We start from the raw sequence: 144,179 nt of genomic DNA, 5'->3' as shown, positions 1-144,179 counted from the left end.
TAAGCGTTAAAAAATTCACCTCCTGCAGAGAATGACACAAGACAATCGGATGACTGATAGATGATACCAATAAGGGCCAGTTCCACTCGAAAAAACGAACAAGCAAACTCCCCACACTGACCTGCGTTATGTTTGTAGTTGATATGGCCTTGTCTGGGTTTCTCGTGAAAAACAAACACTGCCCAGTAAGAGCCTGCAATCAGTGAAGAGTAAGCCAGTTCATTGTTTTTTCTCCTTAGCGACATGCATATATAGTTACTTAGTCACTCGCAATTTAGGACAAGCTGTCCATCCAAAGCTACTTAAACTGCATTAATTGCAGGGAAAGTCCCACTGGAACAACTTGTCTTTCTGACTGGTCTTGTTGTGCCTGTATACTGTATATCATACATAATAAAAATATAAATATAAATAAATCGTACTAATCCCAAACATTTAAATGGTATATACTCTACGGTTTGGTTTGGTTTGGTTTGGGGTCAATAAGTTTAATGTTTTTAAAAGTTTGATCAAAACTACAGTAAAAACTGTAATATTGTGAGACATTATTACAATTTAAAACATCTGTTTTCTATTTTAATGCATTTTAAAATGTAATGTATTTCTGTGATTGCATATATATACACCATTCAGACAATGTAAAAGTCTTTACATTACACTTTTGATTAATTTAATGTGTCTTTGCTGAATAAAAGTATATATTTCTTTTAGGGTTTTGTTAAAAGAGTAACAGTAACGGCAATGCTTACCTTAGCCCTTTTTTTCCAAAGCTAATAATGAATAACTTTACATTGCAGTTCAAGTGATTTGAAGCAACAGTAATTAATTGCCCTACAATATTTACAAGTGTTGTTGTACCTCACAAGTGCCTGTTGTGATTAACAGTTTCTTCTGTCCAGTGGCTAAATTTGAGGTATCACTCAAATAAGGGGCCTATAGAGAAATACAGGCGGGTATTGGCCTGTTAGTATCATGGTGGGCAGATGCTTGAATTATATTTCAAAGTCACTATTACGTAAGTTGTGTGTTTTACCGATACTGTGACTTGATAGTAGAACATAAGACTGTTTGAACCATTGGCTGAGAAGAATTTCTCAATCATGTAGAACTGTTGAATACACATACACAAATTTATACATGGCAACCACATGTTCTGGGATTTTGAGCATGTCAATGGTATCATATTTTACACACCTTATCATCGGAGATGATAGCCTCCTCGACTTCCATGTCCCCCAGGCTGATCAACTCTGCAATGATTGAGATGAGGTACCTGTGTCGGCCATCAAGAGCTGCTCTGCGCTCATCTTTGAGAATTTTGACCTGTTTAGCATTCTCTTTCTGGGCTTCATTCATCAGTATCCCAGAGCGCTTCCCCGACACCTGAGAAAGAAGGACAAGTCAAATCAGCTTACGAGCAGCCTACAGATATTTGTTACATCAGGGTGACTCAAATAATCAAATAAAAGTATGACAAAATGACAAATTTTAGAAAACCCGACGGTAATTATAAACTTCAGTATAAACTGAAACAAAACAATAAATAAGCATAGCTAGATGGATAGACAGACAGACAGACAGACAGACAGACAGACAGACAGACAGACAGAAGTATAGATAGACAGAGAAGTATATAGACAGACAGACACACAGAAGTATAGATAGACAGAAGTATAGATAGACAGAAGTATAGACAGACAGAAGTATAGATAGATAGAAGTGCAGATAGACAGACAGAAGTATAGATAGACAGACAGACAGATAGGCAGACAGAAGTATAGATAGACAGAAGTATAGATAGATAGAAGTACAGATAGACAGATAGAAGTATATAGACAGACAGATAGACAGACAGACAGATAGAAGTATAGATAGACAGACAGAAGTATAGATAGATAGAAGTACAGATAGACAGATAGAAGTATATAGACAGACAGATAGACAGACAGACAGATAGAAGTATAGATAGACAGACAGACAGACAGAAGTATAGATAGACAGAAAGATAGAGAAACAGATAGAGAGATAGGAGTATACAGACCTGCAAACTCCTCAGAGTAAAGAAGGTGACAGTGTTGCGGGGGGGTTGGGCATGCCCCCGGAATATTTTTTTTTTGTGATTTGAATATGCAAATTACACATTTCTGACCGTGACTTAAAGAGAATGACACATTTAATATTTAAAAAAATATTTTATTTACAACACCTGTGGAATCAGGTAAGTGTTGCACAGCACACTCTCACCTCGCTGCGGGCCGCCTCCACGAGACAGCCGCCCCAGCCCGGTACCTGCATTCCACCTCGCTGCCCCACCGTGGGTACGCCGGTGGTCCCTATGGTCCCGCTTGCACGGTCTCTGCGAGCCTGGCTAGAGCTCCCCAGTCCGTCTCGCTTGCTCATTCGGACCATCAGGCTCGGCTATGCGATTCATTTCGCCCGGCGCCCCCCCCAGGTTCAAGGGCGTCCGCTTCACCTCGGTGAATGCTGCAGATGCCCATGTCCTGCGTGCGGAAATCGCTGTCCTACTGGCGAAGGACGCGATAGAGCCGGTCCCTCCAGCCGATATGAAGACCGGCTTCTACAGCCCGTACTTCATTGTACCCAAGAAAACCGGTGGGTTACGGCCAATCTTGGACCTGCGAGTCCTGAATCGGAGCCTCCACAAGCTACCGTTCAAGATGCTCACGCAGAAACGCATTTTCAAATGCATCCGTCCCCAAGATTGGTTTGCAGCGATCGACCTGAAGGACGCGTACTTTCATGTCTCGATTTTTCCTCGACACAGGCCGTTTCTGCGCTTTGCGTTTGAGGGTCGAGCATATCAGTACAGAGTCCTGCCCTTCGGGCTGTCCCTGTCCCCCCGTGTCTTCACGAAAGTCACGGAGGGGGCCCTTGTGCCCATGAGAGAACAGGGCGTTCGCATCCTCAACTATCTCGACGACTGGCTCATTCTAGCACAGTCCAAGGATCAGTTGTGCGAACACAGGGACCTGGTGCTCAGACACCTCAGCCAGTTGGGTCTTCGGGTCAACTGGGAAAAGAGCAAACTCGCCCCCGTGCAGAGGATCTCTTTTCTCGGTATGGAGTTGGATTCGGTCGAACAGACAGCGCGCCTCACGGAGGAGCGTGTCCAGTCGATGCTGAGCTGCCTGAACACGTTTCAAGGCAGGATGGCGGTTCCACTGAAACAGTTTCAGAGGCTCCTGGGGCATATGGCGGCCGCTGCGGCAGTAACACCGCTCGGCCTGCTTCATATGAGACCGCTTCAGCATTGGCTACACGGCCGAGTCCCGAGATGGGCGTGGCAACGCGGCACTCACCGGGTGAGCATCACACCGGCCTGCCGCCAGTCCTTCAGTCCATGGTCAGACCCCTCGTTCCTTCGGGCCGGAGTGCCCCTGGAACAGGTGTCCAGGCACGCTGTGGTTTTCACGGATGCCTCTGCCATGGGCTGGGGAGCCACGTACAACGGGCATGCAGTGTCAGGGGTTTGGACGGGCCCGCACCTGCATTGGCATATCAATTGCCTCGAGTTGCTAGCAGTGCATCTTGCTCTGAGCCGCCTCAAAGCGCGGTTACGGGGCAAAGATGTACTGGTCCGCACGGACAACACTGCGACCGTTGCGTATATCAACCGACAAGGTGGTCTGCGCTCCCGTCGCATGTCGCAACTCGCCCGCCATCTCCTCCTCTGGAGTCAGAAGTGTCTGAGGTCGCTTCGGGCCATTCATGTGCCTGGTGTGCACAACCGTGTGGCCGACGAGCTTTCACGAGCTGCGCTCCCAGGCGAGTGGCGACTCCACCCCCAGGTGGTTCAGCTGATTTGGAGACAGTTCGGGGTAGCACAGGTCGACCTGTTTGCCTCCCCAGAAACGTCCCACTGCCAGTGGTTCTATTCGCTGACCGAGGGTACACTCGGCACGGATGCCCTGGCGCACAGCTGGCCCCAGGGGCTGCGCAAATATGCGTTTCCCCCAGTGAGCCTACTTGCACAGACTCTGTGCAAGGTCAGGGAGGACGAGGAGCAGGTCCTGCTGGTGGCGCCGTACTGGCCCAACCGGACCTGGTTTCCAGAACTTATGCTCCTCGGAGAACCGATTCCTGGCCGATTCCTCTGAGGAAGGACCTTCTGACTCAGAGACGGGGCACCCTTTGGCACCCGCGTCCAGACCTGTGGAAGCTTCATGTCTGGCCCCTGGACGGGACGCAGAGGTTCTAGGTGACTTACCCCAAGAGGTAGTTAACACCATCACTTCGGCACGAGCACCGTCTACAAGACAGGCTTACGCCTTGAAGTGGAACCTGTTCGTCGAGTGGTGTTCTTCTCGCCGAGAAGACCCCCGAAGATGTTCGATCGCGTCTGTGCTTTCCTTCCTGCAACAGGGGTTGGAGCGTAGGCTGTCGCCCTCCACCCTCAAGGTTTATGTTGCTGCAATATCCGCCTATCACGACCATGTAGAAGGTAAGACGGTTGGGAAGCACGACCTGGTCGTCAGGTTCCTTAGGGGGGCGAGACGGTTAAATCCTCCTCGCCCCCCCTCCATACCCTCTTGGGATCTTGCTCTAGTGCTCCGAGCACTTCAGAATGCCCCATTTGAGCCTTTGCAGTCAGCAGAGCTAAAGATTCTGTCAATGAAGACTTTGCTGTTGGCTGCATTGGCCTCCATCAAGAGGGTAGGGGACCTGCAGGCATTTTCGGTCGACGAATCGTGCCTAGAGTTCGGGCCAGGTGATACCCACGTGGTGTTGAGACCCCGGCCTGGCTATGTGCCCAAGGTTCCTACCACTCCCTTCAGGGACCAGGTGGTGAACCTGCAAGCGCTGCCCCCGGAGGAGGCAGACCCAGCCCTAGCTTTGCTCTGTCCCGTCCGCGCTCTGCGGGTTTACATGGATAGAACTCAAAGCTTCAGAACCTCAGTTCAGCTCTTTGTCTGTCACGGAGGCCAGCAGAAGGGAAAGGCTGTCTCCAAGCAGAGGATGGCCCACTGGATAGTGGATGCCATCACCTTGGCTTACCAAGCACAAGGTGTGCCCTGTCCGCTCAGGGTGCGAGCACACTCTACTAGAAGTGTTGCATCCTCCTGGGCGCTGGCACGTGGCGCCTCGCTGTCAGACATCTGTAGAGCTGCGGGCTGGGCGACACCCAACACGTTCCACATAACTCCTTCGGGGTACGATGTGGGCTCCGCAGCGTTCCCTTCTCTAGGGCACGCTTTCCCAGTGTTATCCAATAATCACTGAGCGGGTCATGCGGAACAGCGGTGATGGACTTCCCGGTGTGAGCCCCGTCTCATCAGGTAAGAGAGCTCAGGTGGCTCACACAGGGCACTGGATGGGGGCAGAAGCCATGGCGCTTTGGTAGGGATTCCTATTCGTCGGTACTCCGACGTGGCGTCGAGAGTGACCGACTGAATGGGAACGTCTCGGTTACGTATGTAACCCTCGTTCCCTGAAGGAGGGAACGGAGACGCCACGTCCCGTCGCCATGTCCTCTGTACCCTGCTGGGGTGCCTGTCTACCTACCCGGCTCCTCAGCAAAAGGCTGATTTGATGCAATCACCTGTGTCTCATTTATACCCGCACGGCGTGGCATGAGCACCTGGTGCAATCATTGCATGCCAATGTGCATTGGCTCGTTTAGTTACACTCGAAGTAGATTGGCTCTCGCGAGCGAGATTCCTATTCGTCGGTACTCCGACGTGGCGTCTCCGTTCCCTCCTTCAGGGAACGAGGGTTACATACGTAACCGAGACGTTCGGTACAGCAGTTTTACAAAATTGCTTTTTATTTATTTTTATATTTAACAGTGTGTGGCGAGGGGGGCGTGGTTTAGCGAAGTCTGTGACGGGAGAGAGAGTCGGAGGAAGAGCGGCACGTAAAGTGGATCAAGCACAAATGATGAACACCTGTCTCTTGTTGCAGTAATTGGCGTGGAGAGATGCCGCGTTCCAGGCAACCCGTAACCCGTATTTTTCCAACCTTCTACCCGTGAAAGTGCACTGGAACGGCAGCCAAACCGTGACTTCCCACCCGTGAACTCGTACTAGATCGATGTACTCCCAGTTACGAGTTTTGACGTCACATAGCCCGCGAAGCAACAATGGCAGAACTCATGTAGACATCTTCAATTTGTATTATACATGAATATTTGTTATATATTAGAAGTTGCTTTTTAATACCACACTAAAATATGTGAGGAAAATTTGTGGTCACAATTATGACCGGTGGGATTAAATGGGTTAAGATAAAATGTAAAAAGTATTCATATTCACGAAAATAATTTTCTTAAAAATCATCGTAAATAACTTCTTAAGGCCTTTGCACACTGAGTCCGAAATTTTCGCATGCGTTTTTTCGTATTCGTGATCCGAAAAATTTGTCACGCAGTCACGCACAGAGACCTTGCACACTGAGTCCGATGCGTATTAATGAATGCGTTACGAAAAAACCCCGCAAAAAAATACAAAATGCCGTCTTCAAGTAGTGAGGATGATTTTTTTGTCCTCTCTCTTCTTAAAAAGAGAAAAAGAAATAATGGCTCCACCTCCTTATCAAGGAGCAGCGGGATTAGACCGATTCAAAGTTTACCTTAGACTGTCAGTGGCTCAGTTTGATGCTTTGCTAGCAATACTGGAGCCACATATTAAAAAGAAGACCACCAATTTCCGTGAATCAATTGATCCTGAACAGAGACTGGCAGTATGTCTAAGGGATCCGCACGCACGCACACACACACACACACACACACACACACACACACGGTTTACAGGCACTTGGTGTGCTATAATTATAGCTGTGATATAATAATATTAGTAGTATTTTTAATACAATAATATTTGTATATATAATTGTAGGTATCTGAGCACAGGCGATTCTTTCACCTCCATTGCCAGCAGCTTTAGGTTGGGCATCAGCACTGTAGATGGGAAAAATGGATGCGAAAAATGCAGAAAATCGAACCTGTTCCGAATTTTTTTTTGACGGACGAAAGTTTCGGAGGCAGTGTGCAAGCGTGATTGACATAACGTGAGGTCGAATTTATTTGTTGACGTGCGAAAATTTTGCATGCGAATTTCGGACTCAGTGTGCAAAGGCCTTTAAAGTTAGGATAACTTCTAACCTATCTTAAATACCAATTCTACTGTGAATGTGTCACAAATTGTAGTTTTAAGACTTCTTCAGGTGAGAATGTACTTATTTAAAGATTAAATCTGTGGTTTATTTATAAAGAGAGCTCCTATTTTACAATTTTATCTGCCGTTTCGGAGTTGTGAGATCCAGACGATCAGCGGGTGTTCAGCGCTTGTTAACCCCGGCGAGAGAAGCCTTACCTCGGCTAGTCCTTCTACCGTCTGCCGCGGGCTCGGATGTCTCTGAGATATGATTCGTCTTGTGTCGATCTAACGGCCAATCTTTGGTACCCGAGCAGCGTTCTTCATAAACGGCTAGGCTCTTAAAAAATACAGATTTTACCGACACGGCACATTAAAAACACGACATTGAGTGATTTAACTCCCGTCAAGCCAGTCACGACGAAAATAGTCTGCACACTTATGATGATATCTACGGTAATCTGCAGGAAGCGCAAAAAGACAGGCTTTGAGGTGTTTTTCATTCAGCGAGTCTTCAGTAATACCTTTCAATAAAACAACACCATATTACACCTTTTATTTTCTTCTTAAGTAAAAAATTAAGATTTTCTTATAAAAAAAAAAATTCTGAACTTCTTAAGAATTTTTCAAGAATTGCACTTAGGAACATTCTTATGAACTTCTTAGAATTTATCTTAAGAATTTTCTTAACTTCTTTCTTAAAGGGTTAGTTCACCCAAAAATGAAAATTCTGTCATTAATTACTCACCCTCATGTCGTTGGACACCCGTAAGACCTCATATTCGGAACACAAATGAAGATATTTTAGTTGAAAGCTGATGGCTGAGAAAGGCTTCAGACAGGCCTCCATTGGCATTCAGTACATTGACACTTCCAAGATCCATGAAAGGCACTTAAAACGTCGTTACAAAGTCTATCTCACCACAGTGGCTCTACAATAATCATACAATGCGACGACAATAGTTTTTGTGCGCAAAAAAAAATCAAAATAACACCTTTATCCAACTTGTTCTCGACTTCCGTGTATGCCTCCACGACGCATGCGCGAGAATATGACGCAGATCCGGCGTTCGGACATATGACCCAGAAGCGATTTGTTTACGAGCAGAGGAAGACGCGCGTGTCTAAGCTGTTGGATTCTACATTGATCGTGCTTTAGGTCTCGGCGTAGTGCTCAAAATGGGGCTTAAGTGTGTATTTCATCGATTCCCGAACACCGGCGCTACGTCATATTCTCGCGCATGCGTCGTGGAGGCGCACACGGAAGACAAGAACAAGTTGGATAAAGGTGTTATTTTGATTTTTTTTTGCGCACAAAAACTATTGTCGTCGCATTGTATGATTATTGTAGAGCCACTGTGGTGAGATAGACTTTGTAACGACGTTTTAAGTGCCTTTCATGGATCTTGGAAGTGTCAATGTACTGAATGCCAATGGAGGCCTGTGTGAAGCCTTTCTCAGCCATCAGCTTTCAACTAAAATATCTTCATTTGTGTTCCGAATATGAACGGAGGTCTTACGGGTGTCCAACGACATGAGGGTGAGTAATTAATGACAGAATTTTCATTTTTGGGTGAACTAACCCTTTAAGAAGATTTACGTGAATCTGGCCCCTGGTTAGGAACTATACTCTCATTCCTGCCTAATAATCAATAAACTTTTCTGGCGTACCATGAGTGCAGCGGCACAATGATATTACGCAGCACCTGAAAATAGGCTAACTTCCGTCAACATAACCAATGTGACATCCTCCTTACACAGGGAGTGTGCTGGGGACTATTTTCAGGTGCTGTGTAACATCATTGCGCCGCTGCACTCATGGTACGGCACAAAGTTCCTTGATTATTACGCAGGAATGAGAGTATAGTTCCTAGCCATATTGGCCTAGAAAATTTCAACTTTTCATTTTCCATCTGTCTTAGTACACGATGTAACTACAGAAGAGTCAAGTTTTAAATAGGAAAAATATCAAATCACTGATCTATGCTAAGCTATGCTAAAAGTGCTACCGCCAGACCTGGAGATCGGCTGAATGGATTAAAAAAAACGGTTAAACTCAGCCGTTTAACTCTAGCGGAGTTGGAAAATGAGCCTATTTTCAAAAAAAGTGAAGTGTTCCTTTAAATGACGTCACTGTCGGCCGGTTTACGTCCTTTATGCTGCGTTCACACCATACGCGAATAGAGCGTCAGGAGTGAGTGATTTCAATGTTAAGTCAATGGAAAGGCGCGTTACGCACGGCGCGATGGACGCAATTCCGCCTCATTCGCATGTCCAGTTTGCTCGAATGACAGTCTTCCAGCCTGTTACTTGATCTTTGATAGGCTGCAATTGTATTCCTCACCATTAGGGGGCGATCTAGTGATACTGGGGTTAGATTAAGTAAAGTGATCAGTAGAGGAAGAGAGTATGCAATAGTAGCAATAGTTCAAAGTAGCACGTGCAGTTATAACGTGAATTGAGCGTCTTGTGCGATACGTGAATTATGCGCGAGTGGTGTTTTTTGTTCATTCATGCATTTGAAGCGAATTATCGTCTGATGCCCTAGTTGAAAGATTTGAACTTTGGCGTCAATTTGTGCTGCGTTAATCAGGAGCCTGCTTGCTGCTGTCACGTGGTAAAGTAACGTGATGAGAAACCCTGCATAATTTAAAAATACTACTGTTATTGTGTCACACAAGGTAGTTTTAATACTTTTTCAAGTGACAACGTAGTTGTTTAAAGCTCAAATCTTTATTTATAAAGCGCCTATTTTAAAAAAAATAATCTGCCGTTTTTGGAGTTGTGAGATCCAGGCGATCACCGGGCGCTCAGTGCTCATTAACCCCAGCGAGAGCAGCCTTTCCTCGGCTAGTCCTTCTGACGTTTGCCGCTGGCTCTGATGTCCTGTAGTGGTTCGTCTTGTGTGGATCTAACGGGCGATCTTTGGTGCCATGAATCTATCATTTGTTGTCTGCCAAATCGTTTTGACTGAGGGCAAAGAGAAGTTTCATAACTTTTAAGGATATTTAAATATACATGCAGTGAAGATAATGTAGGAGTTGCCTGGACCACATTTGTGTGGCTATTAATGTTTAATATATATTTTTATATAGAGTGGTGTTTTATGACATATTTCTCCTGGAGCGTCTTGAACGCGCGTCTATTTCACTTCAACCGCTCGATTTAAACGTGCGTCCAATTCGCTGTGGATGCGCGAATGGATTCAAAATGTTCAAGCGTCCAACTAGACGCGGTAGACGCGATTTTGACGCTCTATTCGTTTGGTGTGAACGCAGCATTAGGCCTCGATCACACAGAACACGTTTTTGCAGAGAGAGGCGCCTTTTTTTAATAGATTTCTGTTGGCAGAGAGCCCTATGCACGCTGCTCATGCGCCCCTGGCGCCTCGCATTTTAAGCGCATGCTGCGCCTCGCGTTTTAGAAGGGGCGCTCTGAGCGCCTGAAGTTGGAAAAAATCAACTCTGAGCGGAAAAGCGCTGACGTCATCACGTTTTTTTTTTGTTGTCCAATCAAATGAATGGAGAGGCGGGCCTTCCGTTGTGGTGACCGTTACCTTGATGAGACTGACAGGACAGCTGATTCGGGGGTTTCTTAGCAAAATTTTTAAAAAACGCAGCGCACTGCTATTTTCTAAATGAAAAAACGTCAACCAAAAAAGGCAGTGCAGTGCGTCTCGCGTTTTCGAACCTGAAAAACACGTTCTGTGTGATCAGGGCCTTAGAGTTCCTACTGCTGATGCGAATACAACCCGGAAAAGGTCCCTAGAGGAAAATGTAGTTCTCGGGGGACCTGTTGGCTAGTTCCTATAACTGACCTCCTATAACTACCCGGAGCGAAAGCCCTGTTAACAGTTAAATTTAACTGAATAAATAAAATATTCATTAATATAGCCAGACTATAAAATGACCCATCAAAAAATAAAATAAAAACATAAAATAAAGAGAATTACTTACAGCAGTGTTGACCGTGGGTGACATAGGACTTGATGTTGCTTGATTTACGTTTTTATCCTTTTGCCCTCCAATCCTTCTGTGTTTTCCGCCACCTATATTTAATAATATGGTAACATTTTACAATAAGGTGCCATTAGTTGAAGGGTTAGTTCACCCAAAAATGAAAATTCTGTCATTAATTCCTCACCCTCATGTTGTTCCAAACCCGTAAGACCTTCGTTCATCTTATGAACGCAAATGATTTGATGAAATCCAAGAGCTCTCTGACCGCTCCATAGACAGCTATTTAATTAACACTTTCAAGGTCCAGAAAGGTAGTAAAAATATTGTTAAAATAGTCCATGTGACTCCAGTGGATCAACCTTAATTTTATGAAGCGACGAGAATACTTTTTGTGTGCAAAAAAACAAACAAAAATAACGACTTTATTCAACAAATTCTTTGCGTTTCTTCTTTTAACTTTGAGGGTGAGTAATTAATGACAGAATTTTCATTTTTGGGTGAACTAACCCTTTAACGTTAGTTAATGTGTTACTAACATTAACTTGCAGTGCATTTGTTAACATTAGTTAATAAAAATACAGCTGTTCATTGTACTTGTTAGCTTATGTCCATTAAATAATATTAATAGATACAACTTTAAATTGTAATAATGTATTATTATGTTGAAAAATACATATATATTAATATAAGTATTTTATTGTTAGTTAATTTGAACTAATGGAGTTAACTGATGTTAACAAATGAAACCTTATTGTAAAATGTTACCAACAATATAAACAATACTAAGAATCCTATTAAATCAATACATATAAAGACATCTATTCCTCTCACACACAAACACTATCATACCTCTTTTTATGGTGGTTAGAGGTGGTTTTACTTCCAGATGTGTGGACGGGAGTGGGTTTGCTCTATCATCATTCTCTTTTTTCTGAGTTGACATAGTGCTTTCCTCCCCAAATCTGGAGCTCAGTTTTTCTTCCAGGGATACGCCAGGCACTTCTGACCCAGAATCAGCTGTTCCCTCCTCTGTGCCTTTCAGATCCGTAGGGACAGAGACTTCGTTTTCTGACATTTTTTGTTCGTCTACTCCTTCCTCCTAGGTGTTAAAAGTCAGGAAATTCAAATGAATCATCATTCATCATTCAAGGACACTTTTACACTGCACGTATTCAGTATATAAATAAGAATATAATAATTTACGTCATATGCATTGCAAACCTATTTACTGGTTACAGTTGGTCTTCGTTTAGATTTAAAACCGTTTATCAGTTGGAGTTAGACTTAAAGGACATAACGAACAGTCAACCAATGGCACTTTTTGGGAATCATGTCTTACACGAAAACGGCACTGTTTCCAATTAATTTAGGAAAATTGTAGGATACTTAACGTTAGTCAGGTCAAGCAAGCTGAAAAGCTAACGTTACGCCAAGTTTGGTGGTTTGAAAGCTCTTGGTTAGTTGCAAATTCATGTAACTTATATGGGAATTTGTGGGATTTCTGGTCGTCAGCTTTGACAGGCCAAAATAATAACGGGAAATTACATATTTTATCAATAAATCCTTTATTAAAACCATAAATAGTATTTCCTTGTAGCATAATAGCTCCATAGTAGCAAGACGGTTTGGCTGCGTCAAACGATTAAACTAGCGAAAGTTTAAAAAGTTATTTTTGTACAATTAGTCGGATAAATTAACTTTAAAGTTATCATTAAACACATATTTAGATTAAATAACCATATTATTTTCCCTTTGTTGTTAATTTGGAGCACTCACCATGCCTGAGGGTCGTCAAATCTTTGAGAAGAACAAACTAACGTTACATGAGGCAAAGTTTATCGTTAACGTTACTATAGTAACTTATTAGACGGAAAGAAACATGAGCCTGTTTGAAGGAATTATTATTATTATATTATAAATTATTATTATAGGAATATATTATGCGTAATTTTTTCCTCAATAAAAAATATAATTAGGCTAATAAACTGACATTTAGTGAATGCAAATCATGTTCCATAAGACATTAATCTCTTAAATTGATCGGGTTTTGAATATGTTTTAAACGCACTTATCTATATAAATTACATTTATGTAAATAAGTGTTTGAACGTTACCATTTTTGCCGCATTTTATATATTTTATATTCACTTAAATGTACGGATACATTTATATATATATATATATATATATATATATATATATATATATATATATATATATATATATATATATATATATATATACTGTATGTATATATATATGTATATATATATATATATATATATATATATATATATATATATATATATATATATATATATATATATATATATATATATATATATATATATATATATATATATATATATATATATATATATATATATAAATGTATCCGTACATTTAAGTATATATTTAAGTTATTTATTTGGGATTTTTACAAAACAAAATATAATTTTGACAATTTGAAAAAAAGACCAACAAATCATTTCTGACATTGGAACTAGCAAAGTATACGCAGTGTCAAATGACAAAAATTACACAATCTGTAAGAGCCTAATTACACGAACGCACACACACACACACACACACACACACACACACACACACACACACACACACACACACACACACACAGTGATTCAGTTGCGTCGCGTGCAGTGAAGGTGAGCTACGTCACGTCTCAGCTGTACTGAGAAGCGCTCAGACACGTTGCGCTGCTGTAGAAGAGCTGAACGAGACCTGCCGCTGGAAAACTATCTCTGATACGAGCTACATATTGTTCATTTGTCGGAATATCTAAACAAAAATAATGCTTTAGAATGAATCCACTGTTGAGCATGAGGGTTACGAAGCCATCTCTGTTCCGTGAATTGGGAATCGTCTGTCTTGTGCTGATAAGTTCGGTGTGGTGCTCCGTTTCTGAGAGGAAAGGTGAGTGAAGTTTTAACTTTAACTGTCACGAACTAACGCCTCAGATTTAACTTTTATTTATTTTTAACTTATCTACACAAACATAACGTCTTTAAAAACACATGAGAAGAAAATTAGACATGGGCTATAATAGAGATGTATAATTTTAATCACGTGTCCACACTTTTGACTTTTAATGTAAACAAACATAGGCTAGATAGATAGAATTATATTGTGTTTCATAAATCAATAGTTAATGTACAAATATGAATATGTATAAACATATTATTAAAATGTAATGATCTTAAAATTATTTACACTGTAAACCCGAATAAGTTGGCAAAACTAAAAACAATTGAAGCAATCAGTTGCCTCACATTTTTTTCAAGTTAATAAATTTAAAGTTTAAGTGAGCAGAACTTGCAGATTTTTATTTTGTAATCATACATTTGAATTGCTCTGAACTTGAAATATTTGAATAAAATTCATATATTTAACTTATACATATCATGTAATCTCACATGTGTTGAAGTGGAAACTTGACACCTTGACATGCTAATATAATAAATGCCACCTTGCTAATTGGTTACACAATGCTCTGATAGCATTAACATAGCACTTTCTGAATGAGGACAGCAATATACTACATTTAACATGTATCTCTGTTCTTAAACTAAGCTCGTGCTCCACTCGTCACCATGATGGTAACCCTACAAAACCCCCGCAACATAACAGAAACTCTTCTAAACTAGCATAACAAAACATTAAACACTACTAAATCTCCCACTTAACGTTAATCTTGCACAAACAAAAGATAATGTAACACTTAATTTTGGCATTTACTGTCCCTTTTGAGTGTCATGGCAAAGCATGCTGGGAAAAAGAAATCCCAGCCCAGTGTCGGTTAAATTTAAGTTAGTCTAAATTAAAAGAAACAAGTTCACAAAACTCAAAACAAAATGTGTCATAAGTTATAAATACTCATTTCAGTTCATTTGTTTGAACTAATTTGTTTAATTTGAGTTGGCTCTACTCAAACCAATTAATTACTTTGAGCGTTAGGGTTTACAGTGGAGATTAGAGAGCTTTTGTGACATTATTAATCATCTGTACAACACAAACTGAAGGTTTGTCTTTAACCCCAACAAGTGACCCCTCTTTTATGTTGCTAAAAGTGTAATAAAGGTAATTTCAGCTCATTTAAAAATACTTGATGAACTTTTGAGACTGCATGGTGACCACAGGATGAGGGCCAAGAGTTCAACACCAGCAGATGGTATCGCTAGACAGCTGCCCCACTGAGTGGGGTCTGGGCCCTCTGTTTGTGGTCCAGTCTCTACCCGAACAGACTGTGTTTTACATGCTGTTTGAGGTTTCTTGCCAGTTGAGAAATTAACAGCAGATGGGGACTCGGGAGCTACCAACACTGTCCCAGAGCAGACCAGGCAAAAACTGGTTTTAAATTCTGCCTTGAAAAGTATAAAATGGACAGATCTGGCTCTAAAATTGGATGCACACTTATGAAGGGAGTCAAATTGTTGTTATTTGATAAGCAAGCACACCTCTCATACACAAAAGAGTGGTTGCGTGCTGTCCAGGGCATTCTGATCATGCCTTCTGACGTAGACAGTACAACTCGATTAGCAGACTTCATCTGCGTTTCTATGAACAGTTTACAGACAGCAGGGTAATTACAGAATAACTTGGATCATTGAATTGTAATGCGGGCTTGTGCTGCTGTCTAAGGAAAAGCAGTGTTCGTGCATCTATTGTTTTGATTTGAATGTTTCTACTTCCTGTTATTTGTCCTTTTGCATTTTTTCTTGCATTTCAATATTACGTATAGATACTTCACTCACTTTACCTGTGTCCCATGTCATTCATGGCCTAATGACAAGAATGAGGTTTTCTAGGAAACTTTGCATTAATCACAAGATATAACAATTAACTGATCTTGTTATTCACAATATTAGCTTAGAACAGTCACACATTACTGTGGCTTTAGTAGTATTGCAATTAAATCATTCATCACACAGAAAGTGTTTATGCAATCATTTCAAATGAATGTGACAGTCCTACTTTCAAGAAAACTCTAGAAAGAAAATGAATATTCACACCTCTTTAAAGGTGATGTGTGTAATTTAAATAAGCAAAGTCTCTTCTGTCCCAGCAAAGACTTTCTCCTGAGAAGTGCAAACAGTGTCATGCTATCAAAACATTGCTGTGTTTGTTTAAGCATCCTGATCAGCTCTATGGACATTGGCTCCACCAATCATTGGCGTGAGTTCGAGGCAGGACTCTATGTTTTGTGACCAATGGCAGTGTTTGAGAAAACCGTCATTATTTATTGCAAGTCTTTTTGGTTAAATTACACACCTTGCCTTTAATGACCTGTCAATTTAGGTGCGGAAAGCCTTCTGGCGATGGCCCGTGGTATGCATGTATCAGCATAACCTGTCAGTCAATGCTGTCTCAGGGGCAACTAATACTTTGTTTCATTCCAACAGCCCGTGGCAGAAAAAGAAATTAGAAAAAAAATTTGGTTAGAAGGGTTATTGGAATGTGGACATTTTATTTGAAGCATTAACAGGAATTGAACAGCGCCCATTCACGTGAATCATGGATGTGGGTTTGTGTAGGTGTGGATTACTGATCTAAGATTAATCTGAAGACTTCCTTTAAAATGTTCACGCAACAAAGCTAGACATTGTGGAAGGGTTACTCTGTCACTATCTGATCTTGCATTTGAGCGCAGAGGATTTCATCATTCACAATCGGTGGCATGTAGAGTCAGGCCCAGAGTTTGACAAATTATGTCACAACATTTATTTGGCACTGTTTTCTGCAGACCATTTGGCCAGAAACATTTGGTCAAACACAAATCAGATGCATGTTTCATACTGAACATGTGATGAATAACATAAAACTGGTTCCATTGAGAAACAAACGGAAGTTTCCTTTCAGGAACCAAAAAATAATCATAATTAATCTCAAGAGACCCATTTCACATTTCCGGGTTTCTCAGAGCGGAAGTCGTCATAGTTGGGGTAAATATTATAGCTGTGAATGAGAGAATACATTAAAAAAAATTGTGTGCCCATTTGCTCAAATTGCAAAAGAAAAACGTCACAATAGTGATTTCACAACTTTCAAAAAGAGGGAAAAAATAGAGTGAGATTGATAACGGCAGTGAAAAGAGAGAAATAGGTTCATTTTTACAATCACTCCCACATAGACACTATTACAGCAGTGGTAACTTTCTTTTTTGTAATTTGATGCAAAAGTAATAAAATACAAAGTATAAGTGTTATAAATAAAAAAAAAGGTTCTATGTGGCACTAAAAGTGGTTCTTGGCTCGTAATCATAGGGGAAACTTTTTAAAGGGTTAGTTCACCCAAAAATGAAAATTCTGTCATTAATTACTCACCCTCATGTCGTTCGACACCCGTCAGACCTCCGTTCATATTCGGAACACAAATGAAGATATTTTAGTTGAAAGCTGATGGCTGAGAAAGGCTTCAGACAGGCCTCCATTGGCATTCAGTACATTGACACTTCCAAGATCCATAAAAGGCACTTAAAACATTGTTACAAAGTCCATCTCACCACAGTGGCTCTACAATAATTTTACGATGCGACGACAATAGTTTTTGTGCGCAAAAAAAAAATCAAAATAACACCTTTATCCAACTTGTTCTCGACTTCCGTGTGTGCCTCCACGACGCATGCGCGAGAATATGACGCAGATCCGGCGTTCGGACATATGACCCAGAAGCGATTTGTTTACGAGCAGAGGAAGACGCGCGTGTCTAAGCTGTTGGATTCTACATTGATCGTGCTTTAGGTCTCGGCGCAGTGCTCAAAATGGGGCTTAAGTGTGTATTTCATGGATTCCCGAACGCCGGCGCTACGTCATATTCTCGTCGTGGAGGCACACACGGAAGTCGAGAACAAGTTGGATAAAGGTGTTATTTTGATTTTTTTTTGCGCACAAAAACTATTGTCGTCGCATCGTAAAATTATTGTAGAGCCACTGTAGTGAGATGGACTTTGTAACGATGTTTTAAGTGCCTTTCATGGGTCTTGGAAATGTCAATGTACTGAATGCCAATGGAGGCCTGTCTGAAGCCTTTCTCAGCCATCAGCTTTCAACTAAAATATCTTCATTTGTGTTCCGAATATGAACGGAGGTCTGACGGGTGTCCAACGACATGAGGGTGAGTAATTAATGACAGAATTTTCATTTTTGGGTGAACTAACCCTTTAAGTGCTGTATAGCACCAATTTTGGTGCTTCAGCGGTTCTTCAGCGGTTCTTTTGCTAAGGTGCTATATAGCACCACCAGTGATGGGAATAACGGCGTTACAGATAAACGGCGTTACTAACGGAATTATTTTTTTCAGTAACGAGTAATCAAACGAATTACTGTCTCTCCCGTTACAACGCCGTTAGCGTTACTGAGAAAAAAAATGCGGCGTTAGTCGCGTTACTTTAATTGAGCTCACTGAAGCGCTTTTCATCCGAGGCTCTCTGTCAGTCAGACCTGCAACTAGTGATGTTACGTTCGTGAACGAATCGTTCTTTTTGAACGAATCTTTTAGGTGAACGAATCGTTCTCGTTCAAGTAGTCCACTGACTCATATTTCTCGTTCACTGAAATTCCTCCCTCCACAGCAGCGTGGCGCTATTAGCAACGAGGAGCGAGCGCATGCGCAGCTCTGTGGACTGTTTCATCCTGTCAATGACAAAACTTCGAGCCAATAGCGTTCGAGTATTAGATGTGACGGAGCATGTGATTTGTTGAATTCAGTGAACGAATACGCCTTTTACTATGTAGAGCTCGGCTTGTGTAGTTAGGCATATACGGTATGCAGCAAAGAAAGACATGTACACTTTACCATTTTAATGAAAACAGTGTAATAATACAGGCTGATGGTTAAATGATTGTATAATTACTGATGTATTGTGTTTGTATTATTTATTTTCATTGTTGTTGTTTTATAAAATTAATACAAATTACTTCATTACGTTTGAGTCATGTCATGCATTTCTCCAAAAACTGCAAAACAAATAAAAAATTCGATATTATTGGAGTTAACGAACACGTCCATCACTGACCGAGTTGCTTTTTTGAGTCTGAACGAGAGATCTCGTTCGTGAACGAACGAACTGGTACATCTGGTTCATGAACGAATTGAACCACCAACGATACTGAACGAACACGCCCATCACTGAACGAGAGAGAGAGAGATTTCGTTCGTGAACGAATTGAACGAACTGCTGCTAGATCTCGTTCGTGAACGAACTGGTGGTGCATCTCGTTCGTGGAAATGGATGTCGGTCATTTAGCATGTGAATCAGTCTCGTTCAGCAATAAGCAGAGAGCGGATGGCTACAAAGCGCAGTTTTAGGCTACGATTGTTTATAACTCTACGTTCGTTTACCATAATCCCAGATATATCTGAATAATATGAATGTGTAAATGTCTGACCAAACAATTAATTGTTAATCATGCAAGAAAACCTTTGTGCTTTGGTCTTCTGAACCACTTAGACTTATTTTATTTAATGATAGATGCACACATTTTAATAAAGCCAAATTATTTTTTTGTAAGTAAATACGTTCGTTGACTTAAGAAATAACGCATAAGACACTCTTTTTGCCACCTGCTGGGATATTTATGGAATATTAAAAAAAATGGTCACTGAACGAATCAATGAACGAATCTGAACGAATCATTTTGATGAACGAACTGAAAATGAACGAATCTCTTGAAAGAATCGAAGTTTCCATCACTACCTGCAACGTGTGTGTGTGTGTGTGTGTGTGTGCGTGTGCGCGCGCACCAGCCATGCGTGTTGGGGTGGGTGCGGTGGTGCATATAACTGATGATGATTGGTGGGTGGGAGACAAGGTTGAAGTTGATAGGTTGAGTTCACACCTATTTTTTTTCACGTCTATGGTTCACAGACACACACACACACACACACACACACACACACCTATGACGCACACGCATATGCACATTCAGCGATGGTCCAACGACTTCAAAGGTAGCTTTCGCAAATTGGAAGTATAAGCGCTACTTTTCCCTCGTTGAGGTGAAAGGTAAGAATATTTAAGTAACGTGCAACTTATGCCCAGGAAGAAAGAGTCTCTCCACGCCGGTGGCAAGTGATTCTGAAGCGCCTCACATCATCATATGCCACAAAATTAGTGGCTAAAAACCCAGGTTATAACGTGAGCTCCACTACCAAAGGAAAGTATAGTACTGATAATATTTACACAATATTTACACTATAGTAGGCCTACTGATAATATTTACAATAATGCATTGAATTTGATAGGTGTCTCTCACATTGTCCCACAGCAACATTACAATAATGCACATTAATGTACAATGTTTTATAATAATAATTTATTCTATTTAGTGTCCAATTCATTCATTTAACATATCTAATATTGGGGGCATCCAAGTTAGTTGACATATTTGAACATTTGGAGAAAAAAAAAAAAAAGTAACGCAGTAATTACTTTCCCTGGTAATTAGTTACTTTTATAATGATGTAACTCAGTTACTAACTCAGTTACTATTTGTAAGAAGTAACTAGTAACTATAACTAATTACTTTTTTAAAGTAACGTGCCCAACACTGAGCACCACTGACTAAGGTGCTATATAGCACCGCTACCTTACAGAACATGTTAAGATATGGTGCTATATAGCCCCAAAAGTGGTTCCTCTATGATTACGACGAAGAACCACTTTTAGTGCCATATAGAACCTTTTTTATTTTGAGTGTACATATATTAAAAAAAAAAAAAAAAAATTACAATATTGATGACGTTAAAACGCATCATCACAGTCTGTGAAAAGGGTCTATTGTGATTAATTAATTTTTGTACTTAATAGGGATAGTTCACCTCAAAAATTAAAATCTCACCCTCATGTTGTTCCAAACCTGTATGAATTTCTTTGTTCTGCTGAACACAAAAGAAGATATTTGAAAGAATGTCGGAAACCAAACAGTTGATAGGCCCCATTGTTGTTTTTTTCCTCATATTATGGAAGGCAATGGGCTTCATCAACTGTTTGGTTACCCATATTCTTCAAAATATCTTCTTTTGTGTTCAGCAGAAGAAAGAAACTCATACAGGTTTGCATCTGACACAGTTTGAGCTGGTATAAATACACGGCATCTGAATAAACATCCCTTTCTTAGTGTGCTAATCACTAAAGAAGATATTTGTGTCTTCTTTCTACCCAGCGTTTCAGTGCTGTAATTTGGTCTAGACATCACTATTTGATCTAAATCTAATTGTCTTGAAGCTCTAACTATCCAGGGTCACTGTGACCACTGTTATTTAACTAAAGACTAGAACAACACTCCTGTTCTCTTCTGTTCTCCTGCAGCATCACACTCTCGGACCACCAGCTACAAGGCTAAATTGAATGGAAAGTAAAGTAATCAATGGAAATGAACGCATAACTGCAATCTATTATTGTTAAAAATTGTTGTCATCCATTTAAACCTCATATTTCATTGATCTGCTAAGTGGTATGAAACGTTTCATTGATTCTCGTTTAAAATATGTGGTCAAAATCAATTATAGTCTGTGAGATGCCAGTATATTTAGTCAATTATGTGTGTTTTAGGTAGAGGTTATCTCTGGCGAACGTTACTGGGCTTGTTTCACAAGTAATCAGTTTCTAAAAAAGACATGATGCAAAACTGAACACTGTAAATAGAAAATCAGGGAAATTACAGATTTTTTTTTTTTTTATATGAATACATACACTACTGTTCAATTTTTTAAAAGAAAATAATACTTTTATTCAGCAAGGATGCATTAAAAGTGGCACTGAAGACTTTTACATTGTTCAATAAAAAAAATGTTCTTTTGAACTTTCTATTCATCAAAGAAATCAGCATATTAGAATGATTTCTGAAGGATCGTGTGACACTGAAGACTGGAGTAATGATGCTGAAATTTTAGTTTTTCCATCACAAGAATACATTATTTTGAAATATATCACAAGAGAAAACAGTTATTTTAAGTTGTAACAATGTTTCACAATATTACTCTTTTAACTGCATTTTTTTAAATCATTTTTGATTAAAAAAAATGCAGCCTTGATGAGCAGAATAGACTTCTTTCAAAACCAACCCTCAAAAACGATTGAATGGAAGCGTATGGACATTAACAATCCTATTTTAAAGATTTGTGTTATTTATGAGACGAGCAGCCATCGTCAAACTGCAACAACTGTCGGATTATGTGTTGTTATAATTTGCAGACAACGATAAACCAAGGCCATATCCTTGAGGATTTAGGCAAGCGTGTTTATTTTGAAAACAGCAGCCCATAAAGATCAAGCTCAAATCATTAGGCTTGTTGAGGAGAGGTGTGCTGCTACTTTTCTGAGCGTTCAAATTGGCATTTTTTGTCTGGTGGAAAATAAAAGTACAAAAAAACTCACTGAAGGACCAAATATTACAGAGATATTAGGGACAGTAAGCAACCATTTAGCTTTTAACTTCCTAGAATACCTCAACAACTGCACCTCAAAAACTGCATAACAATCACCCAGAACACCTGAATGCACCTCAAAGAACAACTGAATGCCAACCCAGAACAAATGCATAGCAACTCCTTAACAACCTCTTAGAACACACTAGTATAGTGGTGGTGGCAACTTTTGCACTGGAAAACAGCAATAAGTATACATTTGGTTACACTTTATTTCAGACATTCCACTAAATTATGCTTTAACAAAGTTCGGGAGGAGCACGAGTGGAGAGCACTCAGCCAATCAACAATAAGAGGTATATATATTCAGCAGTCTTACCTCCGTTTATTGACAGTTTATCAGCATCCCTCCACCACATTATATGTAAGTGTCAACTCCTGAACTATAAGTACACTCTAAAAAAAAAAAAGGTTCTATATGGCACCAAAAATGGTTTTTGGCTCGTAATCATAGGGGAACCTTTTTTAGTGCTATATAGCACCAATTTTGGTGCTTCAGTGGTTCTTCAGAGGTGCTATATAGCACCTTAGTCAAAAAAACGGTGAAGAACCTCTAAAGAACCGCTGAAGAACCACTGAAGCACCAAAATTGGTGCTATATAGCACTAAAAAAGGTTCCCCTATGATTACGAGCCAAGAACCATTTTTGGTGCCATATAAAACCTTTTTTTTTTAGAGTGTAACTTTTCAACTACATATCAACTAGCCCTCATTAGAGTATTAGTAGACTGTAGTTGACTGTTAGGTTAGGGTTCAGGATAGTAGAATGAGTTGGGGCCGTTTACACTATATCATTTTCAACTAAAAACTGAAAACTTTGTATGCGTTTTGACCGTTCATTTACACAACAACAGCGTTTGGGGGGCCTGAAAATGCCAAATTTAGAAAATGACTTTCAAAGTGCAAGTTTTTAAATACAATACTGTTATCGTCTCAGTGTACACTACAAAACCGTGAATTTGTGAAAACAATGGTGTTATGCAGTCTATAGGCGCATAGTGTGACATGGCCAACTGCTGGCCTTGCATGAATAGTTCAGCACTTTTCAAATGTTTTCATGGATCCGTGTGAATGTTGTCTGTTGTTGTTGTCTTTAAGCGAAATTTGTAAAAAATTCAAAGGAAAAACTGTTTTTAGTGCATTGTTGTCGTGTTAACGTACCAGATAATTGCAAAGTTACTTACTCAGTAGATTATCTGTTGGGGAGCATCAAAATAAACTGTTAGCAGATATTAAGCAGACAGTCTACTAATACTCTAATGACTGCTAGTTGACATGTGGTTGCAAAGTTACTTATAGCCTATAAGTCTAATAATGTCTAAACTAGTCCTAGTAATGTGGACCATCGTAATAAAATGTTACCCTACATTTCAATCATTTGTCTTCTTCATAAAAATATTTTAATATACTAAAATGCATGTCTCATGTTGTTTACCAAATGCGGTGATCATGCCATGTTTTTACTTTTGCAGTCAGCAAATTGTCCCACAAAGAGCACACAATGGTCGAATTTTGATGGAGAGGTCAACAATGGACAATATGTAGCTTATTTGATTTAGACAGACTGTTGTTTTATAAAAAAAGCACACAGCCATGAGTGAGACGTCTCTGTTTCACTCTGTAAATTGTATTTACTACAATTCAGTTAGACGGTATTTTATCCACATGTCTCTCATTTAGGGTGACTACCGTGCTCTCTATTGCACAGTAAAGAAAAAGTGAAGATGTAAGAAGCACAATCATGTGAAACTGCTAATCTCAAATTGATAACCGTTTGCTTTTCAAGAATTTTTAAACATTAATTTGGTAGTGTAAATAAATACCACTATTATGATTAAGTCATTGCATCAGATCATGTGTCTTAAAATCGGTAAAAAGTGTGAAACACTGTAGGCTCGACATGCATGGGAAATCTTTTTGAAGATACAAAATAAGTTCAGAATCAGTCAACATTGTTTAACTTTTGTCACTAACTACAGATTAACCCATTGAAAATCATTACATTGCTAATACATTTATAGATAAATTCAAGATATGTGAAAATTCTGCTTTCCAGGCTAACTCGTATGAATATTTCCGTTAAGCAGAGCACATGTGCCAACAGAGAAATACGATTTCCCTTTAGGTGTATTCCCGGAAAGACTTTCAAATGGAAAACAGGATGCGTTATGACAAATGCTGTTGACTTTTTGTGCTCTAGTCTAGTGGATCAATACTTTTTGCAGCAGTGCAAACTTACTCTACAAACAGTCGATCCAGTTGTCAGCCCACAATCAAACTTAGTCATCGAAAGGACATCCAGATACACTGGCATCTGTCAGAAAACAGATGCATTTAGTTTGCCCAAACTCTAAACAAAATAACAATATACTGTAAATGCAACTATGCAATTATGACATTACCTAATTTCAGTAGATTGTTTTGTCCTAAATGCAAAAGCGTACAGTGCGTGACTCCCCTAAGGGGGAAAAGAAGAAGAGAATATAAAGACATTAAATGTTTTTTTTTAATCAAGTTCAAAGTGATTTAGTGTGCTTCTATACAAGAAGCATCAGATTTTATTTTTTGTAAAACAGTAGCAGCATCTATTTAATAATAGTGGTTATTACTAAAAAAGGTAACAAAGGAAATACATCATCTGAATGTTTTACCTTCAAACCAGTTACATAGTCATCCAAAGTCCTGTCACCATATACAATAAAAACAGTGAGAAAATGAGGCTTAAGAAAAATAAAAATAGAGCAAAGAAAGCCGTAGGTAATAAAGGAAGGATGGGAAAGCATGGGAACAACTGCATGGCCTTGTAAAAATAAATGATATGTCTTGACAGCCTTGAGCAGATGATCCCAGATTATCTCCTAATTAATCTATCATCATTTCTACCCTGTGCATCCATGTACTTAAGTGGGTAAGCCATGCGTGAGAGAAGTTTCTGAAGAAAGCAAGAAAATGTTGAAAACATTTGTGCTGCTTCATATTTTTATGTAAACCTTGATAGTTTTTTTTTTGATGAATAGAAAGTACAAAAGAACAGCATTTATTCGAAATCTTTTGTAAAGTTATAAATGTGTTTATCACTTTTGACATGCTCAATAAATATATTTTTTTTTAAATCTTACTGACCCCAAACTTTTTAACAGTAGTGTATGTTTTGGGGCAGGTGGTTTTGTTTTCTGTCATATGCTGCAGCCTGCAGGCATTGTTCCAAAGGAAATGACTGGTTGATTTATTACTTTGCATTACTCCACTTCTTAAGTCTTGTGTTTCTTTGCACTGATGGAATCTCGATAACCCTTGAGCATGCTTTGCATCAGTTGCAAAAGATAAAACACTCGAGTTCATAATGTGGTTCTGTTGTTCCTGATGGTTTGATGTGACGTAATGAGGGAGTTAAGATGTTCCTCCATGAATATTTTTTTCAAGGAGCAACCTGTTGAGTCACATCCCTTGGTTCGGGCTCAAGCCTGAGGCGCCGCTGCTGAACAGCCACCCGTATAGAAAACAGCTGCAAGTTTTGCAATCTCTTTAGACAATCTCACATTTAAGGGCTAGTGAAGAGATGGTTAAGGGTTAAACCCCAAACCTACTTCATACCTGACCTTAATCTTTAGTTGAAATCTGCCCTAGAGCAGATATCTGGATAAAGCCAGTACCTCTGATTATTTATGTATTTTGACAAGTAACTAATGCCATAAAATTGATGAATTTAGACATGCTGAATTTCAGAAAGTAATTTATGCAAGAGCTGCATGCATGTCTTGACAATGTTCGTTGGTCCTGACCATTTCACATCTCACAAAAAAGCTTCACAGGTAGGACTATGTTGACTGTCAAAAATGCTAATTTTGCACAAGTGGAAATACCCTTTATGTGCGGTATCATGCTGCAATGAAGAATAAAACAAACAACATGTTTTTTTGGTACAGCTTCATTGTTATTTTGTGAACAAGCTTTAAACAAGCTTAGTTTTAAGACAGAAGGAATAGTCAAATATGCATCCCAATTTCAAAGTAAAAAAAAGAGACACTACACACTAGGTCTGTTCCAAAAACCTAGTGAGCTGCCAGTCTGTCTACTGTCTACATAGACAGCTGTCTTCAAAGACCAGATTGAAACAGACCCCGGTAGGTGATTAAACCGGATCACACTATTGGCGGCGACTCAAAAATAGCACTCCTTGTGCATGGGAGACTGGACTTGCTATTGATTCCAATAGTTTATCAAACTAACTACATGTATATAAAACATATACACTACTCTTCAAAGGTTTGGGGTCATTACATTTTTAATAAAAAAAAATAAAAAAAACTTTTACTCAGCTGCTTTAAAGGGTTAGTTCACCCAAAAATGAAAATTCTGTCATTAATTACTCACCCTCATGTCGTTCGAGACCCGTAAGACCTCAGATCATATTCGGAACACAAATTAAGATATTTTTGTTGAAAGCTGATGGCTGAGAAAGGCTTCAGACAGGCCTCCATTGGCATTCAGTACATTTCCTCTCCCAAGACCCATAAAAGGCACTTAAAACGTTGTTACAAAGTCCATCTCACCACAGTGGCTCTACAATAATTTTACGATGCGACGACAATAGTTTTTGTGCGCAAAAAAAAATCAAAATAACACCTTTATCCAACTTGTTCTTGCCTTCCGTGTGTGCCTCCACGACGCATTGATTTTTTTTTTGCGCACAAAAACTATTGTCGTCGCATCGTAAAATTATTGTAGAGTCACTGTGGTGAAATGGACTTTCTAACGACGTTTTAAGAGAGGAGAGGAAATGTACTGAATGCCAATGGATGCCTGTCTGAAGCCTTTCTCAGCCATCAGCTTTCAACTAAAATATCTTCATTTGTGTTCCGAATATGAACGGAGGTCTGACGGGTGTCCAACGACATGAGGGTGAGTAATTAATGACAGCATTTTCATTTTTGGGTGAACTAACCCTTTAAAGGGATAGTTATCCCAAAAAATTAAAATGACCCTATAATTTACTCACCCTCAAGTCATCCTAGGTGTATATAACTTTCTTCTTTCAAACGAATACAATCAGAGTTATATTAAAAATCTCATGAGCTGGCTTTTTAAATTTTTTTATACTGTTGTCTGAGGTCAACTTATTACGTTTGCGTGGTTTTTACATTCAAAAACATCATAATGAATAAGTAATAGGCTATTTTCTACCCTGGTTTTGAGCCTCTCTCCTGGAACGCTTGGTTTTTATGGGCGTGCCGCACTGAAGGCTTGGAAGCAAACGCCCACTGCTATGATTGGATAACAGTTTTGCATATTAATGAGTTTCGGCTCCCCCGTCAGTACAAGTTTTCTTGAATTGTTTAGAAAACTTCCAATGTGGAGAAACGGCAACCGGAATCCGGCCACAGGGCTCGCAAAATGTCTTTATCAAACAAACACAATCACTTATCTCTCATCCAATCACTTATCTCTCATCCACCCGCAATTAATGTTATTTTTTATGACTTGGCCCGCCCGATCGGTGGATATATCCGTGAACTGCGCATCACTAACACACACACACATGCCAGGCACGTGCATCAGCAAAACAAAACTTCACTGCAGACAAATCAGCATGTTCAAAACTTCCGCAACATAATCAGTAGATATCAAACCATCTGTAACAATGAAATACTATCACATATAAAAAAGTGTGTTGCACCATTCCTGTCAGATCCAATATAGAAGGCACAGCATTGTGTTTTAATCTTAATCTTTAGTCTGCAAATCCAGCCTCGACCTGTGTCTTGTTTACAAACGTTTCCGCTGTGAAATGAAGCGAACAAACGTGCAAATTCTTTCCCATGTGAGCTGGAACTTCATTAAAAATAAAGTTCAACCACACATCCCTAATATTAGAATCCAAAGGAAGCTTATGCAGTGACTGTGTTCTTCCACAACCAGGCACAGCGCAATATCTTGCTATCTTCTGCATGTTTATTGCTCGGTAGCACAATCTGTTTAGCTCCACGAGTCGGTGGGCGGGCTTGAGGCGGCGTTTCACTACACTCAGACGTAACAGCCTGGGCACATTCTGAGATCTCTCGTTTGCTGGGCCTGGTGTCTATAAAAGCTTTTCTTTGACTAACAAGGAAGTTTTCAGCTTTGAAACTTACAGGATATTCTTATATCACGATTAACTTTTATGTACTTTTATATATCAAAGGTTGAATGAAAAGTTGATTTCGCAATTCATGACCCCTTTAAAAAATGTCCTGGCTCTTCCAAGCATTATGATGGCAGTGAATGGGAGCCAAAAATGTGTAGCCCAAAAAAGTGCATCCATCCATTATAAAAGCTCCGGGGGTTAATAAAGGCTTTCTGAAGCAAAGCGATATAAATATTTCCATATTTAACACGTTATAAAGTAAAATATCTAGCTTCCAGCGCACCAACTGTCATATAGTTCATGCATTTTTGGGTGAACTATCCATTTAAATGTGCAAACGTGACCGCAAAGACTCTATTTCAATTTCAAATAAATGCTGTTGTTTACCTAAATAAATAAATCAAATAAAAGGCTGTTTTTGTCTTTAGCAGCAAATCAGCATATTAGATTGATCTCTGAAGGATCATGTGACACTGAAGACTGGAGTAATGATGCTTCAGCTTTGATCACAGGAATAAATGACATTTAAAAAAAAAACTTATTTGAATATATTCATAATATTGTTTAAAATAGTTTATAATATTTTGCTTTTGAACATTAATTTCTCCATAATAATACATATTTCATATTTAACAAGTTGTACAAAAAAAACATTGTAAAATAATTAATGCATAAAATGGATTTACCTCTATATGCTTGTTGCAAATTGTTTAAGAACAAAAAAGTGCACCAGGTAATTAAAATTAACGACAAAGAATTCATGACGTGAATACATTATTAGAACACAACACAACATAATTATGTGGCTACAGTCTGGAACAGCCTCCCTGTCAGAGGCATGCCTCAGGTGACTTCAAGTGCTATATAGGTAGGTTTTGGAACAGACTCTAAAACAATCCAGTTTCCTTTCTATTAGTTCCCTGTTCCCTTTCGTTCAGTCACTCCGACGTACGTCTCCGTTCCCTCCTCAGGGAACGAGGGTTACATACGTAACCGAGACGTTTTCACTTTAGACACTTTCGATCCCTTTTGGGAAAATAGATGATAATTGAGTTGTTACCAGCACTGACTGGGAATACAATCCTCGTCTTGCACGTGGCAGGCAAGAATTCAACCGGTTCTTAAGTTGAGCAACACTTGTGTGCAATATTTGAGTCTCACCCTACGTTAACCACATTCTTGATCACGGTGTTCCCGCCCCTAGAATTTGCTCTTTCTCTGAAGATGAGACACCTAACGATGACTGCAGGAATTCAACACCTGCATGACAGGAGAAAGACAGCAGAGGCAAAACAAACACTTGTTTTTGACTATAGCTTTAGATGCACAGTGAGTTTTGGAAAGTATCATATTTTCATAAATAGAAGATCACACAATGTAAAATATGCAAGCATGGTAATATGAACTTCTATGTTCAGGAAACCTTGTGGAAATAGTTTAGAAGTGATCAATGAAATACGATCTAGGTTTAGTGTGTTCAGTGCATGAGATGATCTCATGTTACTGTGAGCTCTAAAGTGTGCACAAATGTTGAACAGCTTTAGGCCGTGTTTTAAAGGTACAGTTCCCACAAAAGTTAGTCCCACAAACAAAGATATTTTGACATGGAATAGTCTGATATTACAGTTAGTTAAGCTCAGAGCTCCATGTTGTTGCAAGTGATTAGTTATTTGGTGTAAGTGGGTAATGTGTCACTGATGACTCAAAACGGTTCTACAAATATTGCCACATTAATAATTAATTTACATTTGAAACATCTAGGGATGCACCAATATTAAAATGAAATCCGAAAAGATGATTTTTATTTTTATGTTATAGCTGATAATAGATAAATGGCTGATATTAAAAACTATGTAATTTTGTCTAAATAAATGAAAAATAAATACTAAAAACTACAGCCTCCTCTATTCCACACACAATGGGCCCTATTCTAAGCACATGGTCTGAGGCGCACGGCACATGTGCACTTAGGGCGAATCCACTTTTGCTAGTTTAACAAGGGGAAAAACTGTCTAAAAGGGTTGTACCTAGTCTCTTAATGAGTCATGGGTGTGTTTTGGGTGTAAAGAGCAATAAACCAATCAGAGTCTCATCTCCCATTCCCTTTAAAAGCCAGTTGCGCTTGCACCATGGCGGATTACATGGCGGAATTTGCGAGCAGAAAGACTGAACGCTTCTCCAGAGAGGAATCCTTTTATTTTTAATATTTAAACATGTTTGTGTGCTGCTGCACATCCCTGTGTGTGTAATAAGCAGAGTGTACGCACGTTGTGCACCCGCCTATAGGTGCATATTACTAACGTGCCCTTTAAATAACACAAAAAATACTGCACCGTTTTTTAGTTGCCTCCAACAATGCGCCTGAACACACCTTGTTTTCAGACCAGCCCATGGGTGCACAAATGAGTTCAAATGCATTTGCTATTTTAACAACGTGTCGCATTACATGCAAATGTTAACTATGATAGGACTCAATATGTCTAATATCCACACAATATTTCCTATGAAATATTACACCTTATCAGAAATGATTTCTTCACAGAACTGACACATGCAAACAACAGCATTCAATAACCAAGATTAACATAGAAAGGGATGGAAGTGAATATATGAAGGATTATATCTGAATCAACATGCACCAATGCTAAATATTCTATATACTGTATTCATTATGTTTACAACTTGTAATCATTACTTCAATTAACGCATTACTGTAAAGCTGCTTTGAAGGGATATGTATTGTGAGAGGCGCTATACAAATAAATGTGAATTGAAATTGAAGGATTACAATTTTTTTTTGCTTCATTTGAGTATTTTCTGTCATATCACCTTCGCTACCTGAGTATTGATTTGACCTCTGCTTTATTCTCCAGTATGTCAGGGAACCAATAATAAGCTGACTCAGCTGGCACAGCCAGACGACCACTACAGGGCCATGGTGCGGATGTATAGTAACTGCACAATAGTGCTGGAGAACCTGGAGGTAACCAACGTTCAGGAGTACCATGACCTCTCTTTCCTCAGGGTGAGTAACATGTAGATATAATAAAATAGCAGCCTGAATATACAATTATGAGACTAAATCATAGACTACTAATTGGTTTAAAGAACAAGGCTGTTTTCCAAGTATCCAAGTATTTATAAAAGGGATCCTATTAGGCATTTTTATATTTTTAACTTTCTTTAGTGTGTATTTGCTTGTTATGTTGCTGTCTGAGCATGAAAAATGATCTGCAAAGTTACAAAGCACAAAGTCACTCCAAAGGGAGTTATATCAGTGCACACTGTTTCTGAACTCCGTGAGACGTCTCGATTGTAGTCTTGAGTTTCCTTCCAGGAATGAACACTCATTTACTCAATATTCCTCATTTAAATAATTTCCGCCTATAATAATTCCCAAAAATAGAGGGGTAGGGGTAGGGTGGGGTTAGGGTTAGGTTTAAAACATTTGTAAGGCACAAAAAATCATGTACGTTTGCTCATTGTTGATTTTTCCTCTGCTTTTAATTGTGTTCAGCCCCATATTTTGGCTAAGAAACTTATTGAACATTTTCATTTAGACTCAGCCATTGTGTGTTGGCTGGTGGATTTTTTAACCAACAGAGTCCAAAGAGTGCGTGTTAATGGTGTGTTGTCTAATGCATTGGTATCATCCACTGGTACACCTCAGGGTTGTGTTTTATCCCCTCTTTTGTTTTCTTTATACACTGATGATTGTCGTAGTGTTTTTGAAGGAAGACACATTGTTAAATTCGCAGAAGACTCTGTGATTGTGTCTCTCCTCACTGAGTCAGATGGGAATCATGGTCCAGTGGTTGATCATTTTATTCAATGGTGTGAGGATTCTTTTTTAAATATTAATGCTTCTAAAACAAAAGAGATGTCCATTGATTTCCGTAAAAAGAACTCTGTACCTGTGCTACCTGTTGTCATAAAGGGACATCAAGTAGATGTGGTCAAACAGTATAAATATTTAGGGACTATACTTGATGATAAACTAAAATTCAAAGCAAATACTGATATTATTAGAGGAAAAGCTTTTCAACGTATGTATTTTTTGAGGAAACTTCAAACTTTTAATATGGATGCTTCTTTCATGAGACTGTTTTATTCCTGTTTTATTGAATCTGTCTTAAGTTTCTCTATTATTTGTTGGTATGGTAATTTAAATGTCAGGAACAAGAGTAAGTTGACTAGTATTGTAAAATTGTGCAGCAAGATTGTTGGAACTGATCTAAGGACCATTACACAAATTTATGAATATTGGGTGACTAATGGTGCGTTCACACCGGACGCGATTCGCGCGATTCGCGCGAGTGATTTACATGTTAAGTCAATGCAGAGACGCGAAATGGCATTCTGCGGCGCGATTCGCGCGAATGAGGCGGCGAGATTCGCGCGATTCGCGCGATTGAGGCGGCGAGAAGGACGCGACTTGAGCGTTTTGAACGCGCGAGTTGAAAAATCTGAACTTTGGCGGATATTTCGCGCCGCGTTAACCAATCAGGAGCTTGCTCTAGTAGTGACAACAATGAAGAGAAAATCTGTATATTGATATCTGGTTCAGACAATATGATTATCACTGTGATAACATTAAATTACATGAAACACAACCCAGTATCTTTTTGTTAAATGCAAGTTTATGTATGATCAATAATACAAAAGTATCAGTAATGTATAACAAGCTATACATGAAACAAAGCAACAATGCAGTCAAACATTCAAAGTCAGTGCTAGTAGGCTAACGTTACAACTGCAACGTACAGTTATAGCCTAAAAATATAAAGTAATGAAACTTATCTTTGCCCTCAGCCTAAACGATTTGCCAGGGAACAAATTATAGATCCATGAGACCAAAGATCGGCCGTTACAAGACGAATTATAGCTCGAGACACACCACAGAGACATCAGAGCCAGCGGGAGACGGCAGAAGGACTGGCCGAGGAAAGGTTGCCCTCGCCGGCTTTCACGTGCGCTGAGCGCGCTGTCCGCTGGAGCTCACAGCTCCGACAACGGCAGATAAAATGTTCAAATAGGCACTGTTTATGTAAATAAACCACAGATTTGAGCTTTAAACAACTACATTATCGACTGAAAAAGTCTTAAAACTACGTTTTGTCACACATTAACAGTAGATATGAACAAAAAAAAAGACATGTAAACACAGCCCATGTCAGCCATTTCTCAACGAGACGAGCTGCTGGCGGAAGCCCCGCCCATGACGCGAATTCGCATCTGTTGTGCAGTAAATGTCACACGCGATTCGCGCGAATTTCACGCGCGATTCGCGCGAGTAAACTCAAAATGTACACGCGTCCACCTTCGCGCGATTAGTGCGAATTATTCGCGCGAATCGCGTCCGGTGTGAACGCCAGCTAGTCCTTTCTGACCTTGCCCTCCGATTGTGCACTGAATTTATATTGCTTCCATCGGGTCGGAGACTTAAACTCCCCTTGTGTAAATCTATAAAAATGCTGCTATTAAGTTTTTAAATTATTTATCATAAAAGTGTGTTATTTAATGTGTATTTGTGTTGCTGTACGAATCATGTATGTATACTGCTGTCTACAAAAAGAATCGCCTTTTGGGACAATAAAGTTAACTCACTCACAACTCACTCAAATAGAGGGGGCGTGGTAAGTGGTAAGTGGCGTGACATTTCCAAAACATGCTCAAAGCACTTGACCAATCACAACACACTGGTCCAGCCGACCAATCAGAGCACATTGAGCTTTTCAGAAGGAGGGGCTTTATAGAAACAGGAACTAAACAGACCATTACTGACAGACTGGGTAGAGAGGAGCTGCAACAATGGAAAATATGTGAAAAATAATGTTTTTTGAAAAATCAAACATAAAACCCCATTCTAGTTGACCCAAAAAACGAAATAAAGACTTTGAAAAAGCGCATAATAGGTTCCCTTACAGTCTGAAGGTAGAACAAACAAATATGAGACTTTTTAAATGGGTTTTCGGGGGCCTGACTACAATATTCTTTCTGTTTCATACCCACAGAGCATTGAAGAAGTTGGTGGCTACGTTCTTATAGGAATAAACTTCGTGGATGTGATACCACTGGAAAACCTACGCCTCATTCGAGGACATTCTCTCTACGATGGCAAGTACGCCCTTGCCGTGGTGTCAAACTTACACAGGAATGAGTCTTTAGAGAACAGGATCACCAGCGGCCTCAGAGAGCTGCGCATGAGAAGCCTCACAGGTAGAAGCACATTTTATTTACTCATTTAGCAGATGCTTTTATCCAAAGTGACTTAGAGTACGAATGAGAAGCACATTTATGCATCCACGAGCATACAGCATACAACACATAGGCTCATTGCTGCTCGTTTCTGCCCTAGAACTGTATGTGAAGTTACATGTTCTATTTACAGTGAACCGTTTTCCCCTCTTTATCTGGCAGAAATTCTTAAAGGCGGGGTTAAAATAGTCCACAATCCTTTGCTTTGCAATGTGGAGACCATACAGTGGTTGGACATTGCGCAGGAAGACATTCATGTGAATTTTTCGCGAGAGACTGACCCTCAGTGTAAGTGTTTAAAGTTTTAAAAACAGAAACAAATATTTTTCCATTCAAAAATTTGGGTTCAGCAAGATTTTTGAACGTTTTTGAAAATTAATACTTTGATTCAGCAAGGATGCATTAATAAATCAGTCATTTGTAATCTTTCTATTCATCAAAGAGTCCTGAAAAAATATCATGATTTCCACAAAAATATAAAGCAGCAAATCTGTTTTCAACATTAGTAATAATAGTAAATGTTTCTTGAGCAGTAAATCAGCATATTAGAATGATTTCTGAAGGATCATGTGACACTAAAGGCTGGAGTAATGATGCTGAAAATTCAGCTTTGCATCACAGGAATGAATTACATTTGAATAATACATTAGAATTACTATTATCATTTTAATTTGTAATAATATTTCACAATAATTCTGTTTTTACGGTGCTTTTTTCGAATAAATGTATCCTTGGTGAGCAGAAGAAACTTCTAATGTTAAATGTGTATTCAATTAAATCATAAAACAAACACTTTCTTTCATACCTCAGGCACACAATGTGACTCAGCATGCCTTAATGGATCGTGTTGGGCTCCAGGACCAGAGAACTGCCAGACCTGTAAATTCAGTTGTACATGTAATTCTCCAAAGGCATATGTGTGAGTGAACTATGTCCTAACAAAGGCTTTTTGATCTTCTCTGTCAGTGACTCGGTTGAACTGTGCTGAGCAGTGCTCGCGGAGGTGCAGGGGTCCCACACCCATCGACTGCTGCAGTGAACACTGCGCTGCGGGCTGCACTGGACCCCGAGCCACAGACTGTCTGGTGAGTGGAGCACTCTTGCCGTAAAAAATGGTCTTATCATAAAAGATCTAACATTTTAACTCTTTCCCTGCCAGCCTTTTTAAAAAAGTTGCCAGCCAGCCCTAGCCTTTATGATCATTTTCACAAAAGTTTCACCCTCTGCTTTTAAACAAAAAACACATTTTCAATTTCATGCATTCTTTTTTTATCAACACTTGAAAGTGGGTAAGTTTCGTAAAAAAAAATTTGAGCAAAAAGCTGAGAAAATTTCGCTTTTGTCAAAGGCTACTGTATTAGATTCAGAATGATTATCAAAACCCACATGGAGTGGATCGAGTCCATCAACAACCCAAAGCTTCACAGTCCTAAACCTTGTCCTGGGTCGACATTTCATTCAGTATCGTTAGGCAGTTTTCATTTATATGCTGTTTGATGATCATATGCATCTTCTTACATATGCTATCGCTTGTTTCTGCTTCTTCTTCACCTGTGTTTCGATGTGTAATAGCGTCCCCTTATACCCATATAACAGTGAAAATACGGAAAGCCGGAAATTCTCATCAATGACGGGGAAAGAGTTAAATGAAGTATGAATAAAGTTTAGTATAACACAACAAGATATGACAAGTAAACATACAGGGTGCATATTTTCTAAGCATCTTATACCTGCTGATTGTGTTAAACCTACAAAGAAAATATGTTTTATATTTTATACATTTAAAATGACAAACTAATGTTGTATGATATAATATTTTATTATATAGTTTGTTATTATTATTATATTTATTTACTTAACAACTTAATTATTTATTTTATTTGTATTACTTTTAATTACTCTTATTTCAGCCAAATTATAATCATCAATTCTGATCACCAATTTGTTAGTTTTTTTTCCCAATTTAGAGTTATTTAGTATATACTTAATCATATTTTGGAACATATTTTGTGTATGTTTACTGTGTATGGTCTCTTCTTCTACAGGCCTGCAGAGACTTTCAGGATGATGGGACGTGCAAGGATGCGTGTCCACGTCTAATGCTGTATGACCCCAACACTCACCAACTTGTTCCCAATCCCAACGGGAAGTACAACTTTGGAGCCACCTGTGTGAAGCAGTGCCCCTGTAATTGTGCTTTTTTTTTGTTATAAGTCTGATTACTAAGATCTCTTTGACAATAATTATTTCCATTAAAACCTTGAGTTTGTAAAAATAAGAGCAAAAACTCATGGAGTGACTAATAAATACATCTATTGTGTTTAACAACCACCAGCATTATCCAGAGGCAAAAAATAACACTGGCCTTTAATCAGTTATGTGTGCAAATACAACCAAAGACACACCCAGAGGTTACTAAGTAAACAAAGAAGTACTGTAAGTTCTCTGAGGTGTCGAGGTTTATTTTAGGTAAAAACATTAGAAAACTGCTGTAGACCTATTAATAAATATATATGAATAAAATGTATAAATAAAATATATATTGCAAAAGAACACAATAATCTCATGCGTCTCCTCTAGAGTTTCAGAAGAGATGTCAACACTTTGTATCCACTCAAAGTTGTGAATTTAACTTATGCGCAAAATTGAAATATTGCATAAAATATCTGCAATAAAATGGAAGTTTCTTCAATCATTGAAGCCACTGTGGCTCTTTTGTCCTACATCATAAATAGACGAAACACAATAAACGCTGTTTATGCCGTAGTTTATGCACGTCGTCTTATCAGATAAAAAATGTATACACCTCAATTGAGCACATTTTTGGAAAATGTGCTCAACTTGCCATTTCCGTCCAGTGTTATGTAATATCTCAAAATGCACATAAAATAGGTGGATGGAAACATAGCTATTGTCTCAAACTGTCTTTCATATCAAAGTCTGCATTCAAAATTCTCCTCAAATTCTCTCAAGACCAAATGATCAGAGCTATACTATCCATGTTCACTTTACAGCTGTATACTCTTACTGTATGCCAGTTCTCATTTGTGTCTGTTTTATTTTGTTTGTTTTATTTAAGTAGGAGAAGTATTGATATTTAACTGAAACATGACTGCAAACTCCTCTCTCTGCTCCAGACAACTTTGTGGTGACTGATCACGATGCCTGCGTCCGAACCTGCAGCAGTAACATGCATGAAGTGGAGGAGAACGGAATAAGGAAGTGCAAACAATGTGACGGCTTGTGCCCAAAAGGTCAGGAACATCATTAATAGTTCCCATTCAGTCGGTCACGTTCGACGTACGTCGGACGTACCGACGAATTGGGATCACTTCTGGGAGCCCCTATCAGCTTCGAGCTATCTAGAACCGGCCAATGAACAATTGGCGTGCGAGATTTGCATCTCGCGCTCCGCCCCGCGCCGCGGGTATAAACAGGAAGCGAGAGCGAATGCACGCTGTCATTCACTTCGGAGCCACACGGCAGATGAAGAGGACTCTCAACGCTACACTGCTTGAGTTTATCGCTGCTATCAGCAAGTTATTTAGAAGACCGGAGAATCCAGGAAACGCGTGTTGGAGAGACGGCACATTCCAGCGGGATCCGCGCTGACTCATCGGCTGCCTCTGCAAGCAGAGAAAAACTGCTGTTTTAACAGCAACAGCAAATCCTGTTGGTCTGGTTGGGCGTTTTTCCTGCTGAGTACAGGCACGGGCTGCACAACAATCCCGTGCGCTGTCGCGTTTCCCCCTGAGTGCTTCAGCACAAGAGCGTTTCCTCACAAAAAGAGTTCACGGGTGACGTGCCGTCCTTTTCAGGATGTCTTACCACCCGTGCGTTTCTGGATGCGGTCGTTCCCTGTCCCCTGCTGACGGTCACAATCGCTGTCTCACGTGTTTGGGCATACAGCACGTTGAGGCGGCGTTTGTGGATAGTTCATGTTCCCACTGCGGGAACATGACTATCGCGGAGCTTAGATCGAGACTCTCCTACCTCCGGGCTGGGGGAGTCCCCTTACCCATCCCACGAACCAGGGCTGCCCCTAACCCGGGTGGACCTGCTTCTTTGGATGGCCAGGGTGATCTGAGGATCACGTTTAGGGCAAACCCGCCGAGTCAATCTCCGCAGGCCCCTATTCCCTCTGCTCCGCAGCCGGTAGAGCCTCCAGGAGAACCCGCTGGACCCTCCCACGGGAGACCAGTGGTGACTTTTGGAGCTCCAGCAGATGAACAGATGTCAATCGCTGCATCGGAGGGGGAGTTTCAGTCCTCGGGGGATGAAGGTTCAGTTGTACTGCCTCCCTCTGGGAGAGTGGCAACGGCTGCACCGGACCCTGAGATGGCTGCTATGCTTTCCCGGGCCGCCGAAAGGGTTGGGCTCGAGTGGAACCCTCCACCGTGTCCCGAACCCTCTAGGTTGGACGATTGGTTCCTCGGGGTGGGTCGCGCTGGTTCTCAGCGTCCCGCCCCGACACCTTTCTTCCCGGAGGTGCATGAGGAGCTCACGAGGTCGTGGAAGGCACCTTTTTCTGCCAGAAACCGGCCGAGTGACTCCTCCCCCCTCACTACTCTCGACGGCGGACCGGCCAAGGGTTACGTGGGGATCCCGCCAGTGGAGCGCGCCGTCGCGATGCAACTGTGTCCGGCGACCGCCTCTAACTGGCGCGGTGACCCGCGTCTCCCGTCCCGGGCCTGTAAGTTCTCTTCCAGTCTGACTGGGAAGGCTTACAAGGCCTGCGGGCAGGCTGCGTCCGCCTTGCATGGCATGGCGCTGCTTCAGGTCCACCAGGCCCAAGCGCTCCTTGACATGCACGAGGGTAGGCCTGACCCAGAGCTCCTCCGGGAGCTCCGGACGGCGACGGACCTCGCCCTCCGGGCGACGAAAGTCACCGCCCGTTCCATCGGTCAGGCGATGTCCACGCTTGTGGTCCAGGAGCGTCATCTCTGGCTCAACCTGGCTGATATGAGGGAGACCGATAAACATCGGTTCCTGGACTCCCCCATCTCGTCAGCTGGGTTGTTCGGCGACGCGGTCGAGAGCTTCGCCCAGCAGTTCTCGGCCGCCCAGAAGCAGACGGAGGCGATCAAGCACATCCTGCCCCGGCGGCCCGCTGCTGCCTCCACCCCGCCGCCGGCGGCAGCGCCTCCGACTACTCGTCGCCGAGGACGTCCACCCGCCGCCGCCTCCGCCCCCGCCAAGGCACCGCAGCAGCCTTCCACCAGCCGACGGCGTGGGGCCGGCCGTGGGAAGGATGTCCAGCCCGCTCAGGCCGCTGCCAAGCCAGGTGGCAAGCGTCGTCGCAAGCGACCCTGAGACGGGCCACCCAGAGATGGAGGAAACTGCTCGGAGGGAGATGGCTGCAGCACCACTCCTTCCCCCGGAGGAGGGCCGGGGGAGAATCTTTTGTTTGTCTGTTCCGCCGCTGGCCCCAGTGCCAGCGGCACCCAAAACATCAATAAAAGAGCAGTTTCCAATATCTCTGGGTGCCAAGAGAGCGCGCTTGGCGGTGGTCGACGCTCCCATGCCTCGCCACCCTCAAGTACCTCTCCCTTCGCCAGCAGGGGACGCCGGCTGTCGGGACGCACACAAGCGGCCTCCCCACACTCGCACGTCCCCTCCGCGGATGCAGGTAAGTGTTGCACAGCACACTCAGATCCCGCTACGGGCCGCTCCCATGCCGTCCGAGCCGGATCCCTGCGTTCCGCCTCGCTGCCCCGCTGCGGGTACGTCTGTGGTGCCGATGGTCCCCCTTGCTCGGAGTCTGGGAGCCTGGCTAGCGCTTCCCAGCCCGTCTCGGTGGCTCATCCGTACCATCAGACTCGGCTATGCGATTCAGTTCGCCCGGCGTCCCCCCAAGTTCAGGGGCGTTCACTTCACGACTGTAGTGGAGGCGAACGCCCCCGTGCTCAGGGCGGAGATCGATGTCCTACTGGCGAAGGACGCGATAGAGCCGGTCCCTCAAGCCGATATGAGGTCCGGGTTCTACAGCCCGTACTTCATTGTACCCAAGAAAGGCGGCGGGTTACGACCGATCTTGGACCTGCGATTCCTGAACCGGTCCCTTCACAGGCTGCCGTTCACGATGTTAACGCAGAAGCGCATCTTCAGGTGCATCCGTCCCCAAGATTGGTTTGCAGCGATCGACCTGAAGGACGCGTACTTTCATGTCTCGATTCTCCCTCGACACCGGCCCTTTCTGCGCTTCGCGTTCGAGGGACGGGCATATCAGTACCGCGTCTTACCCTTCGGCCTGTCCCTGTCGCCCCGCGTCTTTACGAAGGTTGCGGAGGCGGCCATTGCTCCCATGAGAGAGCATGGTGTTCGCATCCTCAACTACCTCGACGACTGGCTGATTCTTGCCCAGTCACGAGAGCAGTTGTGCGAACACAGGGACAAGGTGCTCAGTCACCTCAGCCAGTTGGGACTTCGGGTCAACTGGGAGAAGAGCAAACTCTGCCCCACGCAGAGGATCTCTTTTCTCGGTATGGAGATGGACTCGGTCGCCATGACTGCGCGCCTCACCGAGGAGCGCGTCCAGTCGGTGTTGAACTGCCTGAATTCATTCAAAGGCAGGACAGCGGTTCCACTGAAACATTTTCAGAGGCTCCTGGGGCATATGGCATCCGCAGCCGCAGTAACGCCGCTCGGATTGCTTCATATGAGACCGCTTCAACGCTGGCTACACGATCGAGTCCCGAGATGGGCGTGGCACAGCGGTTCCCTCCGCGTCCAAGTGACTCCGAGGTGCCGCCAAACCTTCGGCCCGTGGTCGGACCCTTTGTTTCTCCGGGCGGGAGTCCCCCTAGAACAAGTGTCCAGGCACTCCGTTGTCTCCACGGATGCCTCATCCACGGGTTGGGGTGCCACGTACAACGGGCTTGCAGCTTCGGGCCTGTGGACGGGGCCTCAGCTGCAATGGCATATCAATTGCCTCGAGTTGTTAGCAGTTCGTCTTGCACTCAGCCGCTTCAAAGTGCCGCTCAGAGGCAAGCACGTTCTGGTCCGGACGGACAACACTGCGGCCGTAGCGTACATCAACAAACAAGGTGGTCTACGCTCCCGTCGCATGTCGCAACTCGCCCGCCATCTCCTCTTATGGAGTCAGAAGCATCTGAGGTCGCTTCGTGCTGTTCACATTCCGGGCCTGCTCAATTGTGCGGCCGACGAGCTGTCACGTCAGCAGGAACTTCCGGGAGAATGGCGACTCCATCCCCAGGCGGTCCAGCTAATCTGGAGTCGTTTCGGGGCCGCACAGGTAGACCTGTTTGCCTCCCCAGAGACGACCCACTGTCAGTGGTTTTATTCCTTGACCGAGGGAACCCTCGGGTCGGATGCCCTGGCCCACAGCTGGCCCCGGGAAGAACGCAAGTATGCGTTTCCCCCAGTGAGCCTTCTTGCGCAGACTCTGTGCAAAGTCAGGGAGGACGAGGAGCAGGTCCTGTTGGTCGCTCCGTATTGGCCCAACCGGACTTGGTTCCCGGAACTAGTGCTCCTTGCGACAGCACCTCCCTGGCCCATTCCTCTGAGGCAGGACCTCCTGACTCAGAGACGGGGCACCCTATGGCACCCGCGTCCAGACCTCTGGAAACTCCATGTCTGGTCCCTGGACGGGACGCGGAGGTTCTAGGTGACCTACCACAAGCGGTAGTTGACACCATCACTTCCGCTAGAGCCCCCTCTACGAGGCGCCTCTATGCGTTGAAGTGGAACCTGTTCGTCGATTGGTGCTCTTCCCGCCAAGAAGACCCCCGAAGATGTTCGATCGCTTCTGTGCTTACCTTTCTACAAGATGGGTTGGAGCGAAGGCTGTCTCCCTCCACCCTCAAGGTCTATGTCGCCGCTATCGCCGCTAATCATGAGTTCGTAGATGGAAAATCTCTAGGTAAGCACGATCTGATCGTCAGGTTCCTTAGGGGAGCGAGGAGATTAAATCCTCCTCGTCCTCCCTCTATACCCTCTTGGGACTTAGCTCTGGTGCTTACTGCACTACAGAGAGAACCCTTTGAGCCTCTGCAGTCAGCCGAGTTGAAAATCCTGTCGTTAAAGACTATACTCCTGATTGCGTTGGCCTCCATCAAGAGGGTAGGGGACCTGCAGGCATTTTCGGTCGACGAATCGTGCCTGGTGTTCGGGCCCGGTAACTCTCATGTGATCATGAGACCCCGGCCTGGATACGTGCCCAAGGTTCCCACTACTCCCTTCCGGGACCAAGTGGTGAGCCTGCAAGCGCTGCCTTCGGAGGAGGCAGACCCAGCCCTAGCTTTTCTCTGTCCCGTCCGTGCTCTCCGGACTTACGTGGACAGAACGCAAAGCTTCAGGACCTCAGAGCAGCTCTTCGTCTGTTACGGAGGACAGCAGAAGGGAAAGGCTGTCTCCAAGCAGAGGATGGCCCACTGGATAGTGGACGCCATCGTCTTGGCTTATCAGTCCCAAGACGTGCCCTGCCCGCTCGGGTTAAGAGCCCACTCCACTAGGGGTGTTGCCTCTTCCTGGGCGCTGGCTCGTGGCGCCTCGCTGACAGATATTTGTAGAGCTGCGGGCTGGGCGACACCTAACACGTTCGCTAGATTCTATAGCCTCCGTGTAGAGCCGGTCTCTTCCTGTGTGCTCACTTCCCATAGTCAGTAACACCGAAGTACCCGTTCCAGTGTCGGCTTGCTGCGCCATTCCCTCCCCTATGGTAGACGGATGCGTGCGCTTATTCTGCTCCAGTCGAGTTCCCCGGAACGGCGAACCCTGTTGAGTCCTCCGCAACCCGCGGCAGTCGGACGTGGCGGAGCGTTCGACGCCAGGTCTAACACTCGTATGCATTGGTGGAACTTGTGTTAGGCTGGGTTCCGTATGTAGTGACCCCCACGGCGGTCCCATATGTGTATTCTTCCACGGTACGGCTCCCTACGGCGAGCCCGTGTCTTTCCCTCGGCAGAGCTCCTCTGCCGTCTCAGGTTCGTGTTGTCTCCCTCCTAATTGACCGGGGCCACCCCTGAGACTTCCGTATGTTGTGCTGCCCACGGCCAGCCCATACGTGTATTCTCCACATGTTTACTCCCTCTGGGCATGATGTGGCTTCCGCAGCTGCCTTCACAGGCACGCTTCCCAGCGTTATCCAATACAGTCAGCTGAGTGGGTCTTGCGGAACAGCAGCTTTGACTCTCCCTGCGTGAACCTACCCGCCCGCATCAGATCGGGGTCTGTGGGGCTCATCGCTGGGCGCTGGAAGTGGTAGTAACTATGGCGTTTTCCATAGGGGATCCCAATTCGTCGGTACGTCCGACGTACGTCGAACGTGACCGACTGAATGGGAACGTCTCGGTTACGTATGGTAACCCTCGTTCCCTGAAGGAGGGAACGGAGACGTACGTCCCGTCGCCACAGTTGCTGTACCATCACTGCAGGTCGAGCCACTACGTGTGGCTCCTCAGTGAAAAACAGCGTGCATTCGCTCTCGCTTCCTGTTTATACCCGCGGCGCGGGGCGGAGCGCGAGATGCAAATCTCGCACGCCAATTGTTCATTGGCCGGTTCTAGATAGCTCGAAGCTGATAGGGGCTCCCAGAAGTGATCCCAATTCGTCGGTACGTCCGACGTACGTCTCCGTTCCCTCCTTCAGGGAACGAGGGTTACCATACGTAACCGAGACGTTAATACTAATGTTCCTGTCATTTCTGATATACATAATTTACATGACATGAATATCTAATAAATGTGAAATGAGTTGACCGTGTGTGCTTTGGTTTAGTCTGTAATGGTCTCGGAACGGGGGCGCTTGTTAACACCATCGCAGTCAACGCGACCAACATTGATTCATTTATCAACTGCACCAAAATAAATGGGCACATTACAATAATGAAGATGACTTTTCAAGGGTGAGATTTTATGGACAACAGACGAAATCAACCTCTTTTTCGTGCAATACATTCAATCTAATGCCTTTTTAACAAATGTTTTTCAAGGGACGCTTTTACAGACACTCTAAGCATGGACCCTGTGAAACTCGACTATTTCAAAACAGTCAAAGAAATATCAGGTAAACTACACAACTCAATAATATACATCGATCAGGCATAACATTAGGTAAGTGGGTTGGATATATTAGGCAGTAAGTGAACATTTTGTCCTCAAAGTGCATGTGTTAGAAGCAGGGAAAATGCCTCGACGGGTCAGGGCTGTTTTGGCAGAAAAAGGGAATCAACACAATATTAGCAAGGTGGTCATGTAATGTCATGGACTCCACCAGACCCTTGAAGGTGTGCTGTGGTAACTGGGACCAAGATGTTAGCAGCAGATCCTTTAATTCCTGTCAGTTGCGAGGTGGAGCCTCCATGGATCGGACTTGTTTCTTCAGCACATCCCACAGATGCTCGATTGGATTGAGATCTGGGGAATTTGGAGGCCAAGTCAACACCTCAAACTCGTTGTTGTGCTCCTCAAACCATTCCTGAACCATTTTTGCTTTGTGGCAGGCGCATTATCTGCTGAAAGAGCCACAGCCACCAGGGAATACCTTTTCCATGAAAGGGTGTACATGGTCTGCAAAATGCTTAGGTAGGTGGTACGTCAAAGTAACATCCACATGGATGGCAGGACCCGAGGTTTCCCAGCAGAACATTGCCCAAAGCATCACACTGCCTCCGTCGGCTTGCCTTCTTCCCATAGTGCATCCTGGTGCCATGTGTTCCCCAGGTAATCCACAAGATGTAAAAGAAAACGTGATTCGTCTGACCAGGCCACCTTCTTCCATTGCTCCATGGTTCAGTTCTGATGCTCACATGTCCACTGTTGGCGCTTTCGGCAGTGGACAGGGGTCAGCAAGGGCACCCTGACTGGTCTGTGGCTATGCCGCCCCATACGCAACAAACTGCGATGCACTGTGTATTCTGACACCTTTCTATCAGAACCAGCATTAACTTCTTGAGCAATTTGAGCTACGGGAGCTCGTCTGTTTGATCGGACCACACGGGCCAGCCTTCGCTCCACACGTGCATCAATGAGCCTTGGCCGCCCATGACCCTGTCGCCGGTTCTCCACTGTTCCTTGCTTGGACCACTTTTGATAGACACTGACTGACCACTGCAGACCGGGAACAGCCCACAAGAGCTGCAGTTTTGGAGATGCTCTGACCCGTCGTCTAGCCATCACAATTTGGTCCTTGTCAAACTCTCCCTCAAATCCTTACGCTTTCCCATTTTTCCTGCTTCTAACACATCAACTTTGAGGACAAAATGTTCACTTGCTGCTTAATATATCCCACCCACTAACAGGTGCCGTGATGAAGAGATAATCAGTGTTATTCACTTCACCTGTTAACAGTGTTTATATATACACACACACACACACACACACACACACACACACACACACACACACACACACACACACACACACACACACACACACACACACACACACACACACACACACACACACACACACACACACACACAATTCATATAAAACCTTAAAATTCTTTTAAGGTGCCTCATTTACCAGTGCCATTTTATTTTTCTCAGGGTTTCTGTTAATTCAAGACTGGCCTAAACACCTCAAATCCCTCAGTCCCTTTGAGAACCTGGAAATCATCAGAGGAAGAACTAAACAACAGTGAGTTTCATCATGTCAACTTACAAATAACTAATGTTGTCTGCTTATTAAACCTTTTTAGGTCCCACTTTATATTAGGTGGCCTTAAGTACTATGTACTTACATCAAAAAATAAGTACAATGTACTTACTGTGTTCAAATTGTATTGCAAAACACCTTTGCTGATATTGAGGTGGGGTACGGGTAGGGTTAGGGACAGGTGTGGTGGTATGGGTAAGTTTAAGGGTAAGTTTAGGTGTAAGGGAAGTGTCAACTGTGTAATTACAAATGTAACTACAGAAATTAATTACAGATGTAATTACATGCAGGTATTTTTTAAACTGTAAGTACAATGTAAAAACATGTATGTACACAATAAGTGCATTGTATCAAATGATTAATTAAAATGTTAGTACATAGTAGTTAAGGCCACCTAATATAAAGTGGGTCCCCTTTTGATATCATAAACACTTCACCTTTAACCAGTGTTCCTCTCTTTACACCTCCTACGAATGCAGTGGCGTCAGTTTTGCTGCCTTAAACATTCCACACCTGGAATATCTCGGCCTGCGTTCGTTGAAGGAGATCAGTGACGGCGACGTGGTGGTCAGAAGCAACCCTCAACTTTGTTACGCTGATGGCAGCTACTGGCCAAAGCTGTTCAGATCTGAGAATCAGCACATACGAACTGGAGACAACGCAGCAATGCACACCTGTGGTGCGGGACTGTATTCAAATATTCTGTATTTCGATTTTACACAACCCATTTGTTGGCAAGCAATTTTGGGTTCAGTCAGGTCAGGTTACAGAGTCTCTTGTTTGCTCTTCAGAGCAGCAGAACAATACCTGTGACAGTATGTGTGGAGAGGAAGGCTGCTGGGGTCCGGGGCCGTCCATGTGCGTCTCCTGTCAGCATGTAAGCCGTAGGGAGCACTGTGTCAGTCACTGCAACCTGCTGGATGGGTGAGTGTCCAACATTTAGTCCATTTGACATCTCTTATTAAATATTGACAATTGATAAGTTGTTTTCTTATGATTAAAAAAAGTAGAAAGCCTGTTAATTGTTTGATTAATGCATTTAATATGAATTACAACAGATTTGCATGTGCCTTCGTGGGTTAGTGCATTAGTGCTCAATCAACAGCATTGGTTCCGGAAGTATATTTTCCATTCATTTTTCCCATAGGGATTTGATAAAAGTCATAGTTAAAGCATTATAAGCCATGAACCAAGTCAACCAATGACTCCATTATGTAATTTTCTGTGCTTCATGGGAGTTTACTGCAAGCTCTTTTGGTGCTATTTGCTTGTTGCAACTCTCTGATTGGTGGAATTCTCTGTACAGCATCATGGGTAATGTAGTTTTTCACCACAAATTCAGCTATTAATCATTATGTGAAATTAACACAGGCACATTCAGTTAATCAACTCAATTAGCGTGATAAGAAGTATATATACAGCAGATTTAACAGTTTTTAGCATCCCTCCACCACCCCATCTCTTCACTTCTAACTATTCCTGTCCTGTCCTAACCTGGGATGGGGGGTACTCGGGGTTTGGGCCAAATTCTGAGCTCAGGGCCCTCACCTCCGACAGCATGCCAAATATGCATAACCTTAACTCTATCTGATTATATGTAAGTGTGAACTTGTGAAAGGTCTGCCTTTAAAGGCTTATGAGTTGTCGTTAAAAATCAATTTCCCTATGGGGTTAATTGTTTTTTTTTTTCTTTTCACTTCCGGAAACTAACTGTTGCACTCTAATGTTTCTACAGAGACCCCCGCGAGTACATGTCAGAGAACGTGTGTTTGGAATGTGACCCTGAATGCAAGATTATGAACGGGACAGCAAGCTGCTCTGGGCCGGTATGTCATATGTATCTTTCAACGCACACATAAATTATATTATTAATAATGACGCTTGCACACACTTGCTAGGGATCTAAACTAGGGATTTGAGCAAACCCCTAATGGTGGTGTAAATCATCAGTGACACCTAAAATCACACAACTTGTTGAGGAGAGGTGTGATATTACTTTTCTAATAGATCAAACTTGCAATTTCAGCCTGAAAAAAAAAAAAAATCTTGTTTGAGCGACACACTGACAACCATCACTCACATTTTCATCAGAAAATGTTCAAATCTGTGTGTAAACTAGTAATGGTAGTTTACTAATAACCAATAGAGGTCAGACCTATGAAATGTTGACAATGTGAATGTTGTTTCTCTCTTTCTAGGGAGCTGATCAGTGTACTGAATGTGCTCACTTCAAAGACGGATCACACTGCGTCACACAGTGTGCTCAAGGTGTGCAAGGCCTTAATAACCGACTTGTTTGGACGTACCCAGACAAAACCGGACAGTGTCAGCCATGCCATCCTAACTGCACGCAAGGGTAGGAACAAGTTAAACCTTCTTGGATAATAATGATTATAGTTATTATAGTAACAATTACTATTATTATTTTTCCACAACTGGTATATTATCATTATTCCAGTGTTTCACTGAGATTTTTATTACATTAAAAAGTAAATATTGCTTATAATAATAATAATTATTATTATTATTATTATTAAAGCAAATTGAATTTAATATTATTATAAGTATTATTATTTAAATCATATAAATTATATATATTGATATTTATATATTGGTTCAGAATCCAGTTGGTTTAAGCAAGCAGAAATATAATACTATGGGTTCACAAAATAGACTACCTCTCTAATTGTTAAATGTTTGTTATTATAGGTGCAGTGGACCAGGACTGGAAGGTTGTGAACCAAAAGGGTACAGTAGTTTATGAGTTGTTGTTAGACTACATAAACTACATAAGTCATAGAAATGTAATTGGCGTCAAGCAAATCAAGAATAAATGCTAAATATGAACACAGATGAAACAATAAAATTGTTGTGCTTTTTGCAAAATAAGGGAAACAAACATGATGCAATGATCTTCAGCCTCTCTCTCAATGATGTCTAATCTGATTCTCTTCAGAAAATGACCTGTAGCTTAGTGAAAACTTGACACACAAACATGAGACATATGTCTAAAGAAACGTTGAAATGTCAGGTTTTAAATCATGTAAATCAAAACGAAAACAAATATTCTGTGTTTATGTAATCTGTGGGAGATATCAGTCGACTCATTACTGACTCATTATCCGCTAATGCGGCCACGCCCACAGATCGCGTGCTCATTCAGATTCAAATACAGGCAATCCATGCGTCGACGCCCACACACACATCAACTCATACAAACAGATCAAGTGAAGCTATGGTTCAGATGCATCGCTTTGAGACGCCTTGAGTAATAATCCTGGAATAATTCTCCTCACAGAAAGCTGATTCTGGGTTGATTGTGGTAGGCTAAGTTTATTCAGTTAACATCTGTGAATATTAAATGCAAAAAGACTGTTTAAATATAAATCCTGATGCAACATGACGCAAGACTGTTTAGACAAGATTTATTTGGCCTGTTTTCGTGTTGTATAAATTGTATCTTAATTTTAATCAACAAAAAACTAATATAGTTGCTTCTTATTTTATAAGAAGTCAATATAACAGACAATAGCCTTAGCGCTGCATTGCACGCGTCTCATAAATGAACTTAAGATGAAAATGATATTTGAGTATTAATTGCCTTTTTTACAGTGAATTTCGTTTTGTATAAATTGTATCTTAATTTTAATCAATGTTTTTAAAACGAATTTTGCTTCATATTGATGTTTAAATATTATACCCTATGTTTTTGTTTTTTGTTTGTTTTTTAGAAAGTTAATTGCTTTCTTTAAACTGAATTTCGTTTTGTATAAATTGTATCTTAATTTTAATCAATGTTTTTAATATTTTATATAATATAACAGACCGGTATAATAAATATATTAGTATATTTGATACCAATATAGCAGACAATAGCCTTAGCGCTGGCTCGTGCATTTCAAGTGTTTCTGACTGAAGCTCGAAATGATATTTGAGTATTGTTTGTAGGCTATTTGATCGTTTACAAATGATTCAGAAAATATTTGCCATTGAAATGACTGGGAAAAAGTGTCCCAATCAACCTTAAGTCACCAGATACTATTTGAAATCATAATTGCATTGCATTATGTTGTTTTAAATCCCAAATATTTTACTTATAACATTCATCATTAGCAATTATTCAGTTATTTGTATTTATTGAATATTGAATTGGGTTCAGTGTCACAATATTCGTTTTTTTAAGCTCTTCTTTCAAAAACATTTCTGATTGAAATCTTGTTTCTTTTTTGGCAGTTAATTTAGCTTGCTTTAAGTAAAAACTTTAAGTAAAAAACGTCTCGGTTACGTATGTAACCCTCGTTCCCTGATAGAGGGAACGGAGACGTACGTCGGAACTGACCGACGAATTGGGATCTGTTTCCAGAGACCAACCTACTTCGAGTGATTAAAACGAGCCAATGGACATTGGCATGCGGTTCACACATTCCACGCACCGCCCCGCAGCGCGGGTATAAATACGGAAGTGGAATACCGCATCATTGCTTTTCAACTGAGGAGCCGAGATAAGTGACTCGGCCTTCAGCTGAAGCACAGCACCTGGCGACGGGACGTACGTCTCCGTTCCCTCCATCAGGGAACGAGGGTTACATACGTAACCGAGACGTTCCCTTTCAGTCGGTCACGTTCGACGTACGTCAGAACTGACCGACGAATTGGGATCCCTACCAACATGCCAGGAGGCTGGCCCTTCCAGCGTCCTGCCTGAGCTCGCTGGACCACTCCTATGTTAGAGTGGGAGTCAGGGCTCCGGGCAGGGAAGGACAGTCACTGCTGTTCCTGCAAGACCCACTAAGCGTGACTATTGGATAACGCTGGGAAAGCGTGCCCGTCTCGGGAGATGGTACGCTGCGGACCACATCCTTCAATGGAAGGAGAGGTGGAATACACATAAGGACTAACCTAACAGGGTAGTGCAACAAATGGCAGTCTCTGGAGTGGACCCAACCTGGTTCCAGGGGGGGAAGAACACAGCCAGAGACGACAGAGGAAGCTCTGTCGAGGGAAAGACACGGGGCTAGCCGAGTAGGGTAGCTGGTACCGTGGAAAATACACATATGGGGTAGCCTTGAGGGGACCGCAACATATGGAACCCAGCCTACACACACGTTCCACAAGCATACGGGTGCAGGCCTGGCATCAGACGGCCGCCACGTCTGACACCGAAGGGGTGACGGAGGAACTCACAGGGTTAGCCGAATTTCGGGGAACACGACTGGAGCAAAATAGACGCACGTATCCAGCCCAGAGGGCGGGAGTGGCGTATGCAAGCCGACACTTAGAACGGGCACTTAGCGCTGCTGGCCACTGGGGGCGAGAATGCGGGAAGATACCGGCTCTACACGGAGGCTATAAAATCTAGCGAACGTGTTAGGTGTCGCCCAGCCCGCAGCTCTACATATATCTGTCAGTGAGGCGCCTTGAGCCAACGCCCAGGAAGAAGAAACACTCCTTGTTGAGTGTGCTCGCAACCCGAACGGGCAAGGTATGTCTTGGGACTGGTAAGCCAAGACAATGGCATCCACTATCCAGTGGACCAACCTCTGCTTGGAGACAGCCTTTCCCTTCTGCTGGCCTCCGTAACAGATGAAGAGCTGCTGTGAGGATCTGAAGCTCTGAGTCCGGTCAACGTAAGCGCGAAGAGCGCGGACGGGACATAACAAAGCTAGGGCTGGGTCTGCCTCCTCCGAAGGCAGCGCTTGCAGGTTCACCACCTGGTCCCGTAAGGGAGTGGTAGGAACCTTGGGCACGTATCCAGGCCAGGGTCTCAGGACAACATGAGAGTTGGCCGGCCCGAATTCTAGGCACGATTCGTCGACCGAGAGTGCATGCAGGTCCCCTACCCTCTTGATTGAAGCCAATGCAATCAGGAGAACTGTCTTCATGGACAGGATTTTTAGCTCAACAGACTGCAAAGGTTCAAATGGAGGACCCTGAAGTGCTCTGAGCACCAGGGCTAAGTCCCAAGAGGGTAACGAGGTAGAACGAGGAGGATTTAGTCTCCTCGCACCTCTGAGGAACCTGACGATTAAGTCGTGCTTACCTAAGGATTTACCGTCTACTGCATCGTGATACGCCGCTATTGCTGCGACGTATACTTTGAGGGTGGAGGGAGACAGCCTTCGCTCCAGCCCATCCTGCAGGAAGGAAAGCACAACGTTAATCGAACACCTTCGGGGGTTTTCCCGGTGGGAAGAGCACCACTCGACGAACAGGTTCCACTTCAGAGAGTAGAGGCGCCTCATAGAGGGGGCTCTAGCTAAAGCGATGGTGTCTACCACTGCTTGTGGTAGGCCACCTAGAACCTCCGCGTCCCGTCCAGGGACCAGACATGGAGATTCCAGAGGTCTGGACGCGGGTGCCATAGAGTGCCCTGCCCCTGAGAAAGCAGGTCCTTCCTCAGGGGGATCGGCCAGGGAGGGGCTGTCGCGAGGAGTGTGAGTTCTGGGAACCAGGTCCGGTTGGGCCAGTAGGGCGCAACTAACAAGACCTGCTCCGCGTCCTCCCTGACCTTGCACAGTGTCTGTGCGAGAAGGCTCACTGGGGGAAACGCATATTTGCGTAGGTCCCGGGGCCAGCTGTGCGCCAGTGCATCTGTGCCTAAGGTACCTCCGGTCAGGGAGTTGTACCACTGGCAATGGGTTGAGTCCGGAGAAGCGAACAGGTCTTCCTGTGCAACTCCAAAGTGGTCCCATATCAGCTGGACGCTCCGGGGGTGGAGTCGCCATTTGCCCGGAGGTGTCGACTGGCGAGAGAGCTCGTCGGCTGTCTGGTTCAGCGCACCTGGGATGTGAATGGCATGACCTCACAAACTTCTGACTCCACAGGAGGAGATGGCGGGCGAGCCGGAGCATGCAACGGGAGCGTAGACCACCTTGACGGTTGATGTACGCAGCGGCCGCAGTGCTGTCCGAATGGACCAGTACGTGCTTGCCCCCAAGCGACTTCTTGAACCGGGCCAGGGCAAGACGTACCGCCAGTAACTCTAGGCAATTGATATGCCAACGCAGTTGGGGCCCCGTCCACAGACCCAAAACTGCGTGCCCGTTGTACGTGGCCCCCCAGCCCGTGGATGAGGCATCCGTGAAGACCACAGCATGCCTCGACACCTGTTCTAGGGACACTCCGGCCCGGAGAAACGAGGGGTCTGACCACGGACTGAAGGTTTGGCGACAGTAAGGAGTAACTAAGACCCGGTACTGACCGCTCTGCCACGCCCAACTCAGGACTCGGTCGTGCAACCAGCGTTGAAGCGGTCTCATATGAAGCAATCCGAGCGGCGTTACCGCGGCTGCAGATGCCATATGCCCCAGGAGCCTCTGAAAGAATTTCAGTGGGACCGCTGTCCTGCCTTTGAACGTATTCAAGCAGTTCAACACAGACCGGACGCGCTCTGGAGTGAGGTGCGCTGTCCGGCTGACCGAATCCAGCTCCATACCGAGATAAGAGATCCTCTGTGCGGGGCAGAGTTTGCTCTTCTCTCGGTTGACCCGAAGTCCCAACGGGCTGAGGTGACTGAGCACCATGTCCCTGTGTTCGCACAACTGCTCCCGAGACTGGGCGAGTATCAGCCAGTCGTCGCGATAGTTGAGTAAGCGAACGCCGCGTTCTCTGAGCGGAACAATGGCTGCCTCGACGACCTTCGTGAAGATGCGAGGCGACAGGGACAGCCCGAAGGGCAAGACTTTGTACTGATATGCCTTCCCCTCGAACGCAAAGCGTAGGAACGGTCTGTGTCGAGGAAGGATAGAGACATGAAAGTACGCGTCCTTCAGGTCGATCGCTGCGAACCAATCTCGGGGACGGATGCATTGGAAAATGCGTTTCTGCGTTAACATTTTGAACGGGAGCTTGTGCAGGGCCCGATTCAGAATGTGCAGGTCCAAGATTGGCCTTAACCCACCCCCTTTCTTGGGTACAATGAAGTAGGGGCTGTAGAACCCCGACCTCATATCGGCAGGAGGAACCGGCTCGATCGCGCCCTCGCCAGCAGGGCATCGATCTCGGACCGCAAGACATGGGCATCGCTGCTCCGCACGGAGGTGAAGAGGATGCCCCTGTACTTGGGAGGCCGGCGTGCGAATTGAATCGCATAGCCGAATCTGATGGTACGGATGAGCCAGCGAGACGGCCTGGGGAGACCTAACCAGGCCCCCAGAGACCGAACTAGCGGGACCAACGGCACCACAGACGTACCCGGGGTAAGGCAGCGAGGTGGAGTATTCAGACCCGACTCGGGAGGCCCGGAGTGTTGCCTGAATACTCCAGGTGGGGCAGAGAGTGGGTGAGAAGGCCCGGGGGGCGTCCTCGGTGCCCAATCTGCTGCCCCCTGGCGAGGGGTGAGAGGGGAGGAAAGGAGTGGCAAGGCCCGGGGGCGTCGCACACTGCCAACCTGTCCCTCTCGGGGCTCAGGGAGGGAAGAAACTGCTCTGAGAATGTGGGTACCGCTGGACTCCGGGGAGCCAGCGGCAGGACCGAAACCAAAAAAAAAATATTCTCCCCCCGGTCCTCCTCCAGGGGAGGGAGGGGTGCGGACACCGTCTCCCCGAGCAATTCCTCTCTCGCTGGGCTGCCCGTTTCAGGGTCGCTTGCCCTTGTGCTTGCTAGCAGGCTCGCGGGACCCTGGACGGGTTGGGCACCTCCCTTGCGCCCGGCCACCTGCTGCCTGGGTGGAGGCGGACGCAGGGTGGCGCCCTCGGCGACAAGCAGATGGAGGTGCTGTGGCCGACGACCGGGTGTAGGCAGCAGCTGGTCGTCGGGGCAGGTTTTTTTTTTTTTTTATTAATTTTTTTTAATTGACCCAGGGAGCGTGCAGTGACTTTCGTCACCCGGAGAGCGAGGTCCATCACCGCACGCAATTCCTGCATAACCCCTGGGTCGGGACTACCCTCATGCATGCAGGACAGAGGGCAGTGAGAGAGGGAAAAACTTATACAGGTTATGGCCCTTTTGGTGTTCCATATTTTGACACCAAATAGTTCCATGCTGTTAAATTTTTCCAATGCACATCCGGGCAGCCACCCCGGAAAGCATTGCTGTCAACTCTGAATTTGATTCAGCATGAGCACACACCATTATAGTGGGAAACTCAGCATTATCATTTCCAGCGCATAACAGCCCTCTCTCCGATGCAGCAATTGACATCTGTCCTCCGCCAGAGCGCCAAATGAAACGCTAGATCCTATTTTTTTTTTTTTTTTTTTTTTAAAAAGGACCAGCAATCCCATCTGTAAACTACCAGCAGGCATGTGAGACAATGAGCGTGGCCGTCAGACTTGACGGCACACGGTGCGCTGAACAATCTAGCCCCTATGAAAGAGCAAGGTGAACAACGCGCCGACGTGGTCATGTTCTCGTGAGAGAACATGAACCACCCACAAACAAAGTCTCAGCACGCTCGTGATGCGATAGAGGAGTGGAGGCCCGAAGAGATGTACTCTGCGGGGAAGCCCCTCTGTAATCCTCAGGCCACCAACGCTTATTAGCCAAAGTAATCCTTTTCTGGGGCCCCAGAAAAGAAACTAGATCGGGGAATAAGCGAAGGGACTCAACCCCGTTTGAGGTTTCATAGTCTCGACCGCGCATCAGAGCACAGAGTGACGCGCTGGGTTGCCGTGACAACCCCCGCTATTAGCCGGCGCGAGACGGCACACGGCGCGCTGAACGCTCAAGCCCTTACGAGAAAGGTGAGACGAACAACGCGCCGACGTGACCATGCTCTTCTGAGAGAGCATGGATCAACCACGAAAGCAATCTCACATGTTTATATGCGAGAGAGATCGTGGCCGTCAAATGATGACAGGAAACAACCGCATCCAGAAACACACGGTTTGAGTGACATCTTGAAAAAGACGCAGGGTCAAACCGTGTTGCTCTTTTAGAAGGAAATGCTCTTTTAGAAGTGCTGAAGCACTCAGGGAGATGGCCGCGGCTCACAGCAGTCCGATTGCAAGCCTGCATGTGAGCACTCAAAGAACGGAAACGCCCAGCCAACCAACACAGGAACAAGTGTATGTTGCAGCGGCCACTCGCTGACTCACGCCGTCACACCAGCACCCAGGTAAGAGAGCGATCCTCCTCGAGACTTGTCTAAACACTCTTCGTAGAAACAGCTTGATACAGCAAACCGTTCGGCTCCGAAGTTGAAAAGCAATGATGCGGTATTCCACTTCCGTATTTATACCCGCGCTGCGGGGCGGTGCGTGGAATGTGTGAACCGCATGCCAATGTCCATTGGCTCGTTTTAATCACTCGAAGTAGGTCGGTCTCTGGAAACAGATCCCAATTCGTCGGTCAGTTCCGACGTACGTCGAACGTGACCGACTGAAATGGAACTACGTTACTGTACTTATCTAGTAAACCTAAAATCTAGTAGGCCTACCTGAAGCTCATTCATTATGCAGCTCATAATTATGCAGGTATTTTGTTTCTCAGGAGGGATCACATTATTATTCATGTGTCGTTCACGCCTACTCGCATAAGGCCTGAGTAAAGAAAGTGTTTTACAAAATGTAAATGAATATATTGTTTTATGTGAATGAGTAGGCTCAATGATTCTCTCATCATTTTGAAGCAAAAACTCAATGCAAAAACACCCAATAATCAAAGGTCTTGTGAACACATATCTATTGTGTGTTTTGAAGCCTTAATTTTAAAACATTTTTTTTTGTTTTTTCAAAAATTATGCATAAACATTATTCTCTCAAAAATACAAGCATGTACATACATGTTGCTCACATATTATGGTAGCCCAGTTTGTGCTGAATACAGTGTAATTACACTTTTGCCATTAATGTGTTTATAAGCAACTGAAAAATGCACCAATGTCAGAGCATGTCAAAACTTCTAAAGGGCCCCAAAACAGCTCAGACTCCTAGGGGTTAATTAAAAAAAAAATCTAACTTTTTTTTACAATCAGTCTGTTCTAAATTAATAAAATTAAAGAGTTATATAAAAAAAATGACCTGGCTCTTCCAAGCTTTATAATGGCATTGAATGGCAGCCCGAAATCTGAAGCCCAAAAAAGTGTATCCATCCATTATGAAAGTGCTCCACATGGCTCCGGGGGATTAATAAAGGCTTTCTGAAGCGAACCGATAGGGTTTTTGAAAGAAAAATATCTATTTTAAACAAGAAGTCAAATATCTAGCTTCCAGATGGACCGCCTTACGAATTCGGAAAAAGTAACTGCGATGATGTCGGACGTAGTGTAAACGTTTTGAACTGCGCGAGGCATTACACTTTCTTCGTAAGTTGAATACATAAGGCGGCCTTTATTATCCCCCGGAGCCGTGTGGATTACTTTTATAATGGATGGATGCACTTTTTTGGGCTTCAAATTTTGTGCTGCTATGCACTGTCATTATAAAGCTTGGATTAGCCAGGAGATTTTTTAATATAACTGATTGTATTTGTCTGAAAGAAGAATGTCATATACACCTAGGATGGCTTGAGGGTGAGTAAATTATGGGCTAATTTTCCTTTTTGGGTGAACTATTCCTTTAAGTTTTTACTCAAGGAATATGTTTCATTTGCTGACTTTAAGTTCAGGGGATTCATATGAGATGTTTTTATGAAGGTAAATGTCGTGATATCTTCTCTCTAGCTCTCACATGCCTGTAGTGGCGGCTGGCATTGTCGGAGTCATGCTGATGATTATGGTCCTCATGCTGTTCATCTTCGTCATCTTCCGCCGACGACACATCCAACGAAAGAGGACCCTGAGGCGCCTCCTTCAGGAGAGAGAGGTAAGCCCTAAAAGTGTATCACAGATTAAACAACATGAATGGACCCCCAATCTAACCATATTTACTTGATTCTTAAGTTGGTCGAACCGCTGACTCCCAGTGGTGAAGCGCCCAACCAGGCTCTCCTTCGCATCCTAAAGGAAACAGAACTGAAGAAAATAAAAGTCCTTGGGTCCGGAGCGTTTGGCACAGTCTTTAAGGTACAATTATGAATAAAAAGCACACGACAGTAATTCATCAGACCTAATATCTCTTTGATGTATTAGATGTGTAACTGAGACATTTAAAGTAAACAGATGGACCATATTCACGAACACACATTCCCTATATTTTCTCCTGAATTTCCTGATTTAAATGACAGAAGTCGAGAACTTAAAAAGTCCTCAGCCAACATGGAAGTTCTAAGAAATATTTCCAAAGTCTTACATGCTTTTCTCCTAGGGATTGTGGATTCCAGAGGGTGAGGATGTGAAAATTCCTGTTGCTATCAAAGTTTTGAGAGAGGTCGCATCTCCCAAAGCCAACAAAGAGATCTTGGATGTGGGTATCATGCCATGTTTACTAATGTTTAACAATTGTCCCTGATGACCCTGCTTTTAAAACTTGTATTTTAATGTTTCAGGAGGCATATGTGATGGCCGGTGTGGATCATCCTCACGTGTGTCGTCTGTTGGGAATATGCCTCACGTCCAACATCCAGCTCATAACCCAGATTATGCCTTTCGGCTGCCTGCTGGATTACGTACGGGAGAATAAGGACAAAATCAGCTCACAGACTCTGTTAAACTGGTGCGTGCAGATCGCCAAGGTGAGTTCAAAGTTGTGTGTCCTACTGTATGTCAGCTGTTAACCCTCAATATACAAAAATATTTGACTGAAATTGTTAATGTAACTACTATTCAACTATTATAAAACTACTCAATTTTAGGGTGTTTTAAACGTTCAAAGGTTTTAATTTTTTTTTAAAGAATTTTCTTCTGCTCACCAATACTGCATTTATTTGATCAAAAATAAAGTAAAAAAAGTAATATTGTGAAATATTATTACAATTTAAAATAACTCTTTTCTATTTGAATATACACTCACCTAAAGGATTATTAGGAACACCTGTTCATTTTCTCATTAATGCAATTATCTTATCAACCAATCACATGGCAGTTGCTTCAACGCATTTAGGGGTGTGGTCCTGGTCAAGACAATCTCCTGAACTCCAAACTGAATGTCAGAATGGGAAAGAAAGGTGATTTAAGCAATTTTGAGCGTGGCATGGTTGTTGGTGCCAGACGGGCCGGTCTGAGTATTTCACAATCTGCTCAGTTACTCGGATTTTCACGCACAACCATTTCTAGGGTTTACAAAGAATGGTGAGAAAAGGGAAAAACCTCCAGTATGCGGCAGTCCTGTGGGCGAAAATGCCTTGTTGATGCTAGAGGTCAGAGGAGAATGGGCCGACTGATTCAAGCTGATAGAAGAGCAACTTTGACTGAAATAAACACTCGTTACACCCGAGGTATGCAGCAAAGCATTTGTGAAGCCACAACACACACAACCTTGAGGCGGATGGGCTACAACAGCAGAAGACCCCACCGGGTTCCACTCATCTCCACTACAAATAGGAAAAAGAAGCTACAATTTGCACGAGCTCACCAAAATTGGACAGTTGAAGACTGGAAAAATGTTGCCTGGTCTGATGAGTCTCGATTTCTGTTGAGACATTCAGATGGTAGAGTCAGAATTTGGCGTAAACAGAATGAGAACATGGATCCATCATGCCTTGTTACCACTGTGCAGGCTGGTGGTGGTGGTGTAATGGTGTGGGGGATGTTTTCTTGGCACACTTTAGGCCCCTCGGCCTTTAAATGCCACGGCCTACCTGAGCATTGTTTTTGACCATGTCCATCCCTTTATGACCACCATGTACCCATCCTCTGATGGCTACTTCCAGCAGGATAATGCACCATATCACAAAGCTCGAATCATTTCAAATTGGTTTCTTGAACATGACAATGAGTTCACTGTACTAAAATGGCCCCCACAGTCACCAGATCTCAACCCAATAGAGCATCTTTGGGATGTGGTGGAACGGGAGCTTCGTTTCCTGGATGTGCATCCCACAAATCTCCATCAACTGCAAGATGCTATCCAATCAATATGGGCCACCATTTCTAAAGAATGCTTTCAGCACCTTATTGAATCAGTGCCACGTAGAATTAAAGCAGTTCTGAAGGCGAAAGGGGGTCAAACACAGTATTAGTATGGTGTTCCTATAATCCTTTTGGTGAGTGTATTTTAAAATATAATTTACTCCTGTAATCAAAGCTGAATATTCAGCATCATTTCTCCAGTCTTCAGTGTCACATGATCCTTCAGAAATTATTATAATATGCTGATTTGATGCTCAAAAATGTGAATAAAATAAACATATATTATTATTATCAATGTTGAAAACAGTTGTGCTGCTTCATATTTTTGTGGAAACTGTGATAATTTCAGGATTCTTTTATGAGTAGAAAGTTCAAAAGGAAAGCAATTATGCAAAATAGAAATCTCTAATAGCATGGTTAATGTCTTCACTGTCACTTTTAATCATTTTAATGCATCCTTGCTGAAATAAATGATTAATTTCTTTTTTTTAAATGTACTGACCTCAAACTTTTGAACAATGGTGTGTAAATCTTGTCAACTTTATTTAAATAGCGCTTTTTACAATGCAGATTTTTTTTCCAGCTCAGTTCAATTATCATATAGTGTCAATGCGGGCAGATCAGTAGTATAGTTGCATATTTATTGTCCCCAACTAAGCAAGCCAAAAGGCAAAGGCAAAGGCGACAGGCGACGGTGGCAAAGAACCAAAACTCCATCAGGTGGCAGGATGGAGAGAAAAACCTTGGGAGAAACCAGGCTCAGTCGGGGGGCCAGTTCTCCTCTGGCCAACAAACAGTGTATGATTATGATTTAGGCAACATTACAAGTCCGAAGTCATATTAGATCGGAACATTCAGAGTATTTGTCCAGTTCCATCTGGTTGAAGATGGGAGTCATCATGCAGGAGACGGGTTTGTTGAGGATCAGTGCCACTGGCTGTCGTGTCGATGAGGCCTTCACAGAGGAGAGTCTAGTTTACAGGATCTCTGCAGACACTTCAGGGCTGTGTTAGTCGTGTCTAGGTGCAGGTCCAACATCTGATCTGGATATGGCCCGGATCCGGCTGACTACAGTAAACCTCCATAGATGCCATTCTTCGAGTACATTGGATTTTATAGGAAGTGTTCACGGTTCCGGCAGACCTAGTTAATGCAACCTAACAATCATTTAACTGATTTGAATAGTATAAATTGATAATGTGTATGCCATAGTAAAGAGATGTGTTTTTAGTCTAGATTTAAACTGATAGAGTATGTCTGCTTCCCGAACAATGCTAGGAAGACTGTTCCAGAGTAAAGGTGCTAAATAGGAAAAGGATCGACCGCATGCAGTTGATTTTGATATTCCAGGTATTATCAACTGGCCAGAGTTTTGAGATCACAAAAGACGTGAAGTACTATAATGTGTTAAGAGCTTGCTCAAGTAGTGGGGAGCTAAATCATTTAGTGCTTAGTAAGTAATAAGCAGGATTTTAAAATGTATACAATGTTTAATAGGGAGCCAATGCAGTGTTGACAGAATCCTAATGGTCAAATATGGTCATACTTCCTGGCTCTAGTAAGAACTCGAGCTGCTGCGTTTTGGACCAGCTGGAGTTTATTTATTAAGCGAGCCGGGCAACCACCCAGTAGAGCATTACAATAATCTAGCCTTGACGTCATGAACGCATCAACTAACTGTTCAGCATTTTGCATTGAGAGCATATGTCTTGGTTTATATATATTTTAAAGATGGAAGAATGCGGTTTTACAGATGCTAGAAACGAGGCTTTCAAATGAAAGATTGGTATCAAAGAGCACACCCAGGTCCCTTGCATAAACCTCGTACATAAACCAAGTGCATAAATAAATATTTATGTTGAAAATTGTGTATAAATAAATAAACTAAAAGGTCCTGCGCTCACAACACTCTCATAAATAAATGCACTGCATTTCCTCTTGAAAACAAACACACTAGTGATTCTGAAAGTGCTGAGTGTCTGGGAATTAGCTGATTGGACGCACACAGCATTCATTGACATCTTTGTGCCCTTCTCAACAGGGAATGACCTACTTGGAGGAACGTCACCTGGTCCATCGTGATTTAGCGGCCAGGAATGTGCTGGTGAAGACTCCTAACCATGTGAAGATCACTGACTTTGGCCTGGCCAGACTCCTGGGTTCAGACGAGAAGGAATACCACGCTGATGGAGGGAAAGTAGGTCGCACATGAACAATCCACTGATTCACAGCGGTAGAACAATACTGTTTCAAAAAATCACTGGCAAACATATAAACTGAAATGCATTTCCATGTGTATATTTGTTAATATTTACAAGAAAGTCGTAAAGGGATAGTTCACTTAAAAATGCAAATTCTGTCATTAATTACTCACCCTCATGTCATTCCAAACCCATAAGACTTTTGTTCATCTTAGGAACACAGTTGAATGAACGGTTCATAAAGAGATCGTAAAAATAATCCACATGAATTAAGCGGTTAATAAACACATAAACAAACATTCATCAACTAACACATTATCAGTTGTGGTAAACGGAAGCTCAAGCATGTTTGCTTGACGTGCGAGAACCAATGAGGTTCATTCTCGTGTTACTCAGCACTTTCGAGCTTCCCCAAGAACCAATGAGGTTCATTCTTGTGTTACGCAGCACGTTTGAGCTTCCTCAAGAACCAATGAGGTTAATTCTCGTGTTACGCAGCACGTTTGAGCTTCCTCAAGAACCAATGAGGTTCATTCTTGTGTTACGCAGCACGTTTGAGCTTCCTCAAGAACCAATGAGGTTAATTCTTGTGTTACGCAGCACGTTTGAGCTTCCTCAAGAACCAATGAGGTTCATTCTCGTGTTACGCAGCACGTTTGAGCTTCCTCAAGAACCAATGAGGTTCATTCTTGTGTTACGCAGCACGTTTGAGCTTCCTCAAGAACCAATGAGGTTAATTCTCGTGTTACGCAGCACGTTTGAGCTTCCTCAAGAACCAATGAGGTTCATTCTTGTGTTACGCAGCACGTTTGAGCTTCCTCAAGAACCAATGAGGTTAATTCTTGTGTTACGCAGCACGTTTGAGCTTCCTCAAGAACCAATGAGGTTCATTCTCGTGTTACGCAGCACGTTTGAGCTTCCTCAAGAACCAATGAGGTTCATTCTTGTGTTACGCAGCACGTTTGAGCTTCCTCAAGAACCAATGAGGTTAATTCTCGTGTTACGCAGCACGTTTGAGCTTCCTCAAGAACCAATGAGGTTCATTCTCGTGTTACGCAGCACGTTTGAGCTTCCTCAAGAACCAATGAGGTTCATTCTCGTGTTACGCAGCACGTTTGAGCTTCCTCAAGAACCAATGAGGTTCATTCTCGTGTTACTCAGCACTTTCGAGCTTCCTCAAGAACCAATGAGGTTCATTCTTGTGTTACGCAGCACTTTCGAGCTTCCTCAAGAACCAATGAGGTTCATTCTCGTGTTACGCAGCACGTTTGAGCTTCCTCAAGAAACAATGAGGTTCATTCTCGTGTTACGCAGCACGTTTGAGCTTCCTCAAGAACCAATGAGGTTCATTCTCGTGTTACGCAGCACGTTTGAGCTTCCTCAAGAACCAAGGAGGTTCATTCTCGTGTTACGCAGCACTTTCGAGCTTCCTCAAGAACCAATGAGGTTCATTCTCGTGTTACGCAGCACTTTCGAGCTTCCTCAAGAACCAATGAGGGTCATTCTTGTGTTACGCAGCACTTTCGAGCTTCCTCAAGAACCAATGAGGGTCATTCTTGTGTTACGCAGCACTTTCAAGCTTCCTCAAGAACCAATGAGGTTCATTCTCGTGTTACGCAGCACTTTCGAGCTTCCTCAAGAACCAATGAGGTTCATTCTCGTGTTACGCAGCACTTTCGAGCTTCCTCAAGAACCAATGAGGTTTATTCTCGTGTTACGCAGCACTTTCGAGCTTCCTCTAGAGACAATGAGGTTCATTCTCGTGTTACTCAGCACTTTCGAGCTTCCTCAAGAACCAATGAGGTTCATTCTCATTGGTTCTGGCATCTCTCAAATTTCATTAAAAAGATCTTAATTTGTTTTCTGAAGATGAACGAAAGTATCACAGGTTTGGAACAACATGAGGGTGAGTAAATGATTACAATTTTCATTTTTGGGTGAACTAACCCAAATTTCGCTGCCTTTGCTAAATGTTTTTAGGTGCCCATAAAGTGGATGGCTCTTGAGTCGATTCGTCACTGGACTTACACTCATCAAAGTGATGTTTGGAGTTATGGTAAGTGCTTATCACTACATATACAATACAAACTGCATTATTTATTAGATCATGTATGAAAGCTTGTTTCTATCAGGGAACAAAAAAATTAAAAAGTGTGTTTTTTCTCACAATTCCCTTGTCTTGACTTGAATTTATATATCTCAATTTTAAGCAAAAAAGTCGTTTTTTTTATTTTTTATTCTGTGGCAGAAACAAGCTTCCATAGATTATGAGCAAAATGGCACAAATCAATGCAAAACATGCTTTATGTCAACATACAGGGGTTCCGCAATTCAAATATTAATGCTAATTAAATGTTTACTCTATAGCCACTAAAACAGTGTTTTAAACAAGATTAATAAATGCTGTAAATGTTAATTTGTACATAGTACATGTTGTTTATATGAACAATTCAGTAGTTAGTGTATTATAAATGAATTCAACCATATCATAAAGTGTTTATTGATATATTTACCCGTCCTCTTCAGGGGTCACTGTCTGGGAGTTGATGACATTTGGATCCAAACCGTACGATGGAATCCCAGCCAGAGAGATTGCAGATATTCTGGAGAAGGGAGAGCGTTTACCGCAGCCGTCCATCTGCACTATAGATGTGTATATGATCATGGTCAAATGTGAGTGCTAATTTTGCAACTGAGAGGGACAGAAAATCATAATTCAAAATGCCATATGGGAGCTATAATGTGGCTATAAATACAAGTATTGAAAATTCCTTTCATAGACAATAAATGCATTACAAATATAGGATTATAGGAATATGGAACACTTTATTTTGATGCTCCACTTTAGACATTCTACTGACTATAAGTAACTTTGCAACAACAAGTAAACTAGTACTACTAATACTTTAATGAGAGTTAGTTGACAAAGTTACTTATAGTCAGTGGAATGATGAAAATTAACCAAATATAAACAGTTCAGATGAACATGCTAAAAAACAATGACATTATGTCTTATATAGATTTGTAACATAATTGCATAACATATAACAGCATTTGAAGGTCAGTTGACATGACAGAACATTTATTATCTACATCTAGGTTGGATGATTGATGCCGACAGCAGACCTCCCTTCCGCGAACTCGTGGCAGAGTTCTCAAAAATGGCCCGAGATCCGTCCCGCTACCTTGTCGTTCAGGTAGTTCACAAAAAGATCTGTGCCTTCCTCCTGGGAATGAAAAATAAAAAATGTAATCATCTTTAACAGATGATTTTTGCAATTCAGAGTGGTGCTGCTAAAGACACAAAACTTACAGAAAAATAAGAATTATGATATTAAAATGCAATTTATTTGACTTTTAATATAATGTATCATGTACAGTAGTATACTCTCTGAAAAAAACAGCAATAAATATTTTCTTGACTTTATGATTATTATATTCATATAGTTTTATCACCCAGTTTTTGCCAATTATTATTTTCAATTATTGATATTTTTTTATTATCCAGTTTTGCCAATTACTGTTTTTTCAATATTTGTTTTATTTTTATTTAATTGTTAATTATTAAGATATTTCAAGTTTTAATATTTAAAAATATATATTCACATAACAGTTTTATCATTAACCAGTTTTTGCCAATAATTTTTTTCAATAATTTATATTTAAAATAATTTTGAACTGAATTAAATGTATTAAGTCAATTCACAATTAATTTATCCAGGTTTTGCCATTTTTCCAATATTTATGAAAATAATTATAATTTTGAACTGAAATTTGAATATATTACAAATGTATTCACATAAGAAGCAGTTTGATCATTAACCAGTTTTGTTGCTATTTAATTTTTCATTACACACAGGGAGATGATCCCACATACCAGCCCAGCCCAACGGATTCCAAGTTCTACAGGTCGTGGATCAGTACAGAGGATATGGATGGTGTTGTAGATGCAGAGGAATACCTGCTGCCCAACAAAAGATTCTTCAACCAATCGCAACAACCGGAGTCTCAGGATCACAATTCAGCCGTCAGTATCTCAGTCTTAGACCCTGCATCATTTTCTTTGGAGTATTATCATTTATTAGCCAATTACTCTTCCTCAGACATGCTGCAAGATGAGTCATTCATATTTTATGTCTTGTTTTAAGGACAACTACACGAATGGTGTGATGTTACGCTACATTACAGACCCCACGCAAAAAGACCTGATGCTGCCAGGTATTTTGTTGAATTACTCTTATGTTTGTCATGTTATTTAAATAAACTTAATTTTTTTAAATATATTTATACATATATCAGTGTGTGTGTGTGTGTATATATATTAGTGCTGTCAAATCAGTGAATCACTTCCAAAATAAAAGTGTTTACATAATAGGTGTGTGTACTGTATATAATATGTATATATAAATACACACTCCATGTATATACTAATTTATATATATATAAAAAATACATATTTTATATATCAATATTTTAAAAAATTCTTAAATATATACATGTGTGTATTTATATATATACGCATCAAAATTATACACAGTACTACACACACATATATTTGGATGTATATCGAATTGACAGCACTAATATATACACCAATCAGGCATAACATTATGACCACATTATAAAGTGAATAACACTGATTATCTCTTCATCACGGCACCTGTTAATGGGTGGGATATATTAGGCAGCAAGTGAACATTTTGTGCTCAAAGTTGATGTGTTAGAAGCAGGAAAAATGGGCAAGTGTAAGGATTTGACAAGGGCCAAACTGTGATGGCTAGACGACTGGGACAGAGCATCTCCAAAACTGCAGCTCTTGTGGGGTGTTCCCGGTCTGCAGTGGTCAGTCAGTGTCTATCAAAAGTGGTCCCAGGAAGGAACAGTGGTGAACCGGCGGCAGGGTCGTGGGCGGCCAAGGCTCATTGATGCACGTGTGGAGCGAAGGCTGGCCTGTGTGGTCCGATCAAACAGACGAGCTACTGTAACTCAAATTGCTCAAGAAGTTAATGCTGGTTCTGATAGAAAGGTGTCAGAATACACAGTGCATCACAGTTTGTTGCGTATGGGGCGGCATAGCCGCAGACCAGTCAGGATGCCCATGCTGACCCCTGTCCACCACCTGAAAGCGCCAACAGTGGGCACGTGAGCATCAGAACTGGACCACGGAGCAATGGAAGAAGGTGGCCTGGTCTGATGAATCACGTTTTCTTTTACATCATGTGGATAGTCGGGTGCGTGTGCGTTGCTTACCTGGGGAACACATGGCACCAGGATGCACTATGGGAAGAAGGTAAGCGATTTTGACTAGGTGTTGACTTGGCCTCCAAATTCCCCAGATCTCAATCCAATCGAACATCTGTGGGATGTGCTGAGCAAACAAGTCCGATCCATGGAGGCCCCACCTCGCAACTTAGAGGACTTAAATGATCTGCTGCTAACATCTTGGTGCCAGATACCACAGCACACCTTCAGGAGTCTAGTGGAGTCCATGCCTCGATGGGTCAGGGCTGTTTTGGCAGCAAAAGGGGAAACAACCCAATATTAGGATGTTATGCCTGATCGGTGTATTATATATATATATATATATATATATATATATATATATATATATATATATATATATATATATATATATATATATATATATATATATATATATATATATATATATATATAATAGCTTTAGTTTTTGAGAATACACATGCTTACACTCCATGCTAACTTACAAAATATTGTTTAAAGTTCTCATCTTATAATTTTATTTTTGCTCTTCTGCACATTTTTAGCTATGAGTCCCACAGAGTACATGAACCAGGACGTGACCACAGAAGGCAATATGATCAACCCAAACTATGAGCGTCCGGCACGTGGCCAGACAGAAAACGGATATATAGACACGTACGGCTATAAACCTGAGGGTCCGGAGTACCTGAACACGTCCTGCGCTACTCTACCACGATCCCCGTGTGCCAGTCTCGACAACCCGGACTACCAGCAGGACTTCCTACCCTCTTCCACCACCGATGTGTTTTTCCTTCCTGCAACGGAGAACTTACACTACCTGGGACTTAGCAAAGCCATGCAGTCTCACGTACGTTAGATAAACGGGAAGAAAATATGAATTGCACTGCTTGAACTTGCTGGGAGTCACACACAACCTGTGTTAGTATTGCAGCTACTTTAGAAACATCAGCGAGTCACGTCGCTGGGAGGACGTCTGAAAATGCTTGAAGGCAACTGCCGTAATTAACTTCGTCTTGAAAGGGGGTATACGAGACATTAAGCTGTGAGTAATGTGTTGAATGTCAAGCTAGAGCACATTTCAGTATTTCTTAATAATATGAGTAATTGATGCTTTTGATGAATGTTGTCGCCTGATGTAGCTTAACTTAATTTATTGAACCCAAATCAGCTTTTAACACTTCGTTTTGTTAAACTGTTTAATGTGATTTAGTAATTAACCCTGGGTAGTATTTGTAAACCCTGGGTTAACATTAGTAAGTGTATATTTACTAGCTAAACATCATGGATTGGACTAACTGAGCATGTGAAAAGCACACAACCTGTTTTAATAACTGCTTGCCCATCTGTGGAAACTGTCGCTTGGAAAAGTCAACATGAAATGGCACTCACAAGCCCCATTTTACTTCCGAAGTATACACTACCTTTCAAAAGTGTGGGGTCAGTGCGATTTTTTAAAAATAAATTATTTTTATTTATTCAGAAAGGGCGCATTAAACTGTTCAAAGACAGTACAGATAGCATTTATAATGTTACAAAAGATTTCTACTTCTAAACAAATTCAAAGAATTTTTTAATTCAAAGAAATCGTTTTTACTTGTATTTTTTGAAATATGTTCGGTCCAAACGTGTTTGTGTTACGTCGTGAACGGGAAAATGAACTGCTAACTCTGTCAGCTCTAACCACTGAAAAGAAATAAGCGGAGAAATCAGGCCATTTACAAAAGCTGGTCAGTCTGACGTGGTGTTGCCGGAGCTTTCCCAGTTGAGACCGCGCCCACAAAATTCGTCTAGCTCAGTGACAGTTGAACGTCATATAAATGGCAATATACCTGAAGAAGCCATTTCTCCAGCGATAGTAAACAAAGTTCCTCTACTTGTTGCGCTGGGTTCAGGATGCTGATAGCCAGACTCTCATTGGCCAGCTATTAGCCAATCAGAGTCAAGCAGCTTAGCTCGTTGAATAACAATGAGCTGGCGCAAAAGGAGTCTTCCTGCAGGCTTTCTATACTACGCTAGAATGGCTTGAAACAAGGTAACCAAGGCATTTATTCCACAAAAAATGTTACAGAGTCCATGGTAGAACTTCAGACATTACCACAAAAGTATTGAAATATGTGTGGCTGGGCTACTTTAAAGGAGCAAATCAGCACATAAGAATGATTTCTGAATGATCATTTGACACAGAAGACTGGAGTAGTGATGCTGAATCACAGGAGTAAATATAAAAATGTAATATATATAAATAGAAAACCGTTTAAATGTTTTATTTTTGATCAAATAAATGCAGCCTTGGTGTCAGTGTTAATTTCGTTGACGAATCATTTTCGTCAACGACCTTTTTTCACTGACGAAAACGAGACGATAACTAAATAAAAACTAGTGTTGGATGACAAAAACTATGACGAAAATCAACTGTCATTTTCGTCAACAAATAAAAACGAGACGAAAATGTTAGGGAGGGACGATTATGGAAGAGATTCAGTCAGAACTGATGTCCTGAGTAACAGATGAGCACATTTGATTTGAGCGTGCTGATCTAACCACTGGAAAACACGGAGCTGTTGAGCTTCTACAGGCTCACGCATCCCCAATACAGCTCCAGAGCGGCTCACAATCAGTGAATAGTGCACATTTATGCCAGACAATTGTTTATGAACTAATGCTGAGGAATAATGACAATGTTTACTTTACCATTTTTATATAGTAATATGTTTTAGCCGGTTGTAACAATGCATATTTTATCTCCCTCATCTGAACTTGAAGCATCATGCAACTGCAATAGCAATAGTAAGGCGCAAAATAAGAGTCCCGGTGTATTTAGAGCTTGTTTATAATTAAAAGTCACGTATTATATATTCGTTTTTTGTTACACAATAAACTGTATTTAATTTAATTCCCATTTAATTCATAGTCAGAAGGAAAGACTAGTATTCAATAAAGTGTCAGTCTAAAACCATTAAAAAAACTTAATTACTTGAAATGAAATAAATGTTAACTGAAATAAAATAAATAAATAAACAAACTAATTTGAAGCTTTAGCTTAACCTGATATGGCCTACTAACTAAAACAGAAATACAAAGTTACAAAAACTATATAGATGTTTTTAAAAAACAAACAAAAAAAGTGAACTGAGCTCTCTTTCGTGTATTTTTAATGTCAAAAACGAAATGATGTCAAAATGTCAATTCAAGTGACCGTCGGTTATGTAGGCTATAATGCTTAAAGGTCCTGTTCTTCGTGATCCCATTTTTCAAACTTTAGTTAGTGTGTAATGTTGCTGTTAGATTATAAATAATACCTGTAAAATTATAAAGCTCAAAGTTCAATGCCAAGCGAGATATTTTATTTAACAGAAGTTCCCTTTCAAAGCCTACAGCGAACGGCCGGTGTGGACTACATCCCTGTACATCCTGCTTTAATGACGTCAGTAGAGCAGTTTGTCGACTAACCTCCGCCCACAAGAATACGCGAAAAAGGGGGCGTGGTCTTGTTGCTCTCCCACGTGGAGAAGAGGAAGTGTTGCGTTCGGTTGTGTTCGGTTGCGTTTGTCGCCGTGTCGTTCAGACGCTGTTATTTTCATCCCGGAGTCAAATCACCTTTGTTTGGCCTTCAGGGGCTGTAGTTTGAGCTTGTTCATCTCCCCGTTATGGTGAGAGGCGTGACCTTCCCGGTAACGTGCGCTCTGCGTGCCCTAAGCTGCTGTCGAATCACAACACGGGAACCGCTGGCACAATCAGAACTCGTTACGTATTTCTGAAGGAGGGACTTTATAGAACGAGGAAATTCTCAGGCCGTTTTGAGGACAGTGAAAACAGCGGTATACAGATAAGTAAATTGTGTGAAAAATACTGTTTTTTTACACATGAAACATGAACACATGTTATATTGCACACTGTAAACACAATGAAAGCTTCAAAAAAACACGAAAAATGGGACCTTTAAAATGCTTAATGTATTACAATTTAACTAAACTCATTAGATTCTAAATCTACTGTAGATTTAGTCGACTAAAATCTTCTGATATTTAGTCGACTAAAACTAAAAACAATTCAGGTGCCTAAAATAGGACTAAAACTAAATGGCATTTTAGTCAAAAGACTATGACTAAAACTAAATCAAAATTGCTGTCAAAATTAAGACTGCTTGGTGTGCATAAGACTTTAAAAAAAAAAAAAAATTTAAACTTACTGACCCCAAACTTTGGAATGGTAGTGTAAATCTTGAATAGCACAGGACATTCAACAAGCACATATATGGACAGAAATTCTTTATATCATTAATTGATTGATTGTGGAAAATGGGCGTTACATACCAGAATTGAGTCTGAAGGTTGGAAAGGAGGAGCTCTTGATGACTGAAAAGAAAAAGTTCTGTCAGATGTCGGCTGAAAAGGAAAGTTGTTTTAGAGGCAGAACAAATTTGATCACATCTTGATGAAAGGTTACAAACACAAGCATGTTTTTATTTAGAATAAAGTGCACCAAAGATCCGTGCACAGTAATGTGAGGAATGTGGATAGGGTGAACATAAATTGCCGTCATGTTGACTTTAATACTGATATTAAAGGTGCTGTATGTAAGAATGACAGCCAGTGGTTGAAATGGGTACTGCAGTCCAAATTCAAAATATTGGTTGCCACTTTGCGGACACGCAACAGGAACGAGCGCAATTGACAATGGAAGGCGAGGAGACGTACACAATCAGTTGATGAGTTGATTTTTCCGCGTTTTAATGTGCTTCCGTTCATAGAGATGTTTAGGTGGATGACGAGGCTTTTTAGGTCGGGTAGAATCTGCAATCTCTGACCAAGTTTGTTTGCTGGCTTCCATGGCAGCATTACACTGTGTTTTCCACCAACTGGCAACCTGTGGTGTCAAAATACTATTGGGTAAACTGGCAGCGTGCGGTATCGCACAGACCAAAACAAAAACAGACATTTCAACACGGATCGCACATTTCAAAGCAGAACTGGCTGTAGCACTGTTTTTCAGAGAAATGATGTTAACTTAGCATGTTTCCTAAATATCTGTAAACACATGATGGTATTTTTATGCCTTAGTAGTCAAAAACTTACATACAGCACCTTTAATAATTCTGTAACACATTACATTAAGGTCTCATTTGTTAACATTAGTTGATGTATTAACCAACATGAACTAACAGTGAGCAATGTATTTCTTACAACATCCGTCAATCTTTTAGTGATAGTTAATAAAAAGTTACTTCACAGTGCATTAACTAATGTTAACAACAGTTGATTTTAAAAATGTTGAAATTAACAACAGTAAGATTAATGCTGTAGAAGTATTGCTCATTTTTAGTTTGTTAACTAATGAAACCTTATTGTAAAGTGTTACCAATAACTCTATTGAAATAATCAAGCAGTGTGAAAATCCCTCCGATGTACCACAACTGCCTGATTAACATTCAAAATTGTAAATATAGCAACGTGCACTGTAAACAGATAGGAAATATGTCATTAAAGTAAAATTCACATGTACATAAATGCTACACTCTGTCATACAAGAACCCTTGAACCCTGCACTTAATGGACTCTCAAATAAAAATTTTCAACTGACCAGGCATCTACGTTTGGTTTTAATAATTCAACAAATGGACTTCATATTAATTGAAAGAAATGCAGCTGTAGGACTAAAAGGCTTTTTGATGTTAAAAGGCTCTTACAAAACCTTTTCATTCTGCTTTAAACAGCTGAGTTAACAAATAAACAACTGCTTATTTTCTGTCCCTTGCGACACATTCACACAAGTGTGCACTTATCAGACAATCTACTTTTACATTTCAGGGGGAAAACAGGCCATTATGGGATTTTAACTCTGAAGGGTCCCATCAATATTGAATTAAGCGTTACTTGCCATTTGTTGGTCACCACATTTTAAATTGCAGGACATTTTCAGAAAATGTCTTGGTTACACCATTTCAACAGTCCACTTTAGACATTTTACTACTTACTTTAAAGGGTTAATTCACCCAAAGATTGAAATTCTGTCATTAATTACTCAACCTCATGCCGTTCATCTTCGGAACACAAATAAAGAGATTTATTATTTTTATTTACAGCCATTTAATGACCTCTTTCGAGGTTCATCCTTAATTTTATTAATCAACGAGAATATGGTTTGTGTGCAAAAAAATTATTAAAATAATGACTTAATTCAACAATCTCTTCTCGTCTGTGCCAGTCTCCAACTCCATGGCCAGTAAATACAGTGCAGCGTTTTCAAAGTCTATTAACCTCATCAGCATTGTGTCCTGGTTGATGAGAATGTTCACCCGATGTGTGTCACCGAGATGAGCATCAAACATTGCAGTGCTGTAAGTGCAGCAATTAGTTGCCGCATAATGCATTTCACTACTTCAGTCAGGCGATTTTTCTTTTTTTGGGGGGTTTAATCATAATAACGTCATGGAGTGATGATCATGGTCCATAATAATATCCATATGAAACAATGTCAAAGTTACACGTGCCTCTTCTAGGTTTAGCACCTTCAACATCCGACGTGCCTCTTCAAAGACAGGTTTGGAAAACTGAAGAAAAGAGATTGACAAAAAGTTATTTGATTCCTAAATAATTTCAAACAATTAAAAAGACAAAAGCAATAAAATTTACATCTACCTTACAACTGATGTTTCTCTTCTCAACTCACCAATTTAATGGGGGCAAGTGGTCGTTAATGAATTTGACGGCCACCTAAAAAAATGGTTTTATACATTTGTGAATTTGAACAATATTTCTTTACATTCTTTTAAACATGTTTTGATCATTAACACTGATGTTTATGTCAGGAAAGTTTGGTTTAAGCAACACACTTGTGTGCCATCCCATCTTCTAATTCCTGAACAGACGTGACCATAGACTCCACTTCCAAGCTCCTTTCCCACTTCCATACAGAGGATCCTGAAAAACACACAACGGCATATTAATATACAGACTGAACTCCTGCAAAATACATCAAGCATATTTTATTAATCATTCCCGTATTATTAGTTTATTAATCATTCCCGTATTATTAGTAGGGTTGGGTACCGAACTCTGTACTTTTAAGGGGACCGACCAAATTACGTGGGTATTAGCGAGTACCGATGCACATCAAATCAATAGGTACCAAATTTCGGTACCTGAGAACGCATCTGGTGATAGTGTCTGTGAATATTACACCGCAAGACTATTTAAATATGGGTCCTTCGTGTCTCTGTGCGAATGAATGCCGTAGATGCACAGTTTACAGTCTGAGTTTACCTCACACACACACTCACGCGTGATGGTCGCATGTTTCCATCTCTGCCGTCTCATATGAGGACATGAACGTCATCTCCAGAGCCATTTCATGAGCATTTTACCGTTTCATTTGAGAAAAACTACCGTCATGTCATAAACACACAGAAACTCAAAAGGTCTTCACGGCAACCCGTCAAAATAAAAGTTTGGTCAAACTTGACTAATACATTACTGTGGTACTGAGATTAAATATTATAATACTAGATTATATTAGTTATTTTTATTCCCAGTCACTTATTTCATCTTCATTTATAAGTAAAAACGTTACTGAGGAATGATGCAAACCATCCCTTTGCGCGCGCCACCTGGCGGTGATTTCGCGAACGTGCGTCACATGTGACTGAGATGCGTTTCCCGCAGCGAGATCTGTATTGTGACATGATATATTACTTACACTAGAAATGAATCAGCACCGAACTTAAGATGAACAATGAAACTGCTTTCATCTATCAAGCCAAAAACAAAATCTTCCTGTTATCACTGAAGCGGCTTTGAAACAATGTACATATAAAAAGCGCTATTTAACCCTCATCCTTCCCTCGCACTTTAACAAAATGACACGAAGCCCTAAAATTATACTTATGTCATTTTGATAATATTTTCTCAATTTAATGCATTTTTTTGTATTTCAGTTATTTTATTTACAATAACTCACAATTTAATGCATAACCCTTAAATTCAGCTCAAAAGACATTGGATGTCTTTACTGAACAGCATTAACATTACCATAAGTGACTATGTGTCAGCTAAGATTATCATCTTTTGTTATATTTGTAGTTCAAACATACTCAAACTTCTTCATAAAATACATTTCCTTTTTTAAAACACAGTAAGCTGCAACTCATAACAGTTGCATTATTTACCCAAAACACATTACATTTGTATGTAGAGTCTCTATCCATCACGCTCTCTCTGAGGCCACATGGTCTCCATCATTAGCATGAGATGCATAACTAGCGCACGCAATAAACAGACGAAACTTGAAGCCAACTTTTGCACTTCGGATAACAATAACTTATTAAAACGCTTTAAACAAAGTCATTCACATTAATCAAATCTTGACCTACTCTTATTGCGTTTAATGTGTTTAATACCTGATGAGGGGAGATAGAAGTATTAATAAACAGGACACGAGAGTCTGCGCGCCCCCTCTGCCTGCACAACCGGAGGCTGCATTTTCAGGAACGCAGTCCTAGGACCGCATTTCTAGGACCCTAGGTTTTCATTGACAACGCCACCTAGCGATTAGAGGACCAGCAAAGATGGATGACGATCAGCGTGTGAGTATCACCGTATCACACATGTGAATCAGTTTTTTATTTTAAAATCAAAAACAATCGTGATGCATTTCATTGGAAAGTTAACGTAGCCGAAGTGATCGTGATTTGCTAAATAGTCTTGAATGCATAGCTATCATACGTATATTAGATAGTGCTATTGTGTCTTAAGACAACTGTATTACGTTCGTTGTGAAAGCTAGTTACTTGTTTTTTCTTCGTTTTAAGTAAATTAAAATAATCGTTTTAGCTGTCACGTGCTCACAGTCAGCCTGTTTAACGTTACCACACAATACATGACATGTTATGAGTAGGCCTATTTTACCGCGGTCAAGTGAGCCGTCTTCTGGAAACGCTCGGTCAAGCCAGCCGCATGCCTAGATATTTTGGCATGGTTTTAATGTTGATTGAGACATATGACGTTTTTATAGTCCGGCATAACAGAGGCCATCATAATAACTGACTGTCAAAATACCATGTGTTAGATTGTGTCATTTATTGTGTACTGTATGAAGTGCTCTCAAGGATACAGCTCAGGGCAGGCAGAAGTATGACAAAAGATGAATGAATTGGTCAAGTCCTAGACTTAGCCCTAATTTATGTCTATTTATTTATATAAAATGAACTTGTTGAAAAGAGGGGAGAGCATCCAGTTGGTAGGTAGAGCTGCTGCAATGTGTGTTTTTAAATATTTAAAGGACAGGAAAAGTCATATTATTTCTATTCAGATTTCTTGCATCTCTCTCTATTTTTTTTTCTTTCTCGGTTCAGATGCGCTTTATTGACATGTATGTTTCAAGAACCTGTTCACCCAAATCTTTGAACAGTATGCAATAACAGTAATATGAACATTATTTGGTATGAAGATTTGATATACTTTTGTATTGTATATAATGTGTGTGCTCTGTGGTGACTATGATTTTAAAAATTAAAATTTTAAATGAAAAATTAGAGAGTTGAATAAGTTCAACTCAATGTTCCTTATTTCATGAACTTCTCTATCTTTCTCTCTCTTAGGAGTCAGTGCAGACGTTGTCCATGAAGTTCTTCCTATGTGGTTCACGTCATGAACAAATTTGTTTTTGTGTGTGTTCAAATTCAACTGTTGCAATATATTATTTTTATAAAATATACACAATCTTAAATCTAAGCCCAGAGTCATCCTTGTGTATTCCCTCTGTACTTGAAAATGTGATTGACTGAAAAGGCTATACCATTCTTTGTTTATTTTACTTGATGAGTTATTAAATTATGCAACTTGGACCCAATAATTACTCAACATTCCTAGAAACCAGATTTAATTGGAATAAAGAAAGCAGTATTTGGGTGTAATAAACCTTTAAAAACCTAAAAAAAAATAAAAAGGGTTACAATACTGCCTTGGTGGCACTTGTTTCGGATCTCAAAAACTACAGGGAGTGCAGAATTATTAGGCACGTTGGTTTTCTGATCATATTTTTTTTCCAGGCACATTTGACCAATTCCAAACCACAGTAATCCTAATAACTACTATTGATTTAGTATTTAATAATGTATAAGTGATATATAATTGTTCATGAAGGCTGGAAATGAAAATCACCTTATATTCAGGTGTGCAGAATTATTAGGCATGTTTTCTTTTACAGATAAATTGAGCCAAAAAAGAGATTTAACTCAGACTGAAAAGTCAAAAAGTATTAAATGCCCATGAGAAGGATGCAATACTAATGCAATACTAGACATTGCAGTTAAGGCATGACCACTGTTTGAAGAATTAATCTTCCAGAATCTGGCAGTACGTTTTGGGAGTTCATTTTTAGTCCATCTCTGCAAAACGGACTTCAGGATGGACTAAAATGAACTCCCAAAACGTACTGCCAGATTCTGGAAGATGAATTCTTCAAACAGTGGTACTAGAGGATGTGGTGCTGGTCCTTCAAGAGTCACTCTCAACCTATAAAACCTATAAAGCCTATAAAAAAGCAGGCTTCATGTATTTTACAACACTTCAGCTTGTGATTCTTATCTAGTGGGGGTCATTTTTTAGGATTCTTTACCTAACTGAAGTCTCTGAGATCCTGACACCTTGCACTTCTGGAGACTCCAGGTAGGTTGCAGCTTTGGAAAATGGTGGCGCTGGAGACTAAAGGGTTCCTGATGGTTTCACCCTTAATTCTTCACCTTAATTCTTCATTCTTATGCAGTTAACAGGTGTCTTTTCTTCACCACCTGTTTTTGTCAGATCCTGCTGACCCAACGAGCATTTCACTGTCCAATGGTCACGTCTTAACTGCAATGTCTAGTATTGCATTAGTATTGCATCCTTCTCATGGGCATTTAATACTTTTTGACTTTTCAGTCTGAGTTAAATCTCTTTTTTGGCTCAATTTATCTGTAAAAGAAAACATGCCTAATAATTCTGCACACCTGAATATAAGGTGATTTTCATTTCCAGCCTTCATGAACAATTATATATCACTTATACATTATTAAATACTAAATCAATAGTAGTTATTAGGATTACTGTGGTTTGGAATTGGTCAAATGTGCCTGGAAAAAAAATATGATCAGAAAATCAACATGCCTAATAATTCTGCACTCCCTGTAGGGTCCTGGAAATGCGTTCCTGGGATTGCGGTTCTCCGATTCGGTAGGTGGCGCTGTCACAAAAAAATAGGGTGTTAGAAATGCGGTCCTGAAAGTGCAGCCTCCGGTATTGCAGACGGATAATGTTGGCCCCCTCCCCAAACAGGTGAATGCCAGTGTTGCCAACTCTAGCGAGACAAAGCAACCGCAGCTTCAAAAACAAGCCCAATATTATTATATTATTTATTATCAATTATTTTTAATCAATAAATGAGCCTGCAACATAGTAAACTGAAACCTCTCGTTGTTTGAAAAGCAAAAACGTGATTTTACAAAAATCATCAAATTAGTATCATTCTCTCAATTTGAGAATGAGAAGGTGACGTAACGATGTTTACTCCGCGTTGCATTTCGGGAAGGCACCGCCATATTGGGAGGATACACTATCAGTTGCCATGGTTATTTCGACAGTGAGACAGAGAGAACAGCTTAAGATTTGTTTGCATTTTTGCAATGCGGTGCAGTTTCTTGGGGAGAAATGGAGAAGTGAAAGACCCATAAAAGGTGCTAAAGACGTTGTTACAAAGTCCATCTCACTACAGTGGTTCTACAATAACTTTATGGAGCTACGAGAATAGTTTTTGTGCGCAAACAAAACCTAAATAACGACTTGTATAGTGATGACTGATTTCAAAACACGCCATCATTAAGCTTCGAAGCGTTATGAATCAGCGAGTCGATTCAGCAGTTTGGATCGCCAACGTCACGCGATTTTGGCGGTTTGACACACGATCCAAATCATGATTCGACTCACTGATTCATAACGCTTCAAAGCTTCATGATGCTGTGTTTTGTAATCGGTCATCACTATATAAGTCGTTATTTAGGTTTTTTTTGCGCACAAAAACTATTCTCGTCAATTCATAAAACTATTGTAGAACCACTGTAGTGAGATGGACTTTGTAACGACGTCTTTAGTACCTTTTATGGGTCTTGAAAAGCACATTGTGCCAATGGAGGCCTTTCTGAGCCATTTGATTTCAACTAAAATATCTTCATTTGTTTTCCGAAGATGAACGGAGGTCTTACGAGTGTCGAACGACATGAGGGTACGTCATTAATGACAGAATTTGCATTTTTGGGTGAACTAACCCTTTAATGTAACTTGAAACCAATTAAACTTTTAAACCTGTATCCACTGCGAGATCCCACAAAAACATCTGCATTAATTTAGCTTGTAAACATACTTCATGTAGCACAATCTTCATGAGATCTACATTACGCACCTGTGAATGTCAGCTATTTTAGGAATTTAGCAACATCAACATGTGGTTTAAACCTGTATGGACACTTTTTGTTACATTGCAGTGTTCTTAAATTGTGTTGAAATGTGAAAATGAGGTCCTGTGATGTGGGACCAATAATTTTATGTGCATTAAAATTGCCAGAGGATGTCTGTGTTGAATGCAATGGTGAAAGACTGTAAAAAGCAAGGCCAAATTGGGCTGAGAAACAAAGACTGTCTGAGGAGATAAAAGGGATTAACATCTGAATCCACTCATATAGTTATCACTCTCTCCCAAGACAACGTGAATCAATTGAGAATGGCTCTAATTAACATGCATTTCCCTTCCCCTGAATTTCCCCCATCCTATTCCACTTCATGCTGAGAGATCACCTAGAATTCACCCAAAATCTGTCAATTCTCACGAAACAATATTATATGTGTTCGATATCGTTTGAAAAGTCTGTGCGACTGGCACAAAAATCTCGTCCCCACAGAAGTATACAAGAAGGTAATAAGAGTTTTTAGAGCTTAGAGATATTTTGCTCATGACGGTGGGTGTGGCTGTTGGAGCCATTTGGTCTCTGATTGAGACAGGTCATAGTATAGTGATTCAATTTAAATTCCCTTTGTTATTATGTATTTCCATTTGAAAGAGGTTTCGGTCTGGTCTGACCTACTTAAAGCGATGTGGCAGAAAGATCGGGGCTTGATGCTGTAATGAGTTCGGCCCGTAACGCAGAAGTCTATTCGACGCTCTGCGTTATGTAATATTCAGAAGTCAGGTATCAATATCCTAGGCCCCTTTTATATTAGGTGGCCTTAAGTACTTTGTACTTACATAAAAAAAATAAGTACAATGTACTTACTGTGTTCAAATTGTATTGCAAAACACCTTTGCTGATATTGAGGTGGGATACGGGTAGAGTTATGGACAGGTGTGGTGGTATGGGTAAGTTTAAGGGTAGGGTTAGGTGTAAGGGAAGTGTCAACTGTGTAATTACAAATGTAACTACAGAAATTAATTACAGATGTAATTACATGCAGGTATTTTTTAAAATGTAAGTACAATGTAAAAACATGTATGTACACAATAAATGCATTGTATCAAATGATTAATTAAAATGTTAGTACATAGTAGTTAAGGCCACCTAATATAAAGTGGGTCCATATCTTATTCTTTGCTACAGAGTATTCAATGTTATGTATGGATTACCTTTGAATTGATTACGTAATTGGCATTATACACTTACCTGACTGTTAATAAATTGTTACAGATCTATTCTGACCTACTCCAGGGTTAAACAGAATGATTCGATGTGTGAGTAACTATTAAATATAAATGACCAAACAACCAATTGGCATTATGATAAAATTGATTCAGATTAAAGATATATTAGAAATAATCCATTCTACTCATCTGAAAACACAGAACGCGCAGCAACCTTCAACCGCAGATCGTTAGCCTCCATTGGAACGATTTTAGCGGGTCTTACAATGGCAACTCACAGGAATGGCAGATAAGATTTGAAATACAAATTACAAATCCCAAAGATATGTAGGTGGTCAGGTTGAATATTTTCCATCGATTATCATCGTGGCAAAAATGTTAAAGCTAAAACAATCACATGGACTGTAAAATTTCACAAAGCAAATAATATCAACAAATAGTCACTATTAACATCATATATTTATTATATATACTGTAAAAGCTAGACATTTCTTTTTTAATTATATACATGATCAAGCTTCACATACAGTTCGTTAATTTGAGCACTCTTGCAATAGGGCGATATTAGTTATTCTCCATTGATACACCAAGCTGAATCCTAAACCCATCTGTACTTCATGGCAAACATGCATAGACAAGACAGCAAAGCGTCTCTTTTAAAGTCTCTTAACACTAGACTTCCTTTAGTGTTTATCTGAGCTTCATACGGTTGGTTTTCATTTTGCTACTCAATGGAATACAGTTTCCTTCTGGTTAAACCATCATTCCAACTGTTACTGTGGTCCTTCACGCCGTGGCTTGTTTCATCAAGGCGTTCTCCCCAAACGTCTGCTTAAAGAAGGCCACATGCTCCTCACAGTGCTCTCCTGGAACAGGAAGATGATGTCAAAGGAATTCCAATCATGTGAATTAATGAATGGACTGTTTGATTTCGATGTTTAGCCCAAATTCGTGAGAGTAAAAAACTACACAGCACGCATCAATCATTCATCAAAACCACCTACCTTGGTTGAAACCAGGATTACCACGTAATCTCATATTCCTCTGCTCGAAGAAGCGGAAGATGGTGTAGAACAACATTGTGTCGCTTGTTTGCCGCGCAGCGTCCAGAAACTTCCGAGCGGAGACATTGTCGTGGCCACCGACGCTTCGAATGAAGCGCAGAGCGCCTAAAACCTGCTGCTTGGACAGAAGAACTTCCACAATCTCATCATTAGCGGTGGACAGCCTCTGTGAAACACACACAAAACACAATCACTCAGCCAAATGCAAAATGAAGATTAATTCACAGCTGGCAAAATGGGCTTTCAATAAAACTTGGCTGCCTATACGGTAGAAAGGTGGAACATTTTTAAATCAGTGCTACCTGGCTACAGCAAACTGAGAAAATGGGGCTGTTGTCTTGCCTTTTGCCAAATAGGTAGGAAAACTTCAACACCCATAATGCACTGGGAATGTTGCCTTCCTAGGTCACTGCCACCAGCCTGCTATAGATACACTTACAGAATTAAATACCGCTTTGCTTTAGTAGGAAATACTTCTTAGTAAACTTTTAGTCACAATGGTGTCGACTAAAGGCTGCAAAGAAGCATTAGGGCCCTATGAAATCAGATTTATTTTTTTCATTTTTTTCTGTTTTAATTTTTCTGGATTCTGTTTTTTCCCGTTTTAATTCTTTTGGACTCCGATTAAATTATTTACTAAAAAAGGCATATCGTCGCTGTCCGATGAAAACCACGTATGTCCATTTTGCCGATTTTTAGATTTTTAGACGGATTGAATGTCCAGGTTCATTTCCGTATACAGTATGCTTCACATATCTAAATGGCCAATGAAAAGTTGTGAAATCATGTCATCTGATTTTCACGTATATCCATTTGGTGTCAAACCTGTCAATCACACCGCGTATCTCCCGCCCTGTGGAAGCATCTCGCCGGTCTCGTGAAGTTTCATCGGAGCTCAGCACTGGATAGCCGAAAGTACGACATTGAAGCTCTCCACAGTTTAGTTCTAATCTAGTTCTTCACAGATTAGTTTGCTTGCTAGTATGTAAATAAACTCGGTCTCATTGATAAGATTCAAACTTTTTTTTTCTTAGTCAAACTGATCAAATTATAGCCTGTAATGCTACTGTCATGATTGTCACTAGAACATGCCTCACTCATACTGCTATCACCGCTTGCCAGAGGCTGAGAATGTCCAGCACGTATTCCTCTGTCAATATGAAACGCGACTTGGCCATTCTAATTAATGATCGGAAGAACGCGTATCATGAAGCTTCGAAGCGTTATGAATCAGTGAGCCGAATCATGATTCGGATCGCGTGTCAAACCGCCAAACTGCTGAAATTTGGCAATTCAAACCGCTGATTCATAACGCTTCGAAGCTTCATGATGCCTTGTTTTGAAATCGTCATCACTATGCAAGTCGTTATTTAGGGTTTTTTTGCGCACAAAAACTATTCTCGCCGATTCATAAAGTTATTTTAGAACCACTGTAGTGAGATGGACTTTGTAACGACGTCTTTAGTACCTTTTAAGGGTCTTGAGAGTGTAAAGTGCCATTGTGCCAATGGAGGCCTTTCAGAGCCATCAGATTTCAACTAAAATATCTTCATTTCTGTTCCGAAGATGAACGGAGGTCTTACGGGTGTCGAACGACATGAGGGTAAGTAATTAATGACAGAATTTTCATTTTTGGGTGAACTAACCCTTTAATATTTTAATCAGTGTTAGTATTATTATTACATTGAGACATAGCTAAATTCTACTGTACAACAGTAACATAATTTCTTACAATTCCTTCAAGTTAAATTTAACTTTTATTTTGTTGGGTTGCCATGAAGACCTTTGAGATTCTGAGAGGGTGTATGATATGATAATAGTTTTTCTCAAGTGAAAACGGTAAAATGCTGATGAAGTGACTCTCAGAGCGAATCTGGAGATGAAGTTCATATGTTCGTGTCCTATATAGTGAGTCGGTGAGATGGCAGAGGCTGAAAACACTGCAAGTGTCACGCGTGCTTCAGTGTGTGTGTGTGTGGTAAATTAAACCATTCATTCACACACTCAGAACATGTAGGGTTCATATTTAAATTGTATTTTTGTGGTTTAATATTTATTCACACACACTAGTCTATATCCTTATTTGATTTAAGTTACTTAAACCTTAAGTAACTTTTTTATTTATTCATCAAAATTTTGACAAATTTCTTGACATCACGTCACAGTAAATAACGTACATTTTTATGACTGGATTCCGCAATTCCGTCTGCGTTTTCCGCATCACAAAAATCATAGGGCCCTAGATCATAAATATGGAGAGAACACTGTGACGGAAACCTGGAAAACCTCCATGTTTGTAGTCTCCATTTCAAACTGGATGACCACGAACACTAAACTGAAAGAAACTGCTGTTCTGCAACCAGTACAGCAAACTTGGACTTTAAATAATCTAAACTGAACATGCATTTGAGTATAATGCGGTTTTTGTACCTTGAGCATGTCCAGAGAAAGCTGGTGAGCAGGAGGATACGTGCTCTCCAGAGACAGCAGCAGACAGGCCTAGAAAAGCAGTCAATAAGAAACAATTATTGAAGCAAAAAGACTTTTCCAAACAAGAGAAGTGTGTAGTGTAATAATTTAAAGGAGTAGTTCACTTTAAAATGAAAATGACCCCCCCGATTTACAAGCTTTATAATGGCAGTGACGGGGTCCATTGAGTTTGAAGCTTAAAAAAGCGCATCCATTCATAATAAACATCCTCCACACGGCTCCTGGGGGTTAATAAAGGCCTTCTGAAGTGAATCGATAGGGTAAGAAAAATATCCATATTTAAAAATGTATAATGTAAAATATCTAGTTTGCGGCGGACCACCTTCCGTATTCAACTTACGTAGAAAGTGTAACGCCTCTGTCTCACAGTTCAAAATGTAGTGAGGCGTCACGCCAGTTACGCTTTTTTCGTAAGTTGAATACAGAAGGCGGTCTGCCAGAAGCTATTTTACTTTATAAAGTTTTAAATATGGATATTTATTAATATAACTCTGATTGTGTTCATCAGAAAGAAAGAAGAATCAGAAAGAAGAAAGTCAAGGATGGCTTGAGGGTGAGTAAATCATAGGATCATTTTGATTTTAAAGTGAACTACTCCTTTATTAAGACATTGAGTTTTGAACATGGAAACCTCACCAGTGGTTTGGAGTCGCTCAGGACGTGATACTGAAGAAACTGGTGCAGCATGTAGAAAAGGTTGTGCTGGACCAGAGTTTTGATGACTAGCTCATACAAATAGTGCTGTAAATGAAAGATACAGATGGAGTCACCGTATAGTACATACGATACAACACATTAAAATCTTGCCCTGACAACTGGGCAATTTGACTCTTTACTAAAAAAACTAAGATTTAATCTAAGATTAAATTTGAGGCCTGCCTCACAAGTTGAACAGATTCAGAGTTCGAATTGACAAAATCAAACATATCCAACCCAACTAGATAAAAAGAAATCAAGCTTAGTCATTTTATTTTATATATATGAATTCTAAGCCTAAAAAAACATAATATTAATGGTCAAAATATAATTTCTCACATGTAATGAATTAAGGAAAGTGAAGAGTGTTTATTTTAGTATTATTTATATACTAGTATAGTATTTTTTATTGTTTTGTATTAGCTTTAATTTAATTTAAACGGAAATAATTTGTGCTTTTGTCATTTTTATTAGTTTTTTCCCCCTCAATTTAATTTCTATTTATCTTTCATTTATTTCAGTTCATTTTAGTGCTTTAACTTGTTTTATTTCAGTTAGTTTTAGTTGCTACTTTTTTAATGTTTTTTTTATTTTAAGTTTTTCATCTAATACTTATATTTGATTTTATTTCAGCTTTATTTTAATGAACAAAAGCTGTTTTTAATAGTCAACTTTTAGTTTACAATAACAACACTGGGCAGTGATTCCCAAACAGTTTTTTTTTTTTCAGTTTAACTAACCCCTTTGACGTAAAAAAACATTAACTTGTTAATATCCTTTAATATTTCAATAATTTAACAACAAATGTTGACAGTTCTCTGATTCAAGTAAATAAATGTTTTATTGTGATTTTTTTAGTTGGAATTCTAAATTTGTATGACTTAATTAATTATTAGCTTTTCATCAACTCACAAACCCCCTCCACTTTTGGAAACCCTGCATTAAGGGTTTGTAAATTATTCTCAATCACCAGGTTTGTAGATTTGACTAGATTTAAAAAAATTTATTAACATATTGTCCCATTGCCCGCTCTCTATACAACGTTTTCTCTCCCTCCACTGTCCTACAAATAAAGTGTAAAACGCTCATAAACAAAGTTTACAGCCTTAAGCGATGTTCAATCATAATTTTACCAAAACCCAATTTGTTCCAATGGGCTGAACCTGCGGTTGGTGTAAGACACTCTAAATGTGAAGTGTCTTTTTAAATGTCAAGTAACAAATGACAGTCGTACATATTTTTTGTTCAAAGGCATAGTTTATGGAACGCCCTCAATATAAAAGATGTTGAAGGGGGAGGCGTAGCGCTGGAGGCCACAGTTACTGAAGAAGCTCAAAGCAGAATGTGTCTAAGCAACTGCAACGCCTAGCAAAACATCCAACAAACACCCGGGGATCAGTTGAAGGTGAACCTGAGATACAATTTACAGTTATACCAGAGCTTATAAAGTAAATGAATGGTTCAGAGTGACAAACCAACATACTGTATAAAACGTCTAGCTATGATTAATGTTTTGCATTGTTTACAACTAACAGATCCATTCATGATTTACAGCTTGTACTTTGAATTAGTGTGTAGGCAAGATATCACAGTTTCTCAAATGAACAAAAGTCAAAACGGTGTGTTCACACTTGGCATGTTTGGCTCAAATAAAAATAAACCCTGGTGCGATTGCTATGTTAGTGCAGCTCATTTGAATAAGTGTGAACTCTGCCATCCAAATAAGATGGGTCTCAGTCTACTTCTCTCTTGGTCTAGTAAATTTCACAAGATGCGACCCCAAAAAGGACAGACTGCTCAAGCATGCCTGTTTTTTCTCATCACAGCTGTGATGTTGCCAAAATACCATCATGTGTAGCTACATGCATACAACCAGGGCATTTAGTCCATAACACAGCATTGTTTTAGATGTTCGATAAGTTCGCAAAATAAACGTAATAAAAGCCGACCAATCAAGTTGTGAACATACACCTATCCCTTTAAGTTTGGTATCAGTGTTAAAATGTCAAAGTGAACGCTAAACGGACCAGGACAAAATTGTTTTTTTTTTGGTCCAGAGACCAAACAAACCAAGCAAACCGAACTACAAGTGTGAACACACCCTTAAAGACCTCACGGTGTTGTTTTTACCTGAACAGGGATTTGAAATTGGTTAAGGGAGCGAATGTACTCCATGAGAACTGCGATGATGAACTTATGCTTCACGCCCTGTTCAAAGACGACAGTTTATAGCATTAGGATAAGAAATATCAAATCATTAGCTTTCCTTTATACTGAGATATTTGAAACCTACAGAACTAAGGAAAGAATGCACGCAATTGCATCCTGAAATGAAACACAATCCTCATTTACCTTCTTCTCAGTGAAGTCAGACAGCACATGAGTGTACATGTCCGACTGGTCTATCACCGCCTGTGTCCGGACAGGCCTTTTATAAGAAGTGCTGGAGCGGCTGGGCCCTGATTCCATAGCCTGAGGAGAGAGAAAAACAGGCCAGTTTGAACAAAAATGTAATTTTTTTTTAATGAATACCACAGCCTAGGGAATGCACAGTATAATAAAATAATTTGTACTGACCGCCGTGTACGCTTGCTCTGCTTCCAGGTATTCTTTGTACACTTGGTTGAGTTTATCAAACACTGTAGCCACCACAGAAAGGTTCCCTTTATCGCCACCTATTAGCACTGAAGAACAAGACATTCATTTATTAAATATTACCCTAATATATGCTGTCACTAGGCCTGCCCTGTCGCGATTATTGCTTAATCATCTCCCATTCCCTTGAAAAAAAAAGCCAGTTGCACTCACGCCATGGCGGATTCGCTATTTACATGGCAGAATTTGCGAGCGGAAAGACTGAACGTTTCTCCAGCGAGGGATCCTTTTATTTTTAATACTTAAAAATGTTTGTGTGCTACTTGCTCTGTGTATAATAAGCAGAGTGTTCACACGTTGTGCACCCGCCTATAGACGCATATTACTAACATATCACCCTTTAAATAACACAAAAAAATACTGTGGTCGCAGTCGTTTTCAGTTGCCTCAAAATAGCAACGCGCCAACAATGTGCCTGAACACGCCAAACAGATGGGCACGAGTGCATTTGCTATTTAAACAACGTGGCACTGGATATGCAAATGGTAACTGCATCGGCTGAAACTAGCAAAAAACACTTGCATCGTGTCTGGCGTCAATTTGCGCCAGGTGTATGATGGGGCCCTGTGAGCAAAGAGGTGATGCAGCAATGTATATCATGAGAAATTGTATGTGTTTTTTGACCTTGGATGCATGTAAACCTATTAGGAGACCTCCAAAACAACATAGGAACATTTAAAACAGCATAATAAGAGCACTTTACAACAATTTATTAACTAACTATTATAAAGTATTTTTTATTATAGAGTGGTCTGTTGCTTACTTTGCGAGCATACAGACAAGATGACCATTTTGCAGTCTCGCCTCCGCAACAGGAAGTCCATGAGTTTGCCTTTATCCTGCAGGAGATTCAGCGTGGGCTGGAGCTTCACCTGGAGGTACCACAGATATCCTGATGCACAGAGAACATATCATTACTCTCAATCACAACACAGATGCGATTTGATTTGTGCATCGTTTAGTAAAGTACCTTCGCTAGCACTGATGATGATATCTGGCTGAAAAACACTCCAGGAAGATGAATCTTGAATGTTAAGGAAAAGTTTGAGAAGGTAAATATTACGGTGGCCCAGTAGTGCACAACACAACGAAATTTAAAAAGCATACATAAGTTCACAACACAACAAAATAAATCCACAACACAACGGAATGAAACCACAACACAACGAAATCAAGCCACAACACAAAGAAAAATCCACAACACAACGAAATCAAGCCACAACACAACGAAAAATCCACAACACAACGAAATAGCCACAACACAACGGAAATGCTCCCGACCACTCGGGGGCACTCGGAGCGCTGTAAAGTTGCCACTGTTCTATAGAGTTGGCAATCTTACAAAGAAATCAATACCACAATTAGTTTCAACAGTATGTAGGCTAACCATTGTTTATCTATATGAAATATTAATTTTAAATCACATCACCTACATGCATTATAGCTGCATATTTATGCTCGAGAATGCTTTGACCCGATACCACGGCGCTAAGGCAACGTCTGCCAATTCCACCAATTGGTTGAAATGTATAATTTGTATGAATTAAAATTACTTTTTAACATTTAAAAACAGACATGTTAAAATTCCACAGCTTGATTGTATTGGTAAAATTGACTTAATAATGCACAACACAACATTGGAATTTGAAAATTAAAAAAAAAACAAGTTAATTTAATTCATACAAATTATTTCAACTTGGTGGAATTGGCAGACGCTCCCTTAGCGCCGCGGCAGCGGGTCAAAGCGTTCTCGAGTATAAATATGCAGCTATTATGCACGTAAGTGATTTTTAATTGATATTTCATGTCGATATACAACTGCACACTTAAAACTGATCGTAGTGTTTAAATATTTGTAAGATTGGCGAATCTATATAGAACAATGCAAGGAAAACTAACTTTAGCGCACTCCGAGAGTCCCCTAGTGGTTGGGAGCATTTCCGTTGTGTTGTGGCTATTTCGTTGTGTTGTGGACTTTTCGTTGTGTTGTGGATTTTTCGTTGTGTTGTGGCTTGATTTCGTTGTGTTGTGGATTTTTCTTTGTGTTGCGGCTTGACTTCCTTGTGTTGTGTCTTGATTTCGTTGTGTTGTGGTTTCATTCCGTTGTGTTGTGGATTTATTTCGTTGTGTTGTGAACTTATGTATGCTTTTTAAATTTCGTTGTGTTGTGCACTACTGGGCCACCATAAAATATGGTACTGTACATTTCAGTTTTAGTTTACAGTTCATCCAGCAAGGATACATAGTTCACAGGGCACAGGGGCCTGACTTGGAGCGGCCGCAGGTCCTGGAAGGGTGTGGAAAGAAAAATTATATTCTTTACACTTTCAGAGAAGAAACCAAAGAGGTAAAGCTTGGAATAGTGTTATAGTTAAATAACTGAAAGCGAGGTGTCACTTTCAAAATGAAAAAAGTGTCTTGCTGAAACACTCCTCACCTGTGAGAGGGATCTTGAAGGGGTTGATGGATCGCGCAGGAAGCACAGGCTGATGCACATTTACATTGCTATCTAATTCCCTTAGTTTTATATCATAAATGAGTGAAGTCTGAAATGCAAAATGATACAAGCATTACAAACAAGGCACAGAGCAGTTCAGACCATTATTTTATGCAGGCTTGCTAAAACGGCTATGTAGTACTTTTACATATTTATTAGGGAAGCACAATACAATCGTTACCATATTGGCAGATTAGTGATTTCTTTACTCATCTGTACACTCACTCAACACTCACTTAAAGTGAATCTTTAAAAACACTAATACAATTTGTAATTTTTTAAATGTATTTACTTAAAATGTTAACATTGTCTTATTGATATTGATCAGTGCATCCCTAATATATTTTTATTTATATATATATATATATATATATATATATATATATATATATATATATATATATATATATATATATATATATATATATATATATATATATATATATATATATATATATATATATATATATATATATATATATATATATATATATATATATATATATATATACAGGGAGTGCAGAATTATTAGGCACGTTGATTTTCTGATCATATTTTTTTTCCAGGCACATTTGACCAATTCCAAACCACAGTAATCCTAATAACTACTATTGATTTAGTATTTAATAATGTATAAGTGATATATAATTGTTCATGAAGGCTGGAAATGAAAATCACCTTATATTCAGGTGTGCAGAATTATTAGGCATGTTTTCTTTTACAGATAAATTGAGCCAAAAAAGAGATTTAACTCAGACTGAAAAGTCAAAAAGTATGAAATGCCCATGAGAAGGATGCAATACTAATGCAATACTAGACATTGCAGTTAAGGCATGACCATTGGACAGTGAAATGCTCGTTGGGTCAGCAGGATCTGACAAAAACAGGTGGTGAAGAAAAGACACCTGTTAACTGCAAAAGAATGAAGAATTAAGGTGAAGAATTAAGGGTGAAACCATCAGGAACCCTTTAGTCTCCAGCGCCACCATTTTCCAAAGCTGCAACCTACCTGGAGTCTCCAGAAGTGAAGGTGTCAGGATCTCAGAGACTTCAGTTAGGTAAAGAATCCTAAAAAATGACCCCCACTAGATAAGAATCACAAGCTGAAGTGTTGTAAAATACATGAAGAAGGTTTTTTTATAGGCTTTATGGACAGATAGGTTGAGAGTGACTCTTGAAGGACCAGCACCACATCCTCTAGTACCACTGTTTGAAGAATTCATCTTCCAGAATCTGGCAGTACGTTTTGGGAGTTCATTTTAGTCCATCCTGAAGTCCGTTTTGCAGAGATGGACTAAAAATGAACTCCCAAAACGGAGTAAAGGGTGGAGCTTTGGAAAATGGTGGCGCTGGAGACTAAAGGGTTCCTGATGGTTTCACCCTTAATTCTTCACCTTAATTCTTCATTCTTTTGCAGTTAACAGGTGTCTTTTCTTCACCACCTGTTTTTGTCAGATCCTGCTGACCCAACGAGCATTTCACTGTCCAATGGTCATGCCTTAACTGCAATGTCTAGTATTGCATTAGTATTGCATCCTTCTCATGGGCATTTCATACTTTTTGACTTTTCAGTCTGAGTTAAATCTCTTTTTTGGCTCAATTTATCTGTAAAAGAAAACATGCCTAATAATTCTGCACACCTGAATATAAGGTGATTTTCATTTCCAGCCTTCATGAACAATTATATATCACTTATACATTATTAAATACTAAATCAATAGTAGTTATTAGGATTACTGTGGTTTGGAATTGGTCAAATGTGCCTGGAAAAAAAATATGATCAGAAAATCAACGTGCCTAATAATTCTGCACTCCCTGTATATATATATATATATATATATATATTTTTTTTTTTTTTTTTTTAAATATACAATGCTAGGAGAATAATGTGAATACCAGAGGACTGGCAAAGCAAAGCACATTATTAGTGACAAGTTCATTATGTACAGTACAATGAACTTAAAGTGCCCATTACGCCATTTTAAAGGTTCCTAATTTTGTTTGGAGGTCTCCTAATAGGTTTAAATGCATCATAGGTCACAAAACACTTTAATTCTCTCATAATATACATTGCAGCATCACCTCTTTTCTCACAGTGTCTGAATTCGGTCTCTATAAACCTCTTCTTTCCGAAAGCCTACTCTGCTCTGATTGGTCAGATGGCCCAGTCTGTTGTGATTGGTCTACGGCTTACAGTGTGTGTCGGAAATTAAACAACCATATCTGAATTTCAGCACTGAAACTTTCTCAACACTTGTATACACAGTGATACGAACAGTAATGTCAGTTTCACCATATTAATTCAATCCTGAGTCCTCACCCTTTGGAAGTGTGTGCAAAGTGGATTTGCTTTGGCAATACTGAAAACAGTGTCTTCTTGACATGTCGACAACATGAACCAAACTCTTCTAGTCTCAGCTACAACTACAGTGTTTGAGGGTAAAATTAGACGTTGTTTCCAGACAGTCAGTGAAGACCATAGGCTGGCATTATGCAAATTTGTTACAAACCTATGTGGATTTATACAGAAAGTGCTACTGGAATTACTGACGACTCATTAAAGGCAGTTCAGGAATTGGTTCTTTCTTTTGAGAGACAATAACTCCATTAACCTTTGATCTTTGAAACTTTGCAGACCTTTTACATTCACAAACAACTACAGTGGGGCAAAAAAGCATTTAGTCAGATCTCCCACTTAAAAAGATGAGAGAGGCCTGTAATTTTCATCATAGGTACACTTCAACTATGAGAGACAGAATGAGGAAAAAAATTCAGAAAATCACATTGTCTGATTTTTAAAGAATTTATTTGCAAATTATGCAAATTATGGTGGGAAATAAGTATTTGGTCAATAACGAAAGTTCATTTGAATACTTTGTTATTTACCCTTTGTTGGTTGGCAATGACAGAGGTCAAACGTTTTCTGTAAGTCTCCACAAGGTTTTTACACACTGTTGCTGGTAGTTTGGCCCATTCCTCCATGCAGATCTCCTCTAGAGCAGTGATGTTTTGGGGCTGTCGCTGGGCAACACAGATTTTCAACTCCCTCCAAAGATTTTCTATGGGGTTGAGATCTGGAGACTAGCTAGGCCACTCCAGGACCTTGAAATGCTTCTTACGAAGCCACTCCTTCGTTGCCCGGGCGGTGTGTTTGGGATCATTGTCATGCTGAAAGACCCAGCCACGTTTCATCTTCAATGCCCTTGCTGATGGAAGGAGGTTTTTTCTCAAAATCTCACGATACATGGCCCCATTCATTCTTTCCTTTAAACGGATCAGTCGCCCTGGTCCCTTTGCAGAAAAACAGCCCCAAAGCATGATGTTTCCACCCTATGCTTCACAGTAGGTATGGTGTTCTTTAGATGCAACTCCGCATTCTTTCTCCTCCAAACACGCCAAGTTGAGTTTTTACCAAAAAGTTATATTTTGGTTTCATCTGACCATATGACATTCTCCCAATCCTCTTCTGGATCATCCAAATGCTCTCTAGCAAACTTCAGACGGGCCCGGACATGTACTGGCTTAAGCAGGGGGACACGTCTGGCACTGCAGGATTTGAGTCCCTGGCGGTGTAGTGTGTTACTGATGGTAGCCTTTGTTACTTTGGTCCCAGCTCTCTGCAGGTCATTCACTAGGTCCCCCCGTGTGGTTCTGGGATTTTTGCTCACCGTTCTTGTGATCATTTTGACCCCACGGGGTGAGATCTTGCGTGGAGCCCCAGATCGAGGGAGATTATCAGTGGTCTTGTATGTCTCCCATTTTCTAATAATTGCTCCCACAGTTGATTTCTTCACACCAAGCTGTTTACCTATTGCAGATTCAGTCTTCCCAGCCTGGTGCAGGTCTACAATTTTGTTTCTGGTGTCCTTTGACAGCTCTTTGGTCTTGGCCATAGTGGAGTTTGGAGTCTGACTGTTTGAGGTTGTGGACAGGTGTCTTTTATACTGATAACGAGTTCAAACAGGTGCCATTAATACAGGCAACGAGTGGAGGACAGAGGAGCCTCTTAAAGAAAAAGTTACAGGTCTGTGAGAGCCAGAAATCTTGCTTTTTTGTAGGTGACCAAATACTTATTTTCCACCATAATTTGCAAAACAATTCTTTACAAATCAGACAATGTGATTTTCTGGATTTTAGAGTTGAAAACCTCATTGTTGAAGTTTACCTATGATGAAAATTACAGGCCTCTCTCATCTTTTTAAGTGGGAGAACTTGCACAATTGGTGGCTGACTAAATACTTTTTTGCCTCACTGTATATTACACACTACACAAAAGGTAAAATCCAAAAACACATAATTGGGGCAATTTAATATCATGTGATTAAAAGCTTGAGCACTTGTCAAACTCACCTGTGAGCTCTGATGGTGCACCACAACTAGATTATCCACCACATTCAGGGCAAACTTGCCTGTGGTGTTCAGTTTGAGCACATGAGTCTTCTTACAGGTGCCTTCTCTACAATTAAAACAAAGCAGGAACAGGGAAGAAAAACAAAAATACAGATCTGAACGTAGAAAAAGCAGCAATATTGTTTAGCTCAATGTGGTGCTAGATGTTACCTGGGCAGATGATAGAGGACCACCTCTGCTCCAGGACTGTTAGTGGTTCTGGAGTGATGCTTCAGGTACATCACATAGAGCTGATCATAACTACAGAGGAGATAAAGAGTGAGACTATTGTTGCTTTTTCATGCAATTTATTTCATAACTGGCTCGAGTACTCATACACACGCCTTACATTGTAGCCACAGCGATGTCACGTTCAGAGAGGCTGAGTTTGGCTGGTTTGGGCACGGCTGGCAGCTCAATCTCAAACTTGGTCATCTTTGACATGGTCGCACTCTTAAGAAAATAATGTTGAAGGGTTAGTTCACTCAAAATTGAAAATTCTGTCATTAATTACTCACCCTCATGTCGTTCCAAACCCGTAAGACATTCGTTCATCTTCGGAAAACACAGATTAAGATATTTTTGATGAAATCCGAGAGCTCTCTGACCCCTCCATAGACAGCTATTTAATTAACACTTTCAAGGTCCAGAAAGGTAGTAAAAACATTGTTAAAATAGTCCATGTGACTCCAGTGGTTCAACCTTAATTTTATGAAGTGACGAGAATATTTTTGTGCGCAAAAAACAAACAAAAATAACGACTTTATTCAACAATTTTTTTCTCGTCTGTGCCAGTCTCTTATGCAGTTTATGTTGTAAATTAAATGCAGTGCTTCTGAGTTCTACACGGTTCTATGGCAGAACTAAAACTAGGTTATCGTCGTTCTAAATCCCGCTATTAACCCAGGGTAAAGGAACGCGTCACATTTGTAATTTAGAAGCGGGGTTAAAACCACTTTTTACCAGGGGTTGTAGCACCGGTAGCACAGTTTTTGTACTGTTAACTCCGCATTGTAATGCCAAACACCCATTTGAGGTGAAAAATGCCAAATGGTGACACAAAACGCGACCATTGGAGTTTTATTCTTACCTTTATAGACCAAAAAGTTCATTCAGGATTAACTTGATAGTACAGTTGACAATATATAATATGAGGATGCGCAACGCTAGAGCTTTTATATAAACAGGTTGCTCTCTGCATTTATCAAGTAAATTGCACTGACACCGCAAATATTCAAATAAGAATGCTAACCCAGGGTTTAGGAAGTTACAGTGTGAAACGGTAGTTTATGAATACTCAGGATTAATTGTTATCCCTGGGTAAATTTCGAGCAATTTGAAACGTGAAGCAAGATAACCCGGTATTCAGTTTACACCAGGTTTAGAATGGTCCAGGGTTAACTATTTTAAGTGTGAAAAGCCTGAAAGTTACTGAGAAACACTTTATGCAGTTTACTTTGGGTACAACTGAAGTCAATCTGTTTTACTGTTGCCCTCTTGTGGTTCAAGTCTGCAGATGCAGGGCTCTTGCATGATTGAAATTAACAATAAACACACTAAACTCACCTTGAAAGCAAATGGTTGCAGCACATTGCCCTGTACGGTGGTGGAAAGCAGAAGAACGGCCGTCTCTGGGCAATACATGTACCAGTTCACATTGATGCTCTGGCTCTTTAAGAGCTTCAGGGTTCGTTTATCAGGCAGCACCTAAACAGAGGAAAAACAGGGATTCTGTATGCCTTTGGTACAAAGAATGACTTCAATTCATTTACTGATTTGATGTGAGGCGTCACCTCACCTGATAGAATTCTATTCCCTGGTCAGTGACGAATACAATCTCGTTCCAGTTGGTCCAACAAAACCCGAGAATACTAGCATTCTTTGTCTGAGGATGTAAATGAAAACAACACAATTAAAAATGTGTGTATACTCACCAAGGCTATATTTGATCAAAACTACAGTAAAAACTATTTGAAATTATTAAATGAAAATATTTTTATATATGTTTTTAAATGTAATGTATAGCTGTGATGCAAAGGTACTCTCTCTCTCTCTCTCTCTCTCTCTCTATATTATATATATATATATATATATATATATAGATAGATATACAGGTGCTGGTCATATAATTAGAATATCATCAAAAAGTTGATTTATTTCACTAATTCAATTCAAAAAGTGAAACTTGTTTATTATATTCATTCATTACACACAGACGAATATATTTCAAATGTTTATTCCTTTTAATTTTGATGATTATAACTGACAACTAAGGAAAATCCCAAATTCAGTATCTCAGAAAATTAGAATATTACTTAAGACCAATACAAAGAAAGGATTTTTAGAAATCTTGGCCAACTGAAAAGTATGAACATGAAAAGTATGAGCATGTACAGCACTCAATACTTAGTTGGGGCTCCTTTTGCCTGAATTACTGCAGCAATGTGGCGTGGCATGGAGTCGATCAGTCTGAGGCACTGCTCAGGTGTTATAAGAGCCCAGGTTGCTCTGATAGTGGCCTTCAGCTCTTCTGCATTGTTGGGTCTGGCATATTGCATCTTCCTCTACACAAAACCCCATAGATTTACTATGGGGTTAAGGTCAGGCAAGTTTGCTGGCCTATTAAGAACAGGGAGACCATGGTCCTTAAACCAGGTACTGGTTGCTTTGGCACTGTGTGCAGGTGCCAAGTCCTGTTGGAAAATGAAATCTGCATCTCCATAAAGTTGGTCACCAGCAGGAAGCATGAAGTGCTCTAAAACTTTCTGGTATACGGCTGTGTTGACCTTGGACCTCAGAAAACACAGTGGACCAACACCAGCAGATGACATGGCACCCCAAACCATCACTGACTGTGGAAACTTTACACTGGACCTCAAGCAACATGGATTGTGTGCCTCTCCTCTCTTCCCCTGATTTCCAAAGGAAATGCAAAATGTACTTTCATCAGAGAGCATAAATTTGGACCACTCAGCAGCAGTCCAGTCCTTTTTGTCTTTAGCCCAGGCGAGACGCTTCTGACGCTGTCTGTTGTTCAAGAGTGGCTTGACACAAGGAATGGGTTACTGTGCGTAGTGGTTCTTGAAGTACTGACTCCAGCTGCAGTCCACTCTTTGTGAATCTCCCCCACATTTTTCAATGGGTTTTGTTTCACAATCCTCTCCAGGGTGCGGTTATCCCTATTGCCTGTACACTTTTTCCTAACTCATCTTTTCCTTCCCTTCGCCTCTCTATTAATGTGCTTGGACACAGAGCTCTGTGAACAGCCAGCCTCTTTTGCAATGACCTTTTGTGTCTTGCCCTCCTTGTGCAAGGTGTCAATGGTCGTCTTTTGGACAACTGTCAAGTCAGCAGTCTTCCCCATGATTGTGTAGCCTACACAACTAGACTGAGAGACTATTTAAAGGCCTTTGCAGGTGTTTTGAGTTAATTAGCTGATTAGAGTGTGGCACCAGGTGTCTTTCTAATTCTAATTTTCTGAGATACTGATTTTGGGATTTTCCTTAGTTGTCAGTTATAATCATCAAAATTAAAAGAAATAAACATTTGAAATATATCCATCTGTGTGTAATGAATGAATATAATATACAAGTTTCACTTTTTGAATGGAATTAGTGAAATAAATCAACATGATTTCTAATTATATGACCAGCACCTGTATGTATGTATGTATGTATGTATGTATGTGTGTATGTATGTGTGTATGTATGTGTGTATGTATGTGTGTATGTATGTGTGTATGTATGTGTGTATATATATATATATATATATATATATATATATATATATATATATATATATATATATATATATATATATATATATATATATATATATATATATATATATATATATAAAAGAAGGAAATGAAAACAGCATTTGACTTGAAGGGTGTTAAAGTCAATCTTTGTTTAGGGATATACCTTGCACTCGTGGGAGAATTCCAAGTGTGGATAGTCAGGAATGAAGTTTATGAAATCCTAAAAAAGGGGGAGAAAGAAAGAAATTATTTTAAAGGGAACATGCAAACAATAACTGCATTTATTGCAACAGCAACAACTAATGAATGATACTTACAACTGATTTTGTAGTGCGCTGCACAGCTAAGATTTTGTTCCCCAATGAAAATTTGATACACTTCACCTCTCCTTTATCATCCATTCTGTCAAACAAAACACAATTTAAGAATCTTAACCAGATTTGTTATAGTTATTTAAAAATAGTTTTCAGTAACTGAAATAAAGCATATATAAATATTAGAGGAAAAACTTAAATGGAACTAACTGAAATAAGTTTCAGTTTAAGCATTAAATTATTAAAACTAAAACTGAAATAAAAAAAATAATAAAAGCTATATAGAAATAATAAAAAGCTAGTTAAAAATTTTAACAATTAATATAATAGTATATACTTAATTAATAATAGTTTTAAAAAAACCCTTTCATACAAACAAAAATATAGAAAAATGAAGAAAATCTAGTTGACTTAGGCCTACCTGAAAGCCACTGAGCTCTTGTCATCTGGTCCTTTAACCACAACACCTGTGGCCCCACCAGACCGTACAGCAAACACCTACAGCACATGAAACATGCACTATTATACTCAGAAAGCATAACTCATCATGACAGATTGCTAACATACACTTATGTGATAAGTGTAAATTACACCTATATGATCATTAACCCTGACACCAATGTTTTTGGACATGTGTTAATTGAAGCACATTGTATATACTTTTATATAGGAAATATGGAATATATGGAGAGAAAAAAAAACTGATACCACAGTACAGACACAGTGCTTTTATGATATTGTCACCAAATGATATAAACCAACACCATAAAACTGTAAACCTGATATCTGACAAAGTTATTGCACATAATACAGTTACAGTGAAAAAGTTAATATTAGTGTATGCATAAACTAAAAAGGCTATTTATGAATTAGTTGATCTACGTGCAGAGAATATGATGAACACCGCACAGGAAAGCTGCCTATCGACACAGCATTGATATCTCTTTATATTTACATGTAATTATTACACTTCAAATTATTAAACGTGTTCTCACCTGTTTATTAGCCTCGTCAAAAAACACATTGTTGACGCTCGATGCGTTCTCAAACTGCACGGGGTTTTCACTTAGCTCTAGATAATATTCGTCACTCATATCGTTTAATAAAGAGTGCTTTATTCCGCGGTGTTGTGTTTTTACTTCAGCTAGTGTTTCCACTTCCGCGTCCGAGGCAGTCATGTGATGCTCTGGCGCTCATGTGACGTCATCTCAGGGCTTCCGAAATCGCTGCAATGTGTACAACTTCAAAGTTTCTTGTATTTGTGTATAGTTGGCCAGAGCAGTAATCCTAGTTTGCCCCTCTGACATATGACATTTTATCATACAGTAAAACCACATTTTGGGGTGTTGTATATTTTATAGATTTATTAACGAGGTTGTTAACTCATCAATGATCTGCATGTTTAAAGGAATTACATTTCAGATCATTTAAGATTTTGAAAACAATTTAACTAAATTTCTATCAAAGCAAGGATAAAGTAACTTTCATGTGCCTCCATTTAGACGAATTCTCATTCTTTTCTAATCGTTGTTTTTTTATTCACAAACCTTTCCATAGTCGCCCGACCAAAGATTTATTTATTTATAATAGATAAATGTTATTGTCAAAAAACAAAAAACTGCACGCATAAATCATTTATAACAAATAGGCCACTGCATCCATTATTCCATAAAAATAAAATAAAAAAGCATCTAAGAAAATAATTTTGTCGTTCACAACGCCTCGCGCCATGAGCATCGCGTCAAATTCAAAGTTAGACATTGCGTCAAATTCAACGGCTCAAATTTAAAAAAAAATACGGGCGGAAGAGTTCGAGTGTCAATCTTTCATAAATATTAGTAAGAGAGAAAGCCAATGTCCATATTTGACAGCTTTACGCAGAAAAAACATCTTTGTCCAAGGTAAAACTGTATTTCATTATATTATCTATATATATATATATATATATATATATATTGTTAGGCCTATATTTTTTTTAATTCAGGCTATAGTATTCTTCTTGGTGGCCAACTTATGTTTGTTTTTGTTTTTCATTTTTGAGGAAAATGTATTTTCCAGAATGGCATTTTCCTTCCAATTCATTTTCATTTCATTTTAGATCAGAGGTGTTTCTAAGTTGTGTTTTCTATTTGTTGTTCTGCGCTTTAGTGAAACATGGAAACATTACGGAAAGCAATGAAGTCTTCTGTGCCTCCATCTGACCCGGCTGATCCTGATCCCATGTCCAAAACATCTTCGTCCCTCTTTGAGGACAGCGTAGATGAGAAAGAAGGCAAGCAGGCTAATAGAACAAGCTCTCTGGAAATTATCAATATTTACATACAAGATATAATGAGAATGATTATGGTATGGAACGGCATCCCAGAGTTTGCCAAGTGAAGTGGCTGTCTATATTACTGAAGAGCCATTGGGCGAATTTCTAACAATAGAATACAAATATGCATCTAACAGTATAATGTAAGATATTTTTGTTTAATTTTGAGGTGTTTCTAGTTGTCTTTTTCTCTTTCCTCACTTTAGAGAAACATACAAATAGCAAGAGGAGAGATGGGCTCTTCGAGAGACTATGGAAGTCTTACTTACTGTCATGCTGCATACGTCTACCAGATTCAGTCGAGTCTCTCTCTCCCCAAACTAGTCATCCTAACATCTGTTTAGCAACCCCCTTAGAGAACAGAATTGTTTACATTGATAAACACACATAAAGAAGCTGCACAGAAACAGTTTTGAAGATACACTCTTAAAAATAAAGGTTTCAGAAGAGGGCTTTTGTAGCGATACCATTCAAAAAGAAACATTATTGGTTTCCCAAAGAACCTTTCAGTGAACAGTTCCTTAAAAAAAAAAACGTGTTTCTTTTCTTTGTGTGAAGAACGGAACAATGGAAATATGGATGTTAAAGGTTCTTCATGGGATCATTTGCCAATAAAGAATTACAGTGTACGGCAAGACTAGGAAGTAAAATGCATAGACCTAAATGTTGAATAATGAGACCGATGTTAGAATTATGTGATTAGAGACTTTATATTAAGTGAATAGTCTCCATAAGCCATGACAATTTATGTAAGGTTAAGGTTATTGAAGCTTTTAGAAGCTCTTTCCAAATATATCCAGTATCCAGTGATCACTAACCAGGTCTGTCCCAAAAAGATCCAAATCCAGCAGATCTTCCCCAAGGCTGGACATTGATTAAATAAAAATAATATTCTATAAATATATAAAATTATGTGTTTTTTGGTGAAAAAAGACAAATACAAAAACTACATTGCACATATTTTTGTAGCAATATTTCGTTATTGTATTTTTATTATTGTAAGTGTAAATGGCCTCTGCGAACAAGGCGGAGTGTAAATAGACACAGATTTTGTATTAAGATGAAGCAATATTTAATGGGAAGCACTAACAAATGGGCCATCAACAATGGTGCAAAGCAAAAAGTATGGATTCAGTAAAAATAATAGATTATAAATATGTAATATTATGTTCTTTGGTGTAACCCCCCCCCCCCCCCAAAAGAAACAAACAAAAATACAATGCATTGCTTTTATTTTGAATTCACCAAAAATATAATTTAAATAAATGATTTTAAAATATACAACCGGCTTGAGCAATCCTTTGACACAATACTATTTCACAGATGGCACATCATTGCCACTCAATTTGATTTGCCAGATAAAAGGTTTATTAATTGAATATATTATATTACAATTATTACAAAATTAGCCAATGCTTTGAACTGTATTAAAGGGATAGTTCACCCAAAAATGAAAATTAGCCCATGATTTGCTCACCCTCAAGTCATCATATGACATTCTTCTTTCAGACGAATAAAATCGGAGTTATATTAAAAATGTCCTGGCTCTTCAAAGTTACAGTTTTTCTCCATTGGTTTGGCTCATTTCTTGAAACAGAAATTACATTCTCAAAACAACATGGACAAATCTCCAAACCACTTGGCAATTGTTCACAACAGAATAGCATTTCTCATTCATTTCATCAAACTGCAAATGTCTAAGTTCATGACTCAATGTCTCAGTACATCTTTGCAAATGATTAAGTACAGGTAGCCTACATTTAGAACAGTTTGCAAGTGATTAGATCTTGTTGATCTAAACTGATTGTTTGATTCTCAGTCTAATGGTCGTTCGCTCCAAAACGTATCAGCGTCATTTCATTGTATAAGTCATCATATGCACAATAGTCTGTTCAATTGTCAAAATTAGTCAAGAACATAATACCATGAGTACCATATATGAATCCCTTGGAACATTTGATAAATGTATTTCAGCAATTGACAGTCAGGTGAAACTAGAACTTGACTAATGAAGGAGGACTTTCACACATCTCAGATGACCAATCAAACAGTATGTTTAGTTACCTGCAATGTGTGATGTCAAACCTTGGAGGCTACTCTTACCCTAAAATTCTTTCTTTTTTTCAGTTTTATAATTGTATTCTGTTAGCTAGACAAAAATGAAGGACTGGGCTAAGACTGAGAAAGGTGGACATGAGGGATATTTCAATGGTCCTCTGCCATAGTGACAAAACATCTAAACATTTTGACTTGCAGTGCTTACACAATGCCAAAGGGACGAAGCATTTTGGGGGCACTGACTGTTTAAATGAGAAGGAAGTTTAGTTTTGACACATGAGTGAACTGTTTTGGGAGAGGTATGAGCTTTTGCAGGTGAACCATGGTGTTGTGCCGAGCCATCCACGTTATTTTGGCAAAAGCACCATGAGTGTTGAGAACGTCCGGTCTGTGTCAAGAAATGAGCCAAAGCAATTGAGAAGGATCTTTGCTTTGGTGGCACTGACTATTTATATGGGAAAGGAATTTAGTTCTGAAGCATGAGTGAACAGTTTTGGGAGAGATATTAGCTTTTGCAAGTGAGCTATAGTGTTGTGCTGAACTGTAAGACTGTTTTGGCAAATTATCTTACAATTTTGAGAATGTAATTTCTGTTTCAAGAAATGAGCCAAACCAATGGAGAAAAACTGTAATATGGCAGTGAATTATTGGGTCATTTTTGAAGTCCATAAAAGTGCATCTATCCATCATATAACTGCTCTACACGGCTCCGGAGAGTTAATAAAGGCCTTCTGAAGCCAAGTGATGCGTTTGTGTAAGAACAAGATACATTTTTATAACTTTATAGTCTAAAATAACTAGCTGTGCGGTACAAAAGTTGACTTTATGGCAAAAGAGTGACCCCTGACGCGATGTACAGGAGCATCGCAAGCTTTGACGCCTCTTGCGGATAGGGTTAGACAACAAACTCAAGCCCCTCTTCTCTTATATCGAAATCCTCCGCCATTTCTCTTTAAAATTTCTCGTTTTAGACTCTAGTTCATGTGCAGTGTTTTGTTTTGCTCTATCCTCTGTGCTTCTGCATTTGTCAAAACGCATGCATCAAGGGTTCAAGGATCAAGGGATACTCTTTTGTCGACTTGTGTACTGCTGACCGCTGGAAGCTAGTTATTTTAGTTTATAAAGTTTGAAATATGGATATCTTTCTTACACAAACGCGCCACTTCGCTTCAGAAGGCCTTTATTAACTGTGTGAGCAGTTATATGGAGGATAGATGCAATTTTATGGACTTCAAAAATGACCCAACAATTTACTGCCATTATAAAGCTTGGAAGAGCCAGGACATTTTTAATATAACTCCGATTGTATTCGTCTGAAAGAAGAATGTCATATACACCTAGGATGACTTGAGGGTGAGAAAATCATGGGGTTATTTTCATTTTTGGGTGAACTATCCCTTTAACTGAAAGCATATCTTAAAATATTTTAGTGCCATTGTTTGGTCTCAAGATGCACACCAGTAATGTTTCCTAATTGAACTAAGGCCTAATCCTGGCTTAATCTAAGCCTTGTCTGTGAAACCGGGCCTTAATCTTGATGAAAAAAAGAGATATCCAATAAAATAGAAATGTTTTCTTAGCCATACAATTTATCGAATACCCCGTTAGGGTTTATTTTGTAATTCATATTCAATATACATAACAATCAGCACAGCAACAAGACAAATATTGCAACAACATTAGAGTCATACTAAAGTCCTCTGAGTTCATTTGTACATATATTTAAATGTGTGCTTTATTGCTGCAGGGTTGTTAATCATAATTTGGTCTGGATGCTCCAGCTGCACCAGTGGTGTCGATATTCATCCTGAGGCCACACAAATACACTATTGATCTCACAGACAGACATTTAGACTGAGTTACAAAAACGAGACAATCACTGCCGCTCAACCAGCAGAGCTGTCTATATTCCTCCAAACTATCCAGAACAATCTCCAGCTCTTTGAAGCAGTTCAGAATGAGTTCTTTATTTCGCAGTGAGGAGATGTGCCTCGTGCAGCTGTTTTTTCAAACTGAATCAGCCCACAATTGCATCAATGAACTTGGACATCTTGGATTGGTTCAGTTTAAAGATGTAAGTAACCTTGATGCATTTGTGTGTGTGTGCGAGTGTGTAAGTGACTCCTTTCGACTGTCTAGTGACCACAAATTCTGTGTTGTTGAACCAAATGACACTTTTTGAGCATCACTAGGCCATGAGCGGCTTTTTCAGTTCTAGTTTATTTTGTGTTTTAATGTTACTATGGAAGATTCATTTGTCAAATTGTCAAGTAACCTTAATAGCATCTGTTGACTTCTACATGTAGTCTGCTTTTAGTAGCATACACACTTTCTAGTGCATACTCACTACATTCTTCAGTTCATATTGAGCTTGTATTGTCACAGAATTTCTCACTATTGGCTGAATCGATCAATGCATAACACTGCAGAGCAAGAAAAAGTAGTTGTGAACATTATGTCTGTAAATTAATCCTAAATAAGGGAATAATTTCTAATATGGCATAACTCATCTAAACTAAACCATAATCATCCAATGTTAGAATTCAATGTGTATTCAACTTTTTAAAATGATCTTCCAGCTGAATCCTGGTGTGACAGCATTTCAGAGGCGCTTTGTGAAGGAAGTGAAGAAATGTGAAGAAATGGAGAGAATTCTGAGTAAGAATATTTGTGCTTTATTATAAGGTTTACTAAAGCTGGTTTATTGTATTTATTTATATGCTATGCTAACATTTCTGCTGTAAATTTCATTCATTTTTAAAGCCGTTTTAATATTGCAAATATGTAGATAGTCCTTTTTGTTATTAAAAAACAAACAAGCGAGCCCAGCTCAGGTGAGAAAATGTAATACATTACTTTACTGAAAAAGTAACTAAGTAACTTTTTTAGGCAGTAACGCCATATGCATTACTTTTAAATGCAAATTTCCCCAACACATGTTCCCTAGATTAATTTGAAACACTTGGATATATTGTTGGTAATGTTGCTTTCTCTTAAAATTGTACATAATTTAGGATATCTTGAGAAGGAGATGGTGAAATCTAACATCGTAATTGCTGCAACAAAGGAGAAAGAGATGGTTCCCTGTCCCAGAGATGTTCTGGATCTGGAGGTGAAAACAACACTTGCCATTTTTGTTTTCTTTGGAATACTTCATTCTGATTGGTCCGTCATTAACCAAATAAACCCTGTTCTCTCTTACTCCGTATAACACAATTTGACACACAAACAGAAATTAAGAAAGTTACTGTGACATAATGATTGTCTTCAAACCTTTAGTCCACATTTGGGAAGTTGGAGCAGGAACTGCGAGAAATCAACTGTAACCATGACACACTCAGACAGAACCTCATTGAGCTGATGGACATTGACTCAATGCTGAGGATGACTGAGGACTTCTTTGAGGAGGTGAAGACCTTGAGACCTCAGAACCATTTAATCCTAAATCTGTTTTATTTTATACACCGATCAGGCAAAACATTTGCACATTTCATTTGGTTTATTTACAGGGCGTCAAATGGACAGTTTTAAAGAATTTTAACATTATTTTCAAATGCTTGAAGTGATTTACCCAAAAATGCAAATTCTTTCATCATTTACCAGCCTTCATGTTGATTCAAACATTTTTTTTTTGCATGGGATTGAAAGGAGTTGTCTATAATCCTCATTTTAATGCAATGAAAGCAGAAGGTTACCATGGACAGCCTGATGTAAGTTGTGTTGATAACATATTGTGTGCAGGCCGAGTCAATGCTATACTGCTCTGACCCTCCTTCTGAAGACTCAGTGCATTTGACTGTCTCGTCCTTCATAACCAGCCGCAGAAACAGCAGTGCCAGCACCTCTGGACCTCTACATCTAGGGTACATTTAAAAGATTTTGTCCCACTGATACATTGGTCTATACTTTTTAAAATAAAGGTTCCAGTTGGAACCCAAAAGAGTTTTACAGCCTGACCTAATTGTACTGATAATGCCATATCTGTACATGTTCTAAGTTTTATTGCAGGTGTTATCAAACAAGAAAGATTTCCTGCTTTTGAAAGGGTTCTTTGGCGCCTTTTTCATGGAAATTTCGTCCTTCGGCATGCAGAGATACAGGCCACGGAGGAACTCCAAGTGGTGGTGAGTCATATTTCTCCCCATGGTAAATTTTTTTTTTAATGATGTGCAAATTAATCAGTCAACACTATTACTGAGTATTTTCTCCTTAGAACTGAAGTTTACCAAAGACGCACGTTTTTAAACCGCCCGTTTACCACGGACAGAAACATCACCCCCTATTCCCTCATTCACTACATTACTCCACTAATATAGTCCACTTGAAGGAGTGAATAGAAAACGAGTGAGCGAATTTGGACACTGAGAGTGCCAGAAGTGCTGCCGCAGTTTGTGCTTGCTGTTTAATAATCATTTGAAATTTAGCAAACTGGCAGCTCCAGCATGCGATTACGGACACAGTCACGGTTTGTGTAGCATTAGCAACACATTAGCTTGATAAAGTAGTCAAGCTAAAGGATAATCATATCAAATACCATTATGTTGTAAAGAGTGATACATAAAACATTGATAGATCGACATAATTCGCTCTTCCTCTTCTTCTTCTGAATCAGTTTCTGGTTCAAACATTTATGGCTGGATTATAAAGCAATATTTCCACTTGAGTGGATCAGGTAGTCCAAGCTGTTTTAATCGGGACTAATTTGCATATTCGCATATTCTGCATATACTAAATGAAGCAAGGGTTTAGTTACATTCAAGCTATTTTAAGGCATGAATAAATCATTTTCTGAGGGAAAAAACTTTTGTCATTTTGATTATTAAAGATGATTTTTAAGGGATAAAATTATTGACTGCAGGGGGACTTTAAGTTTGTTTTATTTTTATCATATTCTTTCACACTCAAAACATGAACTGTCAATGCATAACACTTCTGCTACATACATGCATATTAATGGATGGATGGATGGATGGATGGACAAAGTGTTTTATGGATGGATGGATGGATGGATAGATAGATGGATGGATGGAAAAAGTATATTATGAATGGATGGATGATTGGATGGATGGATAGATGGACAAAGTATATTATAAATGGATGGATGGATGGATAGATGGACAAAGTCGATGATGGATGGATGGATGGATAGATGGACAAAGTATATTATGAATGGATGGATGATTGGATGAATGGATGATTGGATGGATGGATGGATGGATGGATGATTGGATGAATGGATGATTGGATGGATGGATGGATGGATGGATGATTGGATGGATGATTGGATGGATGGATGGATGGATAGATGGACAAAGTATATTATGGATGGATGGATAGATGGACAAAATATATTATGAATGGATGGATGATTGGATGGATGGATGATTGGATGGATGGATAGATGGACAAAGTATATTATGGATGGATGGATGGATGGATGGATGGATGGATAGATGGATGGATGGACAAAGTATATTATCGATGGATGGATGATTGGATGGATGGATGGATGGATGGATGGATGAATGGATGATTAGATGGATGAATAGATGGAAAAAGTATATTATGAATGGATGGATGGATGGATGGATGATTGGATGGATGGATGGATGGATAGATGGACAAAGTATATTATGAATGGATGGATGATTGGATGGATGGATGAATGGATGATTAGATGGATGAATAGATAGAAAAAGTATATTATGAATGGATGGATGGATGATTGGATGGATGGATGGATGGATAGATGGACAACGTATATTATTGATTGATGGATGGATAGATGGACAAAGTATATTATGGATGGATGGATTGATAGATGGACAAAGTATATTATGAATGGATGGATGATTGGATAGATGATTGGATGGATGGATGGATGGATGATTGGATGGATGGATAGATGGACAAAGTATATTATGAATGGATGGATGGATGGATAGGTGGACAAAGTATATTATGGATGGATGATTGGATGGATGGATGGATGGATGGATGGATGGATGGATGGATGGATGGATGGATGATTGGATGGATGGATGGATGGATGGATGGATGGATGGATGATTGGATGGATGGATGGATAGATGGACAAAGTATATTATGGATGGATGGATGGATAGGTGGAAAAAGTATATTATGAATGGATGGATGATTGGATGGATGGATGGATGGACAAAGTATATTATGGATGGATGGATGGATAGGTGGACAAAGTATATTATGGATGGATGGATGGCATATGTCATAATTCCATTCAACACTATAATCCAGAATCCATTATCTAAGTCAATCAATATTTGCTCATACAAGCTTGCTCTACACACCACACATGTGGCTTTTACTTGTATTTGAAATATAGATTTCTCTATTTATGATGGATCTAATGCACAGTCTATTTGTCTGTGTTCCGTTTATCTGAAATGTAGTCAGTAAATATGTTTCTTTTAAGCAGAGAGGAGCTGTGAAGAAGGATGTGTTCATTATATTTGTCCAGGGGGATCATATGCAAGAAAGAATCAGAAAAGTGTGTGAAGGGTGAGCAACATGGTATTTCCACGCACATTATATACCAGCATACAGCATAAATTTGGTTCAATATTTTTTTCCCCAAGAAAGCTGATGCTAAGCACAGTATTTAGTAGGTCTTTATTTTAATATTTGATTTTATTTCATAAATAAAAAAAGAGTTGTAACATCACTAACGATAACACCAGTGACAAATTATCATTTAAATATTATTTTAAAAGGAATCAATGTAAATACAAAAATAAAAAAATAAAATAATCACATAAAGGAAATAATCATAAAAATCGTTTATACGAACATTAACACCAATAACATGTTTAAATGAACCAACAAAAATTGGTGAGAAACATTGTGAGAAAATCAGTATGTGCACTTTTTGAAAGTATCTTGGAAGTATTTTTCTCACAAGGTTTATTGTTGATGATATAACACCAATAACACAACTAACTATCTAACTATAACTAACTAGTTATATTTTGTTTTGCTTTTTTTCAAATATTTGCACTCGGTTGCACTCTAACAGTAAATGTCATTGAAGTGATGTACCAGAGAAGGGGTTTTTCAATTAAATGTGCAAAAGTAATTTCACATGATTTAATACTGTTAGTTTATATACTGATGTCTTTTATGTGGAGTTTCTTGGAAAAAATTTTTCCATGACATGTTTGTCACCATATTTAGAGAATGACAGTGCATCTGATGGCTTTATTTGCATTGGCTTGATTTGTTGCTGTTAAAATATCTCATCGATATTATTCCTGCAATCCTTAAAGGTTTCGTGCCAGCTTGTACTCGTGCCCCAAAACGTTGTATGAACGCAAGCAGATGAGCAACAACGTCAAGTCACGAATGGAAGATCTTCGAATGGTGAGTCACTTGCTAGGTGTCTTTTCAAGTGTGTTTTGTCACCAATGATCAATTTTCAAAATTCCACGTTTTTTCGAAAGATCCTGAGAAGAACGGAAGAATATCGCGCCGGTGTCTTGACCAGAGCAGCCGACCGCGTCCAGGAGTGGGGCAGTAAAGTGAAGAAGATGAAGGCCATCTACTACACACTGAATCTCTGCAACATAGACATCACGCAGAAGTTGATCGTAGCAGAGATCTGGTGTCCTGTGTCAGATCTCACTTTAGTTCAAAACACCCTGGTTAAGGGATCAGTACGTATGTTTAGACACTGCCTTGAGGAGATTTTCTGCAGACCACCATCACTAATAATTCAAAACTATTTAAAAATCTACAAAGTAAAGTGAGTTGCATGTTAAAGTTAATGTTAGTTTGAATTTTTTTGCCCCTTTTCTAGTGGTTAAAAAAAAAGAAGCAAGAGATGGTGAAATGTATAATCTGAACATAAATAAATAAAACTACTAATAAATATAAATCATATATGTAAATGTATATTTACATCTTAAATATAAATATTAAACTTAAAAAATATAGACTACTGAACTTATTATTAATGATTGAATATTTATACATTTTACAGACATGAATTATAACTCAAGTCGTGCAAGTTTCTCATATATGTGTGATTTTCACGTGTTTTTTTAGGAGCAGAGCGGTTCCAGTGTGACCCCAGTCCTGAACCGCATCCAAACCCAGCAAACTCCACCAACCTTCAACAGAACCAACGCATTTACTGAAGGATTCCAGACCATTATCGACGCCTATGGAGTCGGTACCTATCAGGAGATCAATCCAGGTGATTGACTGTTACTCGCTAATCTTCTATATCATTTCTGATCTATCCATTCATAATATACTTTGTCCATCTACCCATCCATCCAATCATCCATCCATCCGTAATATACTTTGTTCATCCATCCATCCATCCATCCATCCAATCATCCATCCATCCGTAATATACTTTGTCTATCCATCATCCATAAAATACTTTGTCCATCCATCCATCCATCCATAATATACTTTGTCCATCCATCCATCTATCCATCCATAATATTCTTTGTCCATCTATCCATCCATAATATACTTTGTTCATCCATCCATCCACCCATCCATCCAATCATCCATCCATCCGTAATATACTTTGTCCATCCATCCATCCATCCATCCATCCATCCATCCATCCAATCATCCATTCATCCGTAATATACTTTGTCCATCCATCCATCCATAAGTACTTTGTCCATCCATCCATCCATCCATAATATACTTTGTCCATCCATCCATCCATCCATCCATAATATTCTTTGTCCATCTATCCATCCATAATATACTTTGTTCATCCATCCACCCATCCATCCATCCATCCATAATATACTTTGTTCATCCATCCACCCATCCATCCATCCATCCATCCATCCATAATATACTTTGTCCATCCATCCATCCATTCATAATATACTCCATCCATCCATCCATCCATCCATCCAACCAATCATCCATCCATCCATCTATCCATAATATACTTTGTCCATCCATCCATCCATCCAACCAATCATCCATCCATCCATCCATCTATCCATAATATACTTTGTCCATCCATCCATCCATCCATACATCCATCCATCCATTCATTCATAATATACTTTGCCCCATCCATCCATTCATAATATACTTTGCCCCACCCATCTATCCATTCATCCATCCATCTAATCATCCATCCATCCATAATATACTTTGTCCATCTACCCATCCATCCACCCATAATATACTTTGTCCATCTACCCATCCATCCACCCATAATATACTTTGTCCATCCATCCATCCATTCATAATATACTTTGTCCATCCATCCATCATCCATCCATCCATAATATACTTTGTCCATCCATCTATCCATCCATAATATACTTTATCCATCCATCCATCCATCCATCCATCTAATCATCCATCCATACATAATATACTTTGTCCATCCATCTATCCATCCATAATATACTTTGTCCATCCATCCATCATTCATAATATACTCCATCCATCCATCCATCTAATCATCCATCTATACATAATATACTTTGTCCATCCATCTATCCATCCATAATATACTTTGTCCATCCATCCATCCATCCATCCATCATTCATAATATACTCCATCCATCCATCCATCCATCCATTCATCTAATCATCCATCCATCCATCTAATCATCCATCCATCCATCTAATCATCCATCCACCCATCCATCCATAATATACTTTGTCCATCTACCCATCCATCCATCCATCCATCCATCCATCCATCCATCCATCCATCCAATCATCGATCCATTCATCCATCCATAATATACATAATATATATATATATATATATATATATATATATATATATATATATATATATATATATATATATATATATATATATATATATATATGTATATATGTATGTTATTAATTATTTATATATTTTATTTAACATTTGATATAGTATTTTATTGCTACATTTATTTTCTCAGCTCCATACACGATTGTAACCTTCCCCTTCCTGTTTGCTGTGATGTTTGGAGATTGTGGCCATGGGCTGTTGATGACACTGTTCGCAGTCTGGATTATTACACAGGCCGAAAGTTTACGAAAGATGAAAAATGAGGTACTGAATGGCATGAAATGTCAAAGTCTGATTGTGTTTGTTTGCATAATAACATCACTTGTATCCATGATTAGAATCTTGTAAGCTTTGATTGTTTTATTTCAACCAGTCACAATCATCTTCTTCCTCCCAGATTACAGATGTCCTGGTCGGGGGACGCTACATTATCTTGCTCATGGGAATGTTCTCCATATATACTGGACTGATTTACAATGACTGCTTCTCCAAGTCCTTCAACATTTTTGGCTCTTCCTGGCGTGTGCGGCCCATGTTCTATCCTCACGGGCCTTGGCAGTACGTACGCTGGACCCTTGCAGGCTTCAAAGTTGTACTTTGCCATTTTCCATTTTGATAAAAAAAAGTTTTGCTTTATCTCAGAAACGAAACACTGCATGGGCATCATCATCTTCAATTGAACCCAACTCTGCCCGGAGTTTATTCTGGTCGCCCATATGTGTTTGGAATTGACCCGGTCAGTGCACATAAAATCTTGTTTTTTTTAACATTATTTACAGGATTTCTGTATAATGCATACATTTAAGTTTAGCCTTTTATGTTGTTTTTTGACATACTAATTGTAATCCTGGTGTGTTTTTGCTTTTGACAGTGATTTGAGAGATTGAACAGGAATTTGGTTGGCTCACTGTGTTTTATCCACTAGGTGGCATTATTTAGCTGTTCTGAAGCTGTACATTACATTTGTTTTTAGGCTCACAACATGTACAAGGGCACAGAGAAGTACCTTTAACAGCCAGTGAAGTAATAAATATAAATAATATAATAATAATATTAATAATATATTAAAAACACACACATTTTGGAATAATTAAGTCTCTAATGCTCTCCAAGGCTGCATTTATTTGATTAAAAATACAGTAAAAACAGTAATATTGTGAAATATTATGACAATTTAAAATAACTGTTTTCTATTTGAATATATTTTATGTAATGGCAAAGCTGAATTTATCCAGTCTTCAGTGTATTTCAATCATGACAGCTCTTGGAATAGTTTTAGCATGTTATTGAATATGGCAATGTTAATGTATTTGGTCTTGGCGGACTAGATCTGCTACATTGAAGCAGATCTAGGCAGGTGGAGCTGAGGTAGGTGGAGTGTTCCAGAGGAACTCTAGCTTACAGCAAACAATGAACCAGACTATTGAAATGTTGAGCAAGCAATCTCATTGGCTGCTGGATCAGCAGAAGCCAATGAGCTTATGCGATGTGCTAATGATGTGATTGCTTGTAGACTGCACATAAAGGACCTATCAGCCTGCGCCCTCTAGAGTTTCATGACTGAACTATAGGATGTATACAATGTTCATTTATGTTTTGTCTGTGAAAACCAGTTAAAACTTAAATTCACATCATAACAAACCCCATTTTAAATTCATTTTTGTTTTAGGTTTGGAATATTGCATCAAATAAGCTGTCCTTTCTAAACTCCTTCAAGATGAAGATGTCGGTCATATTGGGAGTCAGTCATATGCTCCTGGGAGTGACCCTGAGTTTGGTCAACTTTGTGTGGGTATTTGATTATCTCATATAAATGAAGGCAACAGTACATTTTAAAATCAATTTAGATTGTCAAGAACAGGTAAGTATTGTTATACTGAAATCTTATGATGTGATAATGTAGCTTTTGTCTAATGTAGAAAAAGGAGATGATAGTTACTAGTAAGTTTTTTTTAGGAAAAAGTACACTGTTTTCACAAATTCCAGATCAATCATGATTAATATGGGTCCTTAACTCTTACTGTCATCATTGGTCAGAACTCTTGTTTTTCTCATTTCCTTTTAACAGACATTTGGGAAAATTCCAGGACATTTCCCTTCAGTTTGTCCCACAGCTGATCTTCATGCTCTCTCTCTTTGGATATCTGATCTTCCTCATCCTCTACAAATGGTGCATCACTCTGCGCTCTGAAATGGCTCCCAGCATTCTGCTGCTCTTCATCAACATGATGCTGTTTGATTACCAGCCTGAACATAAGCTTCTTTACAGAGGACAGGTTAGGATTTATGTTCCTCTAAAAGCAGCTCTTTACTCCTGGCTTCACAGCCAAAGCACTCAGTATGACAGATTATGAGTGATGCTGTAATCCTCTACAGAAAGCTGTTCAGATCTTCCTAGTTGTGACGGCTGTGCTCATGGTTCCTGTGCTGCTCCTGGTCAAACCCCTCCTCATCTACAGGACCCGAATGAAAGCCAGACTCCAGGTGGGTGAGCAGAACAGAGCACCTGTTCCAACCCAATGTTTCTTTCAGGCAGAGTTATTTTAGTTTTTTTTAACAGTTTTAGTCTTAGTTTTAGATTCGTCAACCTTTGTCAAAGAAAATATTAAAAAACTGGTAATGCTTTATTTTACAGTGTCCCTGTTACACATTTTACATGTAGTTACTATAACAATAACAGTCAGTTATGCATAGTTACATGCAACTAAACCAATCCTTAACCCTAACCCTAATTATATAGTAATTACATGTAGTTAATTACTATTACTTAGTGCTAAATTGTATAATCACACTGTAACAAGGACACCTTAAAATAAAGTGTGACCACCCCAAAAAACTTATTTTATTTCAGCTAGTTGTCAGGGCTTAAAGGGTTAGTTCACCCAAAAATGAAAATTCTGTCATTAATTACTTACCCTCATGTCGTTCGACACCTGTAAGACCTCCGTTCATCTTCAGAACACAAATGAAGATATTTTAGTTGAAATCTGATGGCTCTGAAAGGCCTCCATTGGCACAATGCACGGTTCACTCTCAAGACCCTTAAAAGGTATTAAAGACGTTGTTACAAAGTCCATCTTATATAGTGATGACGATTTCAAAACACGGCATCATGAAGCTTCGAAGCGTTATGAATCAGTGAGTCGAATCATGATTCGTCTTTGTACTTTGTAACGACGTCTTTAGTACCTTTTAAGGGTCTTGAGAGTGAACCGTGCATTGTGCCAATGGAGGCCTTTCAGAGCCATCGGATTTCAACTAAAATATCTTCATTTGTGTTCTGAAGATGAACGGAGGTCTTACGGGTGTCGAACGACATGAGGGTAAGAAATTAATGACAGAATTTTCTTCTTTGGGTGAACGAACCCTTTAATGTAAAATAACTTTTAAAAAAAATTATTAAAAACTATACAGGCATATTTATAAAAAAAATGACAAATAAACAACAAATTTACTAAAACTAACTAAAATTAAAATGAAAACAGAAAATATAAAAATAAATAAAATAAATAATAAGATCTATAATAGTATCTCGATACTAAAATAACACTGTTTTCAACATGGAAATATGTATTTATTATTAATTAAATTATGTACATTTTAAAATGCAAATGAAATCCTTATTATGTAAAAATAGTAAATCTTTATTAACGTGTGGCCCTCAATTTAGAAAACGAATAAAACATGTCATGTGAAGATAGATTATTTATAATTAATTTAAAAATTACGTAAAATAAATAAAATTACAGTATTTACTGTATGTGCATAACATTTATAAATATTTAAAAATATTCAGTGTAAGTTAAGCACATAAATTGTAATTATGTTAAGTAGTTTATACAATTTTCTTTGAATTTTAATATTTAAATCTAAGATTTACATACAAATGTACATACACTGTAAAAAAAAAAAGTGCTGCCTTAATTTTTTTAAGTAGGTACAATTAACTTGGCTATTTAAGTCATTTAAACTTAAATTACATTAACCTAGGGTTGCCAGAATAATAATCATACGCTGCTTGTTAATTGGCCAGAGGAGAACTGGCACCCCGACTGAGTCTGGTTTCTCCCAAGGTTTATTTTTCTCCATTAGGACACCTGTTGGGGTTTTGGTTTCCTTGCCACTGTCGCCTCTGGCTTGGCGTGCTCAGTTGGAGACACTACATTTTCAACTAAATATCCAAATAAATCTAATTATTAAACTAAATTAACCATATAAACTAAATTACTGATCTAATTACTAATCTAATGCCCACATTGTCACTGTATGATATTTGAAATGAGCTGATGACCCGTTTTCCCCGGAGCGGCTGGACAGCCGAATACAATTATATTGTATTATTTTCCTGTTTAACACTGTTAAGCTGCTTTAAAACAATCTGGATTATCAAAAGTGCTATAGAAATAAAGTTGACTTGATTTAAACTGATTAAAAAAAACGAGTTAAATCTTGTATTACCTTCAAAAACAGTTGGAAATGTCTTATTGGTCATATATATTTTTACAGTGTATAAGATTTAGATTTATTAGTGGTTTTATATTATTTTTAAATGATATTGTCACGTCACGTGAAGGATAGAAGCTCACAAAGACGAGGATGAACAGGAGACAGGAACTTTAATAACAAAACTTCTATCTATTTCTTTTATCTTTTTTATCTTGGTATCTTTTAACACATGTTGAATCATAGACGAGAACCGACAAACACTGAGGGGGAGCTGAGGGCTTAAGCGCACAAGGCAAATGAGAATAACAAGGTGATAGACGAGGCACAGGTGAATGATATAAATAATTGGGGAAAACTGGGTCACAGAGATTTAACCAAAAACACAATAGGACCACAAGATAGAGCTAACATGTAACCGATACACTCATCACTCACCTAAAGGAGGAACACTTGTTCAATTTCTCATTAATGCAATTATCTAATCAACCAATCACATGGCAGTTGCTTCAATGCATTTAGGGGTGTGGTCCTTGTCAAGACAATCTCCTGAACTCCAAACTGAATGTCAGAATGGGAAAGAAAGGTGATTTAAGCAATTTTGAGCGTGGCATGGTTGTTGGTGCCAGACGGGCCGGTCTGAGTATTTCACAATCTGCTCAGTTACTGGGATTTTCACGCACAACCATTTCTAGGGTTTACAAATAATGGTGTGAAAAGGGAAAAACATCCAGTATGCGGCAGTCCTGTGGGCGAAAATGCCTTGTTGATGCTAGAGGTCAGAGGAGAATGGGCCGACTGATTCAAGCTGATAGAAGAGCAACTTTGACTGAAATAAACACTCGTTACAACCGAGGTATGCAGCAAAGCATTTGTGAAGCCACAACACGCACAACCTTGAGGCGGATGGGCTACAACAGCAGAAGACCCCACCGGGTACTACTAATCTCCACTACAAATAGGAAAAAGAGGCTACAATTTGCACAAGCTCACCAAAATTGGACAGTTGAAGACTGGAAAAATGTTGCCTGGTCTGATGAGTCTCGATTTCTGTTGAGACATTCAGAGTCAGAATTTGGCGTAAATAGAATGAGAACATGGATCCATCATGCCTTGTTACCACTGTGCAGGCTGGTGGTGGTGGTGTAATGGTGTGGGGGATGTTTTCTTGGCACACTTTAGGCCTCTTAGTGCCAATTGGGCATCGTTTAAATGCCACGGCCTACCTAAGAATTGTTTCTGACCATATCCATCCCTTTATGACCACCATGTCCCCATCCTCTGATGGCTACTTCCAGCAGAATAATGCGCCATTTCACACAGCTCGAATCATTTCAAATTGGTTTCTTGAACATGACAATGAGTTCACTGTACTAAAATGGCCCCCACAGTCACCAGATCTCAACCCAATAGAGCATCTTTGGGATGTGGTGGAACGGGAGCTTCGTGCCCTGGATGTGCATCTCACAAATCTCCATCAACTGCTAGATGGTATCCTATCAATATGGGCCAACATTTCTAAAGAATGCTTTCAGCACCTGTTGAATCAATGCCAGGTAGAATTAAGGCAGTTCTGAAGGCGAAAGGGGGTCAAACACAGTATAAGTATGGTGTTCCTAATAATCCTTTAGGTGAGTGTATATTTCAATACTGAAATATTTGTTTTGTTGTTTAACTTTTGTACTACTGTTTTTAGTTTATTTTACATTTTCAAATGGGCACCATATTTATAATTTGAAATGCGTATAAAAACAATATATTTAATATATTTTGTGTCTGTAATAATTTAAGTGATTGTGACTAACAATGTCTCTATGCAGGTGTTTGGAAACAATGATCAGCATGGAACAGATATGGCTATCTCCTCACACCAGAAAGATGAGATGGTGGTAAGCTTTTGTTATAGGCTATTGAAAGTCTTAAAATATTATAAACATTTGAAATACAAAATGCTTGCATGTTTTTACATGAACTATGCTGTACAAGCAATGAGGGCAGATGGTGTCATCTGTGTTCTTCTTCAGGTAAGCATAGGTGACGTCTTTGTGAATCAGGCCATCCACACAATCGAGTACTGCCTGGGCTGCATCTCCAACACGGCCTCGTACCTTCGGCTCTGGGCGCTCAGTCTGGCTCATGCAGGTTTGTCCTGTCACAACTCAGGCACAGTAATAAAAATAACTCTGATCAGTCAGGGAATAATGCCTTCTGTTTTATATGTTCTTTGTTTTCATTTGTTTCTTAGTGACTGATTGTATTTCCAGTGAAATGATTTATGAGAAAATGAAGGTGTGCCGTTTATGAGGACACCTGCTGTACAACAACATCTGACCTGTACCACCTGACTGCTGCAGATTCATTTCGGCATTGAGTGTGTTGCCATTGAAATGCATAAATTCGAGTCACGAACCGCTCCGAGTATTACGTCACAGGTTTCCATGTCTTCCAAATGACAGTAGTTATGGCGTGAACGCAACATAAGTTGGTTGTTTTGATTCAGGAGTAACTGTAAAAGGTGGCGGCTGTTTCCTGTGGCGCTCACGTCTGACTGACGTCTGTGGAAATGCATCCGTTGACATTCCATTCAGACGAACAATTTATGGTCCTACACCTTCCACAGATGAGATATAGACATATACATTTAGACTGCTTAACTTAGTGATTGCTATCAGGATGTGAAGAGACTTAACATAACAAAAAATGTTTCTGTGATCCTACCCTGCCCTTAAGAAACACAATGGCTAAGTGAAATGAGGTAAATCAGAGCCTGTGTGTTTCTGTCTCTGGTCTGTAGAGCTGTCGGAGGTGCTTTGGCGGATGGTTCTCCAGATAGGACTGAAGCTCTCCTCTGGTATTGGTTCGCTCATGCTGGTACTGCAGTTTGCTGCTTTTGCTGTTCTCACCGTGACTGTTCTTCTGGTTATGGAGGGCCTGTCTGCTTTTCTGCATGCTTTACGACTGCATTGGTAAGAACAACATATAATACATATAACAAGCTTGCTTGTAAGTTGCATGTTAGTCAAGGTATTTGACCTGTTCATGACCCTTGACATGGGGCATGTTTGTCTGTCTATTTTTAATCTATTAGTTTACATACAGTATATCTGGCCCAAAGGTCTTATCTCTCTGTATGAGGTTCATTTTACTGTTACTAACAATAATAAAAGATCTGTTTACAAAGCATGTTTAAATATTATATAAAATTGCACAGAGTGATATGAATGTATTAAAAGTGACTTTTTTTTTATGTGTTTGTTTTCAGGGTTGAATTCCAGAACAAGTTTTATGAGGGATCCGGCTATAAGTTCACACCCTTGTCTTTTGACAGCCTTTAAAAAAAACACAGCAGTAATAGTCAATATTCTTGTATTTTTTAGCGTCATTATAGTTTTGTGAATGTAAGAACTTTAAACTTTAAACCAGGGGACTTCAACAGGGGTCTCCCATATATTAAAGGGTTAGTTCACCCAAAAATGAAACTTCTGTCATTATTACTCACCCTCATGTCGTTCCAAACCTGTAAGACCTTCGTTCATCTTCAGAGCACAAATTAAGATATTTGAATGAAATCTGAGCGATTTCTGTCCCTCCATTGACAGCTTCGCATCCATCACTTTGACGCTTCAAAAAGTTCATAAAGAGATCGTAAAACTAATCCATATGAATTGAGCGGTTTAGTCCAAATTTTCAGAAGAGACTGTCGCTTTATATGATGAACAGATTGAATTTTTTCATTTTAGTTTTTTACATTTAAGCATTGATCAGCAAACATAAACAGAAGATCAATCGAACCTGCTTGACACACGAGAACAAACCTCTTGCTGAAGCTCAAGCATGCTGCATAACACGAGAATGAACCTCATTGGTTCTTGCAGAAGCTCAAACGTTCTGCGCAACACAAGAATGAACCTCATTGGCTCTTGCTGAAGCTCAAACGTGCTGCGTAACACGAGAATGAACCTCATTGGTTCTTGCTGAAGCTCAAACGTGCTGCGCAACACAAGAATGAACCTCATTGGCTCTTGCAGAAGCTCAAACGTGCTGCGTATCACGAGAATGAACCTCATTGGCTCTTGCTGAAGCTCAAACGTTCTGCGCAACACAAGAATGAACCTCATTGGCTCTTGCAGAAGCTCAAACGTAATGCGTATCACGAGAATTAACCTCATTGGCTCTCGCTGAAGCTCAAACGTGCTGCGTAACACGAGAATGAACCTCATTGGCTCTTGCTGAAGCTCAAACGTTCTGCGCAACACAAGAATGAACCTCATTGGCTCTTGCAGAAGCTCAAACGTGCTGCGTATCACGAGAATGAACCTCATTGGCTCTCGCAGAAGCTCAAACGTTCTGCACAACACGAGAATGAACCTCATTGGCTCTTGCAGAAGCTCAAACGTTCTGCGCAACACAAGAATGAACCTCATTGGCTCTCGCTGAAGCTCAAACGTGCTGCGTAACACGAGAATGAACCTCATTGGCTCTCGCAGAAGCTCAAACGTTCTGCGCAACACGAGAATGAACCTCATTGGCTCTTGCAGAAGCTCAAACGTTCTGCGCAACACAAGAATGAACCTCATTGGCTCTTGCAGAAGCTCAAACGTTCTGCGCAACACAAGAATGAACCTCATTGGCTCTCGCTGAAGCTCAAACGTGCTGCGTAATACGAGAATGAACCTCATTGGCTCTTGCTGAAGCTAAAGCGTGCTGCGTAACACGAGAATGAACCTCATTGGCTCTTGCTGAAGCTCAAACGTGCTGCGTAACACGAGAATGAACCTCATTGGCTCTCGCTGAAGCTCAAACGTGCTGCGTAACACGAGAATGAACCTCATTGGCTCTTGCTGAAGCTAAAGCGTGCTGCGTAACACGAGAATGAACCTCATTGGCTCTTGCAGAAGCTCAAACGTGCTACGTAACGTGAGAATGAACCTCATTGGCTCTCGCTGAAGCTCAAACGTGCTGCGTAACACGAGAATGAACCTCATTGGCTCTTGCTGAAGCTCAAACGTGCTGCGTAACACGAGAATGAACCTCATTGGCTCTTGCAGAAGCTCAAACGTGCTGCGTAACACGAGAATGAACCTCATTGGCTCTTGCTGAAGCTAAAGCGTGCTGCGTATCACGAGAATGAACCTCATTGTCTCTCGCTGAAGCTCAAACGTGCTGCGTAACACGAGATTGAACCTCATTGGCTCTCGCTGAAGCTCAAACGTGCTGCGTAACACGAGAATGAACCTCATTGGCTCTCGCTGAAGCTCAAATGTGCTGCGTAACACGAGAATGAACCTCATTGGCTCTTGCAGAAGCTCAAACGTGCTGCGTAACACGAGAATGAACCTCATTGGCTCTTGCTGAAGCTCAAACTTGGGATCATTATATTTATAGAGTTGCCTTAAAATGAAAAGGCTAAAGAAACCATTGCAAAATGTAGCTTTTATTAATGCTTTGAACTTAAAGTATAAAATAGTATTAGACCATTCTAGTTGGCTGTAAAATAAACTGTACAAGCACTAGTAATATAGGAAAAGACTGCAAACTATGGGGAGACGGAGTGCATGAACTGTACAACATGCATCACACGATCTGTGTCGCACATACACACATACGAGGTGGTATTCTGTGAATTTGTGTTAGTTGCTTCCCTAATGAATTGCTTTGAAATGTTTGTATACAGCATGTACAGAACTAACTTATTCTAAAACATCAAACAGTGTTATTGTCAGTGTAGTAACACGTTAAATTCATGGCATTTTAAATAAACATGAAAAAGACGCTACTGTGTTTGTGATGCACCAACAACTGGCTCCTGAGTTCTGAATATAAAATCCAGGGTTTCGTGTCTATTTTCATTTCAATTCAGATCAGACAACAATTATAAGCAAGTTTCGACAAACCCTCGCATCATATCAAGACAGAACCGCATCAAGCATTAAAGGTATGTTTATCATTTAGAACTTGACAATGTTGCTTTAGTACAATTAGACCTTTTAGACCTCCATATATGGTTGAGATCTTTATGTGTTCATATTTTCAAATGTTATTGCATTCAAATGCATAAAGGTACAACACAAATGCATACAGAAACAGTCGAACGCCAATGCTTCGATATGTCTGTGATGCTGCTCGTCGTTTGTTCTGTATTTCACTCTTCACTTCATAACTGTATGGGTATCATTTGAAAAGTGTGCAAGTTAAAGACAGATGTATGTTAGTGCAAACCTGGATCCAGTTAATGCCATTAGACTAAAAATAAACGAATAAGTCCAACATGAATGCACATGTAGGAGTCGAAGTAAAACTTCTACTAGATTCAGTAACGTGCCAGTAAAATGACAGACTTTGGCATGTAATTTCTGAACTAAATAAAAAAAACGCACTTAAATGCACTGTCAACGCAATCTAAAATGGCTTTCCACTTCAATCAATCAATCAATCAATCAATCATACAGATGCATTTATATTCACAAAATATATTCACATAAAATCTAAGTGTCATTCATTAACACCTCTTTTTTTTAAATAAAAATATGGTCATGCACGAATCCTCAATGTAAAAGATTCAGATACTTCTACATTTGTCATGCATAATGTTGATTATCAATATTTTAGCATGATCGTTACTAAATTATAATGCAGTTTTGCACTGTATTACAAGTGGTCAATATTTTTTAATGATATTTCATTCACTTTATTTTACAAAAAATGCAAAATGTCCACAGAAAATAGAAATTTGAAGTGTGCATATCCATGGCACATTTAAAGTTCCTTTTACAGACAAAACGCAGATTAAATATGAACTTTTTGTTCATAACACTAATGAGTTTTATGTAACCACACTCAAAAAAGAAAAAATTCAACTTGATTGTCGAACCCAAGTGAGATTTTAGTGCTACGTTATGGAAAAAGGAAGCTGAAGGGTACTATAGCCGTCTGTGAATTTTCTGTGAATATAAACAACTAAAACTAGGATCGTGTGTTGTTGCTGCCATTATCGTTATCGTCGTCGTCAGACTGTTGGTCCGGAGGTATGGCGCGGGTTTGGCTGGCTCGTACGCTGGTCAGTTGAGGGCAGGCGGAGATCAGGTTGGCAATGCCAATGAGAGTTACGCCTGTGCCGTCCAGGTTCACTTGACTCAACTGCATACGACACAGGAACTTCAGACCTGAGAAATAAAACGCATTACGAGAGGTGTCTTTTATACAAGAAAATGATTTCGGAGGGGATACCACTATGCATCGTACCGTGATCTGTGATTCTGGTTCTGCTGAGGTTGAGTTTCAGCAGCTGCGGACAGTGAACTAGACCTTGTCTGATGACTGTATCGCCAACCTGTGTACTGGCCAAACCCATCACCTGCAAAACCAACATGGAAGTTGAATTCATGAATACTGCCATATTTAAATACATGACAAAAAAATGAGAAATCCATTTAATGCATGCTTGCTGAATTTCACATATTTAAATACTGTACCTGCAGATGTGGTAAGTGTGTGATCAAGGCTGCAACGCCCCTGCTGGTGACGGCGGTCCGGTCGAGACACAGTTCCTGGAGGTCTTTTAAAGTGATCAGTCCTTGCAGCCCACTGTCACTCACTTGAGTGTTGCTAAGAGACAGCTTCTTCAACCTATCAGGTAAAAAGGGGCGTGGTTTTCATTACCATCTTTGGTAAGAGGCTTCTGAATATTGTTCAAATTAAATGGCGAAATGAATTGCAAATTAAAGGTCTAATCATAGCAACAGCGAAACAAAAAAAAAACTTAAGTCATAGCTTTACAACAGGATACAATCTGATGGACGATACAAATTTCACTTGCTTTAATGCAGTGACATAGCAATATATTGCAGTATAATTATTTGTTTTTGCTCATAATGCAGAGAGAAAAAAATGTTATTGGTCTGTTAGCTTTATCTCCAAACAAACAACCAAAAATTGTTTTTTTCTGTCAGACAAAAATGAATAAATAGTGTGTTTCGTAGCACATAGTTACTCTTGGTGTGAATAGATTGTTACACAAAAATCATTGAATGCATTGAAGAACACAGAAGGAGGATAGAGCAAAACAAAACACCGGTCACGAATTAGAAGTCTAAAATGAGAATTCTTTTAAAGAAATTTCAGAGGATTTCGATATAAGAGAAGAGGAGCTTGAGCCCTATTTGTTTGAACCACGAGAGGCAACAAGGCGTTCGCTACTCCTACATTATACATCGCATCACAAGTTGACTTGCATACGGTCGTTTTCTGGAAGCTAGTTATTTGAGGCTATAAAGATTTAAATATATGGATGTTTTTCTTACAAAAACGCATCACTTCGCTTCAGAAGGATTTTATCAACCCCCCCACGAATCCATATGGAGTACTTTTAGAATGGATGGATGCACTTTTTTGACCTTCAAAAACTCATTTATAAATGTCCATTATAAAGCTTGCAAGAGCCAGGGCATTTTTTATATATAACTCCGATTGAGTTAATCTGAAAAAAGAAAGTTAGTTATATACACCTAGGATGGCTTGAGGGTGAGTAAATCATGGGATAATTAAAATTTTTGAGTAAACTATCCCCTTTAAGAGCTAATGCACTGATCCAATATACTGATACCCATGCGTTTTCTCTTTCAACTGTTTAGGTTCACTTAAGACATAACTGACTATGTTTACGGGGATACTTGCCAAGACGTGCATTTAGTTTGAATATATCTGTTCAAGCGCAAGAAGAAGTGAAAGAGAGCTCAATCCAGTATTCAGTCACTGTCTGAGATGCAGCTTTCCTGGTGTGCACTTCGGTAATGAGTAACGAATTGAGTTCCCTTTCGACATGCTTGAATATTTCAGATGGCAAGGCTTAAACTTTTATGATGGTGCGGTACTTGTCCGTGAACTGTCCCAAGAGTCGTTCAAGTTTGTTCATGTCCTCACAACATTGCATTGTTAGAATTCATAAAAATGTTACCGGCCAACTGGCGATTGACACCGTTTCAAATACTCGCCATCGCAGATTTTTCCTCGCATTTGGCACTTGGCAAATGTTCATTTTAGGCTCTGACTGCAGCCATTTTAAATGTGATTTCGTAAATATCTGTAAATAAGCCTATTTCAGCATGACCAGATTTGCAAGGTTACATTACACCATATTGAACCAGAACATGGGCTGCTTTCCTCTTTTGATTTACTACTGACCCTGCGTTCACACCAAACGCGAATAGAGCGTCTGGAGCGATTGATTTCAATGTCAAGTCAATGTAAATACGCGTTGACACGCGTCTGTAGGTCCTGCGGCGTGAAATTCTGCCTCATTTGCGCGTCGTCCATCTTGCGCGATACGCGCAATTGATTTTATTTGGTGCTTTTTTTTTTGCATTTGCGTGTTTCAAGCGAATTCGCGTCTGGCGCCCAAGTCGAAAAATCTGAACTTTGGCGTCTATTCGTGCCTCGTTAACCAATCAGGAGCCAGCTTGCTGCTGTCACGTGGTAAAGTGACGTGATGAGAAACCCTGCATAATTAAAAAATACTACTATTGTGTCACAAAAGGTAGTTTTAAGACTTTTTCAGGTGAGAATGTAGTTGTTTAAAGCTCAAATCTGTGGTTTATTTATAAAGAGAGCGCCTATTTAAAAAAAATTAATCTTGTGATTTTGGAGTTGTGAGATCCAGGCGATCACCGGGCGCTCAGCGCTCATTAACCACGGCGAAAGCAGCCTTTCCTCGGCTACTCCTTCTGACGTTTTCCGCTGGTTCGGATGCCATCTGTAGTGGTTAAACATGAGATTGAATTCCTCTTGTGTAAATCTAACGGTGATCTTTGGTGTCATCAATCTATCATTTGTTGTCTGCCAAATCGTTTTGACTGAGAGCAAAGAGAAGTTTCTAACTTTAATTTTTGTAGGCTATTTAAATATACATGCAGTGAAGATAATGTAGGTAGTGCATTGCCAGGACCACATTTGTGTGGCTATTAATGTTAAAAAATTTTTTTAAATGAAAATGAAAAGAGGCAGAGTGGTGTTTTATGACATATTTCTCATTTCGCATTTTGCTTCAAATGCTCAAAATGTTCAAGAGTCCAACTAGACGCGGTAGATGCGATTTTGACGCTCTATTCGCGTTTGGTGTGAACGCAGCATTAGACACCTTTGGACACATGGTTTTGCTTAAAGCTTTACTTGTTCATGCTGGCGAGCTGTGCAATGCCTTGGTCGGTGAGCTGAGTGTAGTCGGTCAGGTCGAGCTCTGAGAGCAAAGTCTGTCTGGAGAGAAATGAAAGTCCAGCGTCCGTCACACAGTGTCTGCCAGGCAGGGTGAGCTGGGTGAGCCTCAGTCCTGCACAGAGGAAATAATACAGTCACTAAAGCCCCATACAGAACTAAATAACATGCATTCTGGACTGAAATAAATACATTTGTCAGCACCTGAAATGATCTCTAACGTTTGGTTTCCATCGGTGACCGGTATGCCAGCCAGGCTGAGAGCTGATAGGCTGGGGTGGGTTGCTAGGCACTGGAGAGAATTTTCCCGTACACCTGTGCCATCCAGGTGAAGCGTCTGCAGGTTTCGGAGCTCTGCGAGTGCAGACACGTCACTCACCTGAAGGCAAAAAGAGACAAAAGCTAAATATAGAGTAAACATATAGTGAGGTCCTGTAACGGCTTTATGACTTTGAGATTGTGCAATCGAATTAAAGCTTGTTTGGAGAACAAATACAGTACTGTGTATATATCAACACTATAGTTCAAAAGTTTGGGGTCAGTAAGATTTGTTTCTTAAGAAATTTATACTTTTATTCGGTAAGCATGCATGATCAAAAGTGAAAGTTTAACATTGTTACAAAAAAAAAACTCAAATAAATGCTGTCATTTTGAATTTTCTATTCATCAAAGAACCATGAAAAAATGAATTACGGTTCCCAGAAAAATATTAAGCAGCTCAACTGTTTTCAACATTGATGATAATAATAACAATAATAAATGTTTCTTGAGCAGCAAATCAGCATATTAGAATGATTTCTGAAGGATCATGTGACACTGAAGAGTAATGATGCTGAAAATTCAGCTTTGCATCATAAGAATAAATTACATTTGAACATATTTTACAATAGAAAACAGTTATTTTAAATTGTAATATTATCTCACAATATTACTGTTTTACTGTATTTTTGAGTAAATAAATGCAGCCTTGGTGAGCACTTCCAAAACATTTTTTAAAAATCTTACCGACCCCAAACTTTTGAACAGTAGTGTGTGTTTAAATAACATATACATTAACATCAAAAGTTTATTTATGTTATTTATGTTTATGTTATATTTTAGCCGATTATTAACATGAATAAATATGAAATATGTCACTTATTGCTTTCAAAATAATCTATACTTTTGCATAGACATAAATTCATAAATCAAAGTATATACACATTGGGTACACTTTTTTCTTCTTTTTTTGTGATATAGTATTTTTGTGATATTGATTTTATCTATAAATTACATGTGAAGCTGAAAATTAAAACTGCAACCTCTTTATTAAAAAAAAAAATCACAAAAAAAAAATCTATAATATATATACAGCTCTGGAAAAATTAAGAGACCACTAAACATTGAGAAATCAATATTAAGTGGTGTCTTATTTTTTTCCAGGGCTGTATATAAATGAGCTGTATATAAATGAAATAAATCAATCCGTGTAGATTACCTTGGTGTGTTTAATACTGAGCATTCGTAGCTGTGGCACACATGTGGGCAGCACTCTCAATGTGCTCTCTGTGATGGCCGTCTGATTCAGGCTGAGCTGACACAGCACAGAGGAGCCTGACTGCAGATACAGCAGCAGACCTGCGTCGCTTACTTTGGTCTGGTCCAGAGCCAGGAACGTCAGACTGCGGAGTCCTGAGATCAGACAGAAACAGATGACGCATTTCTACATGATTAACACTTGTGGATGCTACAGTAAGGCCCTGTCCCAAATAGCAAACTTTATGTGTCGGTCTTGGAATGTCTGTTAAGTCCACAAGATTGTAGGGGGTCCCATTTGTCATGTTAGGCTTCAGAAGGGTGCTCGCGGTCGGCCGATATGCACCCTTGATGCGTACTTTTGCCAAACCCGCACTGAAGCGAGCTCCGCAGCAGACTTCCACCCAACAGTCAAAGAGGCAGTACGTCACAAAATGTATGGTTTTCGACACACCGTCTCACCTGCGATATGCTGCATGCAGCTGTCTGTTAGTTTGCTACAAGACGACAGGTTGAGATGCTGCAGCTTTGAGAGGTTGGACAAAACAGAAAGACCGGCATCTGCAATATGAAAAAAGGACATGAGGATCACACAGCTTTACAAATAATTCAATACACTGGTGAATAAACAATGTGTCATATTGTCATAGAACTTTTCCCAGAAAGAAATGCTCATATTTCACCCCCGCAATTTTGGTTAAAGAAAATGAAGCCTATTTTTAGGATCCTTCAATAAATTATGATTATGACAATTAAGCATATTTAAACCCAAATTTCCATTACCATAATGCAAAAAGAATCTCATAACTTTACAGTAACAGAAAGTCACCACACGTTTATAGTTGCAACAAATACAATGACTGTAGTAAAATGTATTTACCAATAACAACATATTATTATATATAATTTCTATAGGTATATTATTTAAAAGGAATAGTATTATAATAGAATTATAATTATTAGTAGCATTCTTACTAATACACATATATTCATATTGATGTATTATTTATTATATTATATTATATTATATATATATATATATATATATATATATATATATATATAGTTTATCCATCCAACCATCCATCTATCCATCCATCCATCTATCCATCCATCCACCCATCCATCTATCCAACAATCCACCCACCCATCCATCGTATCCATCCCATCTATCCATCCATCCAATCATCCATCCATCCATCCATCCATCCATCCATCCATCCATCCAATCATCCATCCATCCATCCATCCATCCATCCACCCATCCATCCATCCATCCATCCAATCCACCCAATCCACCCATCCAATCCACCCATCCAATCCACCCATCCATTCCATCCATCCATCCAATCCACCCATCCAATCCACCCATCCATTCCATCCATCCATCCAATCCACCCATCCAATCCACCCATCCAATCCACCCATCCAATCCACCCATCCATTCCATCCATCCATCCAATCCACCCATCCATCCATTCCATCCATCCATCCATCCATCCAATCCACCCATCCATTCCATCCATCCATCCACCCATCCAATCCACCCATCCAATCCACCCATCCATTCCATCCATCCACCCATCCATCCAATCCACCCATCCAATCCATCCACCCATCCAATCCACCCATCCATTCCATCCATCCATCCATCCATTCAATCCATCCATCCATCCATCCATCCATTCAATCCATCCATCCATCCATTCAATCCATCCATCCATCCATCCATCCATCCACCCAATCCACCCATCCATTCCATCCATCCATTCCATCCAATCCACCCATCCATCCATCCATCCATCCACCCATCCATCCATCCATCCATCCATCCATCCATCCAACCATTTTTTAAATTATGACCTTTCATGAAAATAAAAAGGACATTTACTCCAAAATAATGATGGATTATTTTGGAGTAAATGTCCTTTTTATTTTCATGAAAGGTCATAATTAAAAAAATCTTAATGGAATAAAAATGGCAAAATTCGTTTTTTTCCTTTAGATTTTTAGGATGAAAAACAGTCTGGGATTTCTTTTTAGTGAGATTCTCACACACCTGTGATGAGTGGAGAGTTGAAGAAGCTGAGATGCTTGAGACAGGAAAACGCCCTCAGTTGCCGCAGCAGCTCGTTGGTGGTGTACGGGTAGCAGTTTAGGACAAACTTCTGCAGCGGGCAGCCGAAGAACAGCTCCAGCGTACGTGGTCGGAGTAAACGCTCACGTGCCATGTGAGCCAGCAAGAGTTCGGCCAGCTCTGGGGTCAAACACGCCAGGCTACTGCTGTACTGCATGCTGGGAGCTGAGAGAGCAAGATTATGATTAATGCCTTGTCTTAAGAACCCATGTGATTAGTAAACAAAACTAGGTATTTTTCTGACCTGTCATGAGGGAAACCGTGGCCCTGGTGGCCATCGAGCAGAGAGAGGGCACGCGGGGGGTCTTGAAGGCTTTTTTGGGGGGTGAGGGCTGCCCGTGTAGTGACTGCTGCTCGTCATGATGGGCGGCTCTCTGTAAACGCTCTACCGCTGCTTGACCACGCAATGCACGGCCTTCATCAGGGTCTGCTGGAACATCAGGCTCCATCTCCCTTCAACAGACAACCAATTACAGACACTGAATCAGACGCTTCATCTATTTTAAGGATAATGTACACGGCTCAAGTTTCCCAAACTGACAGCTATGATGTCATCGTAATGATGTCATGCTGACTTGTAAAAGGTTTTTCTTTCTTACATTTATGTGCATACTGAACTGTGGTGTTTTTATGAAGCTCTGTCCTACCTGAGTCTGTTGCCCTGCTCTGGCCAGTGATGTCTCGGCTCCAGCCCTCCTCTCGCCCTGTTCTCCAGGAAGAAGGGCAACCGTGGCATTCCTGCCAGAGCGAGAGGGAGAATTAAGTATTAAGAATATACTTGATAATTACTTATCAAGTATTTTTAGTTCTATACATTTATTTTTATTTAGCGTATGGTTAAAACCCCACAAAAGCTTTACGTTTTAATAGCGTTTTTTCCCCCCATTAGATCAAGAAAACAGGTCTCCCACACCTTTTCCAGTCATTCATGATTTATGGATAAGAATTTTGAAAATAATTTTTATAGAGACTACACTCTAAAAGAGCAGTTTTAGATATTAATATATCAGATATACAACTATTTTGGAGCTGAACATGACAGAGAATATTAGTGACAATAAAAACTTAAATTGTTACAAAACAATGTTATTCATCCAAAAACCCTGAAAAAATATGTATCAAGGTGGCCAGAAAAATATTAATATAGAATAAGAAATTATAATAATAAGACATTTTTTAGCAAATTCCTTTCTGAAGGATAATGTGACATGAAGAATATATGTATATGTATATGTATATGTATATATATATATATATATATATATATATATATATATATATATATATATATATATATATATATATATATATATATATATATATATATATATAGAATATTATAAAAACCAGTTACTTCTAAGGATTGTATTAAATCATTTATCAATAACTATTCCAAGCATGGTGATCACAATTTAAAAATACGATATTTCCACGTTTTTCATGCCTGTGTAGATGTATCTTTCAAAAAAACGATTTACAATTGTTTACTTGCACGACCCATAAGCACATCAAGTAAAACATTCAATTTAAATTGCATCTTGTTACTACCAAATTAAGCAAGCATTCAATTACACAGCCTCAACATCAAAACAGTTGCACTGGAAGGAACCGCATATTAAACTAATTACCGTATATTAGCATGTTCACAGGCTGGCCCGCTAAACCAATCCAGCTGCAATTTATTCCTGTGTGCCTCTCGTGTACAAATTAACATACAATCTCCCCTGTCGACTTCACAGCATCTTAAAACGATGTCCAAAGCTGTTTTCTCTCTGAAACCCCCGAATCAAACTTCCAGAGAAAAGAGCTGATATGTCAGAGCATAAGCTGTTCTAACACATGAGAACAGGCTTGCTTGGTTGTTGCACGTTTCACAATTTAAAAGAGGTGGATGAGATTTGACTTATAACCAACCGGGTCTAAACTAGGACAAGTAAGGACGTTCACCTCTTACCCAATATGGACTTCCCACAATTTCCCAGTGTTTCTCGCTTTGGTCACTGATTAAATACCCAACACAGATTTCCTGAACAAAGATCTGCCAAGCAGATCCCAGCAGACACAGAACATTCTCTTGACGATAATATAATCATTAAATTAATGTTTATAAAAATAACTAACATTCCCAGAATGTTCTGGGAGCCAAAGCTGGAATGAGAGTGTCTGTATGATAAAAAGAAAACAGCTAAACTAATATTTTTAGTCAGACATCTACGATTTATTTAATCAACTAAGCTTTAGCAGAATCATGAACAGTGACCTTCAATGAGAGCTGATAAAGCTCCAGTTCTTTAGATGTTTTGAAGGAGTCTTTGTGATTAGAGAAATGTTGGCAGATGGTCCATTCATTACCATTTTTCTTAATTAAGGTATTGATGTATATTTATACGGGTAGGTGCTTGTACGCATATGTGAGAATGGATGTGTTATATGCGTATATACATATAGTAATTGCATGGTATTTACTTGTCCTATGTGTTTATGTTTTTTTTATGGGGACAAATATGTTTTATGTGCTTTATTATGTGATAGTGTGGATGTATAGTATTGTCAGCGTCAAAGATGAATTTCTGTCCAGGAAAACTGAACAGACAATAAAGTTAAACAAACAAACAAACCATTACTGTCCTCCTTCTGTTTCTGTCCAGAGATTATGGCCTTTGCTGATTCAGTGGAGTCCTAAAGCAGCGTACATGGCATTTTAGCCCGTTCAGATCAACATCTTTGGTTTACAGCCTCATAAGCGTTTGATCGTGGCTTAAAATGATTGTTTTATCTTTGATGGTTTGTGGAGTTTCATATAAAGCAGAGTTGACTAATCAAGCCAATGCTAATTGTAATGACTTAATTAGTGGGAATGACTTTTCACATGCTTTATTAACTATTAGTTGTAGTCACAATGCAAGAATAACTATTATTATTGTTCATACTTGAACAAACCACAAACCTTAAAGGGATAGTTAACCTAAAAATGAAAATTCTGGCATAATTTACTCACCCTCAAGTTGTTTCAAACCTGTATGAGTTTCTTTGTTCTGCTGAACATAAAATAAGATATTTTGAAGAATGTTTGTAACCAAGCAGAGAGAGCAACCATTGACTACCATAGTAAAAATCGTATTTTGTGTTCAGCAGAACAAAGAAACTCATACAGGTTTGAAACAACTTGAGGGTAAGTAAATGATGACAGATTTTCATTTTTGGGTGAACTATCCCTTTAAGTATTAAACTTCAGCACCTAACTCATCCTGCAACGTTAGTGCTACAAACAGGAATAGTACCTCAAAATGATCCGGCTCTAACTTTTCCAAGCGATCAGACTTATTCTAAGCAATCAAACAATAAAAAAGTTGGAAAAATCTCATAGATTTACAGGGGAAGGAGGTACTCGAGCCATATCTAGAGACCAGTATGCCATAGAGACTTTGGGCAAAACCATAGAGAAACCACCCAGAACAACCGTTATATACCGTTGAGTTGAAATGGAGGTACAACTTCTTCTGGTTGCTCATCGTTTTCCAAATGTTCTTCATCTTCTGCTTCACCATGGACCAGTTTCTGGCCTCGTCCTATCAGAAGAAAATGTCTAATTACTAAATATCACTTGCAATGAAGTAAGGTTAGTGTAGAGCAGGGTTATTATTGTTAACTAAAACTATTAAAGTTATTACATTACAATTATTACATTTTTATTTATTTCTGTTAATAAATTATATATATATATACAGTATATATATATATATATACAGTATATATATATATATACAGTATATATATATATATATATATATAAATATATAAATATATATATATATATATATATATATATATATATATATATATATATATATATATATATATATATATATATATATATATATATATATATATATATATAAATTTAATGACAAAAGCACATAGCAAAATTAAAAAACAAACACTGAAAATATGTTAAAGGGATAGTTGATAGAGGGCTAAAATCAGGGTAGGAAAAATGCCTTTTATTCATAAATTATGATTATGTAAAAAGCATTCTAACATTATAAGTGCACCCCAGGAAACAACATAAAACAATAAAACAACGCAGTTCATGACCACTTTAAATGGTGACTGATAAAAACTTGCCAGATTTTTTCAAACATGCATTCAATTTTGACAAACCTCTAAATTATAATGAATATGTAATATGCTGCATATAATTAGCAAAATTCTCCTCTCTAGAGTTAAATTTTCTAGCTGACTAACGAGTTCATGGACACTGGATATGGTTTTTCTGAGGTAAATTACAAGGTGCTTTATTGACGTCTTTCCACAGTTGAAACACTGATTGAGCGAGTTCATGTGACATGATACGGATTTCGGTAAGTTGTACTCTTTTAACACACTTTCAGATGCTCGTTCATGTTTATTTTGCGCTGCAACTGGTATTAAGGTGAAAGAGAAGATCAGTGCATGTGTGCTGCGTGCTGCCGCTTCTCTTGAGCTGAGCTGCGCCAGAGCAATCTCACATCGCAGAGACATTCATTCATCAACTGAAAACAGGATGACTAATCGATTCTTGGGATTAAGAATCGATACTGGTTTGTAAAAATTATAATTTTTTAAGGGGGGGGGGGGTGAAATGCTGTTTCATGCATACTGAGTTTTTTACAGTGTTAAAGACTTGGATTCCCATCCTAAACATGGACAAAGTTTCAAAAATTAAGTTGGACGTTTGATGAATACTCCTTGAAAAATACTCCTTCCGGTTTCTCACAAGTTTCGGAACGTTTTTTTTCAAGTATGGGACTGTGTAACGTCAAATGGGGCGGAATTTCCTTATACGGGTCCCTAAGGGCACTTCTCCCGGAAGGGTGCCCGCGCACGCGTAGACCAGAGCGAGAGAGCGAAAGCAGTACACACATCAAAGCGCTTTGCAGTCACAGGACTTCACAACATCAACAATGTCACCAAAGATGTGTCTTTTTGGTTGTCAGGGCAAGACAACCCTTCACAGCTTCCCAAAGAACCCAGCGTTAATGGGACAGTGAATAGAGTTTGTTTTTTGTTTGTACAAGTGTTTTGTTTGTTCCCTGCATTTCGGCGACAATGATTTTATAAGCAAGGCCCAGTTCGACGCCGGATTTGTAGCTTGTCTAATGCTGAAAGATGGAGCGGTTCCAGCAATTAAGTCACGGTCATGTGTTGGAAGCAGGCGGTGAGTAAAACTGCCTTTGTGTTGTTAGCTATCGACTCGTTCATTCAAATGCGCTACTATTCCATTGTTTTTCTATGTAAACACACACTTGTCTGACGTGCAAAACCGTTACACTTGCTACTGCTAACATTAAAGAGCACCTATCATGGCATTTAAAATGTTCCAAATATTGTTTTAGAAGTCCCCAACAACAGTTTTGCATGCATGCAATGACAAAAAAGACTTTAGTTTTCTTATAATATGCATTTATTTTTACCTGTTTTGACAGCGATTCTCAAATGATTCCTTTAGTGATTCACTTTTCAAAACCCCGCCTTTACGTGACGCTAATCTGCGGTGATTGGTCCGATGACCCAGTCAGTTGTGATTGGTTTAGTCTGTGCAGATATTTTCGGAAACGGAACGCCCATCAAAGTCTTATAGTGACAGTAATTTGTTAATATGTGTCAGGAGTTATGAATATGAAAACCGCGTCGGTACTGTTTGATTGTAATATGAGCCTCAGCTGATCTCATTCATAAAAAAACTCCTCTATTCTCCTCACGAAGACTCGCAACAAATCAACATCCCTCAGGGCTTTTAGTTCAAAAGTGTGCAGATGAGGAGACATATTGATAGATTCTCATATGTCTGTGTCAAATTTCTAAACAGAGGAGTATTTTTTATTCAATACTTCCTCAAAATGGGCAGTTATAGCCTAATCATGAGCGATTGAGTCTCTTATGTGTTGTTTTCAATTCATACTGGCAGCCGGAGGGCGCTCTGTGCACATGTAATCCATATATGGTACAGACAGACGAAGAAGAACCATGTGCCATAATAGAAGTCCATAATAAAAGCTTCCTGAGATCGCGAAACATACATTTGACGACTAATAAACACACAATCGCGACGATGTATGGTTTGTCTTCAAGCCACTTAGTCTTCAAATGCTCATCCTTGGGCAGATGAAAAAAGTTTGCTTATGAGTCGCACTTCAGAACACCGCGTCTCGTCGCCATGATGTTTTCTAGTTTTCACTGGCGTCTTGGAGCGCAATAAGTGGGCGTATCGTATTCAAATAACTTGACAAGTTGACGTCATCTAGTCAGAGAAAAAGCTTCGGTCTTCTAACGATTCTTAAAAATGACTCCGAGTCGACTCTTACTTTTGAAAGAAAATAACTATATATACGGTGCACTGTCATATTTCAAGCTATCACAGGATGTTTTTGTTCACTTAGATCTATGTTACACACTACATGAAAGGTAAATTTCAAAATTCCATGATAGGTGCTCTTTAAATCACATATAATAGTCCATAAACTAAATTATGTCCTCATAAACCATGAGTAAACGCACACAAATGTTGTAAAACTCGCGCATGACAAGCCGCTAAGCAAGTATACAAGTTACAGTTACAGCACATACCATTGAGACGTCCTGCTGTAGTCGTCGTTGCTGATTGTCCTGTTCAATTTCAGCCTCTAGATCTGATTCTGGATCATATATGTATGGCTAAATCTGATTGATCTCAATGGTTTATTTAGGATAAAGTTTTTTTCCACGTTTAAGGATGTCACAGCTTTCAGACGCTCTAAACGCAATCGCTGCGCGCGCTTGTGATTCTTTAGCTCCGCCCACATGATATGCCTCGAGTCGCTCGTTTTTTTTCAGAAAGACTCTGTACAGCGTATCTTTCTTTTATAAATATAATAAAACTAAAGACTTTTCGGAGATATGAAGGATGCAATACTACTCTATAGGCACTCAAGATTGACATGAGATTGACTGAAACTGAGTGTTTCACCCCCCCTTTAAAATCGAGCCCTAGTATTTAAATAATACTAAAATAACACTGTGTGGCGCATTTCCAAATGAGTAAAAGTAAAGTTAATGTTACCCCAGTAGTGAGAGGGTCCTGAAAGCGGAGGTCCGACCCCAGGGATCCCAGCATACCCCACTGCTTCCTCCCATAGCTGATGGGGGAGTGGCGGGGGCACCTCCAGTTCGTCTAAAGCTCCGGCCTCCACTTGGGGTGGCTCATTGGGCGGTGCCACCGGCTCTTCCTGTGGCTCCAACTCCGGCTGTCCTACAACAGCCAATTGAGATGCTGGACTGGGCGGATCCTGAGGCGTCTCAGGTGGTGTGGTCTGAATGCAAAGTGCAGCATTAGGGGTCAGTCCCAGAGACCGGAGGGAGCAGGTTAGCTCAGTTTCACCAAAGCGCTTGCGTGGGAACCCTTGCAGGAGGGAGAAGGAGGGTAGTGAAGGGTGGCGCCCGGCAATGTACTCGACGACGTGACTTAATGGAGTGTCTGCAGGGAAGCGCTCACGCATAGATTCCCCAGAAGGGAGACGGATCTATAACAAGAAACAAGTATAAACATGTCAGATATGTTTGACATCATATTAAATACTGCTAACAGTTGTTAGAAAGCAGTTAAAAGCAGTAGTTGCTAGAAAGCAGAGGCAAAACAGATGTAATCTCGCACCATGAGGATGCAGTGGTTGTCTATGCTCGTCTCCACACGTCCACCCAGTCTCTGTCCCTGTCCACTGGATGGAGAGGTCTCAGCTGTGGCTTCAGTTTGGGCCTTCTCCTGCTGACTGCGCCGGTCCTCTGCTATCCTCTTCAATACCAACTCACGCTCCTGATTAAAGGACAAACTGTTACTGCACTGGGAACCAATAATGATCCTGTAGAGCAGTGGTTTTCAAACCTGTCCTGGAGGCACCCCAGTCCTGCACATTTTGTATGCCTCCCTTATCAGACACACCCAATTTAGTTCTTGCAGTCTCTACTAACAAGCTGATGAGTTGAATCAGGTGTGACAAATGAGGGAGACACACAAAATGTGCAGGGCTGGGATGCCTCCAGGACAGGTTGGAAAACCACTGCTGTAGAGCATGAAAATGTTAGAGCAGATGGAGCAAAAACACAGGCTGAATCCGAAATCGCCCCCTATACCCTCAAATTGGGCTTTATTTGAGGGGACAGCCATTTGTAGTGGTGTCCAAAACAATAGTGGACGTTATTGAGTGCACTCATTCAATCCCACATTGCACCGCAATAACGAGTGTACAGCCGATGTACACACAACGCCTGTCTGACTTCACGCACTCGTTTTCATTCACTCCTTCAAGTGGACTATATTAGTGGACTAACGTAGGGAATTGTAAATGAGGGTTTAGGGGGCAATTTCGGATTCAGCCACGGATAGCACACAGATGATAACTCAGATGTAATTGTTTGCTTCAGGTTGTTTTCCTATGGTGACTATATATATAGATCAGGCATAACATTATGACCCTATGACCTTCCTAATATTGTGTTGGCCCCCATACGCAACAAACGGCGATGCACTGTGTATTTTGACACCTTTCTATCAGAGCCAGCATTAACTTCTTGAGCAATTTGAGCTACAGTAGCCCGTCTGTTTGATCGGACCGCACAGGCCAGCCTTCGCTCCCCACGTGCATCAATGAGCCTTAGCCGCCCATGACCCTGTCGCCGGTTCCTTCCTTGGAGCACTTTTGATAGAGACTGACCACTGCAGACCGGGAACAGCCCACAAGAGCTGCAGTTTTGGAGATGCTCTGACCCGTCGTCTAGCCATCACAATTTGGCCCTTGTCAAACTCGCTCAAATCCTTACGCTTGTCCATTTTTCCTGCTTCTAACACACAATTTGAGGACAAAATGTTCACTTGCTGCCTAATATATCCAACTCATTAAAAGGTGCCGTGATGAAGAGATAATCAGTGTTATTCACTTCACCTCTAAGTGGTCATAATGGTATGCCTGATCGGTGTACTTAGTAACACTTAAAGGAAAAAACATACTTTTAATAATAGTTTTTTCCCTTTTAAACAGTCGTCACCACTTTTGTTGTATTGAAAAGATCAGATTTTGTGTTCCAAAGAAGAAATCAAGTCATCAGAATGGGTTTGGAATGACAGGGGTGAGTAGATACATTTTTGGGTGAAATTTTTTTTTTATTGTAAAAAAAACAACAACTATGAAACCTTTCACTGATTCACCTGCTTCTTTTGTCTCTTCTCTTCCTGTACCTCCCGGGCCACTTGTTGCCTCTGCTGCTCGTGGAAATTACTCTTATCCTGCTTGATCCGTGTTTCCAGGGGTAGATGCTCTTTTGCTGCGGGAGTGTTTACGGAAGGAGGTGCCAAGGCCAGAGAAGGACCTAGAAGCAGAAAAAAAGCCGTTTATTCATTCCTCTGCATTGCATAACACTTCAGAAACCTGCATTAATGTCTGCTAATGATCTGCAGCGCACAAAAATCACATGACCTGTGAGTCACAGTTTATTTATACGGTAAATCACATTTTCCTTCCCAGAAGAAAGTTGTGAAAGGTTGGTCTGTCACACAAATGAGTAAATGAACAAACTGGTGCTTTTTTTTACCTGTTGCGTCAGACTGTGAGTTGTTGTTATAGCAAAGAGCATCTTTGGGAGGATTGAACGCAGAAAACGGCGTCTCTAGAGGACCTGAAGGCTGCTTGACCAGTTTATGCCGTGGACTCCCACCCTGCAAAAGCCTTCAGAACAAATGTGAGAATAAATAAGAGGCCTGGTGAAGCTTTTGCTTAATAACCAAACACAATGCTGTCTAATAACACTTACAATATTCCCTCAAGCCACTGAATATAACAAGACAGGTGAGTATTTAACCTAGGGCTACTACATATTAAAAGGGTTTTTATTATGTAACTAGCCACATTCTTTTTTTTTTGGGATGCAATAACTCATTAAACCCATTTCCCTATTCAGGAATATAAAGCAAAATGATGCACGTGACATGCTGAAAAACATTTACCATTCAGCCGCTTCTGGTACAGAGAAGAATCCTGCCTGCATCGCCGCCTGTATCTGGTCCTCACTGAAGCCCATCTCAGTGAGAGTGCTGATGAACCCCCCTATGGTCTAGATAACAAGAAAGCAAAGGTATTCTTTATTTATGCAGAGAACAAACATGAACACTTCACATTCCCAAAGTATTGATCATGCACATTGCACACATTACTAATGCTGTCACCACAGATATCACAGTGGACTTTACCTCTTATGGTTTGATATCTTGAAACAGTTTGAGACAACGTAACATGCTATTTATATATGGCTGATTTATAAGCCATTGTGCTACTGTACTCTGAAAGCAAGAAGCTTTCATTTATAACAATATTACATAGGGCTTAACAGATTTATTGTGCATTCAAATAGTTAAAACCTTCATATTCGCATGTACGTTCTCTACTAATTTGTGCAATATATAAAAATGAAAGACATTATAAAATGTATCCCAACAATCCCTTGAACAACAAGAGCTTGCATCAGTTCGTATGTACGTTGCTTATTTTCAATTCATTTGGCTAGTGCGTGTCGACTCAGTTTTAACTACTTGAAGAACCTTTAAAAATGAGAAGTGTTTATATTAACTTATTGCATTTGTCCTTAATCTATATATACATTTGACAAGGCCATGCACATGCACGCATATTGTTATCAATGTTTTCAATAAAGGTCTCAAGAGGCTTTCCTCGAGACCTAGGCCTACTTTGCATTTCCTTGTTATACAGAGTTACAGTAACAATGACTGTATAACTCAAAGCTTAACGAAACAATAAGAATGGTTGTACATGATGCTGGTCTATAGAAACTAATGAACTTGTCACAGTTTATCATGTTTTATCCATGTCGGGCAAGCTAATATAGCAATGCAATAAGCTTTACAAAAACATTATGGCCGATTCTCATGAACCATAGTTTTCGCTTACCGATGTGGAGTCCATAATTGTATTCAATATCCTCAAAAAAACACAATATGAGGGTTTGTTGTCACTTTGCAGAAGGTGTTTACTGATTGTCCGCACAGTACAGTGACCGCCTACGTCACGGGTTTTTTTCCGTCTTGACTGTACGCTCGACGCTGATTGGATGACTGGCATTTGGAAACGCCCCTTAAGGACCTCCCCCACTGTAGCTTTACCTGTCAATCACAGCTCGTCCGAATGTGTTAAAGGAGCAGGCGCGTCTTTACCCAGTGGAGTTCACAAACCTTTACCATTCACATGCTCAACACAATTAACGTTTGTCTACTAAAAGCAACCAATTTCCGTTTTGCCATGAGATTTATTTTATTTCTGAAATGCAATAAGTATTAGTGGCCGGTAGATGTCATATTTGGCCAACAAGGTCACATTTGGAACAAACTGAGGTCCTAAACTAAACATAAAACAAGTTAAAGGGATAGTTCACCCAAAAATGAAAATTCTGTCATCATTTACTCACCCTCAAGTTGTTCCAAACCTCTATGAGTTTTTTCTTCTTCTGCTGAACACAAAAGAAGATATTTTGAAGAATGTTCGTAACAAAGCAGAGAGAGCAACCATTGACTAGTCATATTTGGAACAAATTGAGGTCCTAACTAAACATAAAATAAGTAAATAATATAATATAATATAATATAATATAATATAATATAATATAATATAATATAATATAATATAATATAATATAATATAATATAATATAATATAATATAATATAATATAATATAATAATATGTCATATTTGGAACAAATTGAGGTCCTAACTAAACATAAAATAATTATATAATATAATATAATAATATGTAATTTGGAACAAATTGAGGTCCAAAACTAAAAATAAAATAAGAAAATAATATAATATAATAATATGTCATATTTGGATTAAATTGAGGTCCTAAACTAAACTAAAATAATATAATATAATATAATATAATATAATATAATATAATATAATATAATATAATATAATATAATATAATATAATATAATATAATATAATATAATATAATATAATATAATATAATATAATATAATATAATATAATATAATTAATATAATATAATATAATATAATTAATATAATATAATATAATATAATATAATATAATATAATATAATATAATATAATATAATATAATATAATATAATATTTGGAACAAATTGAGGTCCTAACTAAACATAAAATAATTATATAATATAATAATATGTAATTTGGAACAAATTGAGGTCCTAAACTAAAAATAAAATAAGTAAATAATGTTATAATATAATATAATATAATATAATATAATA

The 144,179-nt window shown here is 39.8% G+C and overlaps 4 protein-coding genes and 1 long non-coding RNA gene across 5 annotated transcripts; 2 read left to right on the top strand and 3 right to left on the bottom strand.

Annotated features, from left to right (window-relative positions):
* Positions 1-13,677: 13,677 nt before the first annotated feature.
* On the top strand, positions 13,678-72,006 carry LOC307120079 (epidermal growth factor receptor-like). Its single transcript, XM_079806939.1, has 27 exons — positions 13,678-14,005; positions 31,514-31,665; positions 34,655-34,859; positions 35,061-35,186; positions 35,709-35,777; positions 35,865-35,983; positions 36,944-37,085; positions 38,036-38,152; positions 44,637-44,763; positions 44,851-44,924; positions 46,408-46,498; positions 46,996-47,195; positions 47,308-47,440; positions 48,252-48,342; positions 48,715-48,872; positions 49,226-49,264; positions 58,119-58,260; positions 58,338-58,460; positions 58,702-58,800; positions 58,883-59,068; positions 62,446-62,601; positions 64,586-64,661; positions 65,132-65,278; positions 65,705-65,802; positions 66,465-66,632; positions 66,754-66,823; positions 68,392-72,006. Exons 1-27 carry the CDS (start codon positions 13,894-13,896, stop codon positions 68,703-68,705), a joined length of 3,534 nt encoding a protein of 1,177 aa, XP_079663065.1. The 5' UTR covers positions 13,678-13,893; the 3' UTR covers positions 68,706-72,006.
* LOC307120080 lies at positions 68,405-73,434 on the bottom strand. Its single transcript, XR_013815746.1, has 3 exons — positions 72,934-73,434; positions 70,253-72,396; positions 68,405-69,861 (listed from the first exon to the last, which is right to left on the bottom strand). It is a non-coding gene; the product is annotated as an uncharacterized lncRNA (long non-coding RNA).
* Positions 73,435-81,949: 8,515 nt separating this feature from the next.
* On the bottom strand, positions 81,950-100,555 carry rmc1 (regulator of MON1-CCZ1). The gene is made up of 20 exons (XM_079805564.1): positions 100,369-100,555; positions 99,795-99,871; positions 99,377-99,461; positions 99,223-99,279; positions 97,098-97,184; positions 96,866-97,006; positions 95,649-95,752; positions 95,471-95,560; positions 95,261-95,366; positions 90,851-90,959; positions 90,656-90,700; positions 89,384-89,437; positions 89,177-89,305; positions 88,336-88,442; positions 88,111-88,230; positions 87,889-87,966; positions 85,699-85,803; positions 85,003-85,071; positions 82,513-82,738; positions 81,950-82,374 (listed from the first exon to the last, which is right to left on the bottom strand). The coding sequence occupies exons 1-20, from the start codon at positions 100,549-100,551 to the stop codon at positions 82,295-82,297; spliced, it is 2,052 nt and encodes a 683-aa protein (XP_079661690.1). The 5' UTR covers positions 100,552-100,555; the 3' UTR covers positions 81,950-82,294.
* A 5,041-nt stretch (positions 100,556-105,596) lies between these two features.
* LOC307119460 (V-type proton ATPase 116 kDa subunit a 1) lies at positions 105,597-121,475 on the top strand. The gene is made up of 20 exons (XM_079805737.1): positions 105,597-105,819; positions 106,325-106,403; positions 106,760-106,857; positions 107,025-107,153; positions 107,487-107,608; positions 107,743-107,869; positions 110,203-110,285; positions 111,050-111,143; positions 111,224-111,436; positions 111,828-111,978; positions 113,693-113,826; positions 113,960-114,120; positions 114,205-114,298; positions 115,232-115,350; positions 115,631-115,838; positions 115,939-116,046; positions 119,826-119,894; positions 120,030-120,147; positions 120,800-120,971; positions 121,268-121,475. Exons 1-20 carry the CDS (start codon positions 105,703-105,705, stop codon positions 121,338-121,340), a joined length of 2,469 nt encoding a protein of 822 aa, XP_079661863.1. The 5' UTR covers positions 105,597-105,702; the 3' UTR covers positions 121,341-121,475.
* Positions 121,476-123,423: 1,948 nt separating this feature from the next.
* On the bottom strand, positions 123,424-142,971 carry LOC307120052 (uncharacterized protein). Its single transcript, XM_079806889.1, has 17 exons — positions 142,834-142,971; positions 141,876-141,982; positions 141,464-141,597; positions 141,081-141,241; positions 139,533-139,691; positions 138,942-139,401; positions 135,334-135,432; positions 132,511-132,601; positions 132,108-132,316; positions 131,786-132,028; positions 130,189-130,287; positions 129,689-129,882; positions 128,416-128,590; positions 128,170-128,326; positions 125,478-125,631; positions 125,248-125,359; positions 123,424-125,168 (listed from the first exon to the last, which is right to left on the bottom strand). The coding sequence occupies exons 1-17, from the start codon at positions 142,846-142,848 to the stop codon at positions 124,969-124,971; spliced, it is 2,769 nt and encodes a 922-aa protein (XP_079663015.1). The 5' UTR covers positions 142,849-142,971; the 3' UTR covers positions 123,424-124,968.
* Positions 142,972-144,179: the final 1,208 nt, after the last annotated feature.

This window comes from Gobio gobio (genome assembly GCF_949357685.1).
Source record: "Gobio gobio genome assembly, chromosome: 23".
NCBI classification, from domain to species: Eukaryota; Metazoa; Chordata; class Actinopteri; order Cypriniformes; family Gobionidae; genus Gobio; species Gobio gobio.
This window is presented reverse-complemented; position numbering and strand designations above follow the sequence as displayed.

Bases quoted from the DNA above. Each gene is read 5' to 3' on its own strand.
- LOC307120079 (XM_079806939.1), top strand. From the start codon at position 13,894: ATGAATCCACTGTTGAGCATGAGGGTTACGAAGCCATCTCTGTTCCGT. The intron at 44,925-46,407 runs GTAAACTACACA...TATTTTTCTCAG, and splicing joins AACAGTCAAAGAAATATCAG to GGTTTCTGTTAATTCAAGAC. The intron at 58,801-58,882 runs GTGGGTATCATG...TTAATGTTTCAG, and splicing joins CCAACAAAGAGATCTTGGAT to GAGGCATATGTGATGGCCGG.
- rmc1 (XM_079805564.1), bottom strand. From the start codon at position 100,551: ATGACTGCCTCGGACGCGGAAGTGGAAACACTAGCTGAAGTAAAAACA. The intron at 95,753-96,865 runs GTGAGTTTAGTG...TATTTTCTTAAG, and splicing joins TGCAACCATTTGCTTTCAAG to AGTGCGACCATGTCAAAGAT. The intron at 95,367-95,470 runs GTAACATCTAGC...TTTTAATTGTAG, and splicing joins GTCCTCTATCATCTGCCCAG to AGAAGGCACCTGTAAGAAGA.
- LOC307119460 (XM_079805737.1), top strand. From the start codon at position 105,703: ATGAGTTCTTTATTTCGCAGTGAGGAGATGTGCCTCGTGCAGCTGTTT. The intron at 113,827-113,959 runs GTACTGAATGGC...TCTTCCTCCCAG, and splicing joins TACGAAAGATGAAAAATGAG to ATTACAGATGTCCTGGTCGG. The intron at 115,351-115,630 runs GTGGGTATTTGA...TCCTTTTAACAG, and splicing joins CTGAGTTTGGTCAACTTTGT to ACATTTGGGAAAATTCCAGG.
- LOC307120052 (XM_079806889.1), bottom strand. The intron at 132,317-132,510 runs GTAGGACAGAGC...TGTCTGTTGAAG, and splicing joins GAGCAGGGCAACAGACTCAG to GGAGATGGAGCCTGATGTTC. The intron at 128,591-129,688 runs GTAATCTACACG...TTTTGCCTTCAG, and splicing joins TCAGTATTAAACACACCAAG to GTGAGTGACGTGTCTGCACT.